The sequence below is a fragment of the Micromesistius poutassou genome (genome assembly GCF_964030765.1).
Source record: "Micromesistius poutassou genome assembly, chromosome: 15".
NCBI classification, from domain to species: Eukaryota; Metazoa; Chordata; class Actinopteri; order Gadiformes; family Gadidae; genus Micromesistius; species Micromesistius poutassou.
This window is the reverse complement of record NC_140285.1, coordinates 12,704,469-12,824,468: the sequence shown is the minus strand read 5'-3', so window position 1 is coordinate 12,824,468 and position 120,000 is coordinate 12,704,469. Positions and strand designations below refer to the sequence as shown.

The following is a 120,000-nucleotide window of genomic DNA, read 5'->3' as shown; positions in this document are numbered from 1 at the left end:
CACACACACACACATACGCATACACACACTCACACACACATACATACGCATACATGCACACACACACACACACACACGCACACACGCACACGCTCTGGTAGAGCTAATTGTTGGCTATTAGCTTGTGAGACTTGGATTACATGTCTTATTAAATACAGAATTTCAAATGAGCTTTGTTAAATAAGAAAGTACTCCCCTTTTAATGAAGGTAATTTATATGGAAATTGCACATAATACTGATGATACAGAGAGATTCAACCTCATTGGACGAAGGGCTAGAATCCAAAACAGTGGGATCTGGAGTTTCCATAGTCAGTATATGGACTTGGGTTTGGAAACTCAAATGTACTTTTTTTTATTTTACACAGACGCACAGTTACGGCTGCTTATGGTCCGTACCTAAACAGACACACAGAGCCAGGGACACAGAGAGAGTGACACACCCACACAGAGAGACAGAGTGAGCCAGAGTGAGAGAGAGAGAGAGAGACACACACACACACACACACACACACACACACACACACACACACACACACACACACACACACACACACACACACACACACACACACACACAGACAGGGAGAATCTGTATCGCTTCAGATTGACTAGTTTTCACTGATCCACCATGCTGGTTTGATTTGCCCCAAGAAGTAGACATTAACAGGATGCATTGATTAGCTTAGAGGCTGCAGGTGTTTCTTTGTCTGTCTCCGTCTACCATATGCTCTCCTGTCTATATCTGTTCTAGATCACATGATGCAGAACCCTGTTGTGTGATCCTAATCCTAACTCACCCTAATTTGATCAAGTGTATTTTGACCTACATGTTAATTATCTCTAAATCACCAAGCTTTCTGCATTTTTTGTGAGTGTGAATGTTGTTCCTCAGAATCATGATTTATTATTGCCTATCTGAATACATTTGTCACTGCATCCTTGCCGGTTGCTCCTAGGTACTAAAAGCACGACGCTACCCCCTGGTGGCAAGTAGGGGTTGTCAATGATTTTTATTGATCACTTATTATGGATTGTCGCAAGGGATTTGTGTGAAGTCTTGTAAGTATTAATATGTATTAACTTATTTTCATAATGAAAATTATTTTTGCTAGAACCTAGCCATAATAATAGTGTGATCATATAACACTGTTTTCACAAGGGTGGTCAAATAAAATGTCACTAATGCCTCTGGAAGTCAAAGTTTTCGGTTGAGAAAGTAGATTTCTGACACTGCCTCAAACTACTGCTAGCACTCCCCATGTATTCTTGTTGTTGTGCCATGAATCCCTGGAGGGAAATAAAACTAAATATACAGATGCATGCAGGATTTGATATGCACCAAGATGTTTGTATATCCCACAAATACTTTATTGATACACATAACAAAAGATAACAAAGAAAAACAATAGAACCAACAAGAATTTTGCATACATACCATCAAAGCATTCAAAAAACAAAACATCTACAAAGCTGTAACCTAAAATAAAAAAAAAGACTGTATGACAACATATATTCACCCACTCTGCAGAGCAGTCTCTGTTAAATATGTTTAGGATGAGACAACGGCTCACAGCCTCTTCTATAGGTTACCAGAATAACTACGAGGAGGGACCTAATGCAGAAATGTATTTTGAATTCATGACTACAGGTGAATAAATATGGGCATGTCAACCCAACTTGACAGTGCTTTGACGTGACATGCACTATACATGTATTATACAACCAGTGCATTTGTGTGCTGTGAAGGTTCATCAACTGTGTGTGTGTGTGTGTGTGTGTGTGTGTGTGTGTGTGTGTGAAAGAGCCAATACACAAGAGAACTCTAAGTGTTTTTTCTCTACCAATCAACTTGAATAAACAAGATCAGTTTGAGATGTGAAGAGGACTATCAAAATAATATCTTATGATAAACGCTGCAGTTTCCAACCTGCAGTGACGTGTTGAGTCTCATCTATTTCTTTGTAAACTTTGTTTAATAAGGTGAATTCACCAGGCTAAATCAATGTCTACACAGCAATGTGTACCAAACATCAACAGGTCCGCAAGCTTTGTTCTTCTACATGATTTACAAAAAAAACCTCAAAATACTGTCGCCAAACAAATATCCACAGTATTTTTTCTATGTCCTCCCCCATTTATAAAAATAGCTTAAAAATCTGACACATTTGTAATACAGTGTAGGGTTGAGTCAACTTCTCCTTTACATTTAGACAGGCTGGTCGGTAGGTCCTTATTCCCCCTCGATGCCACACTGCTGCACACAGACCCAAGGCTTCAATGATACTGGACCCCGATAAAAACTAAACCCTCAACCTTCCGTCTTAATACTGAAATAATTTTGGTCCAAACTCTGTCAACTGTGCAGATCAGTGAGTCATGCCAGCCCAGGACCTTACGTGCACAGTGGTTAGGAAAGTAGAGTACTTGACCCACATAAAAAAATACAAATATACAAATAATAAAACACACAAAAGAAAGAACCGGGCCAGGGGTGAAACATTTCGTAGCAATGACCACTGGCCACAGGAGTGGCTGAAGATTCCTCCCACCCAAATTCACTATTTGGCAAACAAGAAGTCACAGAGTCTCTCCCATAGGACACCGACATGGGGAGCATGCATACTTTACACACCCACACTTATAATAATTAACCAATATCTTACAGCAAACATCTAACCTTAATTCAGTGTATAATTTTTGTTGTTGTTTGGTACTTGAGACCAAGCCAAAATAAATAATAAAATACGATTTTTCATGGCCGTCAACAGTGTGAGCCTATCAGCGAAGCGTGAAGTTTGATGCGATGCACACGGGTAACAGAGTTTTAACAAGACGCGCAGGAATTATACTCATCATCTGCACTCAGAACACTCATCTCTCAAGGCCATAAAACAAACACATTTAGCATAACGAGAAAAGCTGCAGTAACAACACACACACACCAACAACATAAAGTTAACTTTTCCCCTGATACACAAAATACAAATAAAAAGTCCATATGAGAAGGCAAAATAAATACAATTCTCTTATTTTGTTTAACTTGTGTTGTGGAGCACTGATATTGTAAGGACACTTGAAGAAGAATCATGTGGTCTAAATAAAACCCAACTGTTGCTATTGTGGCAGACCCCCACTTGCTCCCCCGTGATCCGAGCTCTTCCTCCTGTTTAGCCGGGGGGGGGGGGGGGGGCCGGGCAGAGGAGATTCTCACCGACCAAGTGCCCGTTTCAGGTCCGGCGTTTTACGCAAGATATGCAAGAGGCTGAGGGTACGGGAACTACGAAGCGCCGTCAATCACCCCCCAGAACAACCAAACACTGTAGCGAATGATTGAAACGGAAGAACACATGGGAAGAGATTATGCTAAATCGTGAATGCCCACATGGTTGAATATGGTTCATGGATAAATCTCCTCTGGCAAAGTAGAAGGCTCTGAGATTTTCCTCTGTCGGTGTCTTAGGCTCCCCAGAGACCAACAGCCTCATCTGCTGTCAAGAGCAGTCTCTTCCAGAGCCTGATGGATGGGGAATGTGTCAAAACAAGAGAGGATTTGTGTGACTGAAATGCAGACAGTGCTAAGGTGATGGGGCTCATACCCGAGATTGAGTGTAAACTCCTGGCTTATCGGTATGAAGTATTAGGCAGGTGGAAATGGCTCTGGTCAACTGCAAGGTCCGACAACCTGGCTGTCACAAGGCCCGTCAGGTCTACCACATGAATGGATTGAAACGGTGGTTCCCCTGGTACCTAAATACCCTCCCCTGCATACATTCATCATCCAAATCCTCCATAGGAAATGCAGTCTTTCAAGGAGGTGTTCTCAAACCCTATTTCTGTTGGCCCATTTAACCAAATACCACAGGAAGACAAGTATAGCTGCAGCCATCTTGTTCCAAGTGAAAACTACCCATAATAAAAGCGGTAAAGGTCGGAGCTTCAGACGAACTATTGTCTGAACAGAAAGAAGATAGAGAGTCCTCTTCGAAATTAACTGAAAATGTGAACACTAAAGAGTCCTCTTTTCTGTTGGTCTACTTTAAGAGGACAGAGTTTGGTTGGTTGGAAGAGGACTAATTGAAAACGCCCTCAGACTGCATGGTGGTGCTGTGATTCTGTGAGTGTATGTGGAGCCTCAGAGAGAGACAACCCAATAGACAGCGTGTCCATAGACTGTGGAGAGGAGACGCTACACAGCACAGGTCAGAAACCATTGCTCTGTAGTGGAATCCTGTCTGCTCCCTGTTGGTTCAGGCAGGATCATGGACCTGCCCTTTGAGAGCCAGCAAAATACCCCGGAGCGGGAAGAACCTGAGTTTAGTTACATCCCCTCAGCATGCATATTTTCACTGTAATACTTTCTGTAACACTGCCTCCTCTGTGCCTGGGTCATATTATTTCTACCACTTAGTACACCTCTCTCAAGGTGCCCCCCCCCCCCCGACTATGATCTATGGTCTTTGCTGGTTGTAGTGGCTTTTTAAAAGCATGTAAAATAATATTCACCTGATCTATATTGAAATCTAACTTAGAAATTCTTGCAGCAGTTTTAAAAAGGCCACCAAACACGTACGTATGAGACACAAACAGCAGTACTTACCTAACCAGCAAGCCATACGCTTTATCACCTCATGCACTGACTCAATGACATAAATACACTTACTCACAGCCCCTCAACCAATAATCCTGAGCAAATTTCACACTACGGCATCACAAGGATTGAACTGTATGCATGCTGTACAGCACAACATGCTACAGGGCAGCTTCCTCTTTGTATAGCCTCGATTACCTTGATAATACTGGTGATTGCCAGGCGAGAAACAAATACAAACAAAAACAATTAATGCCCTCAATCCCATGAAAGTATGGACGTCATATGGCATTACCAAGAACAATACTGGTTGTAAATAATGCACTATAGACCTTACTCACGTAAGCCATCCACATGTTATTTTCAGTTATATACTACAGTGATTTTTCAAAAAGCAAGGAGTCGTTTTTTTCAACAAGAGCTAGTGGTCATATTTTCAGGTATTAACCTTGATAAGGGCATGTTTTTACATGAGTTAATATAACATTTTCATTTCAGCCATTAATTTTATAATAAATATTTGAAATTATGCATAATATACATATACACAGCCATTAAATACTTTCAATCCACCTGGCATTTTCATAAAAGTGTAAAGATGGTTCACGTTAATTCCATGCCCCCTTGAACACAATACCCTCTGTGTTTTTTCTGCACTGATCTAATTGATTTAGAGCAGGAAGTTATCGGGTTTGATCCAGCGTGTCTGGCTGGGTTGCGTTCTTTAAACACTTATCATTTCAAATCATTTTGAATGAAGGTGATGGCTGAAATGAAAATTGCAGGTTTCTTAACCCAGAAAAAAGTATAATACACTGCCCTGAAGTCCAATAGCATGATGTAATAGTGGAGATTCGACATGCCGTGTGAAAATGTAACAAAAGTGTCAACACTTACTTTAACAATGGCAATTGACTCACTGTTATATTAAGCCCCTTTCACACATAGTTCCATAGTACTAGGATAACATTGCAGGATCCGCCATTGATTTACACTATTCATTCAGCTACGTTCAGGGACATATCCGTCACAAATGGCCTAGCAATGCTGGAATAGATAGGCCCAGGGACAGTCCAGCAGACGGCAGTAATTCCATCTGTGGAAGCCAGATGGCGCATTTATGGCAGTCAAGGAGCTGTTTTTGTCCATTGCCAATGTATTAACTCGTTTGCGAGACAATGTTTTTGTGAATGACTTCAATCAGAAACACGCATCAGACACATTTAAAGGGACATCAAAAGAGCGTGGGGTGCATTGGCTGTTTAAGATAAACAGTCCCGGAGTCAAATGCGTCATCAGTGGAGTCTTTGGTTCAAACGTGTCCTACGTCACACGGACATAACCCTTCACGTGCCTCTCCCGGCAAGGTCACTGCTTCCATCACAACACAGCCGTACTGGCCGGCAAATGGCTAGGGCAGATTTTCCATCTTCAATCCCTATTCCCTTCACACATGACCCCATGCAGGAAATGTTCAGGAACATTGCAGGTTAAGACTGCATGTGTGAAAGGGTCTTTACACAACAGCAATTGTTCTGATACTTACTTACTGAGCCCCACCCACCATGTTAAATCATCAAAACCAGACTGGACCATCACCACTAGTCTTGGAGAGTCAGAAAAACTTAAAATTGATTACAAAACATATGTAGTATAAATAATTGATTACACACATATGTATTGTAATCCCACCAAGCAAAGTGGCATAGTCATCTCTGGCTCCGCTAGACTACATCAACAGAGACCATCAAATGAAGATCATGATATGGACCATATCTAGCGCACCTAAAGGTATGTATACTGAGAGGGATCGGGTAGGTGAGAGACTGTAGTTGAGTGTGATTAAACGGTTGTCGTTGTGAAGTCACAACATGGAACCTGAAGCAGTAAGAAGCTATAATATCTCTATAGTGCATCCTGATAGTGGATCGCTGTAGTGTGTACCGATAATAGGTCCCGATAGCATGTCACCACCACATCCGCCACACACACACACCCATACATACACACAACCACTGCTCCTCTGTCTCCCTATGACGCTTTGGCTTTTCTGGCCCGCGGTGATGTCCTGTCGTCTGATTTCACGATGCCGTTCGTAGCGCCACCTATCGACACGAGGGGAGACACAAATAGAACACTGCTATGGAAATATTGAAGGTGGCTGCACAATTATTTTGTGTGAGCAGTACAGGACAAGGCCATGCCAAAACTAAATATAGGGGATAGAAAATTAACAACAACGGTGAGTGGAGGGACGGAGGGTCCCAGCGGACTCACCCCTCGCCGGCTCCCTCTTGTAAGGCTTGCTCTTGGGACTGGTGGTCTTCTTCTTGAACCCCTGGTTCTGACTGTGCTCCCGCCACTTTTTGAGCTGAAAGTTTATAAATTTCCACATCATCCAGGCCTGTGTGAGGCAGATAGCAGCCAGGCAGGTCATCCTACGGAAGGAAAAAAGGTGCCAGAGGTCCACACGTTACAATTAAAATAAAAAATAATAATTAAACGACACCAACTGTGGGCCAGATTAAGCCGACGTTTGGGCAAACATAAGTAGTGAAACATGCCTGATGGTGAGCACGTTGAAGTTCCCTTCAGCCAGAGAGAAGCCCTGGTTGTCGGTGCGGGGGAGCCCAAATCCAAACGTCAGAACCGAGATGGTGAGGGTGAGCAGACGGGCGATGACGAACAGCAGCGCCCATAAGGTGAAACTGAAAGTGTAGAAGACACACAAAGTGATACTGAGTGCAGTGATCAATCAGACAGCAACAGACTCGTCCTATTGAAGGGGAGGTTGAAGTACACACCCCTTCTGCTTGTTCTCGTCACTGAAGTAGAAGAGACGCGAGGCGTGGAACAGGAGCTCCACCAGGTAGTGAGGCACCAGCAGCACCAGGCCCAGTCGATGGAGGCTACACACACACACACACACACACACACGCACGCACGCACGCACGCACACAGAACATTAGCTGAGGTCAACCCCGGGTCCAAGGGAACAAAGTAATTTGTCCGGGGTATTTTTAGTTTCTGAAGTGAGGAGATGAGCTGAGAGGACGTGATTAAATAATCACAAAGTCACTGGTTGTGGCTAATGATACTGCCTGGGCTCCATCTTACTTTCAGAGAGATGTATTCACTTCAAACGAAGGACACGTTGCTCTTGTATCATTTCATAAGAATGTGTTTTACGGACATAAATACATCTTAAATAAATAACTACCAAAATCAAACAATAAAAAAACAATAATAATGCCGTCTCATTGCTCATACAACTGGAGGGGTGACTCACTTTAAGACATAGGCCCCAGTGATATGGACAACATAAAGGCAAATGTAGTAGAGTTGGCGAGGGATGTCCTCCTGAAATACAATAGAAAATACATAACACAATGATTATCTAAAGACATCACACCACTATTCACAGCTAAAGACAGCTGTTCAGCTGGTTTACTTACACCCTGTCGCGAAAACATAATATGCTATTTGAGAACTGTGAACCGTTTACAATAGATCACGGTAAACATAACGCCTTAACAAACACAAGCATAAATGAATTCACACAGTATTGTGATACACTTTTGATAAAAACATCCACTGAATTGTATACAAATCTTTGTATTGTGTTACCTAATTAACTCAATCAATGTACACTACAACACTACACAACATAATTTGTATAATTTGTGGTATTTGGAAGTAGTTGATCTACAAACGATCCTTACCTTTCGTACTTTTTGAAAGTATAGTTCAGGAAGTGCGTGTAGCCAATAGGCAATTTGGCAAATGTAGAAGAACTTCACCTGAAAGCTGTCAAGGAGATCAATTCTTAGCTGGTCATACCGCTAAACACAATAACACATACATAATACATAGTCTACAAAAAAAGCCACACAGAACAATATAACAGATGAAAAAGTGTAACACATACATGCCATCTTAAAAGATAAGATGAGCAGTATCTTATCTTTCTGCTGAGCAGTAGCTCAGCAGACAGTGCACATGTTCGCTCGCAAGAATGCTGTTAAGTTGTTGCTCTACTGCAGACAAATCTGCATAAAAACGTCAAAGTGCTTTGAAGAGTAGCAGTAGTAATAGCATCTTAAGAAAGGCTCTGGGTGTCCGTCTCTTGAGGTTCAACTTACCCCATGTGGGTGTGTGGGTAACCTTCCCACAAGAAGGTGGGATTTGTGGCAAACTCTGCCTACATAAAAAGAAAAGAAAAGAGACTACAGCATGAATACTACATATTTCATCGTGCCTCTCTGGGTTTCCAGTGGTGTCAGCTGTGTCCTCTTACTGCCGTCAGGATGCTGCAGCCCCACACAAAGGAGAACAGGTAGAAGGCAGCCAGCTGTCCAGACTCATTAAACTTGCTGTGCTTGGTCTTTGAGAGGTGTAACCTCCGGTTCATTTTCTTGAATTGAAAACAGGGGAGAACATTAGGGGAATGCATTCCTTAAAGAAGAATAAAATCAATAAAGAGCAAAAATTTTCCCACATGGTTCAATCAATACATGTTATCGCTAATGATTGCATTTTACTTGCCAAGTAAATTGAAATCTCCAACCCTTCTAATTCAAGTTGAGAGTACAGTAGACCATGCATTCACTTCACAAGTATGTTTGCATTTGTAAGACTAAATGCAATATTGATTAGACTGGGCATACATGTGGCTAAACTACAGAAGTTACTTGTCACTCTGCCTGGATTACATTCACTGTCGCTACATCCTATATAGACACACACTAGCAAAACAAAACCAACGTGCATTTTGGATTTGAAATGATACATACGTCGAGAATATATTCTTGTATCAAGGCATGCAGTATGACTGCGATGAGCAGGTAAAAGACAACTGTTGCTGCATCTTTGGGGCCATACTGGTAAAAGTTCACTGGCTCCGTCTTCCCCTCTATTACAAAAATGAAAGAAAACATCCGACAAAAAACAGATTGTTAAACAGTGGTGCACAAAACGAGGGACACTTCAATAAATCATAGAAGTAATCCTGCCATAATGTTATTGACTGAATAGAGCAATAAGATCCAACTTGATTCCTCACCTAGAACTTGTGTAACATTATACTGGACAGTGATGAACATGATCGCAAACTTGGCTGTCACCTGTATCAGAAAAAACGTCAGGAACAATTCATTGCTACCCAGTAGCATTGCAGACACTACAAGGGGGTGTCACATTAACAGCTCCAAAACAATAATGTTGTTTATTATAGAATAATTAAAAAAGGGTCAATAGCAGTTCATGTCATTTGATTCACACATTTATGAATTAAAATGGACGAATACATTGTGGTAGGACGTTTTTGAATAAAAAAGGTATTGTGGTTATAAATTTCAGGAAAAAAAATGTATTAACATATTATTATTTATTATTATGAGACATAGCAATGTCCAGCAACAGCACACTCAGCAGGGTATAATTTCATTTGAGTTATAGTGATGTGAAATCACTGTAGCCTACTTATGGTGTTCTGTAACATTCAGACGTGCTAAGCCTCTTTCATGTAATGTTGAATGAGTTAGCCTACATATTAAACAGTCTGACCACAAGATTGCCTGTGGCTTCATTTTTTTTTTGACATAAAGATTACCTAACAACAGACATGGGAAGAGAAAAAAACGACAGCACCATGCCTCTTGCTGTCATGTCAGCTAGCTAGAGGTGGCTGGTAGCCACTGATTTAAACAGTGCATAGGATGAGAGAATGTCATAAATTGTATCGTTATCCCGGTCTGCCTCTACTTAACTTCCGGTCCCTTACTTTCTAAGAGCTGTGTACGCTGGTTAAGTCTCCGGAGCGAAAATAGTAAGAACACGTCATAACAAACAACGACATGCAGAATAAATACGTTGTTCGGATTATTAATTTGACAAAACAATGTCCGAAACATGCTGATTAATCGGAAATCTCTCACTCGAAGTCCCACCCCCTCTCTCTCTTGCCCACAACGCCAATTTGGTGCATCCCGTTCCAGGCGTTCAGTCGTGAGATGAGAACGAGGTTAAACAGTACCTCAAACATCAGACCGAGCAGGATGACCATGGCCAAGCAAGAAACCATGTCGGCGTGGTTCTGGATCACAAACTCATGGCTCAGAACCGGTGGGCTCTTGTTCTTCTTGCGGAAACCCATCTTAGCGACACACTTCTATCTTCCTCTGTAGCTTTGAGCCACCGTCGGCGTCTAGCTAGCTGTTCCTACAACGCTGTTTTAAAAAATGTATCCTTTTGACTGCTGCTTTCTCCACTGCAATAAATGAAAGTAAAATGTTCTGTGGTTAAAAACAATCTAGTAGATGCATCGAGCTAGTAGTACGAGTATCCACAACACCCACTTTTCCGGGCAGGTCTCGATGACGCGCCCTCCCACTCCAGAACCAGAACCCATTCATGATGAACTGCCCATCATTGATGACACTTATTGGGACTTTTTCTTTAGAATGGCATTTTTTGGGGGGTTATCTAATATGGTACTCCATTTGATAAAGCATTTGATTTAATCATACTGGAAAAATTCCATGTTCCCAAATATAATTAGACAGAAATAATTTGAAATGTGTAAATACTTTGGTTTACTTCAACATTCGTCAAATAAAAAGGCTATTAAAACGTGTAATGCTTGTAGTCAGTTTAAGGTGTTTGTCAATTTATATTTTGTGTTACTTTCCTCTGTTATTGTGTTTTGGAATGTCTATTTTTTGTATATTGTGCATGCGTACTATATTTATTGCATGTGCTATTCGTCAATGCTTTTCATGTGAAAACGCGATACTTGTTTGTAGTTTTTTATTTGCATGATTTAAAAAAGGAAAAACATTAAATGATATGATAAACCGCCCACGGAGAGCAGAAACCCACCCTCCAGCTAACCCCGTTCCCAGGTGTCCTCGTTTAAAGACGGGACGCCTGGTAAAGGTTGATCCAAACGAGCGTTCTGGCGAGAGAGAGAGGCGGGACTTTGAGTTTACATGGGTTTAACGGCTAGAGGCGAGAGAGAGGCGGGACTTTGAGTTTACATGGGTTTAACGGCTAGAGGCGAGAGAGAGGGAGTGACTTTCAATATATATATATTTTTTCATTTTTCGGATATTGCTTTGTCAAATTAGTCTTCCAAACTCACTTTTGATTCATCTTGTCGTGGTGGTTGTTCTTGTCATGTTAGTATTATTTTCGCTCCGGGGACTGTTAACTGGCGTAGACGGTTAACAGGAAGTAGAAGACCGGACGTTCCGTTGGGGGTAGAATAACGCTGCGGTTCGGGATAGTTTCTTAGGTTACGTTCAGAACGAACCGCCCACCGGCGTCACGGAGACCAGAAACGCTCGTAACGAGTCCGACCAAACCATGACTCAAGTGTGTATCCCGAACCCTGTTCGCATTCCCAAAACTTTGCTATCAGGTTTCACGATGCATAATAAGCGTCTGTACTAACACATAGATATGACAGAGGCGTAATGTTTGAATGATGAGAGGGATGCGGAAGGAGGAAATGTTAATGTTCCTTGCGTAAAAACAAACATATGACCCGACTGCAAACAGATGTACCACCGATCATCAAACGGTTACAAAAAGGTACGTAATAACGTGGCTTGCTACGTCTGTTGCAGTCTATATTATACCGAAATGTGTATCTTTACCAGCATTATAACATTAACTTTGTACATATTATGTAACTACTCTGTTACTACGATGGTTTAAATGACATTTGATGTGAAACTGGCACTATTGTGTGGCCCAGGCCCTCGGGGTCAACAGCTTGTAACCCCCGCTGATCCGTCAGTGGACCGCCGGAGAGAAAGATATGCGATGTCAAATGACAACTCAATGCAATGCAAATAAATAACCCGATTATTTCATTTACTCTGTAAATTCGTTTTAAGGTATTTGTAGCCCATATTTCAATCTGCAATATCATAATATCGAGGGCTTTAGTTCCCGTTTATCTGTATCTCTATGTTTGATTATGTGCAGAATCAACCATGTGGCTGATTAACTTGCACGGATCAATTAGGTTGATTGTATATCTTGTACACAAGACACTCTTACCTATTTATTATCTGCCTTGCAATCCCGGGAACCCTTTGCTCAAACATGCTTTAGAGGCGTTTGGACACTAGAGGTCAGCATTTTACAGGGCAGGCCAGTATATGGGCTTACACGACGCCTTTACTTTATTTATGTAGGGCAACGACGCAACGTTTGGTCTGCAAATGTCTATGACGTTTCCAATGACCGACATTTCTGTTTGCATACGAATCACTCGAATGTGGAATTCAGTTGAACGTCACATTGTGTAGTTTTCAGGCCCGGCTAGCTCAGTCGGTAGAGCATGAGACTCTTAATCTCAGGGTCGTGGGTTCGAGCCCCACGTTGGGCGCACTACTTTTCTCACCCCCGTGAAACAGTATCTCTCGTTATTCCACCCCGCTCACGTCAAACGAGTTACATGGGACACCACGTTACAGCAAAGCTGAAACATTCATGACACACACCCCTTATGTAAAGACCATGTGATGAAGGTCATACACACAATTAATTTAACGACATGATTAGGTTTTCTGTCCTTTATTGGTGAATATGAGATTTGATCTTATCATTTTCATGTTTCTGAACATGTAGCTTACTTACTCACTTATTTTATATGGTTATCTGGGGTCAATGGGTTTTTAGTTCTTAAACATAAAATATGTAGTCTACAATAATAGGCTTCCACATGGTGGGCCTTTTTAAAAGCAGGCATAACTCGACATGTTTGGTCTTTGTACGTCTGTGTGTAGCCGTAACCTCTATTTCCTCTGAGGAGTGAGAAGGAGGGAGGAGTTAGACAAAGGCCCTATCCACACAAAAAAAATGGAGGCTTGTGGAGTGCATGGTGTCCTGTTTTCAGGTTCTACATGCTGCCATTTCTACCTCTGTAGGTTCACAAATTAAGCAGCTACCACCAGATGCAACCTTGGAAAGCGTCACAGTAATGGTTTACAGGGTTTGTATACCAATACTCTGTCGTTTTATGTGTTCTTTTGTCATTTAGGCCTCGCTCATTCTTTCTCTCCCTGCCTCTCGCACTCACAGAGCTGCCCCTGCCTGCGCTGAACAAAGATAATTACTCAGGAAACACAGCGGCCAATGGGGAGCCGCCTTGCATTCCGCCTGTGAGGGGAGCAGCCAGTCAGAATCCGGCTAACATCACTCAGGCCTGATCGCCTTGCCTGAAGAGCGGAGCCTTCCCCGGCTGAGGGCTGAGAGTGTCCTCCATGTTTTATAAGTGTTGACATAACAGTGTGTCAGGCAGCCATGCATCCACAGAGGTAAGCCCCGTCTTTTTCCTCTCGATTCCTATGACAACAGGGCTTCTTTCTCTTGCTGTGACTGTGTTGCTTCTGAATAATATACCGAAGAACTGGGATCTTGATATCCCAGAAGGGAAGGGAAGGGGAAGGGGGAGGGGTGTGGGTGGACTGAAGGCCTTGCAGGCCTCGGCTGCACAGAGTGCTTAGTGTGGGGGGTTGGGCGAGGACTCTCACCCTTGGTCTCTCGCTCTCTCTCTTGTTTGTCAGGGTCACATGGGTGGCCCAGACGAATACACTGACCTGCAAGAGGCAGAGTGTACCATGGCCAATCATTTATTTGTGTCTTTTGATAATGCATGGGGAGAAGGGGGGTTTTATCTTCATAGAGAAAAAGGAAAATGGCCCCACAGTTCTGCTTGTTCTGCTTGGGAAGCCTTGGTTTGCAAACTGGCAGAGGAGACGTGGGGGATGGGTGCTGGAGGAGCAGGGGTGTGTTGTGTACTCTTTGTGAGTCGGTCTGCTGTCCTGTGTTCTTATCTTCTGTATCATTCTGAAGCCAGGGAATGGACATATGGAGGGGCAAGGGGCCAGGGGGCAAACAGATGTGCCTGTAAAAAATATATGGTTTGTGGTGGCCCCAAGTCATTCTCTAAGGGCTGTACCTGAATACTCTTTAAGTATTATAGTTATAATTTAGTCCTATTGAATACCTGCCGTGTACATGGAGGTTTTGGCTGTTTGGTTTTTTCCTCCCTTTGACAGCTGAACCGAGATGAAAGGGCAATGCTGGTCTTTAGTCATTGTTGATAAATGACTGTTTTTGTCGTTCCAGAGGAATTTGATGTACACGTCTTCATGATATTTCCCCTTTTTTTTTTTTTTTTCTTCCATTTTTCCTTCACTTGATCGTCACTAGGCCGTTCAACGTGCTGCTGCACGGTCCTCCAGTCATGGCACTATGAAACAGCCCCCTGCTACATTGTTTCTAAAGCACCATCCACCATTAAAATGCTTAATCCACATTATGTTCACCAACACATCTTGTTCCATATTCAAAGACGCTTCATAGTTAACCCTCATTTGTTTATTTCTCTTCCTTGGGATCAGAACAGATCAAATTTCAAGATCTGTTCTGTCAACTTCATGGAAGTGAAAAGATAAAAATTGAAATGAAGAAAGCCAATAGAGCCATTACTCAGATTTCACTCTCGCTTCCTATTTTGAGGGGAAAACACAAGAGCAATGCCAGGCTTTCTCTCTTCTGATTCAGCAACGTCATTTCTGTCACCACTTTCTTTCAGCCTAAATCCTCAAAAGAAAATTCACTCGCATTCCTATAACTTCCTTAATAATTTGTCACCATGCGTGGCATTTTAAAGGAAAGGCAATCGACAAGTAAAGAACAAGATAGTCAGATGAGGGTGTAGATAACCACCCACAGGTTGACAAAACGACCCTCCAACATGCTGCACAAAACCCTAGATATGATCTACAAAGGCGTTTTCCTGAAGCTCTCTGTTAACGTTATTCATGTTCAATACGGGGTGAGCTAAACTGAAATGGAAATAAACAGATGCAGGGGAAATCTCTGCATTGCAGCAAAATGCTTTTTAAGAGGAAGAGGGAAGCTCACACACAGGGATCTGTGTGGCACAGCACAGCCGACCAATAGTGTTCCACCCTGGTAGACCCGCAGCCAATTGCAGCTGTAGTTGAGGTTAAAGATTGACAATCGGAGGGAGAGCAGGAGGGAGGGCAAGGGCCTTCTGGAAAATTCCACAGCCATCTTTGATTCACCTTTTTTTTCAGCATGATATGAAATGAAGGTTGGAAGGGGTATATTTGAGTTTTCTTTGCGTAACAAAGGTAGATTTGACATGTTGAATATGTGAGCAATAGTGTTGGAGCTACATTATCTGTATGTTTTAAACAGACATTAATACATTGTCAAACCAGTTTTCTTTTATTGACGTACTTTCCATTTAATGCAGGAAATGTACTTGACCATGAGTAGGCACACGTTGCTGATGCTATTTCCTGACAACTTGATGATCCAAAGAAACACGGACGTGCATTTGTGTGTCTGCATATGAATGTGCAGTTGTCGTGGACGGTTGCATTTTCCTCCTGTCAGTTTCTCCATTCCTAAAGATTTTCTACAATATGAGGACAATGCTTTCTCTTTGGGTTGTGGTTGTACTAATCCTAATTGTTGTTTAGGCAGATAGACATTCCTGAAAATAAGAATACATGTTCGCGCTTCATGTTACATTTATGTAACATAAAGACCAACCAGGTATGGTGTACTAAGATTTTACTAGGATGTTATTCAATACAGGTAGTCAATCATTCTCTGAAACCTAAACATCTCTTAGCAGGGTTGTAGACGAAAGAGCATTTTTAAACGGTTACTAGCTGTTTTGCTGGATTTCATCCAATTGTAGTTTTTCCCTCCCCCTCTCTCATGCTCATCGGTTCCTAGGTTTGCCCGGTTCAGCGTTGAACTGTAATCGCCACCGAGCGGTGGTCCTCCTGCGTGGATGTGCCTGAGACTGAGCCTCCGAGTGGGGGATGGGGGAGAGTGGGGGAGGAGGAGGCGGAGGAGGAGGAGGAGGAGGAGGTGGTAGTGGTGGTGGTGGTGGGGGGGGGGGGGGGGAGCAAGCTGTGGCCTCCATTTTCTGTGATGAGAAAACCCTGCTCGGCTCTCACAGGAGTGGAATTTCAAGGCATCGAGTCAGTTGTTGTTTCCCCTCTCCTTTTTTTGTCTCTCAGGTACTCAATGATAGGGCTATGCTGTCAATGTTTTGCTGAACCTGGTCTTTATGGAATATTCCCAGAACCTGCAGAGGATTTATTTGGTCTACCACCCTTATATCATTACGGGCAGTGTTTGTGGAGCATAGGTCCTGGTCTGAGAATGTATTTTGGAACAGCCCACGTCTTCTTGACTTGCATCTGTTTATTCTGTGGTTTTTCCTTTTTTCGACAAGAAGATTAATGTCACAGTAATGTTGCAGTGGTACGTCCATTGGTGATAAACAAGACGTTCTGTGGGCGTTCTTGCAACCAGAGGCACAAGAGTGCTGTCTCTGCCTTAGTAACGCGTAGCAGAGGAAGCTGGCTAACGTTTTCTCATTTTCATGTGGGCCTCGTTTGTTCATTCGGTCTGGAACAGGAAGGCCCTGGAGCGGTGTGTGTGTGTGTGTGTGTGTGTGTGTGTGTGTGTGTGTGTGTGTGTGTGTGTGTGTGTGTGTGTGTGTGTGTGTGTGTGTGTGTGTGTGTGTGTGTGTGTGTGTGTGTGTAAGTAATAGGTTAGGTAGTTTAATTCTGGTTTCATGTTTTATGCTCTTTAGGTGACCATGCCGGTGCCTGAAAGAACAAAATCATGTTTCTGCGTTTGCTTAATGATAGGATTGGTCGATTTGTTGATGAGTCAGGCTTTCTATAATATAGTATTGTATTTCTCTCCATATATATTTATGTGTCAAACAGATTGTCCTCGTCTATTGTTGACAGCGTTTGATGTATCCAGCTACTCATGCTACTTTTGCTATTAGCGCTTATTTATTCCTTTACTTACCCTTTACTATCTGTGCCTTTTGTAATCAGCCAGTTGACTTGTTTGATCATCGCTTTGTGGAATTCCTCACTGAAACAGCTCATGGAATCTCCTTCTGCCTCTCTTTCTGCCCCCCTTTCAATGTGGTTGACCTTTTTGGTCGGTTCACCATACGGCCCATGTCTTAACTGGAAACCAGAGCTCCGAGACCCGGGCCGATGCCCGGCAAAGTGTGTGACCTGTCAGGGGGTCCTGCGTAGGATTTTTCTCTTAAGGGGCTTCTGAAAGAGAGGGACATCCTTGGAACACGGCCCTCTGTGACTCTGACAAAGGAGGAGCCGGACTCTGAAAGCGCTCCATTCATCAGCCGGTGTCCCCTTTGTTCTCCTCCTCCTCTGCTCAGGAAGTACGCAGAGAAGGGGTGACTCCAAAAAAAGAACCCAGGATTTATAACCACTGCTGGGGTTGCGTTTCTGTGCGTGTATGGGATGGTAGGGCTCTATCTTCTTTGGACAGATTCAATATTGGATGATGCAGGAAAACGACCAATGTGTATGAAAGTAACGGAACCCTCCTTGTTGTCGCTTTAGTTTCCGACCCCATTGTTTCAGCCGACGCCAAAAATGTTTACCAGTGCCAGGGTTTTAATCCCGGGAGCCTATTTGAGTGTTGTGTTGCTATTTGTCTCTAAGCACAGCCCCTTGAGCCCCGAGGTCGAGCTGTTGTTAGAGAGGGGCCACTGGAGGCGTCACAGGTGACTGCTGTGAATCACTGGGAGACCTTGTCGGTTAGGCATGCATCCAGGGCTAGTGTTGCTGACTCTGGGACTTTGGGGATTTGACCAAGCAACTTATTCATACTATTGAGGAGGGATGTGTGGGCTGCGGGCCTGTTGTGGTGTTGTCATGGAGATATATACTTTTTGAGGCAGATGCGTTGAGGCTGCAGCTGTGGTTTCTCGTGACCAGAGGAAAACGATGAGCCATGAGCTAATGACCCAACCAAACGATCACACTGACAAATAACCGAGAAGTGTGCAATCGCTCTCTGGTGACGCCTCCTCAGGGCCAGGCGGGTGCCTAGGGTGCTGCACTTGTTTACTGTGGTTCTGGTTCCTCTGTGAACGCTTGTTGACTTTGTCCAACCTCCTAATTCCCCCCCCCCCCCTCCCTCCTTTGTTGCACTTGTTCTCTGCTCTGCAGCTTGGCTGAAGAGGAAATCAAGACTGAGTCAGATGTACTAGAAGGGATGGAGGTGTCCATGCGAACCAAAGGTAAGCCCCTCACATCACCTCCCTGTGCTTTGAGTCTAGGGTTATTGGTTTTGTTTTGTTAATGTATAGATTGGATGACAGTACCAAGGTCAGGCCTCTCTCTGGTAAACAGATAACATTGTTCCTGAAAGCGTGTTTTTAGAGCTTGTGTCAGGAGTCAACAGATATGCCGCCTGGTGGTCCGGGTGTATCTCTTAAGCCTCTGTTGACCTTGTCTAGAAAAGCTGTAAGCCAGTAAAGACAAGTGTCTGCAATCAGCCAAATTGAGGACTGTTTTGTTGTTGAATGAAATAAAATAAATCCCTTCAAATAGCATTTGTCCCGATGTTAGGAGGGCGGTGGTGACGCTAGTTTGGTGTTTGAACAAACCTTTGATTTCCCCTCGTCCGTGTCCAGTCCCTGACCCCCCAGGGTCAGCCGAACGGGTGCTGGTTCCTCAGAAAAGGAAGGTGTCGAGTCCCACCCATTCCTCCAATGGCCACTCCCCGGCAGACACCTCCCCAAGCCCTGTGAAGAAGAAGAAGAAACCTGGAGCCATGAGCTCCCACAACAAAGACCAGGTAAGGATGGCCAGACCTGTTTGGGTGCAACCCGCCGGGCCGCGTGGAATGGTGGATTTGTACTTCCTGCAGCCATTGACACGCTCACACCAGAGTCAACGTTTTTCCCAGTTGATTTTAATGAAGTGTTTGATTTTTTTTTTGTCATGGTATGCATGTTGTATGCATTGATTTTGAATCGGTTCGCTATAGCTTTTGGTGTGTTTAACATCCAAGATCCAATGATCAGAAAGCTGATTAATAGGACAATATTTGCTTCACAATAAGCTTTCCACTGATTCCCTATGTTGTCTCTTTGTAACCTGCATGACAAAGGATGATTCCATTTTTTTACATGAGGTACTGCAACAGGAGTACCGCTGCTTCAATGGGCTTATGTGTTTTTAAATTGGCCTATGAATACACGACACCACAACGACCACCACCGGCTGCCCTCTCTTGACTTGCTTGTTTGTCCTGATGTTTGCAGGGGGAGGAGGTAGTGTGTAGTGTGAGTGGTCGTTAGTTAGCGTTAGTGAACTGATTACGCATACTCTCCATGGTCACCAATACTGCCAATTTGCAACACAAAATGAGGTTTCACTCACCGTATCAGTTTCATTAGTTTCTATAGCTTCATGCCCAATAAACGACAGTAGAATGCTGCTAATGCTTGGTTGAAACATCGGCATGGGGCTAGCTAGGCTTCAGCTTTGAACTTTTGTTTTTTGTTGAAACTGTAAGCGTTTTCAATATGTTGTTGCAGTGGGCAAATGTGGCTAGAACAATGAACAGATTATGACTATTCTGCATTGTATTATGACTATTCTGCCAAATCGGCTCCATTTGGCCCGAAACTGAACCAGTCACATGATCAGAGCATTCAGATGTGCTGAGGTGTTTCTGATCACTAAGTTGACTTGTTTATTTGTAGACACACCCACCTCACAGGCTTTTTCTTTCTATTGACTCCCCAAAGTAATCAGTTGCTTGAATTCTCAAGTTCATATTCCACTATATCGTGGAAAACCCCATTGAAAAGCACAATTAAATAACATAACAGCTTTGCCTCTCCATAGTCCAAAGCACACCATCAGTGGAACCAGCCTGTGTGTTGGGTGTCAGCTTGGTTGCCCCTTGGTTCCTCCTAACCCTGCCTTACTGCCACTTGTTGTTGTTGTTGTTGTTGTTGTGGTTTCTGTTGCACTGCACCTTTTTGTTGTTTCTGCCTGTGTTTTTGAAACCTGCCCCCTTGTTTCTTCTCACCCGCATTCCAGTCAGAGCTAAGGCACGGCCCCTTTTACTATGCCAAGCAGCCGGCACTCACCACAGACCCTGTTGATGTTGTACCGCAGGACGGCAGGAACGACTTCTACTGCTGGCTGTGCCACCGCGAGGGTCAGGTGCTCTGCTGTGAGCTCTGTCCCCGGGTGTACCACGCCAAGTGCCTCAAACTGCCCGCCGAGCCTGAGGGCGACTGGTTCTGTCCAGAGTGTGAGGTATCTCATCAGAGATGTGTGTGTGTGTGTGTGTGTGTGTGTGTGTGTGTGTGTGTGTGTGTGTGTGTGTGTGTGTGTGTGTGTGTGTGCGTGTGCGTGTGGGTGCGCACATCATTTGCACCTTGACCTATTTGGTGATTGTGTGTACTTGCAATGAATAGATTGTGGGCCTAACATAAGGGTATTGGGCCTATCAATTCACCTTCCAGGTTTGAGCTACCTGCATAGCTTTTTTTTGTTTTACTGGATATTCGAAAACAAATTATTTAAAGTAAAAATGTTGTGGCTTTTAAGTATGGTTTTGCGGGGTATGCTAAGTTATGCTTTTGTTGTTGCCCTATTGAGATTTGTCTGCCCATCTTTTACAGAAAATAACAGTGGCAGAGTGCATAGAGACCCAGAGCAAGGCCATGACCATGCTCACGATAGACCAGCTGTCCTACCTGCTTAAGTTTGCCCTCCAAAAGATGAAACAGCCAGGGGTATGCCCAGAGACATATTTACTTCAACACTCTTCAGTCATGAACTGTGGACCATGTAGTGAACGGACTCGGTCTAATGGCTGCATGTGTGTTGTCCACTGTGTAGACGGAGCCCTTCCATAAGCCTGTGGCTTTGGAACAGCACCCAGATTATGCAGAATACATCTTTCACGCCATGGACCTTTGCACTCTAGAGAAGGTACTTGTATGTACACGTATGAACTGCAACTACTCAAGCTTTACCTTTTTTAAGTCTATTCTGTTATCGTCACACTGATTCTGTTGTTCATATTCTTCTACAGAATGTCAAAAAGAAGATGTATGGCTGTACTGAAGCCTTTCTGGCTGATGTGAAATGGATCTTACACAATTGTATAATTTATAACGGAGGTAGGCAACCTGAGGCTGATTTCATGCATTCATCGCTGTCTTTTGTTTTTGGGTTTGGGTACAAACATGTCAGAATTTGGGTTCAAACATGTCATTTTTTCCACCCCTTCTAGGTAATCACAAACTAACCGCAACAGCAAAGGTCATTGTTAAGATTTGTGAACATGAGGTAAGTGATTTGTCCCTTCACTTCATCATGGAACACTTGAGTAGTTTATATTCTGTACGTTAAACATTCCTATTCTATTTCTTACAGATGAATGAGATAGAGGTCTGTCCAGAGTGCTACCTGTCCTCCTGCCAAAAAAGGGATAACTGGTTCTGTGAGCCATGTGTGAGTCTCTATCTGTATCCAAGTGTGTGTGTGTGTGTGTGTGTGTGTGTGCGTGCGTGCGTGCATATAAACCTGTCTTTCTTTCTTTCTAATGGAAACCATATGGCCTGTAACTAACCGTGCCCTATCGATTCCTCTCCCTCGGTCCCTGCAGAGCCCACCCCACCCTCTGGTGTGGGCCAAGCTGAAGGGCTTCCCGTTCTGGCCGGCTAAAGCGCTGCGGGAGAAGGACGGCCAGGTAGACGCACGCTTCTTCGGTCAGCACGACAGGTGGGTCGCACACACACACACCATGAGGGTCGGACCGATGGATTTACTCAAAACTCCCAATATTTCTGCCTCCACATCGTCAAAACTCTTGTTGTGACCTTCCTTTCGTTGCCTTTCTTTTCTGTTTCTAGGGCCTGGGTGCCGATCAACAACTGCTACCTCATGTCCAAAGAAATCCCTTTCTCGGTGAAGAAGACCAAGAGCATCTTCAACAGCGCCATGCAGGAGATGGAGGTCTACGTGGAGAACATCCGCCGGAAATTCGGCGTCTTCAACTACGCGCCGTTCCGCACGCCCTTCACCCCCAACAACCAGCTGCAGATGCTGCTGGACCCGTCCAACCCCGGGGCGGGCACCGTGAAGCTGGAGAAGCCCGAAAAGCTGCGCCTCAACTTCGACATCACCATATCCCCCAAGATGCTCCTGGGCAAGAGCTCGGTGCCCAGCGGCATGAGCCGGCGCATCTCCATGACGGACATGCCGCGCTCGCCCATGAGCACCAACTCCTCCGTCCACACGGGGTCGGACGCCGAGCCGGACGGCAACGACAAGCCCCCCCGCCACCTGCCGTTCCACTACAGCACGGGAGAGGAGTCCATGGACTTCAGCGGTACTTCATGTTCCTTACGCCTCGGGGGGGGGGGGGGGGGGGGCCTTACCTGGGGTGGGGGGTATGATCGTGTGTTTACATGACAAGTGTGTTTGTTCGCGTGTGTTTACGTGTTCAAACGATGGGAGATCATGACCGACTTTTGGTTTGTTTTCGGTTTGTCTCCAGCATCCCCCGCCTCGTCGAAGATAGGCCCAGCAGGCAGCACGACAGGCAGCCCCAAGCCCTTCAACCCTGGGCTGGTGCCAAAACAGGAGAGGACCACAGGCCCAGGGAGCATCCTTAATCTGAATCTAGGTCAGTCCTGGTGTATGCTTGTGTACATAATGCTGTGTACATTACAATTTACGTTGCATTAGACTATTGTTCAGGAAGGGCTGAAATGCATTCAAAGAGGTTAAGGTTGTCTGTTGACCGCTGGCTTTGTAGACCGGGTGAAGGCTGAGATGGACCTGAAGGAGCTGAGCGAGTCTGTGCAGCAGCAGCAGCAGCAGCAACAGCAGCAGGGTGTGGCGGTCCTACCCACACCCAAGAGACCAATCAGAAGCCTGGACAAGACCATAGAAAGCTGCAAGGCCCAACTGGGTAAGATACCATGATACTTTATCATAGGGATAGTACTGAACTTGTAGTATTCTAAAGATGGTTTGCGTTTGGTTTTAGAGTTATTTGATATACTGAACAGGACTCGAAGATCTTCTCACTGAAGTTTCTGAATTATTAACGACGACATGAATACTGTGTGGAATAAGCCGTACTGATCATGTTGTGTAGTTGAACGTAGGGTCAATCACACAGCTGTCACACAAGCTACCCTTCGTTTGTTATTCGTCCCGGCTAAAACATTTAATCCCAAAGGTATACCAATCATTGTTTTCTCTGTCTGTACAGGCATAGACGAGATATCGGAAGATGTCTACAAAGGTGTAGAACACAGTGACTCTGAGGATTCAGACAAATCCGACTCCAGCGACAGCGAATACCCCAGTGACGAGGAGCACAAGCCCAAGATCTCGGCCCACGAGGACAAGGAGAAAACAGAGAGGAGGAGGCCAAGGACCTTAGGCCAGGGGGAGGGCACGGAGGGAGGGTCAGACACGGGGGATAAGGTCACCCCTGATCCCTTGGTCACAGAGAAGCAGGGCAGCAATGGCCAGGATCGGGACCCTCAGGACAAGCCCAGGGCGCCCCAGGGTCAGCCCCCTCTGGATACAACCAAGGCCCCAGAGGAAGGGAGGTCGGCTGCCCCGGCGTCTTCGGCAGAGCAAGACTCTGATTCTGAAAGAGAGCTGGTGATCGACCTGGGTGATGAGAATGGAGGCCGCGATCGCAAGAGGCCCAAGAAAGAGCCAGCAACTTCTATGGCCAAAACTGTCAAAGAGCCTTCTGCTGTCAAGCTGGAAGGTGAGCCTTTATGAAATTCTCTTGGCCCTTTCCCTCTGTTGATATGTATTGCAATGGTAAATGTCTCTGAGGTAAAGGTTAAATATTGCAATATTAATATTGTTTTGTCTGTCACTTTGCTCTCATTTTGGACCTAAATTTCCATCGTCTGCTGTAGCAGCCACACCGGCACAGGAAGCTTTGAACCAAAAAGACTCCTCCCAACCCCCCACAACGGCTGCCCTCAGCCTAGTGTCTGCAGCGGCTTCCGCTCAGACCACCACAGCCCCTGTCTGGAGCCCCCCCGCCCCCTCTCCTTCCTCCACTTCCGCGTCCACCACCAACAGCAGCACCGCCACATCCGTCACCGCTGCTCCTTCAGCTGCAAAGAAACAGCGCCCCCTGCTGCCCAAGGAGGCGGGTCAGGCCGTGCCCCGCGCGGTCGTGTGGAATCCCACCAGCAAGTTCCCCACCTCCTTCAAGAAGGTGCACGTGCAGAAGGTTCAGAGCCAGCAGCAGCCACCGCAGCAGCCTGGGGAGCCGCCAGCGGTGCCGGCGCCGGCCCCGGTCGTGGCACCGCTGCAGGCCCACAGCCCGTCACAGTCCCAGAACTCCTCGTCCAGCACCCGCTACCAGACCAGGCAGTCGGCTAAAGGTACACGCGGCTATGGAACAGGAGGACGTGGACACAGGGTGACCAGCATAGGTTAAAGTCGTGAGAAAGATAGGGCAGCAGTAACAAAACACTTTAGCTTGCTGTGCTTTAAGTTGTTGTCATACATGAAACTGTTCGGCTGTAGACTACAGGAAGTTTGGTTCAGTTTGGGTTTCAGTTTCAGCCACATGCTGCGCTCTCTGCGGCCATCTCGCAGTGCACCAGATTATATATATATATATATATATATATATATATATATATATATATATATATATATATATATATATATATATATATATATATATATATATATATATATATATATATATATTAGTCCACTAGTCAATTTGAATTTCTTGGAGCTTAATATAATTAATAATAATTAATATTTTAATAATAATTAATATTTCGTAATTGTATTTTGTCCATCAGTGAAAGACCCTCCTCAGAGCACTTCAACCTCGTCTGCTACGCCCGCCACCGCTGGCGGAGCCAGCTCCGCCTCCTCCGCCTCCTCCTTCCTGATTGGAGACCTGCAGATCCCCACCGGCTCAGCTGACGTGGCCGCAGACATCGCCAAGTACACAAGCAAAGTACGTTCAGCCCAGAAGTCAAATCACAGGATAAACTAATAATAACTACCAACATATTTGTAAGTCGTGAACATATCATGAAGCACATATGCAACAGTCTCAAAAGTAATATCCTCTTCCCCCTGGAGTCTAAAATGCAATGCCTTTGTCCAATCAGATGATGGACACAATAAAAGGGACAATGACGGAGATCTACAATGACCTTTCCAAAAGCACATCAGGAAACACAATCGCAGAGGTCAGTGCGCTGGTTTCTACATCAAACCTAACTATTTTTAATGAAGTAAAAGTGAACTAAGCTTGCCATAGCAGGGCAGTCCTTTCGACTGCTATTGTTAATCCTTGGCTATTTTTCCTCACAGATACGACGGTTACGGATAGAGATCGAGAAGCTGCAGTGGTTACATCAGCAAGAGCTGTCTGAGATGAAGCACAATCTGGGTGAGTAGGCTTCACACGCACGCACTCACGCACTCACTCGCTCAGCACCTATATCTGTAGCAATGTAAGTCTTTAACATCACAAAATGCTTTTGTCATCTCCACAGAGCTGACGATGGCGGAGATGCGTCAGAGTCTGGAGCAGGAGAGGGAGCGGCTAGTGGGCGAGGTGAAGAAACAGACCGAGTCCGAGAAACAGCAGGCGGTGGACGAGACCAAGAAGAAACAATGGTGCGCCAACTGCAGGAAGGAGGCCATCTTCTACTGCTGCTGGAACACCAGCTACTGCGACTACCCCTGCCAGCAGGCCCACTGGCCGGAGCACATGAAGTCCTGCACTCAGTCAGGTCGGCCCAACTGTATGAACCTATTGTCACTTCTTCTTTCCATCCATAACATATTTTGTTTGTTTTCTTTTATTGGCATAGTCATAGCTTTACTGCAGGCAAATTCACAAATCTTCCTGAGCGTTCCGGTGGCTATTTTTTAACATGCACGTCCCCCTTCTGCCCTCATTCAAACAGCCACAGCGCCACAGCCGGAACCCGAGACAGAGCCCAGCTCGGACCCTACGGCCAAACCGCCGACCCACCCCCCCGCCACGCAGACACTCCCCTCCGCCGCCGGGTCGATACCAGACAAAAACTCCTCCCCCCGATATTTGGAAAAAAGCAAGGACAGTGCGGCTGGAGTTACCGTAACCTAATTAGACACTATATACACACACACGGTTTTTCATTTTCAATATGGCCGCCGCGGGCACCGCAAGACGAAAAAGCGCAATGTCTAAACGCCACGCATGGCATTGCTGTAAAAAACGGAAGGAAAAAAAGGTTAATTTCCCCAGCTCCTGTGTTACCTGTGTTGCTCGGGGATTGAATATTTCAAATCATGGAAATCACAAAATGTATGTTATGTTGGGCTCACTTCGTAACTCTCTTAAACATGTATGCTTGTATATTTTTGGACAAGATATTTTTTGGGAGATTTAATGGCTTTGTTTCCAGCTCATTTCTGACCTAAGGAAGATTGTATCAAACTATTGTATCACTACATGTCATCAGTGCTGTACCAGGGTACTTTATGGTTATAAAACAAATGTTTTTAAAGCAGCCAAAATAAAAGTGCATACAACTGCTGGGGTGCCAATATATTTTCAGTAATGTAACATTCATCCACTTTCCCAATTTCCCAATATTGTTTAATAACATTTACATTGTTGACTCCTCTTTTCCAATGTTGTTTGCCTCTGTAAACATACAATTATGTGATTATAAAAATAATCTAAACATTTTAACTGTACAAAGCTTTTTTGTAATAAGAAACATGAACAATATTTATAGTGTTATGATTGTTATGGGATGTTTCATCAAATCACATTTATATGTGTCTAAAAGCAAAAAAATGTTTAGGATATACGTTTACTTGAGATGATTGTCACCACACAGCAAAATCTATTCAACGTAAAAAAAAAAAGAAAAAAAGAAACGCAGTGTTAAACGGTCTTATAAAGGGGTAAGTGGAAACTGTATTATTTGTGAGCATGTCTTTTTATATTTTGTCATGTTCTCGTTTACATATTGTACATAGATTAAATGAATTGGTGAAGTATAATAAAACTGGGCAGAATGGCTCTGACTACCTTTGTGTGTCAGGTTAGTGAAAGTATGTTATTCTGGTCGAATTAGTACACATTGATTTTATAACTTGTATTGCGGGATTTTAAAATGGTCAGTAGACATAGTACTTGAATGCAATATTCACGAAAATGTATTTAACGGTCAGTAATGTATTAGTCTTCACTCACTTCAGGGTCAAAAGAAACATGTTTTGTGATCAGTTCACGTGGGAACGAGACTCTGACCGTGGTTTTGTGATCAGTTCACGTGTGAACAAGTCTCTTACCGCGAGACTGAGCGCACTAAGCATTGGAAATGGAAGGCGATGCGAGCTAGCTGAAGACATTTGTGTGTTTCGGAAATGTAACATTTGTACTTAAGGTATGGGCTTAATTTAAGCGAATATTTCTGAAACACAGCCTAGTGTCCGGTACATGTTTTGAAAACCCGTGTTTGCAGAGCATTATTGGATCACGGGGGCAACTCCAACAGTTAGCCTTGCTGCTGAGAACAATGTACTACTGCCTACGAAGAGCCGTCGGCCAGAGGACGCAGCTCCCTGTACCAAGACTTTCGTGTTTTACTAGGTGTGGCGTGGTTAGAGGATAAAAAAACAACATTGCGAGCAATTCACGCGTGTGCGTTCAAACTAGTACAGCAGGACGTTAGCCAACTGAGGTAAATGATTCACTCTCGATAGCGACTTCATGCTTCACGCAAACCTGGTTTGGGAAAGTACAGAGTAGGGCCTTGCTGACTTGGCATCGCTAGACACCTGGCTAGCTGGCATGGAAAATACAAATTAGTATGTGTGCGAAGTTGAGATGAATTCTGGGACTTGTAAGCCGATGTTGTTTTGCTGACTGGATGAGAGGAGGTCTGATGAATCCACATTGTAGCCCGGACGCTCAGAGTTTACAGCTTGTTTATCTTTGAAATGATGGACCACGGGTGTTTCTTTTTTACGTGAAATGGCATATGCTCCATTTCTTGGTTAGAAGAAAATATTAAAAAATGCACACATGGTTCGCAATAGACAGCAGGCCTTTCGTCAGTGTCTCGTTTCAGTTTCATAATCGTAAGCCTAGCATTTATATCCTATGACGTTAACCAGCTTTTAGTTGAAGGCTACCACGAAGGTCCATCCAGATTATATAATGCATTTATGCATAGGCAATCATGTTAAAAACAAATACACAATTTATGTCATTAACCACAGATATGGTTAATATATCCCTCATAACATAATATTCCCTTCTGCATAATTTACATCACGCGCACATGAATTGTCATGTTTTCAATTTCATAATGTTGGGCTAGCATTTATATTATATAACCATCTTAGATGTTGAAAGCTACCACAAGGGTGGACATATATTTAGGCCTACAAATAATTCAAGGTTTATGACGGTGTCATAAACCAGAGAAATTGTTTATATATATCTCCCTCATAAGACTGGATTTCCCTTTCAGCAACATGCACATCAAACACAATCACACTGAATATTTTTTAATGATCCTATCATATTATAAATCAGCAAATACAAATACCTAATCTGGTATTATTTTTATGTTGTTAATTATGTCCACCTTTTGGTCTGTGGCATATAAAGAACATAATTAGTTTATCGTTTATCAAACTGAGCAACAAGTTATAATTGTGCTGTGTACACTACATACTAGGCCTGGGCGATATGGCTGAAAGACATATTACGCTATAACTTGATCATTTTGATCGATATCGATTACTATTGATTTGAATTACCTAAAAAGACTAGAATTAACATGCTGGATTTAAACACTTCTGTTTAACACTTAATATGACCTTCCACTGTTCTTCATTGATGAATACTCCAATGTCGATACAACAATGAAAAACACTTAAATATTGTAAATAAGTATGAAACCGTGTAACAAACCCAGCTGCTAGATTCAGTGGTCCAGTCTCTTATCGATATATATTGAACATGTTTTCTATTGATATTGATCAAATCACGATACGATCATTTATTGTTTTATTGCCCAGGCCTACTACATACAATACATCACATATAGGGCACAACATACAAGTACATTACATTTATTGAACCTATATATTGACAAGCATGCCTTTTTATAATACCTCAGCTGCCATGGATGCCAGTCTGGAAACAGAACAAGACAACATTGCTGGTGATCACAAGTCAGGTAAAACAAAATGTCGGTTGATAAACAACAAAATGTTGCGGAAGATAAGCGAGAAAAGAGATTAACTTAATTTCCCCTGTTCTGTAGAGCAACAAGGTGATCTGGAACACCAAATTGGGATATCAGAAGATACAGATAAGACTGCTCGTCCTAGCCTGTCCGAGTTTAAAAAGTCTTGGGGCTTCAGGCGGACAACTGTAGCCAAGAGAGAGTTCATGGAGGAAATCATTGACCTGGACCCTAGCCCCCTGCTCGTTCGAAGGGGCCGGAGTCGCCGCGCCAGGCAAACACGCCAGCCCGCTGTTGACCCCGAGCCCCCCCCAAAACCTAGCCGCTCGGCCAGTTTGGTTATAGACAACCTAGAATGGTCCGCTCCCTCCTCGCCTGTGGATACAGTGGCCGCGGAGGCCGCAGAGGCCTCCACAGGAGGGGCGCTCGACCCCAGCTTATGGCAGGACTTTGGCTCTGCGTTCCACACCGCCTTTTCCCTTCTAGGTGGGAATGAGGACACGCCCATGGACGTGGCAGATCCCCTGCCTGGCCCTGATGATCCTTACGCACCTGACTTTAGTGAAACCCTGAGCTCAGCCGGGGCCGAGCTACCCGAGACCGGAGCAGACGGTTCTGACAGTGTGGACGGGGATGAGGATCCGGACCCCCCTGGGGGGCCCGCTATCGTGGGCGTGGCAGGGGTTGAGAACCAGGAAGTGCTGATGATCTCGAGTCAAGACGACAACGACAACCTGACTCTCATGCAGCTGAAGGAGCAGCTGACATCCAAAGGCCGGCCCGGCCGGGGTGGGAGAGGGAAGGCCCGTGGGAAAGGTAGGGGGAGAGGGCGAGGTAGGGGGAGAGGTAAAGGGAGGGGTCGTGGAAGGGGCAGAGCAGTGGAACTAGAGTCCAGCACTGCGGATGATGACGAAGATCAGACTCTAGTGAGTCAGGAAGCGCGGCCACAGCTGCACCAACAACAAAAACCTGAAGGCAGTCCAGAGGAGGTGATAGTGTTGGACTCATCCCACAGTCCCACCAAACTTGTAGACTCCGACTGCATAGTCTTGGACAGTGACCCTGAGCAGTCTGCCGATGGCACCCCAGGCCAATATGACGATCCAGTAGAGGACGGGAGAGTCGAGGAGGAGAGGGGCTATTCGAGTATTTCCGACAGCGAAGGGTACGACCCCAACGCCCTGTACTGCATCTGCCGTCAGAAACACAACAAAAGGTACTCGTCACTCGTTGCAACATAAGACGTCAGACGTTACAGACGTCTTCACCGTCTGTATGCCCCTCCTTGCTGTCATTCATTCTCTCGTGGCCACCACTCCTTCTAGGTTCATGATCTGCTGCGATGGCTGCCAGGAGTGGTTACACGGAGACTGTGTTGGCATCGGCGAAGCACAGGGTCACTCCATGGAGAGGCGAGGAGAAGAGTACAACTGTCCTACCTGCACCAGCAAGAAACAAAGATCACTGCTGGCTGACGTCCCCTCTGAAGATTTGTCTGAGAGAGCAATTCCAGCTAGCTTGCCAAATGTTCTCGCACCCACTGCTCCCGTGGAAACAGTGCTAGAGGTCCCCAAGCAGCAGGAAAGCAAGGTAGGAAGGACTGAAGAGAGCACTGGCATATTGGTTGAACTGCTGAAATTATTTTTGCCCACAATGTATATATTTTATTTTCTCAATTTTTGAGTTCTGTGTTTATGTAACCAAAGAAGAACCAAAATAAAATTACCATCATGGTTGTGAACATGGAGATGTCACAAGAGCCATGTTGAATGCACCTATTGTACTTCCTTTTGGACAAAAGTGACAGCTAAATGGATATAGTTTAAAGGTGCCATGACATGCCACCAGGTGTGGTGTGATTAGCCATTACAAGCCGTTTTGAAAATCTGTCACACATCTAGGTGGACACGCCTAGATGTGATGTCACAACAGACGGATTTTCGAAACGGCTTGTAACGGCTAATCACGCCACACCTGGTGGCATGTCATGGGACCTTTAATGCATGTGAACATATTGTCGACATGAACCCTGGGTGTGTCTGCGATCTATTTCAGGTGCTCTCTGGCTGGATCTATGATCGTAGAACATGGCCTAAGACTGAACTTTGCTTTCAGGGGGCTCCTGAGGTGACGGCGGAGCAGGCCAGGCCAGCGCCTGATATTCAGACGGAGACGGACAGCGCGTTTCCTCTCTGCATCGGCCCCAGTTGCCCCAAACAGGCCCTGCAAGACTCTGTGTACTGCGGCACTGACTGTATCCTCAAGCATGCAGCTGTCACCATGAAGTCCCTTACCGTGCCCAAGGAGCCCAAGCCCAGAAGCCGACCACAGAGAAAAGCTGCCGCCAGGGTAAGGAATTAAACAGTCTGAACCGTTTCGAATTGGAGCTCTTTCTGTGATAGTTTTGCCCTGTTTTTGTTTGATTAAATCTTACCTCCCTCAATTCCTTGTAAGATGCATACTCAGGTCTATGAGTATTGGTTCTTTACTCTTTGTTGTCAATGTTTTGTCCATAGGGTCTGAGGTCGGGTGGGGTGACCCCGAGTGTGGCAGAGCAACTGAAGGAGCATGAAGAGGAGCAGCAAGGTGATGGGGGTCAGAAAGAGGCAGCGTCTCCCCTCGCCTGTCACTCCAGCCTCAGTGCAGTTGAGGCTGCTCCTGTTGAGGCGTCTTCTGTGTTGTGCATGGCCTGTAGGTATCATTCACTGCACAAACACATCCAACATCTGGCTCACGACAGACCCTCAGATGAATCAGTGAAATCACAAACAGGCCAACACCTCCACCTTGTAGTCCCAGGCAAGAGATCACTAAGACACACACACACACACACACACACACACACACACACACACACACACACACACACACACACACACACAAAGAAAGATTTTATTTAGCAGAGGTCAGCAGTGGGTAAGTATGTTTGCTTTTTTATTTTGCATTCTTCAGTGAATGTATATCTATATTCAGTACATGGCAATCTTGACCGGTCAGCATTTCAGTACACCCAGCCGCACTCAATTGTTTTGCAATTGTTACTCAAAACCACGTTTTCAAAATAACGATACAGAAGCTGTATAGTCGCAAACCACCCCGTACTGCAAGACTTGGTTTGAAATACTTGAGTTCCTACTTTCGATGTGAACACCATCAGCACGGCCACACTCCTGCCACTGTACACGTTACAATACAATACAGACAACACTAAACAATTATTTTATTGAACAGTGAAAAAAGAAAGGGTAAATTGGAAGAAATTGGCATAGATCCCCCCCCACACCTTAACTCGTAACCTAACAGCAGTTTTAGTTTGCTTATTTCACAATTCTCTGGAAATGACAGCAACCTTCAGAACTCCCACGGTATCTTAAATTATGGATATATTAGGGTCCACAATATCTACATATATAATATCTCTCTAGTTTTCTCCACATTGTTCGTAGGCAACCTCTTTTATTTAGTTTTGCCCTTTCTGCCGGTTTCTGATCAGCATATATTTGTATATGCAATTGTATACTCATCTGCTTGGTATACCTTTTAAAGTTTTGTACTATACTTTTACTATACTTTTTAGCCCATAGTTTAAGACCATACATTCAGTAATGAGCTGCTACCTAACAGCTAGTCGGCATCAACACACTTTTACATATATCATGGGAAAAAGTTAAAAACCTCGGTTGCCCTTAAATAGAGCCCATATATTTTTGGTGAATACATGACGGTTTGCTTAACAAGTTGGAGTTCTGGGGTGCTCTGAGGAAGAAGAGAATTCAGCGTTGCCCCCACTCCACTACCACTGAGTCGGTCCATGGCCTGTTGCTTGGGGATTTGGCAGCAAAACTACGTTGGTCGGTTTTGGATTTCTCCTCCGCTCACCCATTGTTATTTTTTTTGCTTGACACACAAATTGCTGTGACCTACATAGCATCCGCACCAGGAGAACAAACTCACAAAGCAACTTTTTTCTCAATTTCGAGAGGAAGAACACCCACGACCATACACACTACATTCAATATCAATCGCAAAACACTTTCATTGTCCGTTGGAATCAGATGCACAAACTTTTCTGACTGAAGGAAAATCTCAATGATACTACAGTGCAATTTGCAGGGCTTTAAGTCATTCATCCTCTTTCACACACAAACACTGACACGCATACACCATTACTCTCTGGCCAGCCATCAAACCATACAACTGTCAGTAATAGCAGCTTGGGTAAAACTGGGTAGATTGGGGCGAGGGTTTCAAGAATGAATGACCAGCCACAGTGCTGCACCCCGGGCGTGGAGCGGGAGGATTGACATCTGGGTGCACAGACCGATCCCAAGGTGTCAACATAGAAGATGATGTCAGAGAGAGGCATCAGCGGCCTGCACCCAAAGAGCTGTTGGTACCATTCCACGAAGACAACCGGCAGTTAAAGACGTAGCAGGCCTGAGTGAGTTCACATGTTCACAATTCCTCAGCCCGTGTGGAACACAATCATCTTTTTGGGGTTTGGGGCTGCAAAGGATTTATCAGGATTCAGGATTCATGCATACATACTCTACATGTCATTGCAGGAGCTATCAGGATTCAGTGGACAATAGCACTTCTTTCTAAGGAACAAATAGGATGTGTTTCTTAACACCATCAACATTTAGGGAAAGGTTTTGAATTGATCTCTTGCACAACTTGGCCAACAAACTATTCACCCTGTAGCAGTGACTCCAGTCAACTTTACTGGTCATCTGGTCCTTACCTCTCTTCCCCAACCTCTGACCACTACATTTTGCTTCACCAGAGTTTATGTGTAGCAGAAAGAAGTAAATATTCATTGACTTATAGATTGGTAGTAAGTGGCTTGCCTTGTCAAGCATCGTGGCACATGAAAGTTTCCTACAGTCTAAAGGAGATGCAATTTAGAAAAGGCGTATGACTGAAGGAGTATGACTATATATACCTGTGGGTCGACCAATCAAGGATTATCTTAATGATTTGTGGGTTATGATGCATGGGTTTGTCTCAGCAAAAAAACACATCTGAGATCATTTAATAAGGTGTCATAATAACAGAACATTTTAGGTAGGTTACCACCAGTAAAAGTGAAAAGCCAACTGCGATGCACATGGCATGTGCATTTATATTGATTTGTTTGCAGAGATACAACTAAAACATGCATACATACATACATACATACATACATACATACATACATACATACATACATACATACATACATACATACATACATACATACATGTTGTCTGCATACAATGTGTTGTCACGACACATACTACTTCTAGATACCACGGGGAAGAATTAACGGCATCCTTTTTTATTAAAAGATAAATATACCATGATTACAAGGAACGACAGCCGAATGACTAGTAAAGGGATGAATTACAGTGAGAGGACAGGGGGCTCTGTGGGCGCTAGCGCTGTGTGTGTCTGTCAGCCCACGGTCGGAGGATGGAGAGTGAGAAAGCGCAGCTGGTCCTGGTGTATCGATGCTTCAGACATTTAGTCACTCAGTGGAGACAAAAATCCCAAGAAGACCTCCCCGCCTTCCCCCTACACACCTAGGTACCACATAACATGTATTCAGGTTACTTTATTTTACAAGAAGACCTCCCCTCCTTCCCCCTACACACCTAGGTACCACATAACATGTATTCAGGTTACTTTATTTTACGACCTCATAACAGGAATCTGATCAGAGTCAGTTCATATGTGGTCCTATATCAGACTCATATCTGATTTCTGGCCAAGCAACAGCAGTGTGGACTGTTTCAATAGATGAAATAGCAATAGATGCTAATACCTCATTTTTATGGACACTTGCAAATAGGATACTTTCTGTTTGATGAATCATGCAAATAGTTATTGTAAGCGGCCGCATGTCTAGCCATTCAGGGCAGAGATCTGGGCACACTTGTGTCAGATATTGGTCATTTACAAAACTGTATGTAAACGGTGACAAAAGATTGATTGTAGCAAAAGGATCTGAGGCTACACACGGGCCCCTTGGAGTCCAGAGTTCACCGTTGACCAGTAGCACACAGCCTACTGAATTCAGCATTGCACATGGTGTAACAGTACGCTATTAATGTTTTTCTTACACATTTATGATCGTAAAATCTGTGCAAGAGTAGTTTCTTTCTCACATGACTCGAATCACCAGACATCTGACCAGACTTAATGCCTTGTCCTTTCTCCCCCGTAGTCAGCCGTGTTCTGACTGCGCACACACACACACACACACACACACACACACACACACACACACACACACACACACACACACACACACACACACACAGTTCAGTTTGTCATATGGGGATATTTTTGCGATGGAATCATTTTTTTTACAGAACTACAACATGCAGACATACACATTTGACGCAATGTTTTGTGGCTGTAGTGTGGTTAAATGGAGTAGGAGATTATTTACGTCCTTTTAAGTTGGATAGCATACAAGATGGTTGGCTATACTTGGCAGTGGAGGAGATGGGAACAGTCTTAACCTTTTTCTGAAGTAGTTTGCTGTGTATTTCGACTGAAACCTTTTGTTGGGCCATACATGTTGGATGACATTTTATTCAATGCAGATCTGAGTTAAATAGGTCTTGTCTGGTCGTCGTTGGACATAGTCATTTTAACCTTTTTGTCTTCTCTTGATATGTAGTGCATAAGCACCCTCTGCTGGCCGACTGAGAGATGTACAACCAAAAAACGTCTGATCTGAGGCCATTATTAAAAACACCTGCACCTGTGAGATTTTGGGTGGCCTCAAGTTCACGGTGATTTACCGGAACGCTGTTAGAATAACTGCTGCAAGTGTACGGTGGAAGCCAGGGTCCCGAGCGATCGATACGTGCTGCAATAACCGGAGCACTGATTCAATTAGGCTCGGCCAACTTTTATCAAATGTGGTCCGAGGACCTTGGTTGGTTTTTTCGAGACCTTATACGACGGGATGAATGAACAAAATAAAAATAAATGACAAATGTTAAAACAAACGGGTATGGATAGAGAACCACAGAGAAGCGATCAGACCCCAGATCAGAGACAACCACTTTCACTCAAACCATGGTCCGTCATCAGGAATCCTCTGGAGGCTGCCCCAAACCATCCTAAACGCAGGACTGGCGTGCTCTCCACTAAACCACTCCACACTGTACATGGGGGAACAAAATGTATGGATAGAATCGCAAAATCCAATAGGGGGGTTTCCTTCACAGCCCCGCTTCTGTGCTAACGAATGCTTGTGCCCAGACCGGTCACTGCGCGGTCCTAGTGCAACACGCACCGCTCACCGCGCCGTCTGTCACATTTTTGTTAAAATTTAAACAAGTTGTTGATTTAATTTGGATAATATTTAGGTCTGCCAGGACCACGCTTGGGTGTCCCAGGCACACCCGTGGCTACGCCACTGTCCTGCTCAAAGCTGCAGCAAAATGACGTGGGCCGATATATATATATATATATATATATATATACTTAAATGTGTGGTAGATATAATTATTAAGAGATTTAATTTGAGTGCAATTTTTTAGAAAGGCCATAGCAATCGATGAGCTATTATATCTGAGAGGGATGGGATTTTTTTTCTTATTCAGTTTCAAACGTTCTCTTAACTGCACTCTTTACAACTATTGAATGTTGCCTGCAGCGATTTTAAACCCTCCATTAACAAACTTTCCCGTCCATTGCCATTGACTTCCTTTCATCACCACAGTAAATTAAATCATCAGAGATGATCCATCCAGTCTTCAGCAAGAGGTTTTTGAGTCAACTAATTTAACAACCGCCCCTCAAACCCAAGTCATAAGCATCTACTACCACCAAAACAACCAAAATGAGTCCTTGTGAATTTGTCCAGTGAAGATGAGTCGAAGGAGGTATACTGATATTTTTAAGCACTTAGTCCAGAGAGAAGGCAGAGCTGGGTCTGTTTGGACCCATTTACATAACAGTACAACACTATCCAGCCAGCCCAACCAACACGTCTTGGAAGTGGCTGTGGAGGATTTGTCCACATCCCTCAAGCTAGAGGGACCAGCAAAGCTTCACCACCTATTCACTTTTTAAAGGGATTAAGGGATTTCGCCTAACAATTAAACAGAACTAATTAAATTAAATGAAGCTATTATGAATAATACATTGGAATCTTAGCAAAAATAAAAGTAACTTATGTTAACATTAGTTTCATCCCAAAAATGTCATGCCAATTTATTTCCTTCAATATCTATAATATGGACTATACAATATACTATACCAATAACTTATTTGAGTAGAAAATATCTTTTCAGACAATGTACCAACATTTGTCATGGTACTCTCGGTTAAAGAATGCACACTATTCTATGATAGCAGATTATTTTATTTCCTATTCATGTCATACTTCAGTTTACTCTGACACAATTTCCATTAATCCTTGTCAACCTCTTTATCTCTCCTTCTTTTCTCTTGTCACACTAAGATAAACGTATGATAACACTGCACTCATCACAGGTTTCACCGTTTCCACGGCAGCATGATATGGTGGAACATTTAGAACTTCCATGAATCTTGTTAGTCCTCTCTGAAATTCTTTGTCGTTCTTTGTCTTTTGCTTTTCATAACTTTCAGCAAACTACCTGAACAACCTTCTTGAACATCCATTAAATTGCAACAAATGTTCTGTACGCACAGAAGATCATGCAGAAGGCTGCTCTGCCAATGGTAAAACACAAGCACAAGAAACGCAGTGATAAGATCCAAGGCATGCACACTATATCCTTAGTCCTGAGGTGAAGTCCTGAAAGACAGGGCCCATGGCAGAGACTAATACACACCCACACAGTGTTTGTGCCCCACTTCCTCAAACAGGCCACCGTGTCCTGTTTTTTTTCCTTTACTCGTGTTCTTGGATCATAACTCATGGATTTAAATGAATTAAAATACAGATTTACGATTGATTTCAAATTGAGGGAAAATGTATATATAAATACTTTTGTTACCTACGTCTTAAAGAAAGTCGGTCGAATAGCCAGACAGCAGTCGTGCATGGTACAAAGACACTATGCTTTGCCCATAAAGGTACTGGGATTGTGGGATTGCGATCCAAAATCGGTAACCTGAAGGCCTCCATTAGATTAGCTTGTTATACCAGATCACAATCAAGCCCAGCACACCTTTAAGTTTTAAGGATAACCCTTATGTGAATATTAAACTTTTTGGAGTAAAACCAATGTAAACCTTATACCCTCATATAGATTTGGTACGGTGTGAATGAATGCATGGGGAAATCACACCTTGGATATTCAAATGTTCAGTTTGTTAGAGCTGGGGTCATTGAAACCATATAGTAGGATATTTGGATACATTATTTATATATGGTAGGGATGGGTCAGAATATTCGATTATTCGTTCCTGAGGGTCAAAATCGATTTTTAACATTTGGACCGTTAACGTTTTTTCCCATTCAAATGAACAAGAATTAACGGACGGAACTAATGTTGGTTCTGTAGCACTATTACAACACAAACACTGATTACTGTTAAAGTTTGTTTTTTTGCGTTTAGGTTTTAAGTGATTTCTTGCCGATGATCCATGGCTGCCTTTGTGAATGTCGGCACACATCGAATAATCGATTATTCGTTCATACCACCCACTGATTATTCAACCATGAAAAATTTGAGTTATTCACATCCCTAATATATGGCTTGATGAATATCTGGTATTTATTTAATAGCATGCAAGGGCTTAGCTTGGAAGTAATTGATTACTGAGTGGCTTTCATTTGGCCGGACATTGCCAGAACGTTTCGCAAATGAGTATTAGTCTTCAACTGCTCAGTTAATTTTCGATTTCCAAGGGGTGTTATTACCAATGGCTTCTGGATGCAGTCGGATAGACCTACAACCAATCAGAGAAAACATGTGACACATCAGCAACCTCTCTCTTGGTTCTCATCGCATCACGCCTGTTCCAATATTAGAAAAGCGGCCGTGATTGGGCCGATCCCAAGCCAGGTCTGGAAATCTGTCTGAACCGGGGGGGGGGGGCAGGCGCATACACCAGAGTTAATAAACATGAGCATGTGGTTCATCTGGTTCAAAACTTTCATTGGTATGAAAAAACAAAGATTTCTAAAGATTGACCATGCACTCAATGCCGCAGGCCTGAGTACCTGAGTGAGTAACATGTTCTCAATTCCTCAGTCCGTGTGGAACACAATCAGCTTTTTTGGGTGGGGGCTGCAAAGGATCTATCATCTAGGATTCACGATTCATGCATACATACAACCTCTACACATCATTGCGGTCATTGCAGGAGCTATCAGGGGTCAGTGGACAATAGCACTTCTTTCTATTGAACAAATCAGATGTGTTTCTTTACACCATCCACATTTAGGGAAAAGGTTGGCCATAGTTTTCAATTGATCTCTTGCACAAATTGGCCAACAGCAACAAACCATTTACCTTGTAGCAGCAACTCCGGGCATCTTCACTGGTCATCGAGTCCTAACTTCTCTTTCCCAAGCTCTGACAACTTACATTTTGCGTCACTAGAGTTCATGTGTAGCAGAATGAGAAGTACATATTCATTGACTTATAGATCGGTAGTAAGTGGCTTTCCTTGTCAAGCATCGTGGCACATGAAGGTTTTCTACTTTAGTCTCCAGGAGTTGTGCAATTTAGAAAAGGCGAGAGTATGACTATATTTGTCTTTGAGTCAACCAAGCAAGGGTTATCTTTATGATTTGTGGGTTAGGTGCATGGGTTTGTCTCAGAAAAAAACACCTGAGATGATTTAATAATTAACTCAGACATGAGATAGTTGGCTTTTCGGGTAGGTAGGTTACCCTTTAGTCAAAACGAAAAGCCAACTGCGATGCACATGGCACTTACATTAATTTGTTTGCAGAGATACAACCTACATGCATGCATGCATACATACATACATACATACATACAAACATACATACATACATGGATTTTCTAACTTCACAGTAAATAAACCTGACCACGCAGTCACCTGGTTCCAAATCTTTAATTTGTCTGAATAAACAGAACGATTTCCAAAGTTTGACCATGCACACAATATCGCATATGCGGTACATATGTGCATTGAATGCACAATGCCAAGCTGTCGACATTATGGATGTCAAATGGAGGCACCTATAGAATGTTAGGTCAGGTATTGATTTTAGAGAAGAAGAATTTCAAAAACTGTTGTGAAACAATGCATTACATATTTTAGACATAGCTATGCAACAAGATACTCTATACTTGATACAGTCCACTGTTCTGTGGGTACAATATTGTGGTACTTTATCTTGGCACGTCAAACACAAAGTGATACCTCTGCGGGCATTTTCTGGTCATGTGAGCCTTGTGAGACCATCCTGATATTGGGAGTTCACCTTTTGTTTCTCTGCAGATGGTTCTGGTCTCAAGCCCATCGAAAGCCTCCTCTGAAGATGTCTGATAGGTCCAATGACCACTTGGGGGAGGGAGTTACGGTTCACCATGAACAAGGAGGGCTGCTGTCTGCCCAATAAAAACTAAAAACATGGAAAGCAATCCACGGAGCACAGAAACTAAAAACACCCAAAGCAATCCACGGAGCAATTGAAGCATTTTTTTCCAAAATAGAATGAATAATGATGTCAAAAGATGAACAGAAATCTGCATAGAAGGCAATTCTCGGCAAATTATATTCATTTGCTTTACTTATTGATTCCACAAGAGTACCTCATCAAATATTGTTTGAGTACATAATGCTGCAGACATTTGGAAATTAATTACTGCCCAGCCAAGATATTTATGCTTATGCTAAACTTGAATCTTTATCTGGATGGTATCACAAGCTATTTCTGCGTTCTTATTATTATTATTAACGGGGCTGGGGTCATCATAAGATGGTCTTTGCATAAGTTGTAACCCATCAGCAAAACCTTGACACAGTAGCTCTTCCTTTCTGTTCGATAGCTCTACAATGTTGGTGTCTTCTGGTCTTTCATACCAACTTCATCCCTTAATCATGTAAATGTTGAATTTCCACTCGATTACAACTTAGCGTGACGGATATTGTCAGTAACGCTCTATTTATAGACGTATGTCATAGACTTAATGTGAGCCCATTATGAGCACAGCCAAGCCATGTGTTCGTCTACTGTCGGTAATGATCATGTTGTTATGGTAACTGGCTATAGCAGTAAAACACACACACACACACACACACACACACACACACACACACACACACACACACACACCACCACAACATTACCACAAACATTACCTTGTTAGCTTTCTTTCAAACAAGAATAATAATTAATTGCTGAAACATGTTTATTCCTTTGTTTCAACGCATAAAGCACTGCTCTGATCATTTAGCCAATGTGTGTGGCTCTACTAAGGTTCAGTTCCACGTGCTTGGCACGTGGACATTTGCCAAGCACACGTCATGAACCGGCTACTCTACGTATCGCCCAATGGTTGCCTGCTTTCTCTTTGTTAACCCTCATTACCAGTGTAGATGCCGTACAGAGCCCTGGGCTCACATGTCCACAGAAACATGATGGATGTGGTGATAAATGCACACTGCACGCGTATACTGTGCACATAAGAGTCCCCACTATGCATGAAATGAACCCATTAATGTATCCAATATCCTCACCACAGGGGGACACGCGATATAGATATGTTATCGCAGCCAAAACATTTATAAGTCAATTTACTTATCATTAATTTGGTAACACAATAATGATCCCATGAGGACAACCGTTCTAAATGCCCTGTTCTCTTCATTTATTTTCAGCAAACAAGGGCCCTGAACATATGGAGGCGAAAGGGGAATCAGTGGCTTCCGTGCCCCAGGAGCCCACCACCGCCGCTTCTTCTTCTATACCCGCCGACACGGCCCAGCCTCAGGCCAGCAGCCAGGGCAGGACCAGGAAGCCACTGACCACCGGCGCCGTCTCCAAGAAACCACGGCTGGATTCACCTCAGCACAAGCCCGCCAACCTCAACAAACCGACCGCGACGCCAGCCCCCACGGCGCCTGGCCCCTCGTCCTCAAGACCTCCCCTGGTGCCGCCCCTGAGGCTGGCCAAGGGCTCATTCGTCATTCCCAAAAAGCAGCAGCAGCAGCAGCCGGCGGCGGCGGCGGCGGCGGCGGCGGCGGCGGCGGCTCCTCCGCCTCCGCCCAGCCAGGGACCCTGCCCTGTGGCGGTCCCGCCGCCCTCCTCCGGCCCGGCCGCCGCCAACGAGACGCGGACTCTGCCTGTGGCCCCCGCCCCCATCGCCCCTTCCTCACGCCCCTCACAGACCAACAACCAGGTCAGGCAGAGCATCCAGCGCTCCCTCACCAGCATCCTGTTCAAGAGGTGAGGACCAAAGGCGGCTCCGTGGCAGAAGGGTTTAGAACCTGTACTCTCAAGTTAGTACAGGTTCTAAACATGTTACTCCTGTTACATGTTACACTCAGGCCTGCGGCATTGAGTGCATGTTCAATCTTAAGAAATCTTTGTCTTTTCATACAAATGAAAGTTTGGAACCAGATGAATCCGCATGCTCATGTTTATTAACTCTGGTGTATGCGCCTGGCCCCCCCTCCAGTTCAGACAGATTTCCAGCAGACCTGGCTCGGGTTGGCCCAATCACAACAGCTTGTCTAATATTGGGCAGGCGTGATGCGATTCAAGCTGTGTGTACCGTTAATGCTAAATGTTTTGATCTTGGAAATGGAATGGAAACACACTTTGTTCTCCTTTTTTAGGGTGACCAGCTGTGGAGAGTTGGATATGTCAGAAGGTGATGTTGGCAAGCTGGTCACAAGCATTGAAATGGAGATGTTTGACATCTTCCGCAACACGGACAGCAAGTACATGAACAAATACCGAACCATAATGTTCAACCTGAAAGATCCCAAAAACAAGGTCCGTAAAAAAAATCCTTATGTTTATGTTAATAATTCAATTCCTGCCTAATTATAGCTGGAATAATAAGCATTTAATTTAACCTTTTTGTTGACATAATTTAAAGGTGTATCAAATTCCCTTAATATTTTTACTTGAGTTTAAATAAATTGACCAGCCACCAGGTATTAGCCGATCCCCTGAGAATGAGCCGTGCCTCATGGGTGCCTCATGCTCTCCGTCCCCTCAGGGTTTGCTGTTCCGGGTCGTACGCGGAGAGATCAGTCCCTTCAGGCTGGCCCGCATGAGCCAGAAGGACATGCAGGCCACCAAGGTTCCTGAACCAAGTGCCAAAGGAACCACAGAGGTACCGTTACAAAAAAACAGAACGGAAAGACTCCACATTTGAAGTCAGGATGCTGAAAACCCTGAACATTAGCGTTCTGCTAGTGCATCTCTGCACTCTAGTCCCCTCGGTCAACAGTCAAATAACATGAGTAAAGAAAAGTTATGCCATGAAATCACTTAAAGTTTCAACCATATGCATCCACATATATATGAAACACGCCTGTCACCAGCAAACCATAGACCCATTTCCTTTCTTACCGATCAACACAAGCTGAGAATAAGCTGTTATTGAGCTCTGTCTTGAATTTTGTGTACACTTGGCAACGCTGTTTTCCCTTTTCTTTCTTGTTAAAGGTCAAGGACACAGATGGAAAAGCACAACAATGTTCCCTGCAGAAGCCAGATGCAGTGAAGGTTGACCTGCCTAGTCTGAGTACACCCAAGTCTGAGAAACCCATGGTGCTCCCCTCTCTCATATTCATACTTATATTGTTAAAAAATACACTTTAGCTGTATTGTTTGCAAAGCGAATACTAACATATGGTGATTATGCTTCATTGTGTGCGTGTGCATCATAAGGAGCAGAAGAGAGGTATTCCACCTGCAGCCCGGTCCAGACCAGTCCAGCCCAGTCAAACCAGTTCTGTTCCGGACATGCTCAGCTGTATGCTGAAAGACACAACTTCAGAGCACAAGACTCACCTGTTTGACCTGAAGTGCAGGATATGTACAGGTGAAGGATCTCTCGATTGTACATTATAGGAGACGTAATTGTACACACACAATAATCATTACATTCAGAAATGTAGTTTGTAATAATTATTAGTTGTCATCGCTGATGCTGGGAGTTCCAATTGTACCAACATTTCTGCTTATAGGTCAGATAACCGAAGAAGAGGATGAACCAGCGCAGAAGAGATCAAAGGTTTCTGACCCCAGGGACAAGCGTGACTACGGGCGCACCTCATACAGCAAACCGCCAGAGAGCCCCTGGAGAGGCTGCGCTGGAGACGACTCCCCTCTGCGGGCCCCCCCCGACTCCCCCGACATGGACTCCCCAACCAACCCCCTGCTGGACCCCTCGTCCCGCCTCGTCATCGACTCTCCGGAGCTCTCCATCGTGGAGTCTCCCGCCTCCCCGGTCACGGAGCCTCCGGCCTTGCCCGTCCTCGAGTCCCCAGCCTCGCCTGTCATGGATTCCCCCGCGTCCCCTACGGCGGACGGCTTCAAGGCCAAGCCCCCCACCCGAGCCTACTCACCTGTCGTCATTCCAGCCGTCTCCATCGTCACCATCAACAGGCGGGACCCCCGCACGGCCGCAAACAGGTCCTCAGCCCTTTCCAGCGGACCACCCAGACCAAGTCGCCCAGCTCAGAACCAGATGGCGCCCTACGCTGCTCTGGGAGTGGCTAGCTCTGAGAGGACTATGCCACCATCACTGCCACTGCCCCCGCCGCCGATGCCCAGGTCAATCCTGACGAAGCCCTCTCCATCGGCCGATCTCAGGCTCTACCAAACGTCTGCACGGTATGCTGAAAGCTATGAACCATTCAATCAGCCCCTTATCCCGAACCTTAACCCCACCAGGTCAAGTGTTCAACCCAAATCTTTCCTCAAAATAACCATCTCTAAACTAATATGTTAACATAACCTATTCCTAGTACTTAACCTTGACAACTTAACCACAGGTGTATACCTAAACATGCTGTGCTAATAGTGATTTTGACCATTACAAACTTCATACCATACCTATCTCTAGAAATAGTGTATTAACAAGCTTGTCGAGTGCTTTTTTTTTTTGCTGGTGCTTTGACCTTGTCCTTCACAAGACTGAGAGGTGTAGGCTTGCATACATTTTCTGCTCTTCCTGCTCATCGCCTTGCATATTGCACTTACTTAATTTTGTCCTGTACTTCATGCTGTGACACCTGAATTTCTCATCTAGGATTTATTAAGTACTTGACTAACATTGATTATTGGACCTTGTTGCACTTGACAATCCCACAAAAGTATTAACAATGTTGATGTTTTTCAAAGATGTGTGCGCTCATATTAGATGTGATCACCCTTGTGTTTTATTTTTTAGGAACATGCACTCCCATTCAACAGCTGATGGTGAAACGACTCAGTTCCTGGCCAATCAGACGATCCTGTGGAAAGGCTTCCTAAATATGCTGAGTGTGGCCAAGTTCATGACAAAAGGCTATGTGGTGTCTGGATCGGGTGAACTCCTCAAACCGGTATTTACTTTTTATTTATTATTTATTTATTTATTTCATCCAATGCTTCACTATCCTCACATACTGTTTGTTTCCATGTCTGTGGTCAGCTACAGATCATTTTAGCGACAGTGATTGCCTGTGGCTATCAAGTGTCAATTGAGTGGCACATAGCCTAACTGTTAATGTTGTTGGACTTTAGCTGAAAATTTTGACATAAACACAAACCTTTAATTGGAAATATATATTATAAGTATGAGTAATCTTTTTTTTGTTGTTGTAGGAACTACCTGATACCATACAGATAGGTGGACGCATCCTGCCTCAAACCGTATGGGATTATGTTGAGAGATTGAAAACCTCAGTGACCAAGGCAAGTTATGTTTTGTTTTGTTTATTTCTGTGTTGTTGCTTCTAAAATAATGATGTTGTTAAACACCGACCTTTAAAATGATTCCACTCATTTGTTGTATAGGAGCTCTGTGTGGTCCGCTTCCACCCTGCGACTGAAGAAGAGGAGGTGGCCTACGTGTCCCTGTTCTCCTACTTCAGCAGCAGAAGGCGCTTCGGTGTGGTGGCTAACAGCACCAGCAATATCAAGGACATGTACCTTGTTCCCATCAGTGCAAAAGAGGCCATCCCATCCATTTTGCAACCTCTTGAAGGACCCGGTGTGTAAAAGCTTTTACTTGTTTTTTACTTGTAACTTTTGTGTGTTAAAAAGTAACTTAAGCAAACTTAAGGTTTATGTTTATTGCTTTAAAATATTAATCTAAAATATCTTGTTTTGTTCTCTCCTTCGTGACACCTTTGCAATAAGCTGTAATTTATCCCAGAGAGAAAAACAGTTTTGCCACCATCACCCAATTCTTAAAACCACAAATGCAAAGGCTTTCATCTGTGGGGCATAGGCTCATTCACCTTTGTGTTATTTTATTCAGTGATGGGTCATGATTAAACCAACATTTATTAACATGAAACTCTTTGAAACTGCCACTTTAACTAAAATGTTCTCAATCTCAAAGTGACTTTGAATAAAAGCATTTTGATTAATGTAAATGTCAATTACTAACCCTGTATTTATATTACGTATTATTTTTTCGTAGGACTTGAAACAAACCGTCCCAATCTCCTCCTTGGGCTTGCGATTGTTCAGAAACCCAAACGGCCAGGATGCCTGCAACCAGAAAGTGAGGAGAAAAGACCCAAAGTTCAAGTGGCCAAAGACCCCATGTGGATGCCAAAGCCCCCAGTTCTTTATGGCTCTGACAAACTAGACATATTCCAACCCTATGACCCAGAAACCCCCATCCCCTGTTCACCTCCTCGCTCTCCTGCTGCCTCTGGCACATTAACCATCCCGTCAAACTCCACAGTTCCTCAGTTTGTGCCATCAAACAGAAGGACACTCCCTGCCCCTTCCTCAGCCCCTGCTTCTTCTAATCAATCCATCAAAACGGCTAATTCTGATAATAATCCCAGTGCAACTTCAGCTAATAAATCACCATTGCAGACCATCTTAAAAAGCCTATTTGGAGGTAAGCCATCTGACGCAGTGGGACCTGCTGAGAGCAGCTCTGTAGTACCAGTAACAGTCGGTGCTGCTATGCCTCTTTATAAATCTCAAACAACTCACCCAATGGTTGATCCCATTGTTCAACAGTATGGGCAGAAATCTAAAATCAAAGAGATAGAGGAAGAGGACCACGACTTTGATCGACCATATGATCCTGAGGAGGAGTATGATCCAGCAATGGGATACGGAGCTGCACATACCGCAATGAAAGTCCATACAGATCCCCCGGTACCATCCTCATTTGCAGAGGATGATGTAGCTTATGATCCTGAAGATGAGACTATGTTTGAGGATGTCAAAAAACATAATACGGAAGCAAAGGGCCAAGTTCCAACCTCCACACCATGCCCAGCGCCAGCTCCAACCCAGGCCCCTGCTCCAACCCAGGCCCTTGCTCCCGCCCAGGCCCCTGCTCCAGCCGCCACTCCAGAAGCGGCCACCACCGCCCCTGTCCTGCAGAACCTCCCCACCGGCATTGTGGTCGTCTCTGCTGCAACGCTAACGGAACAACAGCGGATGCTTGAGGACCTGAATAAACAGATTGAGGAACAAAAGAGGCAGTTGAAGGAGCAAGAAGAGGCTCTGCGCCAACAGAGAGAGGCAGTGGGCATGTTCATGGCTCACTTTTCCGTTTCTGATACATTAATGTCTCCCCCTCAAAAACTTGCAGCTGCCGCTCTACTTCCTTCTCAGCAAAGTGGTGCAGCGCAGTCTGAACCAAATAATTCAGAGTCGACAGACAAAGAAAGCCTTAAAAAAAAGGCCATGAACAGTCAGACTTTAGAAATTGTCAAGAAGGAAGAAACAATTACGGCATCTGCCATTATAGAACAAGATGCAACTGTTAAGGAGACTGAACAATATTTCTCGGCTGGAGAGATTGAAGACTCTGATGTAGCTTATGACCCAGAGGATGAGTCCCTCTTTAATGAAATGCAAGATGATATATTCCAAGGAGATAGCACAAAGCCTCGAGATGGCTCATTGTCACGAACTGGTTCCCCCAGAAAAGGGTCCCCTTCAGGTTTACACCGTGGTAGAAGACAACGGCAGTCACCTAAGAGGCGGAGTCGGCGAGATAGAGACCATCGCGGAAGTCCTTCAAGAAGTGCTACACAGCGATCTCCATCTCATTCACGAAGACGGAAGGATCGGGAAAGACACAGAAGAAGTGATCGGGATCGGTCAAAACATAGCAGCCGGGACCAGTCTGAACGCCAGGGCCGCCATCGCAGAGAACGGGCCTCGCGGCGCCATTCGAGGGGACAGAGAGAATCTCCGTCTTCCAGAAGAAGAGATTCTGCATCATTTTCGCCAAACCACCAGATGGGATCTTCACCTCAGCTCCCTCAGGAATCACAAAAGTTGAGTGCTCAGAGTGATCCTCCTTTGGGTCCTGTTTCAGAACCACATGAGGGAATTAAGACAACATCACATACCCCAGTTGCTATGACAAGTAACCATGATGTGAAAAGCAGTCCCGCCCTTAACATCAAGCTTGAAAAAGAAGAGCGTCCGCTATCTCTTATACCGCTCAAATATGCAACCTGGCATCAACAGGGCTTCAACCGTACTACTCTGCAATTAGAAAACGAATTGGCTCTTAATAGCAAAATTGAGTGTACTATCCCTCTGAGAGTACTTGAACCACCCACTCGGGATTCTCCCCAGAGCCCTGATCCAGAACCACAATTTGTTACGCAAAGTAGCACAGAGCAGGGAGTTCTGGAGGGAGTGATAAAGGAAGAAGAGATGTCAGGTATACAGATTGAAACAAAAAGCATTGGAACAAAACACTCTGATATTTTGAGTAAAGGTCTAGCAGGTACCAACAGTATGGGTTTGGAGATAAATAATTCTAGACCAGATGTAAAGGTGCCACCAATGCACACTATTGCAAGCCTAGGGGGGGACTTTTCTAAAGCTCCGGCAACAATTGGACAAGGGATTTTGGGGGTAAAGCAAAATGTGATAGGGCCAGGGACTAATACGTCAGAGTCAATGATGAGAGGTCTTTGGCAGTTCATGGGTGGCCCAGACAGTTGGAAAACTGGACCAAACATGTCAGATGCAAGAATGGGAGTGCAAATGGAAAACAAAGAAATCCCAGTCATTCAAAATCCAAATACAATCAGTTTGGGGAAAGTCATGCAGGATCCAAGCATAAGGGGTCTACATTCCAATGTGCATGGGCCCAGCTCACAAGGTGTTAACCCAGAAGGAGGGGCTGCACTAGCTGTTACAAATCCACAACTAAAAATTCAAGACAGCAGAGGATTAGCGATGATGGATGTTAAAGGAGGCCCTGGTGACAGTGTAGAGATTAGAGGTATAGGAACTGATGTTAGAGGGAGAGGTCGAGGAGGGAGTAGATTTGGAGATTACAGTCCAAACCTTGCACCCCATCTGAGACATTCAAGTCCTGGTGTTATAGCTGAAAGTCCTGATTTCAAATCTCATCATTCAGATAAAGGAGGATTTATTGAAGAGAGGCGGAGACCAGATCCTGAATCATGTTTAAGGGGTCAGAGTCAAAGCAGAGAAGGTGTGGTTTCCAATGTAGGCCCAGGTGTGAACAATGACAGGCAACCTCAAAGAGCTCCAGATCCAGAATTGGGGAGACCAGGGCCCAGCTTTAGAGATGAAAGGGCTGGTTATAATATGTGTGGTGCTAGAAAAGACAATCAAGGCCTGAGATCAAACCCCAGTGAGCTACACTTAAATGTTAAACAGGAAATGGGAGTGCCATACATAGGATCAGCTGGAGGTAACCCAGCCACACTGTGTCCAGATATGCAAAATGAAAATAGAAATCAAGAGGTCAGGAGTGGTCCAAATACTGGTGGCCCTGGTTGGGAGGGGCGTTGGGTTGTGCATAAGCCAAGAGAACCAACATCGATTTGTCCAGGGTTAGATGTGAGCGATGAATGGAAGGGGCCAGAGAGCAGAGTGTCAGATTCAGCCTTTAGTGGACTTAATGTACAAGATGAATGGAGAAACTTTGGGCCAGGGCTCGATAGGAGAGTGCCAGCCATTGAAGGTACTGGGCCTAATATGAGTGTGTTTGGTGGTCAACCTTTCAAAGGGGCAAGATCTGCTATAAAAAAAACTGATTGTAAGGGACTTGTGCCAGAAAAACCAACATCAGAAATGGAGGGCCATGGGCCTGACATGAGCAGATCAGGTGGTCCAGACATCAGAGAACCAGGGTCTTATAGAAGAGGTCCAGGTGTATCCCCAGGCCCTGATGAGAGGGGTCGGGGAGGTCCCCATTTCATGGAACATGGAAATGATAGGGGATCAAGAAATACTGGGGGAGGTGCAAATATGATGGGTCCAGGACAGGATAGACGAGTGATGGGACGTCCACATTTAAGGGACTCGGGGCCTGATAGAAAAGCATCAGATATGGATGGCCCAGGACCTGATAGGAAAGGACCAGGAGGTCCGGATTCTAGGGGACCAGGGGATGAAAAGAGGGGCTTGGGTATGGAAAGCTCAGGGAGGGCCTTAGGCTGTCCAGATGTTGGAGGAACAGCACCACATATGAGAGGACCAAAAGATACAGATATCAGGGAGGTGGGAGCTGATAGGCGAGAGCCATATGTAGAAGGCCCTGGGCCTGATAGAAAAAGGGAAGGAGGCCCAGATTCCAGGGGCACAAGGTCAGCTCGGAGAGAAGCACGTATGGATAGCCCAGGACTAGATAGAAAATGGCAAGATGGTTCACAATTCCGGGGGCCAGGACCTGATAGAAGGGAGACCGATATAAAAGGGCTCGGGCCTTCTATGAGGGGTAGTGACTCCGAACCAGGACGTGATAGAAAATGTTCAGATCTGGAGGGACCAGGGCTTGATAGGAGAGGCAGGGGAGGTCCCCGCTTGAGGGGGCCTGGACCTGAAAGGAGATCAGAATACCAAGGACTTGATAGGACAGGGCCAGACAGGGAGAGTCCAGGGTCTGAAAGGAGAGGGCCCAGGAGTCCAGATTTAAGGAGGTCACGGCCTGACAGGAGAAGGCCTGATATGGACCCTCCAGGGCCTGGTTGGAGAGGGATGGAAGGTAGGAGAGGGCGAGTTAAAGAGGGCCTTTCAATTGATAGATCAGGACCTGAAGTCGGAGGTTCAGATCATACAGGAACAGCACCTGATGGGAGGGGAATAGATTTGGAGAATCCTGGGCCTAACGTGACAAGGGTTGAACGCCCAAGAATCAGTGGGCCAGAGCGTGGGCCTGAAAGGAGAGGTAGACCGGGGCCAGACTTGAGAAGCGATGGGCTTGAAAAAAGTGTGCCACAAATTGAATTTGAGCCTGTTATTAGAGGACTAGGCAATATAGAACAGGAACTGGAACCTGATAGGAGGAGACCAAGAAGGCCAGATGGTAGAAGTCTTGGGCATGATATGAGAGGGCCAGATATCGAGGGTACAGAACTGGAAATGGAGGGATATGGCCCTCGAATGAGAGTGTCCTGTGGCCCAAATTTTAAGGCTCCAGGGCCTGACTGGAGAGGGTCAGGTGGTCCAGATCCTGGGGGTCCAGGGCTTGACAGGGGAGGACCAGGTGGTCCAGATTGGGGATTGATGGTTGATCCAGACTTCCTGGAACCAGGGTCTGATAGAAGTGGGTCAGATGGTCCAGACATCAGAAGACCAGGGTTTGATAGGATAGGGTCAGATGGTCCAGACTTCAGGGAATCAGGACCTGATCGGAGAACACCTTTCAGCCCTGATTTCAGCGGTACAAGGACTGATGTGAGGGGGCCAGGTGCTCCAGATTTCAGGGATCCAGGACCTGAAATAAGAGGGCCAGGAGGTGCTGACCTCATCGGACCAGGTCCTATTAGGAGAGGTGGTCCAGACTTTATGGGACCAGGGCCTGATGGGAGAGGGCCAGGTGGACCAGATTTCAGGAGACCAGGAGCTGATAGAAGAGGGCCAAGTGGACCAGATTTCAGGGAACCAGGGCCTGATAGGAGAGGGCCAGAAGGTCCAGACTTCATGGTTACAGATCATGATAGGAGAGGTTCCGCTGGTCCAGACTTCATGGGACCAGGGCCTGATGAGAGAGGGCCAGGTGGTCCAGATTTCAGGAGACCAGCACTTGATAGAGGGCCAGGTGGTCAAGAATTCAGGGAACCAGAGCCTGATAGGAGGGGGCGAGGTGGGCCCAACTTCAGGGGACCAGGGCCTGATAGGAGAGGACCAGGTAGGCCTGACTTCAGGGGACCAGGGCCTGATAGGAGAGGGCCAGATGTTCCAGATTTTGGGGGACACGGTCCTGATAGGAGAGGGCCTGATGGTCCAGATTTTGGGGGAACAGAACCAGATGGGAGAGGGCCAGATGGGCTCGACTGCTGGGGACCAGGACCTGATAGAAGAGGGCCAGGTGGTCCAGATTTCAGGGGGCCAGGTCCTGATAGGAGATGGCCAGGTGGTCCAGATTTTGGAGGACCAGGGCCTGATGGGAGAGGGCCAGGTGGTCCAGATTTCAGGGGACCCGGTCCTGATCGAAGAGGGTCTGGTGGTCCAGACTTTGGGGGACCAGGGCCTGATGGGAGAGGGCCAGGTGGTCCAGACTTCAGGGGACCCTGTCCTGATAGAAGAGGGCCTGGTGGTCCAGATTTTGGGGGACCAGGGCCTGATGGGAGAGGGCCAGGTGGTCCAGACTTCAGGGGACCCGGTCCTGATAGAAGAGGGCCTGGTGGTCCAGATTTTGGGGGACCAGGGCCTGATGGGAGAGGGCCAGGTGGTCCAGATTTCAGGGGTCCCGATCCTGATCGAAGAGGGCTAGGTGGTCCAGACTGCAGGGGTCCCGGTCCTGATAGGAGAGGGCCAGATGGTCCAGACTGCAGGGGTCCCGGTCCTGATAGGAGAGGGCCAGATGGTCCAGACGGCAGGGGACTCGGTCCTGATAGAAGAGGGCCAGGTGGGCCAGACTTCAGGGGACCCTGTCCTGATCGGAGAGGGCCAGGTGGGCAAGACTTAAGGGGACCTAGTCCTGATGGGAGAGGGCCAGGTGGCCCAGACGGCAGGGGACCCGGTCCTGATAGAAGAGGGCCAGGCGGGCCAGACTTCAGGGGACCCTGGCCTGATCGGAGAGGGCCAGGTGGACCAGACTTCAGGGGACCCAGTCCTGATGGGCGAGGGCCAGGTGGACCAGACTTCAGGGGGCCCAGTCCTGATGGGCGAGGGCTAGGTGGTCCAAACTTCAGGGGACATGGGCCTGATAGGAGAGGGCCAGGTGGGCCAGACTTCAGGGGACCTAGTCCTGATGGGAGAGGGCCAGGTGGTTCAGAATTTGGGGGAGAGGGACCTGATAGGAGAGGGCCAGGTGGGACAGATTTTGGTGGACCAGGGCCTGATAGGAGAGGGCCAGGTGGTCCGGACTTCATGGGACCTGTTCATGATAGGAGAGGGCCAGGTGGGCCAGACTTCAGGGGAAGAGGTCATGAAAGGAGAGGGCGAGGTGGGCCAAACTTCAGGGGAAGAGGTCCTGATAGAAGAGGCCCAGGTGGTTCAGACTTTATAGAGCCAGGGCAAGAAAGGAGAGGAGGGGGCCCAGGGTCTGGTAGGGGACTAGAATTTACAAATTTTGAAGACTCTAGGGGTAGTAGAAATGAAGACTGGCCAAACCAAGAATCCTGTAGTGGACCAAGGCCTTATATGAGGGGTTCAGCTATAGAGGGACCCATGCCTGATGGAAGAGGGACAAATATGGAGGGGCCATATCGAGGTGGAGGTGACAGTGGATATCCAATGGATGATTGGCCGCAAGACCATCGTGAATCAGAGCTTGAGGGTTCTGACAGAGAATACCATGGTGCACGTGGGAGAGGCAGTGGACCAGGCTTTAGGGGGGGATTCAGAGGTCCAAATGTGGCAGACCCGTGGCCTAATAGGAGAGGACCAGAGAGAAATCAGGGTCTTGTTTCTGAACATGCAAGTGAAGGTCCACCGTCACAGGGCAACAGGGATTTGGATCCAAGAGGTCCTCAATCTGATTTCAACAAAGGGGCAGGTATGAGCGGATCACCAGGTCTGAAGTCAATGGGCCCAGGACTAAAACCTCAACCTAAAGGGCCTGAAATGGAAAGTTTAGGTTCACATGGGCAGTCACCTGTCACCAAAGCCTTGAGTCCAACTGAAGACATTGGAGGCCCCCTTCATTTTGACAGCCCACATAATCAATCAGCAAACAGACTTTTGAAACATAAAACACCTCTACTACCTACGCCCACAGGTCTCATTCGCCATCCAAACCGTTTGGTACACAAACCCAATGCTTTTGTTCATGGAAGGGACTGGAATAGAACACCTGTTGGCATAAGCAGAGGAGCTGCAGGTCCAATTAAGAAGGAGGACAACCCAAATGAGAAACTCGATGACCCTTTGACATGTGAAACAGACTCTGATAAGAATTCTAAAAAGACAGCGGAAGAGCCAGTCGAGAAAAAGGTAACCGAATGATATGTATGCCATCCCCATGGACAGTAAGGGAGCTAGATGACATCACAAGGTTGAAGACATAGAAATGCAAGGGCAAACATTTGTCTATAGTTGTAGTCCTTGCATTGAAAAATCATTGTAATATTGTAAAAACCCATGTAAATGGTCAGACTCTTGTTTTGATGTAGATATCGCCACACGTGTATTTTATTTTTGAATGTTTCTTTTTAAGTTAATATGCTCTTCATTCTTTGAAATCATATTTGTTTCAGATTTGATGTTCAAATCTATTGCTTACTAAAAGTAATGCAAATGGATTTTCAAGTGTATTTGTTCATTAAGTAAAGCAAAAATATATTTTATATTTCTCAACATAGCCATAGTTTCAGGACAGTAGCCTTGATCTGGTGTACATGTTTAACTCAACCAATAATGTTTTAATGAAATGTTTTTTCCTTTGATATTGAAATTATTAAAGTCTCATTAAATTTCAATTTATTTAAATGTTCAAATGTTTTTTCATGTTTTTACAGTTTTAGATTTTAAATTTTCTATGTGATCAGGGAGTCGTTAGGATCTATCTATATATTAAATTATTTTCTTTATATCTATAAATGTATCTATATAGGCCTATACATATTTTATATTATATATATACATTTATGTATGTATGTCTTATTAGTCTATACTGTGTATGTGTGTGTATATATATCATATCATATATATATCATATCATATATATATATATCATTGTATTTCAGTATTGATCCAAACCCTTCGGCACAACTAGTTATGTGGTTTGAATATTAAATAAATATAGGAAAAACATGTAATCTCTAAAAGTAAATAATTTCCACTTAAAATAAAAACATTGTAAACGTATTTAATATAAATATCTGGGGTCTTTCAAAACGCCTGGCAGTGCGCCGCCTTCATTTCATTGGACGACATCTCTCTCTGACAGTGAGGTTCAGGTGGGATTGTGATTGGGTGCGCAGACCGTTCATGAACCAATCACTGAGGACCTCAGTTGCCACCGGAGGTGCCGCTAAATTTGAGCCCCAGACTCCACCAACATGCATTGCTGTCGTGAAAATCGATAGACTTTCATTAGACTTTGAGTGCAATTGAATAACCTGTTCACATCTCTAAATACTGTACAATTTGTAAGCTTGGCAAATTAAGTTTCTCTGGTAAGTTTATTTAGATCTGTCTTTCAATCATTTAAATTAATTTCATCAACTCGTTGTCTTTGTCGCTCGTGACAATGATCTCGCAACACGCACAGCTAACATGTTATTTCAAATGTCCGAATTTTGTAATATGACCATGAACTTGATACAACTCAAACCACAAGCACGCTCTTCGGTGGATGTGGTATTATGAAGTTAAAGAAGGTTAAACGTTATATTAGCTGATCGGACAATAACCGCATCAGCGCGAGACGAAGTCACGGCGCGAAACGGACGCCATCTTTAACGACGGACCGTAAACGTGTTAATATCGAGAACATACTGCTCTGTTCACCCCTCTTCTTCAGACCAAACATGTCCAGTGATATGGGGCAGCTTTTGGGCACGGAGATCAACCTGATGGAGATGTCGGAAGGTGAATACACACACCTCCAGCACCTCCTCCAGACGCAGATGGACGGGCAGGCCGCGGATCATGACGGCGCAGACGTCCGATACCCCGCCACTATATTCGGCCTCAGTGTGACCACTCAACCCGCTGCGACCCCTAAGTATGATCCCGGATCGGCGAAAATGTTTTCCTCCCCGACCATCCAAGCTATGGACCTTTCAACCTCAAACGATGAGCAATGTGTCATCCCAGACCTGAGGCTGAATGAGACGGTGGACATAGAGGAGCTGGCCATGGTCATTAGTGGCAGTGCCCCCTCGGGGGAAAAAACTCCTACCACTTGTGGAGAGGTACCGGGCTCGGTGCTTGTTAGAGTAAAACGGGAAGCCGGTGAGGCCCTGACCGAAGCACCTGCTCACGGTTGTGGATCCTCACTGAAACGACCCCATTCCTCTGCTAGAGTTTGTCTGGAGAAGAGGTTTAGCTGCATGGACGAGGATGTCCCCAGACAGCAGGACAGCCAGACGGCAGTTCTTACCAAGTATGAGCAACCTATAATTCGGTGTTTTATATGTCATAATTCGGTGTATATATCATTGTGAAATGGTGGTATGATCAATGCTATATTGTGAGAGATATGTTTTGTTCTGTTCCAAGTTTTTTGACGATGCTTCAGCAATCCACTGAATCTCAAGAAGCAAGCATTCATCCACAAATGCAGAAGTGGATGAAATCGGATCGAGCTAATCCTATTGAGCTTTCAAACCCATACGGAGGAACCCTGTTCAACCCAATCACTGGCGTGTGTGGACAAGTACAAACCTAAATGTTAACAATTGCATTTGTATTATTCTGCTACAAGCGTTTTCTTAGTCACTGTTCACTAATCAATTACCCCCCTCCTTTATTTTTCATGTTCATCTCAGGCTTTTGGACATATTTCACATATTGTTGAACCCAACAAGCATCAAGGCCTGATCAATGCAAATAGCTTCTTAGGTTATCGTCCAGAGAGAGCAGCTGCTAAGGGACAGTGTGTCAGCTGCACCAACCAAACAGAAGACCAGGAATGGGTTAAAGTGGAAAGTAAGAATTACTTATTCCTTTCTTTCTATATCTCATTTTATATATATCTATTATTACATGTCAAATGTAATACATATTGTTCTTACTTTCTATATATAGTATTTTATATACGTATTATCAAATGTATTATATGTTCTTACTTTCTATATATAGTATTTTAGTTACATATTATTACACGTCAAATGTATTATATATTGTGTTTACTTTTAATATACAAGAGGCATGTTTAATCTGACACTACAGCCCCAGTAAAGCGCACTCGGTCCCGGATCCTGAGGGTTCCAAACGTTGGCCCTCAGTTAGAAGGCCCTAGGGCCGCTGTAGAGGCAGGGAGGAGTGGCAGGAAGAAGGCAGGCAACCTGGCTGAGAGTAGCCAACGCAGAGAGAAACATAACAGTAAAGAGAGGGACCGCAGGTAGGCAGGATGACAGTGCTACCGTCTCTACTACAAGTAGCCCCTGGAGTCCTGGTTAACTACATATCAACTTAAATGAAAGTACATACTTGATATGGCTGAGTATACTTTGCAAACCAACAGTTATACAGTTATACCAATAATTTGTATAGTTCTTATCAAATGTATAATAAGACAAACATTTGTTGTAATACCTCTTAACTATTACTTTTTCAAGAGTGAATGAAAATACTCAATTAATTCTGATCTATTTGGCCATATATACGTCAACTGTTGTGCAGGAGGAGGATTCGCATGTGCTGCAATGAGTTGAACACGCTGGTGCCCTTCTGCAAACCAGACACGGACAAGGCCAGCACTCTGCAGTGGACCGCGGCTTACCTCAAGTACATCGAGGAGGTGTACGGAGAATCACCTAGCAAGGTGGACTGCATTAGCATATCTGTAATAATGCCTGTAATAATAATCTGTAATAATAAGTGGATAACCATTGAAATCCTTTCATGACACCTCACTCCTAAAGAAGAGAGAAGCTCTCAGTACTTTCTCAATATCATAATGTCTCTATAGCAAACTATATTTTAAGAGAACAAAAGTTTAACAAAAGTTACAAAAACTAAAGTTCAAATATTAATTGTAAAACTCCCACTAGTATGTATGAATCATGAGGTTGTGGGATGGTGACTAGCCTAACAATATTCTCTGCTTTTACTCAGAACTTCCAGAGCACATTCTGTGGTAAGACCGGCCTCCGCAAGACACCCAGCACAGCCCCGGACCACGTTCACGTCCACCAGGAGATGGCAGGCACAGCCAGCACTGCTCTGGCAGCAGAACAGTGAAACCTCTACACTGCTCTCTTCAGTTAACCATATATCTATGACTTGATATCACATCTTAGTGGCTGAGGTTTCATCATCGTTGCTGTTTGACAAGAAAGTATCAAGTAAAGACAATTATTTTTTTCAAGGAAGATGTGTGAGGATAAATTGTTAAATTGTAATATCCCTTATTACTTAATTGCATTATTATTTTTAAATTTCATATATATTATACTATAATATATGTATTACCCATTTTCCAGATGTACACTATTTAATACATTTGTATTTAAGCTTTCATCAGACACATGCAAAATAAGTTATTTCATCATTAAGGAAAGCTATCCATTTAGCAGGGGACTCTTTGCAGACAGAAACCATTAGGGTCTTCAGGAGGTCTTGTTACTAAAAATTACCGCCTGTTGTCTCCTTGAGCCTTTAACAAAAATTACATTTGGGTGCCGAGATGCCTTTTTACAGGACATTGCAGAAAGTGATATGCAGGTGGCACTGTTTCGCATTGAAAGACAAATTACAGGGTGTTCCACTTATTTATAGTATTTATTACCAGTCATGATATTTTACTCCAAGGTGCTAATTTAAGAAACAATCCAATTGCATTGTACATCCGTTACATTTGAGCAAATATTTATAAAAAAATGTTAATTTGTGTTCGATAATTTTTCATGTGATTTTTCGGTCCTGGTTGTATTCAATTTAAAGTAAATGTTACTGATTTTATCGAATGGCTTCACTTTATTCATTATGGGTTGATTGGTATAGATTATCTTGGTTTACAGAAGAGTAATGTTTTACTGAAAAGTGGCTTTATTCGTTATTTCTCACAACATGACGCTGTAGCATCTTACTGTACATACAACAGTCACCCACCAATAATAAATATTATTTAAACGTATGTATATTTAATTGGTACTGCACCAGTATTACATAGTGGATGTGGTCATTGGCGAACTGAAAAAAGAAAACCATCAATTCTTCATCCACATCCAAGATAATTAAATATCAAAACTAGTTTGAAGGGAAATTGTATGAACTTAAGATATAATAAAACAAACACAAAACATAAAAATCTAGACTGCCAAAAAAAAAGACTAGTAAGAGTTAGAAATCTTTTGCATTAATATACAAAAATTCTGGGCCTTGGGTTTTCCTTTTTTAATTTTAGTTACAAAATTACAAATAGTCATGACTAGTTTCTCAACACTGGCACCAATCTCTATATATTACATTGTGAATCTTGACTTTTGAGGTAACACCTGGAATGACCATTCATAGACCATAATACTTGTACATAAAGGACAATCACAGTACTGCTGAAGAGCACCATCTGTAACGGGGTTAAGTTGGTATTATTTTTTACAAACCAAGGATTTAGAAAAATGAATGTACTACGGCCACTTTCTGATGAGTCATTCAAAGTCAGGCTATTGTCGTTATCTGCCGATGGTAATGGCTGCGCCGCGGGTGTTGTCTTGCACTCTTGTCTCACTCTCGTCTGTTTCATTGATGTGATCAATATTTTTAGTCTCTCAGCTGTTCTGCGTTTTTTGTTCTCCTCACACTCGTGATGATTCCCTCGTTTCCTCCCGAAACCCCGTCTTCAATTATTAACGCATAAAGGGAAATGTGTGCGACGACGTGTCTCTCCTCTCCTCCGCTCGTCCTCCTCCTGTCCCCCGTCGTGGGGCGGGTCGGGGGGGGGGGGGGGGGGGGGGCCTCGGGGGAACAGAGCAACGTCTAATGGTTCTTGGGGTTGGAGGATTTCCCGGCCACCGAGGCGCCCTGGCAGGCCGATGTGTCACAGATCCCAGGGGTGCCGTGGTGTCCAGTCCTACCCACCCGGCCGGCCTCTCCGGGCTCCCCGGGGTCTCCGGGGGCGCCATCACGGCCGTCCTTCACAATGCCCGCAACTCCCGGAAGACCTGTTGACAAACGTTTAGACAAGGTGAGTCAGGTGAATGTATACAAGTGGGACGATTTTGGAGCAGCCAGGATTACTGTCGACGCATCAACATTAGTATGATATTTACATTTACATTCAGGGCATTTAGCAGACGCTTTTATCCAAAGCGACTTACAATATTCATCATTAATTAAGTATTATCTGTTGAGGTCTCAAACCTTGGTAGCCCTGGTCTCCAGTTGGCCCCTCAATAGCTTTGCCAATAGGGCCCTTGTCACCCTGTGTACCAACTTCACCTATTGGGGAGAGAAAGAGATTTAATTATGCAAAACAAAGGTTTTTGACTTTGGTTCTAATTATAAAAAATAATAAATCCACTTTTCCGTCAATGTTTTTGTATTGTATATGTTTTCGTTTTACCTCTGGGACCGTTGTCCCCGAGGTCTCCTGGAAGTCCTCTGTACCCCGGGGGTCCCTGGGTCCCAGGGTGTCCGATGGAGCCGGTATCACCGGGCAACCCTTGAGGTCCAGCGGGGCCGGGTCTGCCCACCCCACCAGGGGCCAGGGGCCTCCTTAGGTTAGCCGCCAGCTGAGCGATTTGATCTGCGAGAACGGAAGGAGGCGGAAGGGAGACGGTGTGAGCCGCTTGGTCGTGTGGGTCAGACATTTGGTATGAATGGACAGGGAGAGGTTCAGATCTTCACCATCGATCATGGAGCCACACAGCTCTCTGATGTGCTGTTCACTCGTCAGTTTACCCTGAAACACAAACACTCCCCACGTTGCGGTTATCTCTTTCAAAGGTTTCCAAACAAATCATGAATCATGTATTGAAGAGCCAACACTCACAGGAATGCCGTTCTTCCCTGCAATCCCAGGCAGTCCCTGTTCTCCTTGGAATCCCATTGGTCCAGGTTTTCCCGGGACCCCTCTGGCCCCCAGCTCTCCTTGTGGCCCAGACACGCCCTTAGGGCCCAGCTCGCCACGCTTTCCTGACTGAGAACAATTAAACAATGAAAATGGTCTCGCACCACATGCATCCAACTCTGAAATTGTCCTTTTATTATAGTACAAAGACAAACTTTCATTATGCTTTTTAACCCTTTAACACCGTGAGTGAAAATACTCATAAGGTGCATTGTTGCTTCATAATTACTTTGGTTAATGCTAACAGCAAAACCAATGAGATAGAGACCCATCAGTGCTGTTTCTGTAATTACTTTAATTGCTCTACAGCTTAATGTGACTCCCCATTGGTGCATTGCAGTGAAGAGACTTAATACTGCAGGCTAATGCAGAACAACTCTCACCGATTAATCCTCTTACAATTGGAATGTGAGGTTGAATCATGTTAGGCCATTTGAGGAAATTAGCACCAGTACAAAGCTGAAAATCGTTTATGTTTTGCCATTTGAACAGAAAGCGTATGTAAACTCCTGATGAATTGATGGGGTTGATATTACGAGAAAAAAAAGCATAAATACAAATTGATAAATTAATAATGCAACGTAAAATATGTGGATTTACCTCTCCTTTATGACCAACTGGTCCAAATGGACCCTGGAAAAGAGAAACAGTATCCATAGTTCACCACATAATTACACATAAAGTAATATGTGATATATGTAATACATAATTGATTATCAATTATTTTCATCATTAGACCCACAACCAAATCAATGACACATAAGAATGATAACTCTGTATTAAAGTCCAACGGTAAACCGCGCGTGGCCCACTAGCCCTGCTTCTTCAACAGATGGAGACTATACTTACAGGTTCTCCATTCTCTCCAGGCAAACCATCACTTCCTGCCACGCCCTAAACAGAAACACAAGAGGCTTGATCAAGCACAAGACCCAATCGTTACCTCAACTGTAATATCAGTCACCGTCCCTTTAGGGCCGATTCAAATGAGAACAAACGCCCTTGCACATATTAACCAACAACAGTTTCTATGCCAGCATATTGCTTCCATTACCATCTCTCCCTTAGGGCCGGAAGCTCCGGTGGGGCCCTGAGGAAAAGAGAGAGCGAGAGGGTATGTTTAGTTAAAGAAACTGATGAAAAAAATGAGAGCTTGGGGTAGCAGGCTGTATGGAAGGGGCAGGCTGTGCTACAGGGAGAGGGGTATGTGATGCAGACCGGCCCAAGGGAACCTGTATAAAGACGGCCTTTGTTCCGTCCACAGGGCCTGAACAGACGGCTACCTTGTTAGCCCACCCAAATGTGGAGTACATGCCTCGGAGATTGGGGGGGGGGGGGGGGGGGGACGCCCTGGCTGGTTAGATGTAGGTATGTGACCTCCATGTTGTGACAACATGTATGTATGTACGGTGTGGGGAGTTGATATTGATTGTTTGGGTTGTTTGTGTGTGTGTTTGCATGTGAAGTATTGTATTCTCCTGCAGGAACTCTACATCCATTTCTAAAGGGTCTGTGTGCTGTAATTTATTAAAATCCACTCTTTCTGCATCCCTGATATGATTGGCTCACTTGGTTTAAGATTGCAATCTGGCTGTTTGGAAGATGGGCGATAGAGGGTTGGTAATCTCCTGACTGCAGGTACTGTAGCGGTGAGGCTTGGTGTGATTGGGTGCGGTTACTGCAATTGGTCATTTGGTGCTATTTGGTGCCATTTGGTCAACAAAACTCACCCTCTCACCAAATCCTCCGCGGATACCGGTCGGACCTGGAAGTCCTGGGTCTCCCATAGCTCCCTTACCTCCCTGTTGGTCACAGCCAGGTTAACGTCACATACAGTAACAATGGTGAAACACCGTAATACAATGGGACAGAATGGGTCCTGCGTAACCGCAGAAGCGGCGCCTCACACCACTGACCTGGAAGCCTTTACCTCCCTGAACCCCCACGTTGCCCACTGGTCCGACGCCCCCCTGTGGAAAACAGACAGAAATAGGGGATGAAACTCGACCTCTTCCGGAAAAACAATCCAAACACATGAGATTTGCAAATAACAAATACGCTTGAAATGCATTCGTCTGGTTTTTGGCTCTGATGTTATACATTTGTGATGCTATGTGATGCAGGATGTGTTAGGGTAAGCTTGGGGTAGCATGATGCATGGGGTAGTGTAGATTGTAACAGTGTCCCTCTGTCTATTCATAGTTTGCTATGTAAATACCTGCTCTCCCCACTAACCCACCGCTACCTCTGAATTCATCTGAGCAACGCCCCGAGGCGGCAGCCATTTTATTCTTCTTTTGACAAGTTCTTCTCGTTCACTTTAATATTAATGTATTCTGTTTATAGGTTCATATTATTTTGAATGGAAGGTGTATATTTATTATCCTACTATGCGTTCTACTTTTTTCTATTGCTCTATTGCGTTCAAACATATCTGCGTTTTGACGTATTTTCTGGTGATTGATTGATTTTGAATATGCTTGTTAAATACAATATGAATTGCATGATAAATTGAACAGAGTTTTTAAATTAAAACATTGCGCCTCTAGCGTTCTTGCCAGATTGAGAAAGCATATTTCACATCAACACAGAACTAATAAATATAATTTTAAATAGTGTTTCCGGCCAAGTCTGTCAAAGACGTGGTTGTTTCCTCTGGCAACCAGACAGCCAAGCCTATATATAGACAGACCATCGTCATCAAGCCACCTTCTCAAACAACCAGCGCTCCAAAGATACAGACTGCCGGAAGATGTCTTTTGAGTTTCTACCGGAAACTAAAGTTTCCAAGAAACTTGGAAGTTTGTCTGCCTGTTTGTTGCTAGAACAATGAAGCCCTCCACCCCAACCCGCACACACTTCTTATTTAACCCCAGGACTCTGGAAGGACCAGGGAAGTCATCAGCTGTTTACCTTCACATCTTTACATCTAAACGACTTTAGTCAGGTACGCCAGAAGCATTTTTTTTTTACCGTGTTTACAGTGCTTTAGAGCAACACACTATGCAAACGATCATTGCCCCTGCAATCTGCTGCGTCATTGGGCACACGTAACCATGACAACTTACAGCGACTCCTCTGGGTCCAGCAATTCCTCTCTCTCCAGGGACACCGATGTCACCCTGTGGGAGAAGACAGAACGGGCACATCAACAGAGTGCAGTGATTGGACAGTCCTCCTCTTCGACTTTTACAATTTAGACCAGTCAATCAAAATGCATGTCGTCATTGATCGAGACGGGACATATTTTTAGGTTGAATCACAGATCCTTTTCATCATATGAAATCATCTAAAACGGGTCAATCCCCTCCCCTTCAGATACATACAGGAATACCTGGCTCTCCAGAGGGTCCTGTCTCGCCCATCTTCCCTGCGTCACCCTGGAGTGAGAGAAGGTAGAATCAGAACGGCTGCTCTCTCCGTGGGTCTTACCTCCGCTCTGCGGCTCGCCAGACTTTTAGTTATGTACTCACGACTGTCCCTTTAGACCCCTTTCCTCCAGCCCTTCCTTGCAGACCCTGGAACACAATAACAACGCAGCTTAGTGGCTATCGGTTGTATTTCAGACGGTAAGAAAGGGACGTCGAGATGGAGGCGCATGTAGACTGTGAGAATGTTACGTAGGTCCTTTGTCCTCATAGATGAACCAACACATTACATAACAGGATGAGACACACGGCCGCCGCCGCCACCGCCGTGATACTCACAGGAAGTCCGTTGGGCCCTTTCTCTCCAGGGACGCCGTTCCGTCCCGGATCACCCTGGGGACACACAGACCGTGGACAGTGTCATCCTCTCACTATGAACTCAGGACCATCTAGCAGGGTATTGAGCTTGGCTGGATCACATCAATGGATTAACGGATGGATCAACAGGAGTCTACTGCAACGTCCAGCAGCAGGGGAATGGGTGGGGTCACTCACCTTCTCTCCGTCCAGTCCCTGGGTGCCGTCTTTGCCGTCCCTGCCGGGGATGCCCTGTAGTTAGGATCAAGTCTAATTAGAACAGAGCACTTTAGGGTAAAACATGTATTGCGAACCATGCATTGTGTTAAACAAGTTGTTCTCAAGAAGAACAAGACACTCACAGGCTCTCCTTTGGGTCCTAGTCCACCGGGAACTCCTTTAGGACCGATTTTGCCCTGAGAGAATGGGGGGATATATTGCTAGCTTTGCTTCCCCAACAAAGGCATTTATAATAGCTACTTATGGCACGCATGTCGTATGCCAGCCTTTTTTTGAAAAGGATGGTTAAGAGACGTGCCCGAGACCTGGTCCTCTACTCACAATGTCTCCCTTGGGTCCGTTGAATCCCTGGGGTCCCTTCTCTCCTGCATCACCCTGAAAGCATCAGATGGAAACACACACCCAGCTATTCATTGATGGGAGTAGTGATCCGTTTTGCAGAAACAGCATCCCACTTTAATACCGCCCCCCCCCCCCCCCCATCCAGTAATTCCCTCTGTGAGTGTGTTAGAAGCAGGATGAGAGACTCACTGTCTTTCCAATGACACCTGTGGTACCAGGCTTGCCTCTGAAGCCTGTCAGGCCCTGGAGGCAGAACACAACATGTCAGCCACGACAGTGAGGATATACACACAAACACCCGCTTAAATACCAAGTGTGTGATCCGCATTGTAAATGTTACCTACCCTGTCTCCTACAGCTCCCATTGGCCCCTGGAGGCCCCTGAGACCACGTGGGCCCTGAAAAACAAGCCGGCTTCGTTGTGAAGGCATCTTCATACAGGCCTCAATGTCTCATCAACAACGCTAATAATACGCACACTACGCATGACAAGTCAATCATGTGTAGTATACATGTTAACTCAAAAGATAAGTTACCACCAGTCGTATTTTAGGGGGTTTTGGTCGTTCGACTCACCTGCAGACCCACAGTACCAGGAATACCTGGAGGACCAGGTGGGCCAACAATACCCTACAAGAAAGACGATAAGATATTTATCTTCTACAACATCAACAGTTGAATTGTATTGGATCAATACTTCTCGCCCAGCTACTGATGGTGCTGTGTTTGACAGACTGCAGTACGCTCACCTTCTCCCCGTCTTTGCCGAGCTCTCCTTTGTCTCCCTTATGGCCTGTGTGTCCCTAGGAGGAGACGGCGGGAAGAGAGATTGCATGTTAGGGACCACGCGCTTCAATAAGCTCTGAATGTTTAGAAGCGACCGGACTCACTTTGAATCCTGGCATCCCAGGAGGACCGGGTGGGCCATGGGGACAAATGGCGGGACACTGCAAAGGACAGACAGAGACACACATAAGACTGAGGCACAGCCTCTGTGGAGCACTGCCCTGCTCTGCCGCCTGAATAATGTAGCATACTGTGGCACCTGGATTTTCCAGCTGGGATCAACAAGTATTTTCTTATTTTATCTTTATAGCTACGTTAGTCAAGACCGCTGCACACGTACCAGAAGATCCCCACTGCCATCAGGAAGAGTGCCTGGAAGACCCTGGTTGTTGGTAGGAGAGGAAAAAGAGGACAAGGCTTTTAATAATGATAAAAAAAGGTGCTGAAATAATATCTGACTGTCTTGAAGAGTTTTGCTCAACGGCATTGTCTCAAAGCATAAACCATTTGCACTTACTGGGGGTCCATCAGCGCCGACAGGGCCAGGAAGCCCTCCAAGACCTTCAGGGCCCTGGTTGTGGAATAGAGTTCAAACATCAGCATTGTTCTTGCAAACCATGCACAGCCTCACTGATCTTACTGCAGCCCTCTGCCGTGACTTCTGTTTAAAAGTGAAAAAATCATATCATCTTCTTCTTTGGTTTTACTGCTATTGTCTTATATAAGCATGGGCCTTATAATATAAATTGTATTTGATTTAGTGTTTTCATTTTCGGTGATCGTTGACAATTGCTTTGCTGTGCAAAGTCTCCGATCAAACGGACACAAATGTGACAAAATAAAGACAAAAATCCTCCACATGAGGTTACAAGTTTTGCTTGGAACCTTATCTTACTAAAATCTCTCCCCACGCTCATCTCACGCTGATAAGATACATTTATTACACAACTTACATCTATTTTACATATTTACTCACTCACATCTTGTGTGCTTTCACTCATACTTTACATACTTTACATCGTTTGCTGCTTTGCTGAGACGGGAATTACAATTTATTTCTATGTTTTGGAATCTTCACTGGATAGAATTGCCCATTAAAAAATATTTAAAAAATATGATCTAGAGGCCGCAGTCTGTTCAGCCAGATTGAGTTCACTCCCATTTTGAACTCTGTCACGCACCACTCTCACAACGCACACACACTGAGCACATAATGAGCTGACTTCAAGCCACAACGCTGCTTGTGTGCTTATTTTTAGTGGTGTGTTTTACTGTATGATATGGTAATGAGGGTCAGAGATACACCAGCAGACTGTGGTGGGAGTACAGTAAGAGCCGCGGTGGTAGGATAAACGGCCCCCTGGGAACAGCAGGCTTCAGGAAGCTCAGATACTCACTGCCGGGCCCTGTGGTCCCACTCCGCCTGGCAAGCCGTTGGTTCCCGGCAACCCCTGAAATGAAAAGAAAAGGAATTAGTGTACTTGACAACACAGAGCAGCATATAATCATTATGGAATATAGTGCAGTTATGGTTATACAATATGCTATAAATACCTAATGTCATTGGAATTTGTACTTATTTATATTTTTGGTTGAGATTCGATTTTTTTCAGATTTTATTTCTAATATTGTCTTTTATTTATTTTCCTTGCACAAGTCGCGCATGCACACACATGCACATAGACACATGCACGGCCACACACATGGCCACACACACACACACACACACACACACACACACACACACACACACACACACAGATACAGATAGGAAAAAAGCTTTACTCACTGCAGCTCCTGATCTCCCTCTGCCCTACGGAAGAGAGGGGAGGGCAAATTAAGTCACAGCATTATGCATAATCACATGCTATCAAATCTTGGAATTGTTCTGTATCCTGTTAAATATTAGTGCCTCTCAATGGGAACCTGATGAACATTTTCACTCTCTCATTATCCCTTGGCTAATTTAATTATGCATATTTTTCTGACTTGTCTGAATTGTCTTCTACTTTCTTGATTCTTCGACACAGAGAGCACACACGACTTATTTTGCATTGATTGCATTGCACCTTCACGTTGATCCGATTGGTACATTCATTGGTACATTCATTATCACTGATTTGACATAATGTGTATTTATCCTCGTAATTAGGGATTCCAATTACTTATATTCATCAAACATGTTCATCTTCTCAACTTTAGCCTGTATTTGCGTAATTTCAAACGGTATAACACAAATTTAGCTTGTAATAAAGCCGTGTCCCTAACCCTATCGCTCTGCTCAATCCATATAACGTCCGCTCCATTTACATTCTGGCTCTAAATATTCCAGGTACAACAACTGAATTTGGTAAGACTGCTTTTAGTTATACTGCTCCTTTTTAGCAGTAAAAAAACTCATTTTTTGCTTTCGGTTTTAATCCCATTTGGACATTTTAAACAATTACTCAAACAATCAAAATCAGAACAGTGCACATGTTTCAAATGACCCCCTTCATTTTAAAATAAATGTAAAATATTCTTTTACCTGTACTATATGTAATTTGTTTTGTTGTGTCACTGGCTTCCCATACGTCAGTCTTGTTTGTTAGCCTGTCTTGTCATCATGCCTTGTCATCTTTGTTATTTTTGTCCTTATTGGTCTGTCTTGTCATCAATGTTTCTGTTGTAATTGAATGTTAGGCATGCAGCCATTGCATGCTTTCAAGTAGTTACAATATTTGGATATCAATTTGAATAAGTGTGTGATGTGACCAGAAGAGGATGTTTTAGTTAAAGGTAGAGGTACTTACAGGAGGTCCGCCTGGCCCAGGGGGTCCGGCATCACCCTGCACAAAGAGGAAGAAAACAATAACAATGACAATCTTCTCAGGATGCTAATGACAATGCTAATATAGTTATATTGCATGTATTATTGTATACATATGAAACAACCATTGAATAGAAACAAAGTTGTGGGGGATGTATCCTATATCATATATAATGAGGTATGTTAAGTAGATACAATGGTGTATGTCTGTGTGTGTGTGTGTGTGTGTGTGTGTGTGTGTGTGTGTGTGTGTGTGTGTGTGTGTGGGGGGGGGGGTCCACACTTTTGTCATCATTGAGAATACAGTACTGCAACTTAATGATTATCAATACATACAAGAGCAAAACAAATACCAAATTCACAAATGCAAAAAACTTATCCTTGAAATAAATATGAAACGGTGATAACCTTAATACATACACCTGGTAAATTTCTCACTGCAGCAATCCATTTGTCTTAATTATTATGTAGTTGAAATGAAATGAAGTTTCATTTCACTCTGGGTGGATTGGCAGTTTTAAACTGAAAGTAGCCTTCACTTCCTATTTTAAAGCCTCCAACCTACAGAACTGACTCTGCTTCAACCTATTCCTGCATTCTCATTGGCTGTATTTGGGTTTCTTGTGTGGTGAGAAGTGCACAGTGCGTCTTCACATGGCTGTGTGGTCGGGAGTCTCTGCATTCCTCGTTGTGCAAACGAAACAAGAGCTCAGACGGCTGCACAAATGCACAAATTTGGTAGAATATTTTACCAGTCTTTGTTTTACTTATACACACACTAACATATAAGCAGTTACACACATGTGCGCACACACACACACACACACACACACACACACACACACACACACACACACACACACACACACACACACACACACACACACAAACACACAAACACACGGCAGTCATTACCTTCTAGGATGTATAGTTTTATTATATCTTATATTGTCTACACACAAGCACAGGTGGCATTAACTAAACTAAGCACAGTCTTATCAATGGTGTCATCACTTGTTCTAACCTCACAACACACGTAATAAATGTTCAACTGTTAACCTTACTGGCCAGTTTCAAACAGCACAAATCCCAGCAAAAACGCAAAAACAAGCATTAACTGATGCCAAGTTCTTCATGTTTAGCCTGGGATAATGAGTTGGAATGCCAGGGATTTTCTATCGCATGGCTGTGTGTTCACAACCAGGTGGAGAAGGTGACTCCAATATACTGTGCAAGGCATCCGTTTCATCATGTGAGCAGCGCCACTTTCAGCCCCAGGGCCAAAGATCACCCTTCTCCCCAGTACCTGGTGGAGGTGGGCAGCCGCGTGCATTCCATACGGGATTAGGACAGAGCGAGCAGTCAGCAGTACCCAAATCCGATTGGGCCTGCCCTCATTAAAAACCTCTCCACCAAGCGCACCAACCGTCTGGGTAAATCCAGAGAGACAGGAAAAACAGGAGCCTTATCCCTGCATGACTGAGGACCCATATCTTGTTGTATCTGTTGTTTTCTTTTACACCACTTATCAGGATTGAGATGATTGTAGCCATGAATCACTACCACTGAGAACAGGCGTGTGTATGAGTATAGTGCTATTCTGTGTGGTGTTTTCCTGCTCAATTGAAGCTGGTAGATCGATGTTAGTGCAGAGACACAATGAAGGGGATGTCAGGTAGGGTACAACCAGGGTGTGTACCCCGAGTGTCACTTACCGCCTCTCCTGGAGGTCCGTCCTTCCCCGAGGGGCCGTCAGGGCCGGTCAGACCCTGAGGACACATGATGATAGATTAACTCCATAGGCTATTCCATCCACTTATTCTACAACACAAACATGTACATGATAACATGTGAATGTTGGTTCTAGCCCGAGATATGTGGTTGTGTGCCTCACGGGGTTTGAACCTTGTGTGAGAATGTGTTGCTAGACGTTCGTGTCATAGGCATGGAGGCGGGTTGTTGTGGTGTGTTGAGGAGACTTACATCTACCCCTGGAAGTCCAGGGAGTCCCGGCTTCCCAGGTCCACCCGGCAATCCTGCTTTCCCCTTAGGACCCTGAAGGGAAAGGAAGACAAGGAGGAAACAAGGTGAGTGGACCACCACCATCACCACCACCAACAACCACCATCAGATGCATGTCTGTGTGCACCCTTATGTGGATGTTAACTTACAGCTTTTCCGGCGAGTCCAGCAGGGCCAGTTTTCCCCTGTGGTTCACATAGATAGGAGAAAGGAGACAGAGAAATCAATAAAACAAGAATCGCATCACACTCTATTTATAATTAGCATTTGAAAAGCATCATCAGTCTGAGCAAAGACTGCAAAAGATGGGGACAAGGACATATATATATGTATATATATATATATATATATACATATATATGTCCTGATCATGGACTGCTCATGAATAAAGGATGCTTTGGTGAGCATCTGGATTAGGGACCGCCCCCTGCCAGGCAGTCTACAGGATGAAAGCCCCAGGTTGGCTGGAGCGTGTGTACGGACAGGGAGGAGCTGGGAGGTGAAACTTTAGATGGTCTCATAGGACTGGGGAATGCATGAATGAATAGACCCTCTGTGTGGCCGAGCACTCCTCATTTAGACTACAGCAACAGAAATACCCAGAGGATGAGGATGCTCACATCGCCCCTGAACCGGACATTTGCAAAAAGCATTTTTTTTGCTTTTATTTATTAGTTATATTCCTTGAAATGGCTTTGATAGACTAAAATCAATGAAATATGGATTAATTGTAGTACATTATCCATGCATCCATTTTCCTTTTTCCTTGGTTTGGTTTGCTGTGTAAGCAAGCACTGTAGGGGAGCTTTAACACCACCTATGTCCTATGTCTTCATAGAAAGCTTTTCTTTCACATCTTCCAACATTCCAGGTGTCAGTCTGCTTCTGACATTGGCCAACTGTGTTTTGGTCCTGTGTTTCTGGAGCCACGCTCCCACCTCAGTAGGTTGTCAAGCCTCCCATCGTATCCACTCAGCCAAAACCATGTGTACATTGACTACCAGAGAGTAAATACCACCGACACCCCTGTGTAAACACCTGGAGGGAGGAGCAATGGTTTCAAAAAGGAGGAGGAGCCAATTTGATCAAATATGGTAGACACAGGAATAAATAAAGGGTTGGTAACATAACGTAACATAAGTGAGGCTGCAGTTTGGATAAGATGTGTGGAGCCACTTGTTGCACTACATACATTGGACATTATGTCTAGGACTGTTGTCTTTATTCACACAAACACACTCTCACTGTCTCTCTGTCTCTCTTTCTCTTTCACACACACACATTTTGTTTATGGTCTCATTTGATGTAAGCCATATCTTAAAATCTTAAAATATATTTAAAACTTATATAATCTGAAAACCAAAGTGCTAGTCAAGGCTGACTAGCAGCTGGGGTGGACTAACTCACGTCAGTGCCATCCTTCCCTGGGGGCCCATGAGGTCCTGGGGGCCCCGATGCCCCTCTTGGTCCAGGTCTCTACAAAGAAAAATCATATCTTGACCACCTGCTTGTGCTGGAAATCGCCACCCTTTACATTATTTGTAATTGATCATTACTGAGAAAGCAAACAAAAAAACAACAGTTTATCCTTAAATGACTTATCTGCTGCACTGACGTCAATAGGGGTAAATAACATTTATTTTTTAAAAACTGGTTCAATAAGCATAAATAATTTAGAAAATGTAAATATAACATTACACAACAAAGCAACGTTGTTAATTGGGACTCACATACGCATGCGTAGTAATGACGCTAAAAGGTGACATAACTAGGCCTATATAATAAATATAGGGCTACAAAGGCTATATAAATGCACAAATATAATAAACAATAATTTAATTTGGAAATGTGTGTTCTCTTCATGAGTTTGAAATAGCCAATAGTTGAAATGGATGAAGGAACAAAGATGGTATTATGCGCCCGGTAGGCCTGCTGCTCTCCAGAGCACACATTCCGTAGGTCTGGACAAACATACCCGACTCACAGAGTGACCACCTGCGGACCATTAATGTTCTAATTCATAATGTCTCCATACAATTGAAACGAAACCACAGCAGGGCCTCTGAGCCACTATGTTTAATACAAATAATGCATAGGTCTAATGATAATATCCAAATATAGACTATTATACATTATGTGTTATATGGGGTATTTCGCTATAAAGCGTCAACTGTATAGCTATGAAGCTATACAGTAATTGGTCAACTTTAATCCACATCTTATTTTAATTTGACAGCCTTTGAATCAGGCCAGTAGGCAGACAGCGTTTAGTTGCCCGCAATTATCAATAGTCAGGTAAAGTTAAGTGATGTACTTTATCAGGCCCTACATTACTGGCATGACATGGTTTAGATTAGTTAATTAAACAGAAACTTCATCTTTATTTGGCTGCGGTCTCGTTCGGAGGTGCACCGCCACCACCCTTACCTGGGCCGAAGAGGATGTCAAAAGTTGGCACAGTAAGAGCACCCCAAGAGCAGAGAATAACGCCATGGCTCCCGCTCGCCCCTAAAATCCGATGTGACGCGGGAAATAATGCAGCCCCGGTGCCCTGGTCCTCGTTAGCTCCCCCCGTATCAGCGACGGAGCCTTCCTTCACCTTGCGACGCACAGCTCCTGAATGACATCCGCTATGAATCCAGATAAACCCGAGCCTCCGGCTGAAGGGGCTGAACTCAAATCTCGGACACTGTTGGAAGTGGGTGAGGGGGGGCGAGGAGAAGCACTGGGACGGGGGAGAGCGAGAGAAGGGGAACCCTAGGAGGAGACCAATCAAGTGGGCTGGGCCGTGGGGATGTGTCAAGTCGAGGTCTAGCCTATAGGAGTCCACCTTAAGAGGCCACTTCCACTATAAAAGAATAGGCCTGAGGACGACGGGAGGCAGGACTGCACTTCGTTGCATACAGCATGCCGAGGAAAAGTATGATACTGCAGGGGTGTTCAAGTGATAAACAATATTTAACTTCTAATCTGAACTGATGTCCTTTAGGTATCGTCGTCACAACACTCTGAATGAAAGCATGTACAAATTCTTAAAACATTTTATTTTTAATTATTCAACAGGAAAGGTGTTCAGGATAGTGCCCTGACAAACGGCAAGAACCTCGTTAAATTTGTTTTTAAGAGTCATTTCCCACTTTAGCCTTCTGCACTTCAGATGGATTCTAGTAAGACATAGCTCGTTGAATGTCACGCTAATCCTGAGATGTATTCCATCGACATACACGTCAAGTTCAAAAGCCCCCGTTTGGGTGAGTGATGTACTACCCCTTTAAATGTGACGTCACATCTTTCAGTCACTCAAGTCATTAACCAAGTCAAATGCAGCCACAAGAAAAGGTAACAAAAGCTGATATCTACTGCAGGATTTTCCTGAGAATTGCAATTAATTAACTAGGAATAGATTTGGGCTTTGGCAAAACATCTCATAGACTATTCTTTATAAAGTTAATAAAATCATTAATAGCCAGCCACGTAGCATTAATATACAACATACTGAAATTTCAACCAAAGCATTGCATACACTGCCAAGACATACATACAATCAACCAGTCTATTATATTTTTGGCAAAGTGTTAATTTTTGCTCCCCAACTGTGCACCCAAACATATAAATTGTGTAACATTCTAAGGGGAATGACATTCAATTTTTTCCCCCATTTGACAGCGGGTTCAACAGGGATTTCTCAATCAAATAAAGTACAGTTCAATTAATCTGCTATACATTTCAGTGCAAATAACTGTCTTCAGTTGCAAGAGTACTGAACTTAAATACACCTTTTTTAATTTCATTCACATTTTTTCTTATTTTAGAGAAAACTACATTTAACGAATAATAACTATAATACCAATTATTTTGTAGGGATATCAAATATTAGTCATTATTATTGTTGTCCCAGTGATTGGTCTCTTGGTTGGAACTTGTAGGACAGCCATGTAGCAACAGTATATCTTTTTTTTTTTTTTTTAAACAAAGAAACAATCGCTTCTTAAAACGGAAAACGGAAGGCTAGAAAAAACCTTAATATATTTAATTTCATTTAATTCGATTTGATTTAATTTAAGCTCAACTAAGCGATTGTCATTGAAACAACCTAATGTCCACCAGCGGTCTCTATTCATGAGTTCCCGTCCTGGCCTGAGGTGGGCTGGTTTGACTCAACGTCCATGGCCTCGCAGCCCTTCCCATTAGTCTGTTCATCAGTGTGTTTATTCACACTCAGCGGTGACTCGCTCGACACCTTCGCCACTTTCTTGTCCCCCTCTGTCACAAAGTCAGTCCTGGGGATTTTCTCCTCCCTCCCAGAGGACCGCGAGGGGGACGATTTGGAGGAGCCCTCTGGCTTCGTCTTGGGGCCTGCTGACGGGCTCGTGTGCATGGGCAGGGCGCTCGTCACCGCCTTCTCCTCCATCTGCCCGTTGGCCGAGTCCACCGCTAGAGTACCGCTTTGCACCACCTTGCCCTCCTCTCCCTCATCCTTCGCCTTCCTCTCGGACTCTACAACACTGACCGTCTCCTGTGTGATGTCCTGTTTATTGGTGTCCCTGCTGTCCGGGACTACAGTTGTCCTGACAGGGTCAGGACTGACCGACTGGTCCATTTCATCATCATCATCATCGTCGTCGTTGTCATCCCCACCGTCATCATCATCAACCTCATCAACATTACCAGCATCCTCATCCGCGTCACATCCGTTACCGTTGTCTACTAACAAAACCTCGGCATTCCCGTTTTCAACAGTCCCGGATTCCGGCTTAGACTCGGACGCCGCCCCAGACGGCTTGACTTTGTCTCCACTCGCCGTCTGATCGCTCTTCTTCTGAGCTTCTGCAGCACCATCAGCTCTCGCCGCCGCCGTCGCCGCCGCCTCCTCCTTCTGGGCACCGCCGGCTGCTTCCCCGTCCTTGCCTTTCCCCCGGGATGAGTGATCCTCCTTCCCGTCGCCGTTCCCCACCGCGTCTGGCTTCTTCTCCGCTCTCTTGAACTGCTTCAGGATCTTCCGCGGGCACCAGACAAACTTGTCCTTGGGCTCAAAGTTCTGATAGGCAAAGCGCACCAGCTCCTGGCGCTTCTGCTTGTCCAGCACGGCGAACAGGAAGTAGTCCAGCACGCTGCGCTTGATGCTGCCGAGGCTCTTCTTGACCAGTGTCTCCTCCAGGAAGAAGCGCACCAGCGGGGCCTGGTAGTGGTCGAAGCCCAGCTCGCCCAGGCTCTTTAGGATGCGCGTGATGCGGAGGTTGTTGTGCATGTTCCTGGTACAGAAGAAAGCCAAGAGCACAAACCACAGCGTGAGTTTACATCAGTGTTGAATTGTGAATGAGGGAATATCTTGAAAACATAATGAAGCCATTCATCATCACAACAGCTGCAATTCAGGCAACAAAATGATAGAATTATGACTTATCGACAATAGTTTGTTCATAGGATTTCACCGAAACTCAACTTTAAGTGGATTACTGGTAAGATAAGGGCCGTTTGGCTTATCCGATGTATAGAAACATACCGCTCAAGGTTTCCAAAGCGTTCCTTCGAGTTGTCCGCACGTTTGACTTCGCCCGTCTCTCTGTTGACCAACTGGATGCCATAAAACCCCAGCATGAGTTCATAGGACTCAACCAGTCTCCCCTTCGCCTCGTCATTCTTTTTAAATGCCTAAGAACCAATGTATGGATTAAATTAGTGATAAAATAATTTAAAATATTGTTAGGACAGAAACAACCATTTTGAAAATCATCAAACCACATGTCATGCCAAACTCAAAGGTGGTAAGTGTAATATAAAGAGTGTTCATTGCAATATTTGTGACAGGAATTAGATACACACACACACACACACACACACACAATACAAATTGTAACCAATGCCTGAAACGACATCCAGAATTCTAAGAGGAAAACGCCCACGCACCTCAATCTCCTTCTTGGTAAGTTCTGAAGCCATGTAGTTCACTCCTGGTTCCCTAAGAGGAAACAGCCTGACAAAGAATCTACAAATGATTACTGGGTAATACGACAATCCGACATCATGTAAAATTTAAATGCAATTTTGGACCCACACCCATAAAGGGTACAATCAAAGCATTATTTATAAGATCCTTTGTGAATTAGTTTTATTCAATATTATAATAGTTATTATTATATAGTTATATAGTTATTATAATATCCTTTAATGTATAATGTCTGCTGCACACTATATCCTGAAACATCATCAGTGAGCTTACTTTAATTAAATGTATAGTTAAATAAATGTAAATGTATTTTAATCAAAGGTTTGTATGGGCAAAATCAAGTATCAAAACTTAAATAACAAAGCATAGTTAATAGTTCAATATTACCATTGTATGTAGGAATGCACCCTCTCAAGCTTCTTGTAATCAGTCTTCCATTCTTTATGAAAAGTTTCAATGAAGACATCTACAAACGAAACAACAAAAAAAGTTAACCTAAACATTAAACCTTTGACAATTAATACCAATAAAAAAAGCCACAGTTTAACACATTTAATGGAAGGTTGTGAGTTACCATCAGGAGCTGAAGGAAACTGGTTTAGATAAAACTTCAAATTGTTCATTTTGTCTTCTGAACACTCATCATCTGTAAGATTCTGTAAAGACATTACAAACAGGCATATAAACAAAAACACATTTCAACATAACTCGTCATTGATTTGATGGCATAGTTGTATTTGAGTTAGGACTTACTGGATACCCTCGCCTGTAGTTTTGCATGTCCTTTGCTGCCCTCATATTCCTGGACGTATGCGGCCATGGCTGGAAATAGTTTAATCATGATATCATCAGGGCAGATATATCCCAATAGGGAAGACAACATGTTTCGACATAGGAATAAACGCTTGCAATTGTTATAAGAGATACATTCGTGAGTAAACCTTTTGTACTCTGTATGGAGTAAACATAAGCAAGCTAACTATGTGCATTTGCGACGCTGCATGATTAATAGCAACCATGGTGATCTAGACCAGGCCATGCTAGCTTTGACACATAACGGACGCCCTGCAGCCTGGTCGTTTGCGACAACAACCGTCATACGAAACGTGTTTACACATACGCATTTGATGAACACATATTTTAATCAAACAAGTGTCCCTTGGTTTGTCCTTGAGGTGTCGTGTGGTCAGTCTCATCCAGACCGCAGAAGATCCACTAGGATCCGACTCGACCAACCGTAAGGGTTGATCTGTTGTGCAGGAAACAAACTCCCCTCCTTAAATGTTGAACGTTAGTGCAATGGGCTTTCTCAAAAGAGTTGTTTTTATGGGGCAGTTTGGACACGATTGTTGTCGTCGTCCCGCGAGGGTGGAAGGTACATTGGTGTTGCCATGTATTGACGTTTGGTGAGATGGTCGCTGTTGCCCAGGACTTTGTATGAAACGACAACATGGTAACGTGGATGTAATGGCTAAGGCCCTACCACCTATCGTGAGGTATTTACTAGGTATATTCAACACTAGATACAAAATGGGTCAACATACCGGCATGATGTTGAACCTAGATTAAATCTATGAAAAGTTAGCTAGTGCCAGTGGCTAGCATGCTAGCAACAAGCTAGCTTAGCAATTACTATGAGAAGAAGGACCAAGAAGCTGGCCTAGTGCTGACCGTTCACCGAACCGGGCCGCGGTCCGACACGACGAGGACCCCTCGACCCCGGTCCAAACACAGCACCGAGGGTGGTACGTACCAACGCCCAGGGTTTGTTTTTATCCTGTCGACGGGGTGGTCTCCCTCCGGTCTGCTCTTCTCCATCACTCTCCGTGTCCCAGGTCGAGTCGTACTCACACACGTAGTCGTCCTCCATCGTTACACCGACACACCGCGGCTAGCTAGAGCACAAGATTCGGTCGATGTAGTTTTATATCTAAGATAAGACATGAGTTGCGCCACACTGTTGAATGTCCCCCCCACTGCGCGCTAGCCCCAGACCTCAAGCGACCAGCCTTCGCGACATCCTTTCACGTCGGCATAGCGCGGAACCGAGGAGGCTGCGCCGGGGTAAAGTACGCGTCATATTCGATGTTCGTGAGATTGCAGTAACGGAGCCGCTGTGCCAGCCCACTTGGTGACGAACCGCAAGAGTCACATTTAAAAAAATAAAAAATAAATAAATAAATATGGAAGTCTATGGACCCAAATTATATTTGAATTCTCAAAATGTAGGGGACGTCATTGTGATGTGACGTCACGATGAACGTTATGCTGGTTTTGATGTAAATCAACAAGGCTTATTTTGCACTGCCAAGCTGTACAAAGTTGAAGTTTATTATAGAATGAACAACTAGAACAACTAGTAAAAATGATTTTCAGTGCACCCTTGCACTGAAACCCTCAGTTTCTTGAAGTTCCACTCTTACCACTCTCTTTTTTTTTTTCTTTTAGTCTGATCTCATAGGCCCAGCAATAACCTCTTCGAACCCCTCCAATCTGGCTTCCGCCCCCTCCACAGCACAGAAACTGCACTCCTCAAAGTCCTCAATCCTCAATCAACTTCCTCATCCTCCTTGACCTGAGTGCAGCCTTCGATACCGTAAACCACACCATCCTGCTCACCAGACTCAGCGACCTCGGTATCGAAGGTACTGCACTCAGCTGGCTCCATTCATACCTCTCTGACAGATCTAACTTCATCTCCCTCCACAACCACACCACACCAACCGCCACAGTCACGCAAGGCGTTCCCCAAGGTTCTGTACTCGGCCCCCTCCTCTTCATCATTTACCTCCTCCCCCTTGGTCAAATACTCTGCCACTTCACCATGGACTTCCACTGTTCCGCCGACGACACCCAGATTTACCTCAGCACCGAATCCCCCCACAAACCCCCCTCTCACACATCGAATCCTGCCTGTCTGCACTTAGTATCTGGGTGTAAAATAACTTTCTCAAACTCAACAGCAATAAAATAGAACTCCTCATCGGCTCCACATCCACCCTTAGTAAACTCACCAACTCCCCCACACTCACAATCGACGGCACCATTGTCTCCCCCTCCACCCAGGCCCGCAACCTTGGAGTTATCATGGACTCCACCCTCTCCCTTGAACCCCACATCCGCCCCATTGTCAAAACCTCCTTCTTTCACCTCCGTAATATTGCAAAGATCAGATCCTCACTCACACCCCCCGCTGCCGAAAGACTCATCCATGCCTTCATCTCCTCCTGCCTCGACTATTGCAACTCACTCCTCTCCGGCATCAGCACCACCTCCATCAACAGACTCCAACTGGTCCAGAATGCAGCAGCCCGTCTCCTCACCCACACCAAATCTTGGCACCACATCACCCAAGTCCTCAAAAACCTCCACTGGCTCCCCATCTCCCACCGGATCCAATACAAACTCCTGGTCCTCTCCAATAAAGCTCTCCACCATCTGGCCCCCCCTTATCTCACTGACCTTCTCTCCCCCTATCAACTCCCCCGGTCCCTCAGATCCTCCTCAGCCGGTCTCCTCTCCACCCACACATCAAAACTCTGCAGTCTTGGTCTCAGAGCATTCTCCAGGGCAGCTCCCAGGCTCTGGAATGCCACCAACATATCCGTGACTCCCAGTCCCTCACCATCTTCCAGTCCCACCTCAAGACCCATCTCTTACCTCAAGACCTACCCCCCCCCCCCCCCCCCCCCCCATCATCACTGCACTTATTTTTGTTCATTTATTTATGTACTTATCTCTGTGAAGCGCTTTGAGTGCGAGAAAAGCGCTATACAAACCAAATGTATTATTATTATTATTATTATTATTATTAAGAACGACTATGGAACCAAGCAAGCAACGTGGCGCCACTGAACTAAGTATAGCCACCGATTACTTTTGGAGAAAGACTACTGGACTCCAAAGAACCCACCCTCACAGGCCAGCTGTCTAACCCTTCTATTATACCTGCAAGCAACTCAACCAGACAGCATTCTAAATGGCAAGGCCAGGGATTCCAATTGGGAAAAACAGCAATGGCACTGTTCTGCAAATATTTTGAGTGTTATGCTTGGTGGTAGAGAGAATATGATCAGCCATTGTTCTTTACATTACACATGTACATACACATATCATTCAATTCCTTTTTTACTCACTCAAATAAGATTACAGGGAACAGTTTTTCACAATGAACTACATGATATCCTATCATGTATATAGTACCCATATCATATACATGAACCATTATTAATTGAAGAAGAGGATGTAATGTAAACGTCCAATATAGCAATATCTTGGCATTTTACGCATTAGTTAGATGTAAATAGAATCCAGCGTTATCACGTGAAATTGAATGATGAGTGGCCGCTAGATTGAGTTTCTATTTTTGTCTTTAGTTACTGTGGAAACTGAAAGGATGTGCAGGCATCCAGAATTTGCTGTAGTGTCTCTCTTAAATGCCGCTGTTGTGATGTGTTTCTATGCAATGGGTCAAATCAAATATTCTAAATTAACTTTGGAGTAAATTAAAATGAATGATTCATTAAATACACAGTAGTGTACTACCCACAGTGTAGTGTAAAAGTATTGCATCCTTTGACTGAAATTGAATGACAATTTTGTATGAGGTTATTTTCTATCAATCTATACGCTTTAAATGCCTAACCTGGGAAATGCTCCCTTTTTTAATCAAGTGTAATACAGGCAACATGAAAAATTAAAGCTGATGCCAGACTGCTGTCTTTCGTTTTTTTCCCCCGCAAGAAACGTTCATAGAACCTTTGTTTACCTTTGGGACTTTGAACCCTATTACAGAGACAACAAACCAGCGCAGCAACCCCACCTGGAGCTGCCTGTAAATTGTCATCCATTACTTATAGTCTTTCCAGCCCCAATGTGTCTATCCCAAGTAGACCCGACGGCAGCACTGTTTATTACTAAATTAATTTTACTTTATCCACTGTTTGTTGTTGTGTCATTTGCACCGTTGTTATCACCATAAGCACACACCTGTATTTTGTGTTCATTGCATTATATAAATATAAAGTTACATGAACTGTAAGAAAACAATGGCTTTTTCTTAAACAGGGGATGCTATGGCTTTGGAGTCTAGAAGCCCTGGGATTTAAGGGGATTTATACAAATGATAGGTCATCTTCAATGTTTTATTTCTTATTTCTCTTTTCCTCACTATTCATTTGAGATGATCTGCTGTAGATGCCAGGTACTGTATCAGTGTTGCATTTTCTTAGTTTTTCCCAGAAAGCAATCAGTAAGGTTTAAGCTTGCATCGGGAAGTGAACAGTATGTCTTCGATAATGGTTAAGGATTGTTTAATTTCACTGTGTACTATTCATAAAAGATGATATACTAGCTCTCTATGTACAATCCATTACAATGAATACTTTATTTATCTTTGGATTCGAAGATAAATCTACCTCCTCATGAATGAGGAGGTATACGCCTTAAGGCAAATCATTTCACTGTTTCTCTCCCCTTGCTATCTGCGTGCGGGTCATACACTGAGATTCACATTACAGACATCAAAGAAATAGCTCTTGGGTTACAGACACAAGAAGATGGTGGCATGCTGGACAACATCCGCTACGCAGTATTACCGAACGACTGAGCTCAGATATTACTGAATGTACATGATGCATATTGATCACACATCATTCACATCATATGTTCTAATGTTGAGAGCAGGAGTATATAAATGAAAAGAAAAGTCTGAATAAAGACAAAGTTTGAGTCAAAATAGGAAGCAAGCAACCATCGGCAAATACAGATCTATATTAATGGGGGCCTTTCGTGACCTTTAACACTCATCATGTCTCGGTTAAGTCAGGTTGAGGTAACCTTGGCAACAGGACTTGCCTTTCACCTGGATGCAAATGAAGGCCATAATGTGGAGTAATGGTTGACTTAGTGCGTACGCATCTGTTATCAACCAAGATGTAATCCATGCAAATTGAAAGTGGATCTCAAGTGTATTCTTTAACACACTTTGAGGCAAATCCACTGATAAAGGACACTTTATGCAGCACTCAACTCAACCGTCCACCTGGTAATGTAAAGGCTGACATAGAAACGATACCATGAGCTATACATCTTAATAGAACAGCCATTTGCTGTGCCACCGGTCAAAATGGAGCGCTGCTCATCTTTTTGAGTAGTATTATTTAAAATGTTAATGTAAATGCCAGGTTGACTAACACAGGAAACACAGGTTGCTAGAAGTGTTTGATTATTTTTGGCCGGGTAAAGACAATTAGCCTTCTGATGTTGTGGTCTAGCGCTCAACATGGCCTCCCTCCAAGTATCCATCCCACTCTCCGCTGCTCGCTGGCCAGGGTAACCATGGCAACCAGCATCACCTACAGTTTGACTTTATGCGAGCATCCAATGTAAACGGACCTGGAGAGCATATGCTCGAAGATACAGATGCAGAGGGGTCATAAAAGCAAGAGGCGGCTGATTGTGATAACATCTCAAAACTGTTGTGTCTGTAGCCACCCGATTCGTGCAATAATGAACGCAAATTAATTGGGCATAACTCTTCAAACAATTCACTGTCAGCGTTGTAGCCTGTAGTTCCTGCTGCGCGCATGGGAGTAATAGTATAGTCTGTGTGTGTGTGTGTGTGTGTGTGTGTGTGTGTGTGTGTGTGTGTGTGTGTGTGTGTGTGTGTGTGTGAGTGTATGTGACTGTGTGTGTGTGGGGTGGGGGGGAGGGAACTTAATGATGTGACAGAAACACATGCCCATGCCGAATGCTCCCACGCGAAATTGTCTCGTTTATGGAAGTATCGACACAGAGCGAGCAAATGATAACACGAGCGAAGCTTTCAGCTCTTCTCCAAACCACGTCGATGGCTCAATTTAACGCAACCGACTGGAAGACATAGTCGTGGGAGGGCTGTGTGTGCAGCGCGCGCGCGCGCGCGTGTGTGTGTGTGTGTGTGTGTGTGTGTGTGTGTGTGTGTGTGTGTGTGTGTGTGTGTGTGTGTGTGTGTGTGTGTGTGTGTGTGTGTGTGTGTGTGTGTGTGTGTGTGTGTGTGTGTGCGGTCAACAGTACCACCACCACCACCACCACCTGTAACTGTGGCTTCTGTTTTTCCACGCTCATTAAGCGTACTTTTCCCCACCGAGTCGAGGGAAGATGAAGAAGCAGAACATCCGGACGCTGTCGCTCATCCTGTGCATGTTCTCCTACTTGCTGGTGGGCGCCGCGGTGTTCGACGCGCTCGAGTCCGAGTCCGAGTCCTCCCGCAGGCGCGTCTTGGAGAAGAAGCGGAACGAGATGAAGAAGAAGTACCGCTTCTCCGAGGACGACTACCTGGAGATTGAGCGGGTGGTGATGCAAGCGGAGCCCCATCGCGCGGGGACGCAGTGGAAATTTGCGGGATCCTTTTACTTTGCCATAACAGTCATCACTACCATTGGTGAGTTAAGATTGCATTGTCTTTTTTTTTTTTAATTGGGAAACGATATATTAACATAAAAGTGCACTGCAAAATTGGTTTACAGTTGTATATTGGAAGGGAAACGCACATACAGTCCCCCGATATTACATACAAATTGACACAAATTGACTGTTTTAATGTTTTGTTCACCGGCCAGCATCATGTGTTTCTACACTACACTGTTCTAGTAATGGCTTCCATCTCTCTTCATTAAGGTTATGGACACGCAGCTCCAGGCACCGACGCAGGAAAGGTCTTCTGCATGTTTTACGCCGTGCTGGGCATCCCTCTCACGTTGGTCATGTTCCAAAGTCTGGGCGAGAGGATGAACACCTTCGTGCGCTACCTCTTACGCAAGGCCAAGCAGTGCCTGGGCTTCCACCGCATCCAGGTGTCCATGGAGAACATGGTGTTCGTGGGCTTCCTGTCCTGCATCGGCACGCTGTGCGTGGGCGCCTCCGCCTTCTCCCACTTCGAGGGCTGGAGCTTCTTCCACGCCTACTACTACTGCTTCATCACGCTCACCACCATCGGCTTCGGGGACTTTGTGGCGCTGCAGAAGCAGGGCGACCTCCAGGAGAAGACCCCCTACGTGGCCTTCAGCTTCGTGTACATCCTGGTGGGCCTGACGGTGATCGGGGCCTTCCTCAACCTGGTGGTGCTGCGCTTCCTCACCATGAACACCGAGGACGAGCGGCGGGACGCCCAGGAGCGGGCCTCCGTCAAGCGGGACAGGGGCCTGATGGGGCTGGCCCCGGCCCTCCGCGGGGCCGGCGGGGAGGAGGGCGGAGAGAGGCGGCGGGGGGGGGGAGGAGGAGGAGGAGGAGAGATGAGGGGACAGTGCGGCCGGAGCAACAGCAGCACCCTCTTCCTGCCCATGGACGAAGGCACCAGCCGCACCAACCTCATCTCCCCGCGGATGGAGGAGCGGGGGGAGAAGAAGGGATCCCGGCGGCGGGGCGGCCTGCAGCCGGACTCCAGCCTGGGCTCGCTGTGCTCCTGCGTGGTGTGCTACCAGCTGGGCCTGTGCGACAGCCCGCTCATGTCGGGCTGCGAGCACCACCCCTCGGTGTACTACAACTCCGTCTCCTACAGGATCCAGGGCCGCGGCTCGCCCGGCTCGGTGGGGCGGCGCAGCGGACTCTCTTCCCCGGGGAGCGTGCTCTCGCCCGGGCACAGCTCAGGGGAGTTCCCCCGCTCCCGGAGGAAGTCGTTGTAGTGGAGGGGGTCCGGGGGGGGGGGGGTGGGCGGGGGAGGGAGGGGTGGGCGGGGGGGGGGGGGGTTGTGAGTGATGAGGGGTCGATGCACAAAAATAACAACAACATGGTTTCACTGAACAGCTGTGGTGCATGTGTCTGAGGACACTTTCTGCTGCGTGGATATAGGTCACACCGCTGCTTCATGATGAGGGTGTGGGATGAGTGTGTATTTGTGTTTCGGTTTATTTATTTGCTGTAGCATGTGAGCCATAGTAGTGCATGAGAAGGGGGTTGGAGCATGCGATGAACTGCATGAGTGCTGCGTGAAGACACTTTCAGAGATGGGGTTTAATATACAATATAACATGTCTTTCCAAATGTATTTTTTTGCATCAGTGTTGATTCATACCTGCACATTTCCGAAAGGGAACGAGGTAGTTAGGGTTTCTAGGTAGCGAGATATGCAGTACAAAGCCGTGGTTTTCCTAGGACAGCGAGTCTTCTAACTCATCAGAAATGTCTCCATGTTTTTTGGGTCAGATTAAAGATGTCATAAATCTTTTATAAGAAAAGAGCGCCTTAAAGCCCTTTTAAAAGCACAGGACTTAAGTGGCTTTTAAAATCGAGTTCTGTTTAATATTTTACCTAATTACCTCTTATTGAAGGGCAAATTCATTTTGCAGTGCACTGTTGTGCGCTAATGTGCTGCTCATGTACAGATATGTAGTACGCGTTACGTGACTGGTTTATATTTAGTGGATGTAGCACATGTCTGGAATGTAGCAGAACTCTCTCTGAACATTTTTTTTCTAGAATCTCAGTTAACTTGTCTTCCTTGTAATGTTTGAGGTTGGGCCACCATGTCTATTAAACCTAAAGAGGAGATTACTAACAAATGAGTGCTTCTATTTTTCTAGAGTAATAGAGTACATAACTCATTATCTATGTCTGTCTGCCTGTCCATCTAGATGTCTTGTATCTATCTATCTAGTTCAATATATCTAGAATTATATTTTCTATTCACAATTGCTGAAAAGCTTAATGAGTGATTCCATAAATCAGCATCAGCATCATCGTACATTGTGGTTAGATAAATATGTTATTATAACTTATTTATGGTTAATAAAATAAAATAATTATGAATCAATTGCACACATCTCACCATAACAAGTCAGTGAATTCTGTCAGTTTGTGTTAAGACATTGTGTTAATGCATTTATTTCTTATCTTTTAATTGTAGCCTATATGCTCAGCTTGTTTTGTATTATTCAGAGATAAATACGTTGTTTTTCATTTTATGTCCTTGAGCTCTGTGCATGTGCACTTCTACAGAATCACATAGAGAGCAACCTGCTGGATTTATATAATTTAGCTGTCGATACATACAAACATAAACGGCTATATACATGCATGCAGTAAAACATGGATTTCAAATATCCATGTTATAGCCTTCTATGTCAGCCATAAGATACCATGGATGTGAGACAAGATTTATAGTTGAGAAGGAGAGAGCGAAGCATGATAACTTTACTAACAGTGACCTCTAGAGGCCAGGCGCCGTAATGCGGCTGAATGTTGGCAGACGACTGAGACCAGATCAGGCCTATTTCACATTTGGCCACAGTGAGAGGCAAGAGAGCCGCGAGTACATTCATTATTCATTTTCTGTAAGTTGAGTTCAATGCTCATTTCCTCATCCTACCAGTATAACTCCTGTTAATGGCCCTGCACGTTATTCACTGAATGTCAGGTTGGTTATATGGGGTTTGATAATGTAATCCATTATAAAGAATCCATTGTCCCAATAACATTTAAGAAATCTCCCAGCAACGAAATATGATATGATAGGAAACAATTAACTTGATGAATCCCTAAAAGGAAAACCAGGGACTCTGAACAGGTTATTTATCTCTTTTATGTAGGTACTTATCTTTGTTAGCATCCGGCAAGGCAAGATGCTCTCTGCAGACCGATTGCTGTGAACAATAGAAAGGGGAAGGGCAAACTAAATGTTAATATTTGTTCAAAAAAGAAAGAAAGAAGACTTCCCCTGGAGTGTTATCCAAAGTCACTTTCACAAAGAGAAAAAAGTTATCTTAAGAGAAAAGTACATCTTAGTTTTTGGCTCCAATGCACATTTCCAACCGGCCATTTGTCATCGCAGCACTTTTGTTGACAGTTACCGTGGGTGACATGAATTTCTAAATAAAACTAAATCAAGGTCAAAACGAGTAGCCCCGGCCCCCAGTATATCAGTGTATGTAATCACTACCCGGTCCTCCTCTCTCCCCTTCCCTCATGGCTTCTATACTGCCAGAGTAAAGGTCACACTATATAGAGCAAGCTCACACACCACCCACTCAATGCGTTTAATCAACAGAAATGAGATTCACATGTTTGCATAAAATTGGGTTTATAGAAATACATGGAAATGAATGATTTCCATGAAAGCTTTTGTTTTAACTCTGATCCGTGGCCACACAGATGTGTGATACAACTGTTAATCATTTCCTCTTCAGAAACCAGTATGGCCAATCAGTGCATGGATGTCTTAATAAAATTATAATTTTTATTTCTTGTGAGCTGGTTTAAGATTTTGCAATTTCAAGGCGTGGAGCCCATTCCAAAGAAAATTAAAAACTTTAATAAAGTTGGCTGGTGGCAGGGACAGGAGAACAAAGCAAGCACCTCATAAGGAATGGGCCTGAAACTAACTAGAAAGTCTGCCAGCTAACTAAACGATAACCGACAAACTGTGAATGGCGACTGGCACATAGAGGTTACAGACACAGGAGCAGACCAAGGGGAACCAAAAGGCTGACTCAAATATACACGCACAGGTGAACGCAATTAACTAATTGACACATGTGAAATAATTAAGACAAATGAGGAGACTAGGCTAAGCAAGAGGGACGCCTAAGGACACAGCACCAAAAAGCACAGTGAGCTTAGTGTTGGAGCCCAACATATGGTTGGATATACAGAACAATTTAGCTCCATGAATTTTATTATTATATCTTCTGAGTGACATGGATGTGTACCACACAGGTGACATACAATATTAACAGCATACAGCGGAACTGTATTCTCATGAGTTAATTGGGTCTTGACACAGCCACAATACATTTAATGGATAGATATTTTATGTTTTTGAACATATAGGCCTTTTAAAATGCAAACATTCATAATTATGAAATATTTTTAAACATGAATGATAAGATGATAAGATGAGTATTACACATTGTGACATACTGTATAACAGTTTTTCTGACCCTTATATGGGCCTACATGTAAACACTCTTGCCGTTTACACAAATATCCCATAATAGTGTGGTTTTAAGAAAGCCTTAAAATATATGACGGTTTAGTACACCTAAGCTCTTGAGCCCTTCAGTTGTTCCAGTCAAACGGTGGGGCTGTGATAGCGTGGAGCGATACCAATTGCTGTTGAATCTAAATGGATTTATGTGGAACAGAGGAGCTTTGTCTGAGGATTGTACTGTCCTCACAGAGGCATGTATGAGATCCATGATGTAGACTCTTCTTCTTCGTCTCTTATTAGTATAAACCATGACATGTGATCATCTAATCTAACGCCAGGGTAGGGATTCTGATAAAGGCTCCATATGCGATTGGTAGATTCCCACGTATGTTTTACAAAGGCAGGACTGATACTTCTGACTTTCTTGTCTGTAGCCTAACGTTAGCCAATCACAGACGCTTTCATTTATAGCCCCGCCCTCCAGTTGTCATCATAGCTAATCCCACACACCTGCTATGCAAATATGGGAAATTAAAATGAGTTTACCAAAAATTATATTCTGCCAGTCTTAAGAATCCACACTTACTTTGTTTTGCTTTTTTAATGCAGGTTTTCAATCATGGAAAGTAAAGCAATGGTCTTCTGGTTGTTCAGTGCCATTGTTGAGGATTTGTTCGTATCGTTTTGCTAAGTTGCTCAGTATCTTTCATAGTGGTTTAATAAATAGTTAATAACTATTTAAGTTGTACAATGTGTGAATTCATAAATGTCATAACACTGTGGAATTAAAGGAGCAAGCTACTCAGTTCTGGGCTCATTCTGATCTGTGCTAAAACTTAGTGTTCTTAGAGTTCAACATAGCAGGAGCAGTACTATTGTTTTTTGGATGACCTGACCCAATAAAATGCTGAAATGTCTGTAAACCACGTCTCATTGAATCTCAACATTTATACAGCCCTTCACAGTCTTGGGGATACACTGTGTTCTGATACACTGTGTTCTGGTAGTGTTCTGGTATTTATAAGGTTATGACTTATAAAAAACCTTTTGTGTAATTCATGTGTACCGCATTGGGTTTCTCAATGTCCCAATGTGTGGCCTGTGTTCCTGTATAGGTAGGTACATTTGTTTAACACAAGCAAGGTTTCCTTTTCTGAATGTGATTGTGTTCCTGCTTGGACGCCCAATGGTAAGCTACCCGAACCTGGGTCCCTGTCTTCCATCACAAGGAATGGTTGAGCTATAGAGAACCGAATCCTTTAGCTCATAATTAACTAATAAATGATGTGTTTAAGCTAGAGAGGGGGTCATCCAATTCAAACAAGCATACAAGTGGTGTCTGTGCATGGTTCCCCTTTTAACAGGCATGCTTTTAAGGACAGAAATATCCTTGTTACTTGTCACTTTACTTTTTGTTGCCCTCATTCTGTTCCAGGGTTTCAAAACAGAATGACACGCCTCACTTGGTGCCCGTCAGATATAGCTCAATATGTCCATGTCCACTTCCTGCGTGTCAAACCCTAACACTTCTGAATGGCGGGAATCACAGCACTTTGCCTGGCACCTACCCCCACACCCTCCTAGATGCTGAGAACATTGAGATCCTGGTTCATCAAAATAAATCTATAGTGGCTAGCGTAGACCCGTTTGAGCCATTCATATGACCTCCCATTTCATCAGGTCCTTGTTTTCCGGCTTATCATCCTGAGCGCAGAGCGAGAAAGAAAGTGCGTTGAAAAATCAATCCCTAATTGATCCGAGCACCAGCTGATGTTCGGGGGTTCCAGGGAGACGAACCCTGATGCTTCCCAGGTAATTCGGGTCGATGGGAATCGAGCAGTCGGAAAGTGATGTTTCAACCCGTTTTTCAAAGTAATAGGCCCGTCGTTCCCCGTTTCTCTAAAGGCGGGGGAATGGCTGCCGTTGCCCATGTTTACAAAATCGTGACGTAAGATGGCCACACACTGCGCTCCTTTGGGGACACGTGCAGGCGCTAAGAGGGAGGGGGTGGGCGGGCTCTTCCGTGACCCTACACGCATCACTGGAAGTCCTAACAATCGATTGCTGCTGCCAGCCAGCCAGGCTTCCCAATCCCACTCCTTACGTTGGTCTCAAAGCAATTAGCCTGCTGGCGTTCCACTGAGTGCACATCGCTACAAACACGGCTAATCTCGCTCCCTTTTTGCACTCACTCTTTTCCTTTATCGATTCCTTTGTACCGTGCTGTACTCCTTTTTTTTTTTTGAGTGCTTTGATTGTCTGACACAGAAAACTGAAGGCGTGACAGGTTTTACAGCCTCTACACTAATACCCTTTATTTGCCTGTAAAGGGCTGTTAGAGGAAGGCTAGGTGTGTGTGTGTGTGTGTGTGTGTGTGTGTGTGTGTGTGTGTGTGTGTGTGTGTGTGTGTGATAGAGAGCCGAAATCCCAGCATGCCTTTGTTACAGCAGTGGGTCATTAGCATCAGAAGCACCAAGTCAGTAACTTACCTTTTGCCTACAGAGTCTTTTCGTGTGTGTGTGTATGGGGGGGATGGAGAGCAAGGCGTGGCCCCATCTTACCTCGCTCTTTCACGAGAGAAGAGACAAAGAGGCCAGCTGCAGCTCATTAGCTAATCAACCCTACCTATATAAAAACACTGCGCTATTCATCACTAGTGTAGCATGCAACCTGCCGGAGAATTGTTAAGTGATTTATGATTTTTGGAACACCTTGGTTTCCTCACTAAAAGGTAGCACTGTGCGGTGCTTTTTCTTTTCAAGTGGAGAGACCTGGTGGAACGGACTGGGATTGTGCATAAAAGAGCTGGGATTGAATGAAGCAGGTGTTAGGCTGTTCGTCTGCACCCCGCCACTGCGTTCTCAAATCTTCGTTCTTCGTTCCCTGATGGGACTGCAGGTGGAGGCCGTGCGCTGCCGCTTGGCTGTCACCGCCGAGTTAAAACCGCTAGAACGGCACCTTTAACTTACCTTTTACTCACTCACTCCCAGTGTGTAGTCAGCGTGTGACTATGTGTGTAATATACAGACTATACTTTACACTGAGATAACTCTTGTTTACCTTTTTTGTTTCTGGTATCTGTAACTTGGTGGCAGCCAAGGGGACTTGACTCCGTCATTGTCTGCTAGTAGTGAAGTAAACACGACCAGCTCCCGGGGAACCCAAGGAGCACCGGTGTGCTGACTCCGGTAGGGGTGGGGGGTCTCTGCAAATCAAGCAAGAGGGTCTTGTCGCCGTGCCAACCATTCTATATGTTTAGAGAGGGACAGACACAACGTGGCCGGGTTGCTGGCCGTGGTGGGCAGGGACAGACACGGCGAGACTCCTCTCTGCAGGGAGCGCTTGAGGAGGGAAACGCTTTTATGGGTGACAGAAAGCGGTGATCAAAGGCACAGTGTTCTCGGAAATAATTCAACATTTTTTGACGCTCATGTTGTGCTCTCCTTGATTTATGCTTATAATATATTCATGTCAACCGTTTTCTTTTTCTTCCACGGTTGGATATGTTTTAAGTGCACTCCGTTTGACTGCTTTGACTTTTTTTTTTTTTGATGCTGGAAAAAAATGATCTCCCCCCCCCAAAAAAAAAGTCACAACAAAGCACCATTTGAGTTGTGGCTTCAGTGACAAATGAAAGCCATTATCACTTTAACTTAATGACTGCATCGATGGCTGTGATGGCAGCTTTATCATTAGCCTGATCTGTCACACTTCCTTGCAATAATAGCTGCGTGCTCCTATTAGGCGGCTGCCTAATAGGAGCACGCAGGCAAAAACACTAGCACCTCAGCTTTAGGAAGAGACATAGGCAGTGTAATAGTGCAGTTATAATCGAGATAAGCAGTCATTAACTCATATTTCAAATATTTGCATCTGGGTGGAAATCATTTGTAGTCGCATATCTTAAGAACATATTGTGGCACAAAATGTTGTAGATCATAAAAGAGCTAACAGAATGCGGTGATCTAGTCTTGTGGTCATGTATGGTCACAAAGACAGAGTTATGACTGCTGTTAAGCACTTGGTTGGCTTCAAGGTGGGCCAGGTCCTATGAGGTTGATGGCTATAGTTATTTTTTAAGTAGGCCTATAATTATTAATTATAATAATTAATTATGGGTCATTTATGTATGGTTGAATGGATTATTTTCAGGGGTCAAAATAATAATTAATTATGGGTCATTTATGCATGGTTGAATGGATTATTTCTGGGGGTCAAGTTGGATAGGCCATTCATACTATATTACTCGTACACGTAGACATAGTGTACCAGCAGATAGGCCTGCATAGGTTCAATCCTATAATATGAATTTATTTAGGAAACCAACTCAATACTATGTATAGGGGCCTAACATTGTTTATCTTCACTGTGGGGTTTTAGTTCAACGCATTTTCAATGTGAAGCCTGCTTTGTATATTTAAACTTCCTCTATTCTACTTCCTTCCTTCATTCCTAGCTACCTAGTGAAAATTATCTGATGAAACCTAAAGCAAGTAAAGTACAGTCAGTGGCTTGGGGAAAACGGTGTGCAATTGGAGTTTTAGAAACGATGATGAAAGAGAGCTACTCCAGGCCAAAAATAAATAAATAAATAAACTTTCTGTTCATCAGCCAAATCGGGGCAAAACATGTTTAACAGGTAAGAGCTGCAGCCTGCGGCCACAATAGGGCCTCAATAATTTCCCTTTCTTTTAGACAAAGTATGCCTGTAATTTAATCATAGCTCCATGCAGACGACATAGTCTGATTGTATGACCACGCTGAACAATTATGGATTATTTATGATGGACACATGGCACGTCAGGGTGGGGGACAACAAGGTCCAGTCAGTCCATCCATATTTAGAAGCCGGTTTTGTAGTGACTCACGTTGATGTCAGAGCCACTTAGCGCCTTGTTTTCCACAGTGCAGCTCAGGCAGCTCATCTGGATCTGGTTCACACTACACAGTCTGCGTTCTTCAATCGCTCATATTTGAAGGCGTTATTAAAACGTCAAAACACGTTCCAATGCGTTCTTTGAAACTTTTCTCCTGTAATGGGCTCCACTATTGAACATTGACTGGTAATTGAACACTAATGAACTGTTGTGTGACCTTCGGGGCACGTGTAGGCTAATTGATTTTGAAGGCACTGTTTGCGGGCACGTTGTGTGTGTGCATCAACTGGATGATCAGACTGATTAATTTCCCCCCTTCTACTCGACATTTTCATTCTGGCCTACAGATGGCGATGGTGCTCTTTGCACTTGATCCAAAAAGGTTCATATCGGTAAGCCTACATTATGTGACTCTCTACTGAGATTTGGGGTAACTAGCCTACTCTTTACTAAATAAAGGTAGCTGAAGGTAGAAAAACGGCCTCCTATACTGATTTAATCTAGGTGTGCTGTGTTTTGTGGGCGTCCTAGCCCAACATCGGTATAGCTGACCTTCCCAGACATTCATTTCATTACTGTCCCTCTCCACCTCCACACATTTTCTCCTCTGTTCCCTCATCTCCTCCCTCATCTCATTTCTGTGCTCACCTCGTGAGATGTATCAGTCTCGCAACATTTCACCCCAAATTTACAAGCCCCTACTTAATCATCCCCACCTCCTTCCCTTCCTTTCCTGTCGTATTAGTCAATCGAGGCCCTGGGTGCTGCTGAGCGAGAGTCTGCCGGCGTTTGCTAACCCTCCCAGTTATAACCAGCTAGTCCTAACAGCACACACTGGCACCAGACTGCAATGGCCAAAGTTTGCTTTGAGCGCAGATGGTGAACAACAGGGAACAATGGCGATTGTTCAGGCAGAGAGCCAACTGAGTGGGACGCGTGTGTGGGACGGGGTGGATGGATGAGAGGGGCAGGGAAACGAGGACGGCCGCCGGGGAGCAGGGAGAGATAATTGTAACGGGTTGATAACAGGGTCACGGAGGACTGACGTTGAGAAAGAGTGTTTATTTTGTTTTGATTGCAGATCAAAACACGAGTCATTGAGTTTGGAGGGTTTGCGATCGTCTTAGCAGCGAGATACGTTTTTTAATTCCCTCTGGATTGATTGATTTTGGACAGGTATGAAGAGAGAGCGGGGTATTGATGTTTGTTTGTGCTTCAGAAAAGCAACAACATGAAAACACAGGTGTTTTTTTCCTAGTTTTTCCTATATTATCAGTGACAGTATGATAGCTTTATTGTAAATCTTAACATTCAATATGTTCTATTGATTCCGTAATAATAACACAAACCCAGGCATATAATTAAAATGTAGGATGTTATTTTATTAAGGAACGGATGCGTTTCAGAAGGCATGGTGAAAGAGCACTGACATCCAGAACCAGATCGCATGTGAAACCTCCCCCCCCTTCTGGTTCAGAAGGACTTTGTAGCAATGGCCATGCTCCACGCCACCTAATTGGCTTTCACTGGGCTCCTCCAGACACGAGGACGCAGGGTGCTGGTGTTGAAAGGCTGTTTACTGTAGAAGTTGATGGACAGTGAGCGGTTGAACCACGCTGCCGTGAAGGAGATCTACTGAGTGCGCGTGTTGATCGCTGGTTTACCCTGTTGCACATTGATTACTCAATGTGCAACAGGTGTGCAGCCTCACCCAGCCCCAGAGGCCAATCAGTCTGACTCGGGCCTGATGAGGCTGCTTAAACCAGCCGTCCTCCACACACACACTCCACACACTTTATTACACTCTCTTTCTCTTTTTTGTGTGTTGGAAGCGTTTTAAGGTCTGCAGCAAAGCACAGCGAAAGCAACAGACGACAACACACAGAGCACAGAGCGGGCCATTGTGTGCAATGAATGCCTCTTTGAGTGGCACAATTACACCGTCATTACTCCATTTGTTTTGCAAAAGTTTGATTGCCTATGATTTGTTTCATATAAGATGCTTGAGAAAAATAAAACACCACAAATTATGTAAATAATGCAGCTGCATGCGCTCGTAGGGCCAAACAAAGAGCTGTCACGTCCCTTTTGAAACGATCCGATTTTACACGGCGTAGAGAGCTACCTATCCATCTCTCTGAACATCACCACCAGCACCACCGCCACTATCACCAGCACCACCAGCACCACCACCACTATCACCAGCACCACCATCACCACCACCACCACCAACACTAGCATCACCACCACCAGCACCACCACCAACACCATCTCCGCCAGCACCACCAGCACCACCACCAGTACCACCATCACCACCACCAGTACCACCATCACCACCATAATCACCACCAGCACCACCATCACCACCATCATCACCACCAGCCCCAGCACCACCACCTCCACCGCCACCAGCACCACCACCACCAGCACCACCACTATCACCGGCACCACCACCACCACCACCGCCACTATCACCAGCACCACCACTATCACCAGCACCACCACCACCAGCACCGCCACTATCACCAGCACCACCACTATCACCAGCACCACCAGCACCACCATCATCACCACCAGCATCACCACCAGCATCACCACCACCAGCAGCACCAACACCACCACCAGCACCACAACAATCACCAGCACCACTATCACCACACCATCACCAGCACCACCACCACCAGCATCAACACCACCACCAGCACCACCACCACCACCACCACCAGCCCCAGCACCACCACCACCAGCATCAACACCACCACCAGCCCCAGCACCACAACTATCACCAGCAAAAGCACCACTATCACCACACCATCACCAGCACCACCAGCACCACCAGCACCACCAGCACCAGCAAAGACAGTCCGTCGACAGAGGGTCTCCCTGGACGTACTCACCCATCCGGCCCGCTATACCTGGAGGCACACTGATCCATGCGCTTCACTTGACCGTCCGCTGCGATGGAAGTCTTAATCACCGTGCCGCCACCCTCCCCTCTCGCAGGCCGTCTGTCTCACTGTTTGGATTCAGTTCAGCCCCCCCCCCCCCCCCCCCCCCTCCCCCCCAACAACAAAAGTAACACAATTCCCGGCTAAGTCATAACGTAGTCCTCATCAGGCACGGAACCAGGGCGGGTGGGTGTACAGGAGGTGGCGCCGACGTGTCAGCGACTTGATTGCTGATTCTTCGAGTGCTGCCTCTGCCCGTCTGACCGGTACATCTGCAGAGCGTGTGCTGTGATGGCGGTGATGACGACGAGAGTGCCGTTCGTTTAGAGGCTGAACCTGTTGTACAGAAATGAGACACTCTTTGTCGTCGACGCGGGGCCCGACCTTGCGCCATGGCGTTCTTAACCCTAGTCTGGTCGCAATGCCTCACTGTCCACAGAGCTACTGGCAGCTACTTGAGCTACTTGAGACGAGGAATAGGCAGGAAGGTTAAGAGGAATCTTGTAAACGTGTCTGTGAGGCTTCCCGTATACTCTCAGTCCTCTGCCCTCCAACAGGCTTAACATAGCTAGGCCTGCAGATGCATAGCTGCCGTGGCTCAGTTTGAGCTTCTGCGAAAGGTAAAATTACCTTGAATGATGTGTCATTTGCAGCGCTTATGCCATGCCTAATGCTCAGCCGCGAAAAGGCTTTTCCGTTTCCTCTCTCCCCCTTGACTTCCACACTCTATTTTTGTTTTCCTCCGGATCCCTCGTCGACTCATGTGCACCTTGTGTGTCTCCCTTTCCCCTAAAAAGAAACCCTTAACTTGTTCCTTGCATCATGGGACACACACACACACACACACACACACACACACACACACACACACACACACACACACACACACACACACACACACACAAATACATAAATGCAGGCCTTAAAATGCAAGGGTGTATGCAGACGACAGACAAGAGCGGGAGAAGGGTTAAAGACTGGAGGAGCGTGAGGGGGTAAATAATCATATTTCCATGCGCCCACGATGCTGGAAAAGCACCATCTGGGACAGAACTCGGATTTGCATTACAATACAAATGGGAAGTTGCTGAAGCTGAAAGGATGATGTGAAGTCGTTCAGTCACCTCCACTCTCTCCCTCTCTCCCTCTCTCCCACCCGCTCTCCATCTCTGTCTCTCTCTCTCTCTCGCCCCTTTCCAACGCACTGACGGGTCGCGTTTCCCGCCCCCTTCCCCGGCGGCGGCTCGCTCCGAGTAGCGGGCGGACGCTGATAGAGCCTTTGTTGGCGGACGCTCTGCTAGCGCACTTTTGTTTCCAGCTCTGCACTGCCCCGATTCTTTTCTTTCTTTTTTCTTTTTTTTCTCTACTCAATCATCTCATCTTTTTTTTTATATACATCTTTTTTAAATGCCACGTCTCCCACAGCTGCCGCAGCCTCCCACGCACACGGAGCAGTCCGCAGTCCACTATAGCGTGTGCACCCGGTGATTTCCCTTTTAGACCTGATCTTCGCTGAACCCTTTACAGTCGGTTGTATTGAAGTAGGCCCAAGACGGAGCTGGGGCGGGGGTGGGGGGGGGGGCACAAACAGCAGGTTTGAAAAGAGGTGAGCTGAGTGAGTGAGCTGAAGGGGCCGTGTAGGCCCGCTGTAGGCCCGCTGAAGGTCGCCTTTATGTGGACAACAGAACCCATATGCACTCACAGTATATACATATTATTTAGGACCTGCTTGGTGACCCCCTGCTGCCTCATCAGGAAGTGATATCCATTTCAATGGCATTCATTTACATTTAATACTACGTTTTGAATCCTAAAAACCCCATGGACAAAGCACGGAGTCCGATTAAAAGTGCTTATTCTAAATAACTATGTTTTAACCCTATCCTAAAATCTTTTCATGACTGAATCCCACACATCAAACAAATGCATTGTGATAAATTTGTTCATGTGTGCAACACTTTGCATGACAGGAATGATGACGGCGGTGAACTGTGACATGGAATCATTTCCTTTTGTTTTCAAGTGAATGATTGTGCCCTTTTTCTTCCGAGGATCCTCTGAGCCGGCTAATAACAACTAACAGTAATGGCTGTTCGTCCTACACTCTGTGTTTACTGCTTTCACCGTGTTGTGATCATCAGGTCGTCACATTTGTAGGACAGGCTTGTTGTACTGAACACACACGGTCACAGCGGAACCAGAGTGAATGCGAGCACTTACTACGGGTGGTCTTGTTTCAGCAGTGAACAATCCATCTGCTTTATGTACACGTCTCCAATCAGAGAAAGACAGATTATGAGGAAGAGCACTATGGAACAGATGTGACTTCCTAAGCACACACTCATCTTGGTGACTAAGCAGTCCTGGAAGTTACACACAAAGTGTCGTCGATAGACAAGACAACCAAACAAAAACAAAGAAGCCAGCTTGTCCAAATGACAGCCAAACTAAAGCTCATGCTGTGGGGATGTGTGAAGACTCGTGTACCTGCTACCTGCTAAGAGGATTTTGTTGTGTTTGTTTTGAAATGTTAAGATTAGAACCTCTTTTAAAAAAGGGAAAAGATTTAGATTTGACTTTGATTTCTCTGCTGTGGTTACTGTAAGAAGTAATTCACATTCAAAAGGGAAGAGGAAGTACTGAGAGTTAAGGTGGAGGCTGTGGTGGTTCTATGGGTTTATATTTCTGGGGAAAAGGGGGTCCCTTACATCGGAGTAGCTTTAGCTAATGAATCATTTTGTCCTTTATAGGATCTTGGCCAGTTTTATTAAACCGGGGAGCCGGCAAGAAAGGCCATAATTTTCCCTCATTTAATAAAAAGTCATTATCAGAGTTGATCGCATGGAGAGACAGAGTCAGCGGTGGGTTACCAGCTTCTCAGTGTGTTTGTGTGTAGCCACAGAATCCCTTTGAGAAGACACTTCTATTGTCTTCGGCTGTGGATTTCATTAAATAGATGGAGAAAAAATGCTGCTTTTGTTGGGCAGTTCACAGCTTTTTATATATAATGTAATAATGGCTGCCATTTAAAAACTGCCTTCTCATTTGAGTGTGAAAAAAAAGTGATAAACCTAGCATGGAGAGATAAAAACTCATTAAAAAATATTCAGTCTTTCTGCTGTGAAGGATAATACACACATTCATGTTCCCTTGAAAAGAAAGGGAAGAAAAATGAAGAGAAGCAGAGAGAGAGAGAGAGAGAGAGAGAGAGAGAGAGAGAGAGAGAGAGAGAGAGAGAGAGAGAGAGAGAGAGAGAGAGAGAGAGAGAGAGAGAGAGATCATGTCACTGAAAAACATACAAAGCTCAAAAATTGAAAGTATAATCATGGTAATTATTCAGTTTTAGCTTTCAGAACATAAGGGAGAAGAAGTGAATTTGCAAAGATTCATTATTGCTTGGTCCTACTCAGACTACCAATGACAATTATCAGCAACGAAGAAACTCAAAGGAAAATGTAAATGTAAATGTTTTCTTAAAACAATATCTAATTTAAAATCGGTTTAATTTCATATTTAATGTTTTAAAATTAGCACACACGCACACTCACGCGCACACACACAAACACACAGCCTAACTGCTTTACCCGACTCAGATCTGCACTTTCTGAAAATTCTCCATTGGCGTAACAGATTCTTTTGACTAGTTTGTGGGATGGCCTATGATATTCTTGTAGCTGTGTTAATTGATTTTTGAATTGCTTAATTTAAATGAGCATTATGTAATTTAATGGGTCACCGGCCATTTTTGAGTGCTGATAAGTTCTGGCCCTTATCTTACAGCTAAGATAATTGGAGGAACTGCATTATTTTTCAAATTTTTGTAATGCAAGTAAATTGCTAGTTCAAGATTGTTTTTTAAAAGTATAAGGGATAATGTAAGGGACGCAAGTTTCAAATGAAAAAAAACAACAATCTTGTTTGAAACCTTTCAAATCCACGCTCAATACATCTTAACTAAGAAATACTACATGCAAAACCATGTCTCCCTTATGTCTTGACTTCTATAGACGTGACTCAGAACTATGTATTTGTATGTATTTTGACTCGTCAGTAAATTTTTAAAAAGGCATTTTCTGAGAAACCAAGTGAGAGAGAGAGAGCGAGAGACACTCCCACTCGGTTTGTCTGGCATAATACCCCAATTATTTTCATGTTTACACTGAAACACAGCATGATCAGATTTAGTTATTAATTCATTTTTTATGAAACGTATTATTTTAATAATTAAAAAAAAAAATCTCTACCACTACGATCCAAATGTGCTTGAAAAACATGTGTGGTTGAATAAGCAATCCACTTGGTGGTGCATATTTATGTGCATGTGTGTGTGTGTGTGTGTGTGTGTGTGTGTGTGTGTGCGCATACGCGGGTAGGTTGTGTAGGTTGAGATAGGTTGTGTAGTTGTGCCTTGCACGTGTCATTAAGATAATAACACTTATAATAATACTAATAATAATTACACTTATACAGCGCTTTTCAATCCCATGGCTTTGCAGTGATGTGGAAAAACAGAAAACAAAACTAAAAATGGAGATTAACGTGAAAGCCATAATGACATGTAGGGGCCTAATGTAAGAAAAAGTCGTACAAATCAATGTCAGGAATCACTTTAAGACCATCGGCACCTCTCTGCCGGTTCAACCCTCCCTATCTCTTGAGGGGAGACACGTGAGCACAGCCAGGAGCTGTGCATATCACAGTGACAGGCACAGCAACAGAGACGCCATCTCCTCCCCTTCTCTGGGTGCAGCCTCTCCATCACGCTCGCGGTCTATTGGCTGCACGCGTGACATGTGACATGTGTGCAGGTTCTTGGATGAGTTCATAAAGCTCTCGACAGGGTAATGCCCATAACAGCTCTTTATGAAAACTCATCAGACACACAGAGAGAGAGAGAGAGAGAGAGAGAGAGAGAGAGAGAGAGACATGGAGTGAGAGGGAGAGAGAGAGAGAATACACACATACGCACGCACACTCGCACAGCAGACACATACACACGACACTGAAACACTCGCACAGAAAAAGAAACACAATCACACACAGAAAACATAGGGCTCAAACACACACTCTCACACACACACACACACACACACACACACACACACACACACACACACACACACACACACACACACACAGACACACACACACACCCACACACACACACACACACACACACACACACACACACACACACACACAGAGACCCAGTACTGTGTGTCTCCACAGTATTCAAACAGGGATGTGGCGGTTTGGCCGGCCTCTCTCTGTGCAGTGTTCTGATAAGACCGCTGGTGCGTGGCCGGCTGATACACTGCGGCGGTGGCAGGCGTTCACGCACACGTTGCTTCTCACAGATTGCAGACTGTTCTGTTGAACGCACCACGCGGCCGTCAGTTAACAAAGACATTTATCTGGGATGTAACAGATTTTTCTTAAAAGCAAAGTAATACTGAAACATTTGAACATGCCTACCAAAGGCGAGAGCCATTCGCCGTGGCTTCAGTGACATGATAATTAAATCGGCATGTGTTCTGTTTCAAAATGAAGGTTCTTCCATGTTTCAGAACTTTCTGTTTTTCCATGTCTATTGATTTTGAGAAGCCATTATACCCATGTTCTAAGCAGTTCAGCATTCTTTCATTTCTCTTCTCTAAAAAAGCCTCCTAATTAATATGTTTGAGTCGGGTTTTATTCTCCTTGATGTGTGAGGCGAGCCTTGTTTTTCTCCACAACGTTTCATTACTATTTCCTGTGATTCTCTGCTTTACTAGTCAAATAACCCCCAGCTGGCTGCGATCGCCCCCTCGCCACCCCCCACTATGCCCACCGTCCTCCCCCTTCCCTCCCATCACCACGGCCCTGCCTGCTCCTCCATCATATCACTATATTACCCAGCCGACTCTGGGCTGATGGGAAAACTTGTCACGCGGTGAATGCAACCAGAAGGCTCAGAGTCTGAATCAACCTCGCCACCACCACCCTCCCCCCGACTGCCACCTAGCCCCGATCCACCCCACCTCCACCTCACCTCCACCCTGAATCCACCTCGCCACCACCACCCCGCCTCCAGCCCTTCTATACCCCGCCTCCACCCCGCCTCCACCCCGATCCACATCACCTCTCTGTTACCTGACATTTAGAACCGACCGCTTTTCTGGGGCACTCCGGAGGAGCAGCACTTTCCAATTTTTTGGGGCGTTTGAAATGGAGCACGAGAGAGAGAGAGCGAGGGGTGGAGAGAGAATGGTCGAGAGAGGTAGAAAGAGGTAAGACGAGAGGGGGTAGAGAGAGAGAGAGAGACAGTCTCCTCAGGTGTGCTCACTAACAGGATGATTATCATGATGAGAGGGCGTCGGCGCAGCACATGAAAGTCACGCAGTTGTCTGACAATTTCTCTGTACGCCGCCTGGGGTACGCACATAGAAAAACAGCCCCCCTTTTCTGAGAAGTAACTTAATAACCAGCACGCAAGTTTGGTTCCAAAGAATGATGTATTCTCAAAATATCAATTGCTTTCCTTCATTATGTATCTACAACATGATCAATGGAAACACGCGCACGCACACACGCATGCACAAACACACAGACTCCACATAAGTAAGAGTAGAATCTGAAGGTTTCCCGGTTGATCTGTGTGCTTGCTGCTCCACTCGACTGAGCGCGGCCCGCGTGGTCACTGAATAGAATCCCACAGACAACTTTCAAGTGAGCCCAACCTTGTTGTCGACTTTGTTGGGGGCTCCACCCCAACATTGTCACCTTCCAGGGGGATCCGCAGTGAATCCAGTGTTGTCCTTCCCAGTCACTGTTGAAGTGGAAGAGGGAGGTCTCGGGGATGACTTGTGATGGCAGAGCCTCTGTGGGGCACATCTGGCCCACGATGGATGGTGATTGATAGATGCAAAGGAACGGGCGTCATGAATGAATTGTTTCAAGTTTCAATTTCTGCTCACACACTGGATAACCCACACAGCTCACAACGGCATCCCTTTTATTGTGACTATTTATTATTTTATTGTGACTATTTATTACAACTGGTTTGCGCCTTCCTTTTTTTTCTCTCTCTCTCTATGAAGTATAATCATACTTCATGATTGGAAACAACTAATAAAATAAAATAAAATCCACAACAGTGGTTCATTTGTTCTTTAATAATAATAATACTGCTAATAATACTAATGCAAAACTGATGAAATCCACAGGGGTCTGATTAATAACAAACTCAACAAATGTGATTTTGGACAGTTGATCTTTAATTTAAACTCAATACATGTATGATCTGAAATGATTTGATTGGTGGGCATAAACTGTTGGAAAGAACCTCCACCCCTACCCAAATGGCAAGCATCTCGACTGGAAAGGAATTGTGTCCATGGGGAAGCTATCTGTGTATATCCAGGTCAGGATGCTGAGAATATCAACTTTGCGATAACAAACTGTGAGTATGTGTGTGTGTGTGAGTCTGCGTATGTTTGTATGTGTTTTTATGTATGTGTGGGTAAATGAATGAGTGTGTGTGTGTGTGGGTTTGTACACACCACATCCCGATCCTATATGGGTTAGATAATGGAAGAGCGGTGGGAGTTAAAATGTCCCCACAGTTGCAAATGGAGCCGTTCAAGCCTTTATTCACTAGCTGACCCCATGACCCCCAGCAGGTGATGCTATGTATATGTGTGTTTGTCTGTGTGTGTATATATCAGACTGTGTGTGTTTGCAAGCACTGGAATATGCGTTGGTTTGTTTTGTTTGCATGTTTTTCTGCTTCTGATCAAAACTGTAATTACAACCCCCCCCCCCCCCCCCCCCCCCCTGACTCCGGGGCAGCTCCCCTATCACACTTCTGATGAAGATGTATTGTGTGTCGCTCCTAATGTGCTTATGTTTCTATTTATTTTAAACATGATTCTCTTTCATTCTCTGTCGTTCTCTCTGTCTCTCTCTCTCTCTCTCTCTCTCACTCTCTCTCGCTGTCTGTCTCTCTCTCTCTCTCTTCTCGTCTGCTCTTGACCCTATTGACTGGTAATTGCTATAACGACGGCAAATGGAGGCCAGTTTCTATGGAGACAATAAAACTGTCATGTAGTGAATAATAAATATTTGTGTGGCAATTTTGTGCTCCACTGACCCCAAAAGTCAAAGACAGAAAATAAGCAGATAAATAAATAAAAATACCAACCCTCCACTGCCAATTAGAGCATGGTGGTGTCTAGGAGTCTGTGAGAGAGAGCTGAGGGTGGTTGATATCTGAACAATAATAAGAATAATGAACCCATTTTAGCAGCAGTCTACTTTTTGACGCACCATCAGAGCACAGATTATTAAACCGATTGACTTCCAGTCATCCGTTTCTTATTTATTTTCAAGTAAAACTCTGTACACAATAGCGATCATTCACAATACATGTTCATAACGCGAATCATGTATGTACCAGCGTGTAACCATTTGCATAGATACAGTGTTAAATGTACTGTGAAACTGTGCTGCTGAGGTTGGGTGATCAGAACACGGCGACGGGAGGTTGGTTAAATATGTCCTGGTCCTCGTCGGAGTGAGATTGGTCTCTTTCGGGTACGCTGGGTCCTCTTGCTTCCAGAGACAGGCAGGTTAGGCTTGGATGAGGGGATCCTAAACTGTCCGTGTGTGTGTGTGTGTGTGTGTGTGTGTGTGTGTGTGTGGGGGCGTATGTGTGTGTGGGTGTTTGACACTACAATTATGAAAAGGAGATGGATGGATTGACTTTTGAAGTGGAACGGCATGCCTTTACAAAATAAATACAAGCTCATGTTGGGTATTGACAATATAAGACCATTTGTTTTCCCAAATAGGAATGCGTCCTTTTACGTCTAGTTTCTTTCTATGTTAAACCTGCACTGTGTAACTTTTATACTGCAGCTTTTTACTGCATAATGAAATAGTGAACTCAAGAATAAAAGGTGCGCATCCACGAGTCCATCCATCCAAGGAATCTTACATCATGTAGCCTTAACTGTAGCTACAACTCAAGCTACGAGAGGTTGCGAATGGGAAAAAACGTACATACTGCAAGTTTTAACATAGCGTTGTCTATCAGTGATGCAGTACTTGACACTAATATTCCCTAGTGGTTCCGGCTGCAATAATCCTTCCACTGCTTAAATATATGGACTTGATTCAGTAAATGATAGGTTGTTCATACAACCACAGCTAAGCTGGTTTTAAATGCTGTAGGGCCACCATGCCCCCCCCCCCCCCCCCACCAACGTTGTAGCCAATACATCTCAATGGTTTCATTAGCACACTAAAAAAGGTACCCTTGGTTAAGTATGCTTGGAGAGCCTTTAAATGGCATGCGTATTCATTTGTTTTAAGCAAAAAAAGGCCATTAGCAAAATTTGCCCTGACACAAAATTTTAAGTAATGCAGTGGTCTGGGCTGCTTAAGTGATTCCACGTCAGGAACAACATTGTGCAGCTTTATCTTGAACTGTTGCTAATTGTTTTAAACAACTTATGTCCCTGATGAAAACAAAACAAAGTTTTCCATTTGTAACGTAGAATGTATTTAAAAGTTTGTTTTGGTCTGGGGGAAGCGGCCAGGCCATTTCTCTTGTGCTGTTTCAGGCCTTGTCAGCACTGGCAGAGCACTCTCGCCATAATACCAACCCATTAACCTCTCCTTAAATTGGCCAATCTAAACTTCATCAAGCCTGAAATTGTTGCAATTAGGAGCAAACACGTAATCATGGCAGTGCATGATTAATTTTCCCTTGCATGTTAATGCTTTAATGGACAGGCAGGAAGTGATTATAATCAATTTTGATGATTGAGAAAATCCAGATTGAAAAAGAATCCAGTCAACCCAAGGGAATATTGATATGGTAGTATTTGTTCTTAATATACTTGATCTTTGGATGTAATTACCTACTTATGGAAGGGAAGCCGAGTCAGGAAGGTCCCACAGAATAAGACATACTCATAATAAAGGAATCTTTTTTTCCCAATTAGATACACTAGAATGTCTAATGTGACCAAACCGGGGTCAACATGGTCTGAGAATAAATAATGAATGAATGAATTTTCCTCATGACGTTTTAATGGTTAATTCTGCAATGATGTCATGATGTTGTTCTGTCTGCTCTCCCCAGGTTCCACACGCTCCATACAATCTCCCAGAATGCTCTACTTCAGGATCTCGATTCCAAGACATTAGGGAGTGTAAAACCAAACCTCCGATTTTAAAACGGCAGAAACCGATGGGAGACATCATAGATACTATCTTTGGACCGTGGAGACTAATCAACTGTTAAAGACCTCATGAAGGTCTCATGAAACAGAGCCAAATAAATGTCATAATTTGTTCCTTTCAACCAGCTATTCACAGTCAATGTCGGATTTTCCTAGTTAAATAAAGTGACTGGTTGTTTCTAAAAGTGGCATACCTCTGAAATACTCATTTAAGGAAAAGGGAAAACAAAAAAATAATAATGGACACACGCAGAGTCTGAAGGTCTAAGAGTTGTTTTGGGTGGTTGTGTCTCCATATAACAACAATTCAACAAAGTATAGCAGGAAAAAACTTAGTACACTTTGTACAACAATGCCTTTGTTATTTTACATCCAAATCTAATGTGAGATCTCCCTCTAAAACTCAAATGCTACAAAATGCTGCTCCTCAGAGATGGAGTTCATGTTTTTCTCCCTTTTGCCCAAAGAAATCACAGCCTGCAGAATCAAAACACAGGATTTTTACTCTGAATGCCATTTTGCGTTGTCTCTTTAACCTAATGGTGGTGCATGCATGTAGGTAGGTGTAGGTGGTGTATGTGCATAATGTAGTTGATGTAGTTTATGGATGAGGTAGGTGTTCTATGGAGGTATATGTGGACATCTGTGCTTGGAGTCTGTGCGTCTGTGGACACGCCTGCATGTGTTAACTCTGTAGACTCATCTCATATGGCTGGTGGACACTGGCCTACGTCGTCAAAGTACCAGGACTAGAAGCTTTGCAGAATGTGAGTAACCTAGGTTACCACTGCAGGGACTGTAATGGCTTTGATGTGAAATGGCGGTCCGCGGCTGAGTGGGCCAGCCCACGAAGCACAACACCCTCAGATGTGTGCGGGGCCATCGGGGAACACACCACGGGTACTGGCAGACGCTTAATCGTGTTTAATTAATGTTGAAATGATAAAATAACCATTTTAATAAGCGATAACCCTCAGTGGGGGAATCGGCTAATCCAAACAGTCTCAAAAAGTATCCCCGGTATCCAAACTGGTTAATTGCAGTGAAGCAGCAGATTAATGAATCAATTAGGGGTTCGATGCCGGCACGCCAATAAGGGACGGCGGCAGATAGCATTTAATTTCCCCCTGACCTGTCGATACGTATCCAGGACACTTCAAAGGCGGGCCCTGCTGACTCCCAGGGCCAGATGCCTGGCCCCCCCGGGGGCCCTCATTACCAGCGCCCGGGGATGGCGGCGCCTAACAACCTGCGACACCGTGCATTGTAGTGTTTTTTAATGCGACACGAATTTATGAACAGAGGAATGAAGTGTGCTGCACACACACTGTGGGTATGTGTGTGTGTGGGTGCACTGAAAAATTAAGGGGTTTGTTAGGGAAAAGGTTGATGGATCGCTATGAGTAACCGGTGCCTCCTACTGATAGTCGTAACAGTAGAACCACTTTGCTGACATAGTCACATTACGGAAATGTACAGAGACAATTTGCAAGATAGCTTTTTCTAGCCCAGCGTGAAATTGGCCTAATGAAATAGCACCATGATAATTATGACTTTGTTTTTTAAAAAGACAATGGAGATTTGGGCGATGTAGAAAAGATAGAAATTAGAAGCAGAGGAGGAGGATGGTGGAAAAATTGGGAAAAAAAAGGAAGAAAATCCAATAATAGTAGCCCGGGCGTATCGGCTGCACATCAACATCACCACGGCGAGCGTGAGCTGTGTGTCTGAACGCCGCCCCGCTGCCTCGCTCACAAGGCCGGCCAGCTTAAGTAAGCATGATTCTGCCGCGGGGACGGAGCCGCTAAAGGAATGTATTTTCTAATTAGATAAAGCCACTTTGCCAATTTGCTGGCTGCTTAAGCGTAAAGCATGGCCGCCTCAGAGCCATCTTGAAGCGCTGCCAATCTCCCGCTCCGGCCGCCGTCCCTCCGTCTCGGCGAGCTGGAAGCCACAACGCTGCCGACACAATGGAGCCTCTCTCTCCGGGAGGCCCCCGCCGCACTCCGCCTCCATCGCTGAATGTTCTCGAAAAATAAGAAAACGACGCAAGAGTCTGCTTGTTTTGTGCAATCAAATTTGAATAAGCCCGTTTCACAGATATGGTAAAAAAAAAAAAGAGGAAGCTAATCGCTGAATCGTTTCTGAGCACCACCGTGTGCTGTCGTTGTGTCGACGCGATTTCACTTTTAACAAGCACCGTCGTTCCCTATGTGGTTTGATTGGGATATTTATGCATGCACGCCACACATGCACACACACACGCGCGCGCACACACAAACACGCATGCATGCATGCATGCACGCACACTTAAAGGGACACCCTGAGATATATCTGTTAATTGCTGTTTGCCTGTCTTAGTCAGATTCAGACGAGTTGTTTAATTTCCAAATGAATCATTGTGCATCTAGGTGAGTTTGTTGGGACACAACCTGTTGCATTTATGTAATACACAGCCACATTTAATCTTTTTCAAAAGATTTCCAACGTGTACTGATAAAATTTAGCACTATGCACTATTGTGCATCACAGCTAGCCTTATAACCACCGCGCCGAAAATAGTGCCAAATGATTTGTGTGTTTGTAGACAAACTCCAATCTTGTTGTGTTGTTACTGGCACCCGTTTTGAATAATTGTATAACTATTTGGAACACATTGGAAATCTTTGGCAGGTTATTTAGAGTGTATTTTCCTCGGATCCCACACAACAGGGGCTAGGTTACTGTAGCTCTGCAAGTAAGAAGTGGCTAACGGGAAGCAAATGCTAACACAGTGAACTTCTCTTCTGGAAGCACAATGATCCATTTGGAATTGAAAAACCTTTTGAAAAACAAAAGGCAGAACCCAGACATCTCGGCATATCCCTTTAAATGAGAAGAGCAGCAGTTCATCTGTGATGGAATCTTTTTAATGAAAGAGTAACCCTCCAAACCTGAAGTGGATAATCAAGGCAGTTTAAAGTTCAGCTTCCCAGCCACCTGCAAATAACCAGGACCCAAATACGCAGCCATTAGTCTGCTACTTATGGTGATAACAGCCCTCCATTTCTCTGGCTTCGAAGAGACGCACGTTTTAAAAATGCGAAATGCGTTACTCGTGAGTGGAGAGGACGTGACTTTGGCAGAAAGGCGTTTCTCGGTTGGTATTAAGAAGCCATTATGAAGTAGACGTTTGCATCCACTTTTGTTTTCTACGTTTTCACGTCTGTCCTCCAACCCTGTCTTATTGCATGCATTTTTCTCACGGAAATGTGGGATTCCGTTACAATGAAGCAACATGTGTTTCCCATGCTGTACCCACCCTGACACACCTCATTTATTTACAATTCAAACCCGAAACAATTGATAACCCTGCTTTAACAAATCAGTGTGTAGACGGCATAGGCGAGGACATGCGTAGGCTACTGGCTGTGTGCATTGAACTCAATTTCCTAATAACTCCTTGTATAATGACGTATTGACCGTCCCTCCTCCACTGTCACGATCAATACTTCAGTGTTTACTGCGGCTATAAAGAGCAGATGACTGGGGAAGCTGCAGCTATCACGATAAAAAAATTTGAAAACCTTCCTGGCCCCCCCCCCATACGCCACAGCCCCCCTACCCCCTCCCCACCTCCACCCCGCCCCGCCTTGATGTTTCGCCTGGTGCCTGGAGCCATCATTCTCAACCTGCCGCTCTTACACTGACTGAAATTAACAGTTGGAACTCGCACATAATTATAAGTTACAGCAGTAATATCTCCCGCTCGCTGCCATACAGTCGACGGCGACAGCTAATAAAATAAAAAACAAAAGTGATCCCGTAAAGTGCCGTGGGGGATTCTAACGACTTGGATTAGTGCCAGGGATATGTTCTCCCGTTTGACTCCAACTCAGCGTCGGAAGGGATTTTTTTTTCTTTTTAATGAGACTTATAATTATGCACCCCAAACATAATCTTGAAATGAAGTACAAAAAAACGAGGCAGAATTGATCCACCCCCTCCCCACCCTCAGATTCTGTCTCTGTGCCTTACTCCGTCTGTGGTGTTATTATGAAGAATGCATAATTTCCCCCCCTTTCCACCTAACAATGATAGAAAAATTAAGGTTTTTCAGTATTAATATGACATTGTGAGACCGGAAGAGTAACACAAATTAGCTGCCATTATCTTATTAATATCTATGAGCAGAAATGGCTCTCATGCATAAACCATGAATCGTCCTATTACACAAATGAAACGAGAGTGAAGGTTAAAATGTTTGAGTTCACACGGCACATGGCCCAGCAGGTATATACATTATGATACATTATACATGAATCCAGACAAAGCACTTATTCATCTATTCCACAATAAAATATACTATGCAGATTCACCTGCTATCGCTGTTCCATTGCACTCACACACACACACCCACTGACAGATGTCTATCGGTTGAGGTTTGCAGCTGTCTAAGCAGTGTCATGCTCATTTTTATACCTTTATTCTGTATTTAATTGGGGGGTGGGGTGGGGGGAAGTGTTTCTCAGTCTGCGTTTCCCATTAGTGTCCCTCTGGCCTGTGCGTAGAGCTGCTCTCGATCTGATGGTGTGTGCAGCGGAGAGCCGAGTGAGAGATGCAGCGGTGGTGTTGAAAACAGCTGTCTGCTGTTCCCATAATGCGAGTATACATGGCACGATTGGGCCTATTTTTGTCATGCATCTCCATAAAAGCCCATTGACTACCAAATCCATCCGATCAAGTGGTGCTGTCATAATCTTAGTCAAGGATAGTTTCATTTGTGTCTATTGATTATATCCAGGTAGGCTATATACATTAAATTAAAACATTCAATTAAAAAAGAGCTTGATACATTTTTTGCCATGGTTTGATGTATGTTTTGTGTGTAATATATGTATTAAGGCACACCATCTAATCTAGTCATTCCGTCTTTTCAAAAAGCAGATTGTGTTTCGTCCAGCATAGAGTGTCCAGCAGTGAGAGAGTGCATGTATCTTTCTCGTCATATTCTGCTTTGGTGAGCTTTGCCAAGGAAGGTGCATGTCTCAGTCTCTTTCAACACCTTCCCATGTCCCTGGCTCCCACTGCAGGTGAAGAGGTCTGCTTTATGTTGGGCAGAGTATTGGCAGTTATGTATAGCGTGTGTGTGTGTGTGTGTGTGTGTGTGTGTGTGTGTGTGTGCACGTGTGTGCAGCCTGCAGGACATGGAAATCAGCATGAAGAATTGATCTTGACCCATAAACAAGTTTTCTGGTTAATCAAGTCCATGTATGAATGTGGGGCCTATTCCGATTCCCCTTCACTCTTAACTCTAACTTAAAAGAGGAATCTGGCTTGAACAAGGTTTGACGCTTGTTCAATGTATTCTCCTGGGGGATGAAGGTCGGTCAGCATGATTTACTGAATGATTGTGGTCCTTCACCGGGTCTGGACATAAAACACAAGGAGAGTGTTGGACACACAGAGACGTATCAAGTCAGATGATGAACTAGTTTTGTGATGTTATCCAGTTCCTCCACATTAAACAGTAGGCTACTTCAGATGATATATGGTGCGTTTGCAATGACTCTACAATGCCAATCTATTTTGTGCTGATCCGCAAAGCTATTAAATGACAAGACTCTTTAGTGAACCCCTTATTTATGTATTCGATTTTATATGGATAATATAGTCCTGAACAGATATGGCAATAGATTGCGCATGATAATTAATGTACAGGCACAATAATAATTAATAACACAGATGAATGTGTAACTGACATTAATGTGTCGTGGGGATGAAGAATGCGATGGTTTTGCATGGATGGCAGGCGTGATCGTAATAATGGCTCTTCTGTGTTCTCAGAACCTGCCCAGCAAGAGATGACTAACGAGTGAGAGAGACAGAATCAAAGAGAGGAAGAGAGAGAGAGAGGCGGAACACAACATTTTCTATTTCACAAGTTAAGTGAGTGAGGCCAGCAGAACTTCAATAGTTTTGATAGTTACATTTTCTTAAGAAATAAAATGGGAGGCTATTGAAAGGTCTTCTCCACACCTCCACATTTTCATGTAAAACTGAGACTTATTTCTCTGTGGAAAATTAGACTCAGACACAGCACAAAAGGTACATTAGAAAGTAGAAATATCAGCCCATATTGTGTGTGTGTGTCTGTGTGTGTGCATTTTTGTGTGTGTCTGTGTGTGTGCATGCTTCTTTGTGTGGGTTTGCTTCAAATGCATTCCAATTAAACTGGCAGTGAGGTGAAGTACCACCGGTCCTACTTCAGTGTCATTTAATGTTCACGTTAATGTTCCATGTTCTTAAGACCAATCCCTATAAATACAGCAAGGATCATTGTCCAATGCAGCTATACACAATCTTGGCAACAATCACATTATTTAATGTGAGGTATTTCTGAGAATAACAAGAAATCGTGTGGAAATATTGAAGGGCAGTACATGCTCCACAAACTCAAGAGTTCAGTTTAGAAATCAGTATTCTTCTTCTTGCTTCACTTTGATTAGCTTCTTCTCGTTTCCTTGTCTGCACTAAGAACTGGAGGCTAAGTTCAACGTGTGACACTGGATGTCTCTGAGGAACATCATAAAGGCTCCTTATTAAAAGCCCAACTTTAATTAGGAACATTTTTAACATGGATCCCTTTAAGCGACTTCCTAAGCATCTCACACTCTCCCTTTCCCTCTCTCTCTCCATCTCACACTCTCCCTTTAGCTCTCTCTCTCTCTCACACACTCTCCCTTTCCCTCCCTCTCTCCTTCTCTTCCTCCCTCTCCCTTGTCTATCTCTGTCTCGGTCTGTCTCTCCCTTTCCCTTGCCCTCTCTTTCTTTTTCTCCCGGTACATATCGATTTCTAGCCCTCTCTGTCCTTGTAGTTCTTGTTCCTCACTACCAAACCTGTAGAGGCCTTGTGTGTAACAGTGAATCAAATAAAGAATACATCTAAACATGTTCTGCTCCTTTCTCTCCCCCCGTCCCCCGTGTCCTTCCCCCTTCCGCACTCCCCCTCCTCTGACTCTGGTGCTGGCTCTTGCGCTGGACAGCATGTTAAAGGTCGTATCAGTGATTCTAGGCCAAAACCTAAATGATCACATTCATTTGATCTTTCCTCACGATCCGCTAGCTGCCCGCCCCCATAAGCAGGCCATCAAAAAAACGTGTCTCTGTAGGCAGCCTGTGCTCCGAGATCGTACACAAAAACAAATGGTACTACCAACCACTCAAAACCAAAATAAACAGTATTCCAACCAATCACCGACAAGGGGTGGGTGTTGTGGGGTTTTGCGCTGCGTTCACGATAGTTTTTACTGGACGCACGAAACACGGAAGGGAGGGGCGAGCTGGCTTTGTTGTTTGTTTGGGATCACGCTTCAAATACCAACAGAGGTGACGTCGCCCAACATGGCTGATACAACCCTTAAGAGTCGGGTCTCATGTTGTTGAGAGCTGGATCTCGTCCGGCAGGATTACTCTTAACACCGTGTTCACCGCCGTCACACCTCATTAGCGTTGCTCTCCTTCACCAGTGGCCATCGGAGCGCACAGGCCATCTGATGACAAACAAGCAGTAGATACAGTTCACTGCAGCCACATGTTTGTTTTGGCTTGAGTTTCCCCAACGTGAAGTGCTGGACTCTGAAAGAGAGAGGTTTCCACTTGAGCCTCTATACCTCCAAGTTCAAATCATGAAACTAGCTGAAGTCACGCCTTTAGAATCCCTCAGAAGCCGGCGAGGCAAAACGTCAAGTGAGGAACGCGAGGAATTGAAGGTGGTTCGAGTCGTGCTCAAATATTTCCTCCCCTTAGCCAAAAGCCTTCCCCTTTCCTTCTCTACACCCCCTTCCAACCTCCCGCCCACCCCCTCCTCCACACCACGCGGCCAAGTGGCAGCGGCGGACCTGTCTGCGCACAGTGGCACGTGTCTAAAGCCGCCGTTCCCCGACCACGCCGCTCCGCAGTTGTGACCTTCAGGATGACGGAGAGGAGGAGGGACGCGGACACGACACAGCACCTGGCTCCGTTGGCTCCGTGGCGCCGGCCCACTCGCCGCCATCTCAGAGCCAATTAGGGCCCGGGCACGCGGCGGCCGGCTCCACGGACACGCCACTTTCACAGGATGAGCCGACGGCCTTAATCTCTTAATACGTCAGGACGCCATGTTAACGTATAGCGCCAAGGTTGTGTCCCCGGCCTGGCCGACGCACTTAGGGGCTTGTTTACTTTTTGGGAAGGGAGGGGGTGCCGGCCGGGGAAAGGTGCGACCAAAGGTGTACAAAAACATGGAGTACATTTTTAGGAAGGATGGAAAAAATAAGCCATAGTTTGAAACGTCTGAATGAAACAAATGAAAGGGCATTTCATTTGTTGGATTAATCAATCAACCGCCGGGTTTTTATGCCTACGGTGACGCCCATAATCACTAAAAACCATAAGAAAGACAGTTGTGGCTCAATCTTATCTTTGTTTGGGAGGCCGGGGAAAAGCAACAGCGATGACGGCCGGCGGTTTGTCTTAATGTCAGCATGCGGCTGTGTGTGTACGCGCTCTCCTCACTGGATACAATTGGAAAAAGGTGCTAGAAAAACACATTATGTGTGGACAGATAGGCTCGAGGGCGAACATGCAAAATAATGTTTGGGTAAAAGTTTAGACCACAAAACTCAATGATAAATATCTCTGAATGCATGACCGTTGTCAGGGTTTTTATCAACATTGCCAATGTCGGAGAATAAATCAATCTTGAAAAAGTGAATACCGGAACGGCCCGTATCCTTTTGTCGCACGTCATTGACTGTGGACGACAAACCGAACGAAATGAATGTGTCAGAATGTTTCCAATGTTCCCTCATTTCCATCCAAATCGGTGTGTTGTTTGTGCATCTCTCTGATTGATAACTAGCGTTCAGGCAGCCGTGGGAGAGGGTGTGTTTTTCCCTGGTGAGGGTCTGGTAAAGAGGAAAATAGACGAGTATTATCATGTGAGACCTCTAAGAGTAGCCACTGTGAAATCACACAATGGCCATTTAGATCTGAACTGAAGGAATCACTTCAAAGATCTCCTCTGCTTTCTTTTTTGGCTTGTTTTCACGCGCTTCGACCTCAAGTCCCATTAGGTTCACAGTACGCCGGTTGTAAACATATCATTTGTTGACTCAGGGTTGACGCAGGTTGAATACTGTTTGCATGCAACAAAACAAGGAGGTGATACTTAGAAATAAACCAGGCCCTAAAGATGAAGGGAAAAGATTTTTTGCACAAAGCAGATTGTCCTTCACTTGGATCTTCCTCTCTCGGCCCAGCGTGCTGCTGCAGAGTGCTCTCTCCAGCCCGGCATTGCTCAGATGGTGAAGAACCATTGCTGCAACATTAAAACAGGGGAGCCATTGTTTTGCAACTGTTTGTTTTTTAAACAAACGCAGACAAAACTAAACATATTTCAGATTGATTGTATTAACTAAAGACTGAGCTAAAACAGTGTAATATAAAAAACAATATGTTTGTATATGATAACTTAATATGAGCATACACAAAGAAGTTTATTTATGTGTATTTACAGATAGTTTATATTTGCATAATTATTCATAATCATCCATATTCAAAAGAGAAAGCTCCAGCTGAACTGACCAGCCCTGCTTACATGGATATGCAAGAACTGCATGTGTAACTGTGTGTGTGTGTGTGTGTGTGTGTATGTGTGTGTGTGTGTGTGTGTGTGTGTGTGTGTGTGTGTGTGTGTGTGTGTGTGTGTGTGTGCGTGTGTGCGCGTGTGTGCGTGTGTGTGTGTGTGTGTGTGTGTGTGTGTGTGTGTGTGTGTGTGCATGTTGGTGGGCTATGGAGCATGTTTTTATGTTCACAGTTGATGCGTGTCCGTTGGTTTGCATGTATTAATACTTCTGTGTTTCAACATGCCTGCTGAATGGCCTGCAGTTTACTTTCAGAAACACGCCTAATGTTATTCATTTTACAGCAGCAATTATCCATGAGAATTACATATTCAGACCTCTGCTCATTTGGTTCTAATTCCTGCTGTGCAATTTTCTATTACACTATTGTCCTTATCTTTAGAATAATGAACGTAATGAACAATGCCGGCAGAATACACAATGGAAAGATTGATATGAATTACGTTTTTGTTTCCTGAATGTATTTGAGTTTAAAATAATTTCAAGACAGAATTTCAGGAACAGCAAATAACGTAATACTTTTTAGTAGTTTTTGTTGAAATTGATAAAAAAAAAACTTGGGTTTTAGCAACCAATTATTATTTTTATCTGAAAATGTTGGGCCCCTATTCTTTTCCTCAGCTAGAGGTGATAATTGTTATTTGGCTGACTTCTTGTTTTTTGCTGTGTTTATGTGTTTAGGTTTGTCAGTCTGTTAGGTTATGATTAGATCTGTCACTTAGCAACCACAGGCCCTGCCTCCTGTGTTTTTACCTAACCACATATTAATGAGACGTTTATCACCAATCCTGATGTGTTCCTCATGTTGCATCGTTAGAGACTGAAACATCCCTCCATTACACTAACCACTAATGTATCACGGTTGATTAAAAACATAGTTCAGTGTAATTCTATATATCTTTATTTCATTATGCATGGTTAACACAATACAAGTACATTAATTAACCATTAATTAACAAACTAGAATTAGTTTATATAATAGTCTATTATAAAACATAATTTCACCAGCATTTCTAATGGATGTTTAATGTTGTGCACTGCAGGGTTTTTGTAAAATGTAAATATATATTATCATACCTGGTAGAATTCCTACAATTCGTTTTCCGTGTGCTAACTCTCTTTAGTAATTCTGACTCATAGATGGATCTCTACAACTTCAATCAGAAAGCATGTGTGTGTGTGTGTCAATAATCGACCAGCACAGCAGGGCAGGCCTTGAGCGAGTAAGTGGGGGGCGGTGGGGCGTGCATGGAGGTGCTGACTCTTTCCTACCGATGTATATGTTGTGAAAGCACTGCCTTTGTTAGCTTCTATCTTGCGGCAGGGCTGCTCAGTGGAGGGTTCAGACTCCTCTATTGTCATGCTAGCGGAGGAGAGGAGCCAAGAAGGCTGTCCAGGTTTCGCTGTGCACCAGTGTGAATGAGAGAACATTGACAGCAGGGGAGGGGTGTAAACACAAGCTGATTTTTCATCATTCGCTTTCATTGTGCCCACCTGTGTTTCCCGCCCTCTGTAGACCGGTGTGTTGGGACAGTACCAGAGCAAGAGAGAGGTGAGATGCACAAAGAAGCAAAATATCAGCCAGTGGCAACTTTTTCTTTTTTGGCGCAGATTTCTTCCAGAGCAATCCTGTCGCTGTTTTATTCAACCGCTTTTGCTGGTATAAACTGAATTTTATAAGATCAATGGGGATTTTGATATTTCTCTATTTGGATTTGATTACAGCTTGAGATGACGGAAAACTGCTGGCTATAATTATAAGGTTTATCTTCTGGTTTTAGAATGATAAATGGAACAGTGTTGTTAATATTTGATAAGGTCAGTGGGACCTATATGCATCCATTCAGCTCAAGCCCAGGCCCTACACAGAATAAATCTCGAAAGAAAGTTCCATTCCTCGGGAAGATAAGTAAAAATACCTGCCTTCTGCCTTATCTCTACCAGGAATGGAGTTTTCCTTTGAACACAATTTTCCCTACGATATGAAAAGCCCAAACTGGTCCTGGTCCAAACCCTTGGTTTATTGATGTATTTATTCATTTGTGTATGTCGCAGGCTCCCACTTCAGGTGAGGGCATGGTGGGTTCCCTTTAAAGTGTAGAAAGGCGGTAGATGAATGGCCGCATTACAGATGCATTGCTGTACTCCAAAGACCCTTATTATATTTCAGTTCCCCTTTTGATACACCAACAAAAAACTCCCGTCGTCTCCCATTGATCTCCATCGTGTCAAGGACACACAACCAGACTTCCTGCAGTCAGTCGTTTACCCTGGGACAAGGACGAGCTACACAATACACACACCCATGGAGACTCCCAGCATGCATCTCTCCATCGCTGACACATGGGGTGCTCCTGGCCAGTAGCGGGCGCCCCACTAGGGATGGAGCCGTTTGGAGAGGGAGAGGCAGAAAACAATTACACTTGTTCTCAAATGCAGCATATTGGCTAGGAAATGTGGGACTCACCCAAGGAGTTATTTTATAATTATGATGTTTGTGTAATCATTATGGCTT

At 44.6% G+C, this 120,000-nt stretch overlaps 6 protein-coding genes and 1 non-coding gene across 11 annotated transcripts; 5 read left to right on the top strand and 2 right to left on the bottom strand.

Moving 5' to 3' along the window:
- Window positions 1–6,305: 6,305 nt before the first annotated feature.
- LOC311359383 (translocating chain-associated membrane protein 1-like 1) lies at window positions 6,306–10,745 on the bottom strand (the record flags this gene model as incomplete). The annotated part of the gene is made up of 11 exons (XM_084479394.1): window positions 6,306–6,696; window positions 6,869–7,029; window positions 7,156–7,299; window positions 7,396–7,500; window positions 7,881–7,951; window positions 8,314–8,398; window positions 8,734–8,792; window positions 8,889–9,005; window positions 9,385–9,503; window positions 9,654–9,714; window positions 10,626–10,745. The coding sequence occupies 11 exons, from the start codon at window positions 10,743–10,745 to the stop codon at window positions 6,623–6,625; spliced, it is 1,116 nt and encodes a 371-aa protein (XP_084335520.1). The 3' UTR covers window positions 6,306–6,622.
- Window positions 10,746–11,977: 1,232 nt separating this feature from the next.
- On the top strand, window positions 11,978–27,557 carry LOC311360009 (MYND-type zinc finger-containing chromatin reader ZMYND8-like). Of its 2 annotated transcripts, none has more exons than XM_084480083.1 (21): window positions 11,978–12,184; window positions 13,685–13,920; window positions 18,664–18,734; window positions 19,131–19,294; window positions 20,551–20,772; window positions 21,141–21,254; window positions 21,361–21,453; window positions 21,557–21,644; window positions 21,758–21,813; window positions 21,901–21,978; window positions 22,133–22,248; window positions 22,380–22,858; window positions 23,027–23,155; window positions 23,288–23,443; window positions 23,750–24,262; window positions 24,420–24,896; window positions 25,332–25,492; window positions 25,650–25,730; window positions 25,855–25,933; window positions 26,040–26,279; window positions 26,457–27,557. In XM_084480083.1, exons 2-21 carry the CDS (start codon window positions 13,907–13,909, stop codon window positions 26,636–26,638), a joined length of 3,513 nt encoding a protein of 1,170 aa, XP_084336209.1. In that variant the 5' UTR covers window positions 11,978–12,184; window positions 13,685–13,906; the 3' UTR covers window positions 26,639–27,557. The 2 variants fall into 2 exon arrangements, with proteins under 2 accessions (XP_084336209.1, XP_084336208.1); XM_084480082.1 differs by having other exon boundaries at window positions 26,040–26,291.
- AC3HAE_030171 (transfer RNA lysine (anticodon CUU)) lies at window positions 12,917–12,989 on the top strand. Its single transcript has one exon. It is a non-coding gene; the product is annotated as a tRNA-Lys (tRNA).
- Window positions 27,558–27,868: 311 nt separating the features above from the next.
- On the top strand, window positions 27,869–52,369 carry LOC311359823 (death-inducer obliterator 1; the record flags this gene model as incomplete). The annotated part of the gene is made up of 20 exons (XM_084479855.1): window positions 27,869–27,932; window positions 29,679–29,738; window positions 29,826–30,963; window positions 31,073–31,337; window positions 31,863–32,096; window positions 32,264–32,438; window positions 42,543–43,110; window positions 43,503–43,662; window positions 43,892–44,008; window positions 44,344–44,448; window positions 44,569–44,722; window positions 44,868–45,516; window positions 46,076–46,229; window positions 46,492–46,581; window positions 46,684–46,814; window positions 47,365–47,398; window positions 47,872–48,012; window positions 48,190–48,387; window positions 48,809–49,086; window positions 52,276–52,369. The coding sequence occupies exons 2-20, from the start codon at window positions 29,684–29,686 to the stop codon at window positions 52,367–52,369; spliced, it is 4,740 nt and encodes a 1,579-aa protein (XP_084335981.1). The 5' UTR covers window positions 27,869–27,932; window positions 29,679–29,683.
- Window positions 52,370–56,780: 4,411 nt separating this feature from the next.
- Window positions 56,781–59,160, top strand: LOC311359966 (transcription factor-like 5 protein; the record flags this gene model as incomplete). Its single annotated transcript, XM_084480034.1, has 6 exons — window positions 56,781–57,358; window positions 57,475–57,619; window positions 57,744–57,903; window positions 58,147–58,318; window positions 58,600–58,741; window positions 59,035–59,160. The coding sequence occupies 6 exons, from the start codon at window positions 56,781–56,783 to the stop codon at window positions 59,158–59,160; spliced, it is 1,323 nt and encodes a 440-aa protein (XP_084336160.1).
- Window positions 59,161–59,833: 673 nt separating this feature from the next.
- col9a3 (collagen, type IX, alpha 3) lies at window positions 59,834–79,898 on the bottom strand. Of its 4 annotated transcripts, XM_084480033.1 has the most exons (36): window positions 79,615–79,898; window positions 78,615–78,683; window positions 78,436–78,517; window positions 78,249–78,327; window positions 77,822–77,888; window positions 73,322–73,390; window positions 72,064–72,099; window positions 71,876–71,947; window positions 71,608–71,661; window positions 69,876–69,911; window positions 68,873–68,896; window positions 68,481–68,534; window positions 67,601–67,654; window positions 67,424–67,465; window positions 67,188–67,244; window positions 67,047–67,100; window positions 66,874–66,927; window positions 66,642–66,695; window positions 66,487–66,540; window positions 66,277–66,330; window positions 66,078–66,131; window positions 65,914–65,967; window positions 65,698–65,751; window positions 65,464–65,508; window positions 65,317–65,370; window positions 65,059–65,112; window positions 63,907–63,960; window positions 63,721–63,792; window positions 63,045–63,080; window positions 62,840–62,884; window positions 62,591–62,623; window positions 61,913–62,059; window positions 61,768–61,822; window positions 61,484–61,666; window positions 61,282–61,359; window positions 59,834–61,082 (listed from the first exon to the last, which is right to left on the bottom strand). In XM_084480033.1, exons 1-36 carry the CDS (start codon window positions 79,729–79,731, stop codon window positions 60,898–60,900), a joined length of 2,385 nt encoding a protein of 794 aa, XP_084336159.1. In that variant the 5' UTR covers window positions 79,732–79,898; the 3' UTR covers window positions 59,834–60,897. The 4 variants fall into 4 exon arrangements, with proteins under 4 accessions (XP_084336159.1, XP_084336156.1, XP_084336157.1 ...); XM_084480030.1 differs by lacking the exons at window positions 77,822–77,888; window positions 78,249–78,327; window positions 78,436–78,517; window positions 78,615–78,683; window positions 79,615–79,898 and adding an exon at window positions 74,342–74,592; XM_084480031.1 differs by lacking the exons at window positions 72,064–72,099; window positions 73,322–73,390; window positions 77,822–77,888; ... (2 more) ...; window positions 78,615–78,683; window positions 79,615–79,898 and having other exon boundaries at window positions 68,873–68,891.
- Window positions 79,899–85,001: 5,103 nt separating this feature from the next.
- kcnk15 (potassium channel, subfamily K, member 15) lies at window positions 85,002–86,524 on the top strand (the record flags this gene model as incomplete). The annotated part of the gene is made up of 2 exons (XM_084479854.1): window positions 85,002–85,284; window positions 85,521–86,524. The coding sequence occupies 2 exons, from the start codon at window positions 85,002–85,004 to the stop codon at window positions 86,522–86,524; spliced, it is 1,287 nt and encodes a 428-aa protein (XP_084335980.1).
- Between the last annotated feature and the right edge of the window lie 33,476 nt (window positions 86,525–120,000).

Bases quoted from the DNA above. Each gene is read 5' to 3' on its own strand.
- LOC311360009 (XM_084480082.1), top strand. The intron at 20,773-21,140 runs GTATCTCATCAG...CATCTTTTACAG, and splicing joins GGTTCTGTCCAGAGTGTGAG to AAAATAACAGTGGCAGAGTG. The intron at 21,645-21,757 runs GTAGGCAACCTG...CACCCCTTCTAG, and splicing joins TTGTATAATTTATAACGGAG to GTAATCACAAACTAACCGCA.
- col9a3 (XM_084480033.1), bottom strand. From the start codon at position 79,731: ATGGAGGACGACTACGTGTGTGAGTACGACTCGACCTGGGACACGGAG. The intron at 77,889-78,248 runs GTAATATTGAAC...ATTCTTTGTCAG, and splicing joins GTGCATTCCTACATACAATG to GCTGTTTCCTCTTAGGGAAC. The intron at 61,667-61,767 runs GTGAAGATCTGA...CCGTTCTCGCAG, and splicing joins GTGTGGCTCCATGATCGATG to ATCAAATCGCTCAGCTGGCG.